The sequence below is a fragment of the Micrasema longulum genome, unplaced genomic scaffold (assembly GCF_059751315.1).
Source record: "Micrasema longulum isolate JH-2025_06_02 unplaced genomic scaffold, ASM5975131v1 h1tg001921l, whole genome shotgun sequence".
In the NCBI taxonomy this organism is placed as follows: domain Eukaryota; kingdom Metazoa; phylum Arthropoda; class Insecta; order Trichoptera; family Brachycentridae; genus Micrasema; species Micrasema longulum.
This window is the reverse complement of record NW_028279095.1, coordinates 331,556-475,734: the sequence shown is the minus strand read 5'-3', so window position 1 is coordinate 475,734 and position 144,179 is coordinate 331,556. Positions and strand designations below refer to the sequence as shown.

Below are 144,179 nucleotides of genomic sequence, written 5' to 3'. Positions count from 1 at the left end.
AAAAGTATGGTAAAAACTAGCGACATCTTAATTTAAGTAATGCTGTCTAGTGTCTAGTGTCTACTGTTGCTGTAGGTAATTGTGGTGTGAAACAGGAACTGCTATATTGGTATGCATATTGCATAGTTTAACTGCATTTAACTAGGTTATGTAAGATTATAGTAATACAAAATTACAAGCATTTACTTATAGATTCCTTCCTGTTGGCCACTTAGACGTGCATAGTAAATTATGATCTGGTTGTGCAGAAAACAACCTTTAACATTTATTGATTTATTGATTCAAATGATAGGGTCTTTTCACTTTTTTTTTAATATTTTGATTTTAAAATAAGCAAAACATTACTGTGATAACGGTTTTAATATTTTATTCGTGCGACTTCGGATAATTTTTCTACAAATCTTTAGAATATGCATATTTGGAATTACCCAAAAACGAGACGTTTCACGCCCTGGGCCCCGATTACAATGGGAAGTTAACATTTATCTTCAATATTATCTACAATATAAAATTAAGTTTTCTGTATGAAACTCAGAATATGCAAACATTTTTTTTCTTTTAAACATGTTCAGTTATAGGTTACCGATGAAGACACTTTAAATGTTCATGCAAATATTCTCATTTTCGTCCACAAATATTGATTTTTTTTTATAGACAGTCGAAGATAACTCTGTTACCTTCCCATTTTAATCGGGTCTCTGTGGGGCAAACAGCACGTATGACATTTTGACGTTAAGCTAGTACGCAATTTTTATTAGAAGTAAAGTCGGCGGTCATAACGCGTGACGTCAAAATGACGTGATACCAACTGCGAGCCGTTTTGTGTGTGCTCATTTTTGAATTCCAAAATTGAAAATGAAAACTTGTTTTGAAAATATTGATGAAAAACATTTTATTGAAGGGAAAATAGAAGTCCTGGCATTTACATGGGTTACTGCTATTGGCTGGTTTAAGTGGCCACTTTACACACTGTAGAACATTCACCATTGTGCATGTATTTGAACATCTTTATTCCTTCAATTCTTTTATCTGTTGATATCTGTAAAGTTAAAAAGCTGAAACCCGTGTTGATGCGGGTGAGATACTAGAACACCTGATAATACTTTTCAATTTTTAAACTTGGAGCAGCTGATTTTAGCAAAAATATTTTGAGCATGTTAATTTTTTTGTAGACAAGAACAAGATTAAACCCCCTGGGAGTTACTAATACCAATGTATTACAACAGAGATGAAGAACATTTTTTAGAAAGGAAAATAGAAGTTCAGACATTTATAGGCCTTATGACCTGTCATTGGCTGGTTTATGTGGCCACTTTACACACTCTGTAACATTTACCATTCTGCCTATGTTTGAACATCCATATTCCTTCAATTCTTTCACCGGTTGATCTTTGAATAGAATTAAAATAATCATGAATTCAACAATGTTTTGAGTATGTCCAAATGCTTCAAGACTGGCTGGGTTTCCTCCCTAGGGAGTTATTCATATTTAAATTTGTTACAACAGAAAGGGAAAACATTTTTGAGAAAGTACTATGGAAGTCTAGGGATATACAGGGCTTATGACCTATCATTTGCTGGCAAACAGATTGCAACATAGGCAAAATAGTTAATGTTACACAGTGTGTGAAGTGGCCACTTAATCCAGCCTATGATAGATTATACGCCCTGTAAGTGCCTATACTTCCATATTCCCTTCTTAAAAATATTTTCTCTCTCTGTTGCAACAAGTTTAAATATGAATAACTCCCTAGGAAGGAAATCCAACCAGTCTGCAAGCATTTAGACAGACTCAAAACATCGTTGAATCAACATCCTGGTAAAAGAAGAAGCATGAAAATTGGAAAATTGTTTTCAGGCATTGGCTAGTGGTTGAATTGGTTTAGCCGGATGAATCTCACCCACATGATAAAGGTTTCGGCTCTTTTACTTCACTAAAGTCAACAAATGGAGGAGTTGAGGAAATGTGGATGCTTAAACATAAAGTGGTCACTTAAACCATCCAATTACAGGTCATAAGTACTGCAAATGCCTTGACTTTCATATTCTCTTTGGAAATGTTTTTTTTCCTTTCTGTTGCAACAAATTTAATCTTGATAACTCAGGGGTAGTTAATAATATCTACAATAACGGTGTTAATTGCATGATTAAGGTAATAGTCTTTTGGTGACATGCGTGTAGGACGTTGATATAGTTAGGTTTTTCTTAATAATAATTATGATAATAATCTAATAATGGTGACGGTTTTTGTAACTAAATTTTACAAGAGAATAAACAGTTTTTCCTACTGTGATTATAATTGCAATTTGGTTGTACGGAGAAATGACAATATCCGACATAAGCCCTCCGTATATGGGTAATTTGTCAAACTCATAGTAAAATTCCGTTGAGGGGTATTCCATTGTGACTGGCAAGACCAAAGAATTAAGAATAGTCCAGAAATCGCATACGCACATCAAATAGAAGGTGACTAAACTACTCATAAATGAGTAGGTTTACGTTTTGACCGATTAGTTTCTTTGTAGACGTCGCTCAGTACACAACTCCTGATTTGAATTCAACTATGCCGTGCCGTGTAAAGTGTAGAAATACTGCTAGGTTCTTAAAAAAACGGGATGCAATCACATTTCTTGTGTAATTAGCATATGAATGTGTATGTAACAAATACATTACTTAAAAACTGAATTATTTTTATATTTGTCAGATTGTCGAAGAAACAAAATGAACATTTCGTTTGTGTTGCCAGGGTAGTAAATTTACCTTACTTTGCTCATCTAATGGGAGAACTAATGAAAATTGGATCTCGGATTAAACAACTCTATCGTGGACATTTGACTGACATCCAATATTATTTAACATGATATAAAAATATCCGTTTTATGTTAAATAAATTTTGTTTTTTATTTTAAGTTTAAAGTTCATTAATTCAATTTCTCTTATTGAATGACTCTTTACTTATCTACTCTGTTGTGTCAATCAATATTTCCGCGTGCACAATTAAATTTTAGAGAAATTAACAGATTGCTTTTTTTACCTTTCATTTGTGTTATAATTATATTTTTTTCCATTGTGCATCATTACGCGGTGGCATCACGAATGCGCGCGGCAAAAGTGAAGCATAGTGGGAGAATTATTGGACACAGTCCGATGTATTCAAATATGATTCTACGCTCCTTCTGGACTATTCTCAATTCTATGGGTAAGACATTTAATTCCAGAGTTTAACCAACTTTTAATTGTAACTATGTCATCAAAATTTATAATATAGTAAAAACAAGATTAAGAAAAATTTTACTATATATATTTACCAAGAAAAAACCAAATAGTCAATGTGTTCTGCGCAATTATTATTTGAATGACTCTGGTGGGACACTGGAAAATCCCTCTCTCCTCCCTTTGTGAATTTGAAGACGAATTTATGTCAAACTGCTTAATATTAATGAGTGATTTTTTTGGGCTGTAAAACATGTAATTTTGAACACTTGTCTTTTTAGTCGTGTTGTTACCACCTTTATGTAGGCACCTAGTTGGTGGCCTAATTTTGTGATGTACAAAGTTATGTGGGTGCACAGAATGAGAGCAAGTAAAACAGGGTACTTACGTTTTACACAAAGATTTATTCACGAAACTAAACTACTGAAGCTAACACATTGAAAGAAGGATTCTAATAACTATATTAGGCAAAATAAAATGAAGTTGGTAAATCTAAATTGGCGGTAATTTTGTGCCTCGAAGACGCGTGCGGTGAGGTCGGAATCCGGTAGTTTTCTCGAAGCCGGTTTGGCCCGTTCGTACGCTCTACGTCGGCGTTCGGCAATGTTCGGCTCGTGCCGTCGTTGTCGACCCGCCACACAGCCCCCTTCCAAGTTTTGAAATCTGTTTTTCAAAACTGACGCTGTATCACCCTCCTGCCGCTACGCGTTGTGTATGCCGGTTGTTCTGTTGGTGTTTCCGTTTCTGCTGGACTGGCTCGTTCTTCCGCTGTCTGGAACGCCGGCTTGCACCTGTCCAGCGAAACCTTTTTATGTTCGCCATCCACGTCCAGTGTTACCGTCTTTTCCGCCCTGGTGATGACCTTGTAGGGCCCCTTGTAGTTCGGCATCAGGGGTTTGTACACTCTGTCGTCCCTCAGAAACAAGTGTGTGGCTCTCTTTAGTTCCGGGTGGATGAAAACGTTACCTTTATTGTGGTGCTCGACTGGCCTTGGTTTGACGTTTTGCATGAAATTTACCAGTTGCCTAGTGTAGGAGTCCGGGTCAATGTAGTCGTTCGTCTGCTCCAGGATGTCTGCTGGTAACTTTAGTTTGCACCCATACAGCATCTCTGCTACTGAGTGCTCTGCATTCGTGCGCAGTGTGGCCCTCAGTCCGAGTAGTATGGTGCTGATCGATTTTGTCCACGGAACAGGGTGGTGAGCTTTAATGGCCGTCTTCAGCGTTCTATGAAATCGCTCGATCATGCCATTACTTTGTGGATGGTAAGGCGTCGTGTTGGAGTGTGCTATGCCTGATCTGGAACAAAACAAGTTAAAGTCCGTAGACATGAATTGCCTACCCTGATCAGTTATAATTTTCTCCGGTACGCCGTATCTCGCAATCCAGTTGTCCCAGATGGCTCTGATGATTGTGTGGGTCTGGATATCTGCGATAGGGATTACTTCCGCCCATCGAGTGTATCGGTCGATACATGTGAGGCAGTACCTCAGTCCCTCTGATGGTGGAAAAGGTCCGATGAGGTCGACATGGACCACGCAGAATTTCTGTCTCGGCATGTCGATCTTGATGATCGGTGTCCTCGTGTGTTTGTTGACTTTGCTCTTCTGACAGGGTATGCAGGCCTTCGTCCAAGCTGCGCAGTCTGCTTTCATATTTTTCCAGACGCCTCTTTGACTGATGGTCTTGGTCGTGGCGTCGGCTCCTGCATGGTTGAGGTTATGCACTTGGTTGAAGAAAGATCTCTGTAGCGTTTTTGGGATGTACGGTCGCATGTTGCCTTTGTTGAGATCGAAGACGATTTCTTGTCCCTGCATGTTGGTTTTGATCAGGTTCAGAGCAGTGTTCTTGTCGTCCAAGAGTGCGAGTAGTTCGTTGTCCTGCCTTTGTTCTTTATGGATCTTTTCGAACGATATGTTTGCCTCTTGTTCGATCATGTCGATTCTTGATAAGGTATCGGCGACGACGTTGTCTTCTCCTTTTATGTATTTGATGTCCGTGCTGAACTGTGAGATGTAGTCTAGATATCTGAGTTGTCTGGGGCTTTCTTTGTCGTGACTTTTCCTTCTAAACACGAATTGTAGTGGTTTATGGTCCGTGTATATACAGAATTCTCTGCCCTCCAGATAATGTTGAAAGTACCTTACAGTCTCAAAAATGGCTAGTAGTTCCCTGTCGTACGTACTATATGAACACTGAGCCTTGTTCAACTTTTTTGAGAAGAAACTTATCGGTTTGTAGTTGATGCCGTCTGTGGTTTGTTGTAGCACGCCTCCGATTGCGTAATCTGAGGCGTCTGTCCACACTGACATCTTGCTGCTTTCCTCTGGGTAGCTAAGCTTAGTGGCGTTGATCAGCGAGTTCTTGACCTCTTCGAAATCGTGTGTAGTGACTTCGTTCCACTCTACTTTTCTGTTGTCATTCTTTTTTGCTCCCTTGAGGTAATCGTGTAGTCGTATCAATTTGTGTGCTGCTCGTGGTATGAATCTTCGGTAGAAGTTTCCCATGGCCAAGAATCTTCTCAACTGCTTAATGGTTTCTGGCTTGTTGAGGTTCGTGATGGCTTCCACTTTTGTTGGCGAGGGTCCGATGCCTTCAGCCGAAATTTCATAACCAAGAAATAACAGTGTTTTCTTGGCAAACTCGCATTTAGATGGGTTTACCACCATTCCATGATCTTGAAGTCGCTGGAACAAAGCTTTTAAGTGTTCCACATGTGTTTCTTCGTCTGGTGAAGCGATCAATATATCGTCGATATATGCGTGTACTCCTTCTAGACCTCTTGTGACTTCGTTGATGTGACGTTGGAATGTTTGTGCAGCGCATGATAGTCCGAATGGCATTCTTACAAATTCAAATAACCCGAATGGTGTGGTTATAGCTGTCTTTTTAATGTCAGTTTCATTAATTGGAATTTGGTGATATGCTCGTTGTAAGTCAATTTTGGAAAAAATTTTACAGTTAAATAAGTCATTGCATATATCGTGGATATGTGGCAAGGAATAACGATCAGGTACCGTCTGTGCGTTTAAGCTACGGTAATCGCCACAAGGGCGATAAGTACCATCGCTCTTCTTCACCATATGCAATGGAGAGGCCCACTCACTCTTGGAGGGTCTACAAATACCTTGAGCCACCATGTGATCGAACTCTTGCTTCGCCTGCCTCAGTAGTTCTGGGGACAGCCGACGAGTCTTACACATAACGGGTTTGCCACGGGTATCTATATGGTGGATTGTGTTGTGTTTATCCAGCCCTGCGTATGGTTTATTGATATCTACTAGTTGTGGATACTTCAATATGAGTGAGTGGTAAATGTTGGTTTTGTCTGTTAATGATATGGAACATGTTATGTTGTTGTTTGTGGAGATGTCAAATGCTCTGACTATCTTGCCGTTTGTATTGTCTACTAACCGTTTGTTCCTAACATCTACTAACAGGTGGAAGTTGTGGAGAAAATCTGCTCCTATAATAGGGCGTGTCGTATCCGCTATTATAAACTTCCATGTAAACATTTGTTTACATCCCAGATTCAGTGTTACCGTGGTAACTCCGAAATTCTGGATCGTAGTCCCGTTCGCTGCATAGAGAATTAGCTTAGACTTTTCTCCATGGCGTTTGTGTAAAGATCTAGGAATTAATGATATTTCCGATCCGGAGTCAACGAGGTATGACACACCGGTATCACGATCTTTAACAAAGAGACGTGTTGTGTTGGTTGAATCAGCCGCCTCCGCTATGATTCGACCATCTAGTTTTTTGAAGCTAGATGCGGTTTAAATTCACATGGTGTGACGCATTTCTTAGCTTGATCGCCAAATTTTGTGTGGAAGTAACAAAGAATAGTTTTCTTGTTATTTCCGTTGGCCCTATAGCTTGTTTTGTTGAAATTGTTGTTGTATTTGTTGTTATTGAAATTGTTACTGCTGTTACTTGTTGTGTGTTTGAATCTATTGTTATTGTTGTTGTGACTATGCTGTTTGTTGATTGTGTGAAATAAACTCTCTACCTTATGGGTTAGAGCTTGTACGGACTGTTCTAAACTACAAATGTTATTTTTATTGTTGGTACCTACTACCGCTACATTATCCTGTGTGTACACCTGTATTAGGCGATCTGCTATCGTCGCTTGCCTATCCCAGTCATCTTCGCTTATGGCTAAATGCGCTTGGATCGTCTTGGGCAGTTGTTGTATCCACAAGTATTGCAACGTCGTTTCGTCTATTTGTAAACCTATTGCTAGCGTCCGCATCTCTCTAAGTAGGCTGGATGGGTTTCGATCCCCAAGCTGTAAGGAAGAAAACAGTTTTTCTCTCCTTCTGTCCTGTGGACAGCCCATGCGTTGGATTATAGCTTCCTTCAGCCTCGTATATTTTGCTCGGTTCGGTTCCATGAGTAAAATATCTGAAACTTGTTCTATGTGCGCTTGTTCAAGTTTTGACACTAAGTGACTATAACGTGCGTCTTCTGAAACTATGTTTGCCAACTCGAATTGTGCTTCTATCTGTTTAAACCAAAGTTCGATGTTGTTCACCCATAGCTGTGGTAGTTTAACGCTAATCCTATCCGTGTGGAACATGTTGTTTGCTGTGTTGATATTTGTCAAGTCAGTGTTGTCCTTGTTAGCCATTGTTTACAGTTTAAAAATATTCGTTTTTAAAAAAAAAAATTCAGAAAAATGTATGTAATAATGATTACAGTATAAGTTAAAATATTGAAATAAAAGTATTCAATAATGAGTGTAGTTGTATTAAAAAGTTAAGTTTAAATTATTAGATTTAAATTTAAATTTAAATTTAAATTTCAAACAAAAATATTTATTTTTTAAATGTCAGAGTCACTATTTGTTATGTATGTACTGTGCAAGTTATAGAAAAGAAAATTAAAAACAGAAAATTTAAATAATTATTTTACCATACGGCGGAACACATTTTCCAACTATTAGGTATTTGTATTCTCCAAGCCTGAGTGGTCCCCTCAATATTAATATTCCTTTTGATTGTCCGTTGTACAATATATCAAGTTTAAAAATGTTTATGGTAAAACTTCAAATCTGTAACACATAATAACATGCATAGCCTAGGTTAAAAATATAAACATATATAGTACAGTCACACGATATAATGTATATAGAAAAAAAAGTATGGATACTAATGTCCACGTACTAAGTTAAACATTCGTCGGCTTAGCCGCCCGAATATCTGTTTGTTTGATAGTTTCAAGTTGTTTACAAAAATAAAATTTTACAAATTGCAAGTATTGTGCACGACTGCGCCAGCTGAAAAATATTTCCGATAGATTTCGCTGGTAAAAAAAAAAACTTACTCCCGCAGTGCGTTCACAAGGAGAAAACTTTCGGATGCCTACGTCACGCTTGTCTCGCCATATAATATTTGTCAAAAATAATTATGTTCCGGTACCCTGTAAGTACCTCTACTCAATCTGGCACCCTATGTAAATGTTCGTGTGAATTGTTTGTGTGTTCGACTCAAGAAAAATAAAAAAAAATAAAATTTATATGTGTTGTAGGAATGTATTACTCGGCGTGCGATTTTTGGTGAGCGAGTCGCTCGAACGTATTATATTATGTTTGTTTATAATAATTTTAGTTAAATTATGAATCACCTGTTTGAATTAATCCCGGCCGAGTAATATTGTTAAGAAATTAATCACAGTTTAATCAATTCACTAGTTACATTAATTACATTTACATTAGTTACATTTACATTGAAGATTGTTACCGACAGAAAAATTCACTCGATTCGCTCGGTCTTTGAAAAATCTAATTCTATTATATATTATAATTATTATAATATAATTCTATTATACTAAATTAATTAACCTTACAATAAGTTAACCTTGAAATAGATTAACCTTGATTAATTACAAATAAATTAAAAGTGCAATCAAATTAAAAATGAAATTTTAAATTTTTCATGTACCGACCGAAAAAAAGTAATTGTTGTACAATTTTGTCAAGCGAAGATATTTCTGTCTGAAATTTTGCGCAATTTTTATGGAATTTGAATGGGGTCACCGTGATTGATTGTTTAATGTTGTGTTTTCGTGTTCAAACGTCGGGGTATACCACTTTTAGTCGTGTTGTTACCACCTTTATGTAGGCACCTAGTTGGTGGCCTAATTTTGTGATGTACAAAGTTATGTGGGTGCACAGAATGAGAGCAAGTAAAACAGGGTACTTACGTTTTACACAAAGATTTATTCACGAAACTAAACTACTGAAGCTAACACATTGAAAGAAGGATTCTAATAACTATATTAGGCAAAATAAAATGAAGTTGGTAAATCTAAATTGGCGGTAATTTTGTGCCTCGAAGACGCGTGCGGTGAGGTCGGAATCCGGTAGTTTTCTCGAAGCCGGTTTGGCCCGTTCGTACGCTCTACGTCGGCGTTCGGCAATGTTCGGCTCGTGCCGTCGTTGTCGACCCGCCACATCTTAATAAAATAGAAAAATAAATAGTCTAATAACAAATTTGTGAAAAAAATAAAAAACGTAGTGAAAACATTTGTAGAAAAAAACTTATTTGTGACAGAATCGCCTATGCGCTTAGTAGCTGCAAGACGTGTCGTAATCTTACTCCTTATTATTATTATTTTATTTTTTTTAAATATCATTAATACACTAAATTTATTTGTCAATTTTTAAAATGTGTAAATGGGAGCTAAATTTCTAACTGTCTATGCGCTCTGTATTGTTATAATGTTTAATTGATCTTTATTGAAAATGAGGGAATCCCAACCATCCATGCGCTCTGTAGCTGCAAGACGTGCTGGGATATTTATTTACTGTACAGCGCCCTTGAGGTGATTTTCACGAAAAAGGTGCTATATAAATTATCCAAATATATATAGATATATATAGGTGGGATTTTCAAATACTAAATACTATTAAATAATATTTCTCTTTATCGTTTTTTTTTTACATCATTTTATATGTTTAAACATAAATATATACTATTTACCTAAGTATAAGTTGGAAAAAATAATACATATATTTTTTTTTTCCGTTAAGTTTTATTCAAAATTGTTTTCTTAGTTTTTTTTACCGGCTCAAAGTATTTCTATAACCAAACTACTATTTTTTATCAATAATTTAATAACTGGTAATAAATTTTGTAAATTGTTTATCTTTTTAAACTTTCTTAATTTGTAAATTAACAATTTTGTTTTAAATGCTCTGTGTTACTTACTTACATGTATGTATATTTCACCGTATTTGTAACTAACATGTAAAAGGCACTATGTGCCGTTTACTTCAATAAAATAAAATAAAATAAAATAAAAATTTGTGAAACAATTGATTTCATTGACAATATAGTAATTATTTATTACATAGAAAAATATATTCGTATAAATTTATAAAAAAGGCGCTTAGTTTTAATTAAATTGGAGGTGATCAACAAAAAATCTAAATTTACGTCATTTTACCACTTTATTTATATGGAATGCCCCATTAGTGAAATTGATAAGAGACCCTTGCCTTGGTCTGTAAAACGATTTTCGGGTATGTGGAGGGAGTACCCTTTTTGATAACTTGGGGAGTGGAATATAGTTTTTTTTCGAACAAACATTTCGACAGTACCTACGCAAAATATTATAAATATGTTGACTTATTATCTTGTATTTATTTTTTTTGTTGCGGTTAACCCTATAACCATCAGCCGCACTTTAAATTAAATTAACCTCACTGGAATACCTTTAGTATTATTCATACAATTTAATATTCCCAAATAAAGTGTCATTGACTTCATAACGTAATATGTTCTTCGTAAAATTTCAGTACTATTTATTATTATACTTCCAACATCAGTATTCAAATCAGATGCAAGCTGTGATATTGCTTATCCGACCCGTGACTGAACTTAAATACCAAATGTACACAATATTTATATTTTCTTGTTCACTGTATGTTAAGCATTAAATGCAATAGGCTGTGCGTGATTTCTCGGATTCAAACGTTTTGAGAATACAAACAATTATAAAGAATTATAATTCACCATAACACTAGTTTAATAAAATGTATTTACACGTCGAAAAGATTTGCATATTTATTTGTTAATTAATCGCGCATTACACGATATCTCATCAAAGTTTTCATTTGAATTTATTAACATTTTTATTAAACTGAAGTGATTTTGTAAATTTTTTATTTGTTTTTTTTCCATACACATATTATTTACAAAGAAATATAGCTACAAAAATACACTTTAGAAAAATACATCTTAAAATTAAGCTATAACATGAATTGGAAAAAATGCCCACAAAGACTTCAGCGTCTAAGCGTGGGCCATTCCTTTTTTAATTATTAAAAAGTTAATAGCATATATATATAGTATGACGTGAACATGAAAAAAGGAAAGAAAAAGTAAAGAAAAAGAAAAGAAAAAGAAAAGAAAAAGAAAAGAAAAAGAAAAGAAAAAGAAAAGAAAAAGAAAAGAAAAAGAAAAGAAAAAGAAAAGAAAAAGAAAAGAAAAATAAATGAAAAAGAAAAGAAAAAGAAAAGAAAAAGAAAAGAAAAAGAAAAGAAAAACTAAATTAGCATATGCTGATATTACGAAAACATGATTTATTTGCAGAATTCGTTTATTTTTAATTTTAATTAATTTTTTTAAGAATACGTATCTGTTCCTTCTATGCTGATCCAAGACCTCAAACGTACTTTATTATTATCTTACTATTACTTTATCTTCAGCTGTAGCTGTATCGCCAAATGATAAGACACAGTATACGGTTTTTTTAAAGTCTTTTTATTTCATTTTATAAATTTATTGCATAAATAAGTAAACAGATTTAACACCAGGGAATCCATTTAAAACTAGTGAATTAGAAAATTAATATGGAGCGTCCTCTGGTTAGAATAGTCTCTATCTAACATGGCTCAGCCTGTTCTAAGTTATAAGATGGAAATTTTCGGGTTTTAAAGTATAAGTAGTTATATATCAATAATTTAACAATAACAAAAAAATAATATAACTACTTAATTATAAATGCATAGCCAATTAAATATGAAAATTGAATCATTATATTTTATAAATATATAGTTTACATATTTGCTAAGAATGCAAAATGTTACTTAAACAAATAATTTAGTAAAATATATAATTAAAAAACAAATTTTAAATTGATGTGTATTAAATTAAAATATAAATAATATGTGTATCAATTATAATATATAAAGAGATACGTTTATATTGGCCTACATATATTTTTCAAACAAATCTATCGCTGCACTATTTATATGTGCAGTTATTGTGGTTTTAAAATTTGTTTAACATTTTAAGTCCTTTTTGTTTAGCATTAAATCAACTTATATTTGGAACAATTACATTTTATTGTTTTTTTACCAAAGGAGATTGATGTAAGTGGGACAATACAATTAAATTGTGTTGCTGTCCTAGTGTTTATATTAACGAGTAATTGAGTTCTTTTGACCTCACTTAATTTATCATAAAATTTAATCAATATGCACCTCATAAACGACTGTCTTATTTCCAATATCTTAAACTCAGCGAATAGATCTTCCGTTGGATACCTCGAGGGTTTTTAAAGAATCTTTATGATACATTTTTGTGCTATTTTCACACGTTCAAGTATTAAACGAGCGCAACCTCCCCAAGCAAAATTGCAATACAATTTATGAGTGCCAGGCGTTATCCGGATATGCAGAAATTCAGATAATTGGATTAACCAATTAATTAAGTCAACGTTTTGAAAGAAAACGCAAAATTTACTGTAAAATCACATTTTTATTGCATTTGAAATAATACCGCAAATTGGAAACATGCAAAACTTACTGAAACGTGTCCGCGCCGGCCGCCACAGCCCCTTTTTATTTGATATTGCAATACCTCCTTTATCTTTTATTTCCTGATAACGATCCTGATATTTGGCAATCCGGATGACTGGAATTCAGATAAACGAAGTCCTACTGTAAATGTACATGGACACAGAAAGAGAGGAGAGTAGAGACAGCACCATACCACGTCTTCTCCTTTTTATATATTTTTATTTAATTTACAAAAATAAAATAAAAGTAGTATTCCATTTTTTCCCTTTTCTATATCTATAACAAATGTAACTATGAAATCCGCAATAGGTCATAGTTTTAAAGATAGTTTTCTTATACCTTGTCTTTTGTTAAAAGACTATGATTTCTGTAACAAATAAATATTTTTCTAACCAAATATGAGAATAACCTGACATAACTTTAAGATCCAGGGCTTCAATTATGAACGCTATCTTCGTCTGTACATATCGAGACAGTATACGAGCACTTAACTTCTGTACTATCTGTATCTACCTCGGTATGTTCTACATACTTGTCATCTCGACATCATATGATTGAAATCAACTAATGAATGACCCCAAAGATTTGGTCAGCGTTCCTTACTTCATTATCATTTAAAATAGTTCTCATGTATATAATAGGCTTTTGTGATAAAAAGTGCCCACTTAAAAGCGATTATAAACTGCAATAAATCCCAATTCAAGCAAATAATTCTCGCTTGAACACGATTTTTATATGACTTTGTACAATTACCAAGACGGTATGCTTACTCGTATGCTCGATACGTACGCTTAGAAATATAGTATAACAGATTAAAATAATATAATAACTAAATTTATTTTTTACAGTGGTAACATTTTACAGCTAGATGCTCTTATATATTAATAGGGCCAGCATCTAGCCAGTCAAGCCACTTTTTTAATTCAACTTCAAAATTTACTAATTTCTCTCTCACATTTTTAATTTGCTTTTAAGAAAAAAAGTGCCAACCGAAAAACGATTCAAAATTTAAATTAATCGTAATTAAAAGATAAACTGCTCTGTGGAGCAAAATTTTTGACACTTTTGATGAGTAGATATTTTTTTGTTGTTTTAATATATTTTTTATTTTTATTTTTCTCATAAAAACAAAACACATTACGGAATTTATACACGGTTACAATATGTCGGTAGAAATATATACATTAAATGTGTCTTAATTACATTATGGGGTACTTTTTATTATAACATAATAATATTTACTCTAAGTACTAGTTTTAGTCACAAAAAAATTAGTTTGTCCGTTTTATTATTGTTTATGTTAGTGAGGGTGAGTATATAATATATACATATTTAGGGTGTGTGAGGGTGTGTAGTATATGTGTATGGGTGTGTGAGTATTTTATGTTTACCAAGGGGTACTAGACCCGTCGGTACAAGCCGATGTACTTACATCAAAACTTGATGGTGGGGGATCGGTAGAGTATCTTCGGAATCGGTCGGCAGAATGTTATCTTCAACTTTGACGTCATACTGTAGCTTTGTCGCTTTGGTGCGTAGATATGTGTACTGTGACGTACGCTTCCCCTTGTTTCATATCGATGTACCTACCCAAAACTTGAAGGGGGGTCGGTAGTGTATCTTCGTAATCACTAGAGAGAATTTATCTCCAACTATACCGTCATGGTGAAGGTATGACGTCCTTACCTTCCCATCATAATCGAGGCCCAAGCCCTGTTATAATCACTTATTATACCTTTATACAATTAATAGTATGTCAGTCGCTACGACAAAAATTCTCTTATTTAATTTTCTTTTCAGCATATTAAAATTCCAGTGTTTGACAGGATGTTTGCATTTTATCACGCAAGTTAAGGTGAAATGGTTTATTGTAATGTCCCTTTATACATACTAAATATTTCTCTGAGCGTGTGCAGGTTTTGGAGAAGGAAGGACGTTTTTTCTTAGAATAATTTTGGATATAAAAATGGAGGATAAAAAAGTATTCGTCGTTTTTTATGATTTATTTTTGAAAGCACAAATCAAATTAAATAAAAAATCTGTTATTTAAAAAAATATATACTTATTGTGTTTTTACCCTAGTTGGCAAAAGAAAACTACAAATAATAACGAACAATCGTAAATAATAATAATTAAGTGCTAAAAAAATGGGTACGAGTTTATTATATTGGTGACTTGGATAAGTTCTAGCTGTTTTTTCGTAAAAAAAATATTTTATTTTCAAAACATAGTAAAGAAAATATTATTAAAATGATTGTGCATCGCTAGCGACTTCTTTCTCCCATCTTTCTGGCAGCAAACGAATACCATCTCAAAAGAACGACTCATGTTTTGATTTTAACCACGAAGTGGAGCCATTATTTGGAATCTTCATAAGAATGGAAGTGCTGCTCAGCCAGGCCATGTTTCACCGATCGGCACAATGGAAATCGGAAGGAGCAATGTCTTCTGAATACGGCTGGTAGGGGAGACCGAGGAGAGTTGTAAAAGAGGAGAATTGAAACAATGGTGATTTCGAGAAATCTATGATCGATGGTGAACTGGCAACATTGCGAATTCATTGTTTTTTTGACGATGCCAGCAGTCTACGGGGAGTGGTTATATGTATACGACATCTGGGCGGAAAAAAAAACCAAAAGTAAGTTTTTGGCCAGTATTTTGATAGCCTGTTATTCGATACGTATTACGTGAACACTGACGTGATATTATTTCCAATATGCACTAACTATTCAAGTTTCAAAGCGTGATATTGTTTTTTATTGCTCGCCTCTAGTTTTGAGGTTAAAAGCCATTATTCTGAACAAGGCCTGATTTTTTGAGCCTAGGAGAGTTGAAACAGCTTGTTTCAACTCTCAGATTTTATTTATTTTATTACTTTAATGTTTTGCGGTGTGACTTAGGACACCAAGTTATAAATTATTTCAGAATGCCCAATCAATATGTACGAAAGACTCTACTGCTATAATTTATGATTACTGCACGATAAAGCGTAACCAACATATTTTTATTGATGAACATACTAATGGTTGATGACAACAGTTAAATTTGTTTCACGAGTATTTTTCTAAATATTTTTTCTTATTATTAAAAAATAGTATTGTTTTTATTTGTAAAAAAATTATAATCTTCAAATACCACACTGTTACAACTTACCTTGACCTCTAGTTTTAGACGATTTTCTCATTGAATCTGTTATTTTTTTGTTAATATTATATAGTGTATAAAATTGGCTACCTTATTATATAAATTTAAATGAGGTAGGTCTATTTTAGGCTGAGATATACTAGGTAATGTAAACACTGTTTTAACCCTCTTTGGTCTCCCCCAAGGCTAGGACTTTCTATACGAGCTTTTCAAATTATATTTTGACTGGCCTTGCAACACGTGGCTGAGCATAGTCATGCTGTAAAATTACTTTGTCGTGTCATGTGAGCTTATGACCTGTCATTGAATGGTTTTAGTGAGCACTTTGCACATTGTGTAAAGTGCCTAGACTTCCATATTTACTCCTCTGTTGTAATTTGTTAATCTTAAAAGCTCCCTAGCGGAAGATACCGTCTTTTGTCTACGATCATTTGGATACATTCAAAATATTGTAATGAAACAAGTACTTCATATGCTGATTAGAAAAAAAATTCGAATCCTGATATTGAGATAATTATGCACGCAAAAAGAATTAATGGTTTAAAAAAATAACATGTCATTTTTCATTTATTATTGCCATTGATTTTATAACACGAACATTTATCGCTTTCACACAATCATTGTGTTTTGATACGCTCAGTGTATATAAATAAATCCAAGTAGCTTAAAATTAATCAAAAAATCCTGTTACTTCATACTTAAGATTATATAATAAAGGCATAAACATTCAGTATAGATCCCAACCAATGAGACACTGTGAGAAAATGTACATCCGGCCTTCGAGAGGACCGACCAGAATATAAAATCACTTACATTAAGGCCATTGAATCATTTTTGATTGAATATAATAATTATTAAAAACAATATAATTATTTGGTATTTTAACCGCTTGTAAATACAATAAGCAGATTTTATTTAAACCCCTCCTCTCTTCATAACAAAGTGTAGATATTTAGTTAATTTTTATTTCTAAAAAATAAATGTTTTGAATGTTTCGTTTTATAATTAAAATATTATAATGTAACTTCAATATGTTCATATACCACTGATTTTCTTAAATTGAAAGGTTCGGTTAGGTAGGAAGAAATAAATTGCCTTAAGGCAATATGCCCACCCGTGTGCATGTAAATGTAAGCTTTATATAGATATAAAGTGATTAAATAAATTTTAAAAAAACATAAAATACTATTCCTAGGCAAACCAGGCAAAACCGGGTATTGTATTATAACGAGACGGATTTAAAAAAAACGTGTTTTTTTATAAAGTAAACTTTTATGCTACGAACAATTTTTATACTAAAATTGGAATATTCAGGTGACAAGCTCTGTTGATGCCATATTTTTACTTATTTAACTTTCTGTCCGTAACGAAAATTTTACGTTGGCGGGCCAATTGCCACAAATGGCAATTCCTTCCAACCAACCAAGTGTAATTTTAATAATTTTAGTTTCAAAACGTAGTAAATAGAAAATAAAACAAAAAACCCGAGATATTCCATTCTTTAAAATGTTCTCCATTGTAGTGTGTGAATCTTAATTACTCGGTTTCAGTCAGTTTCGGCCAATAACACGAGTTTCGGCCAAAAATTAGCCGAAACTTTGGCTCAGCTGAAACCCTCGGTCAGGATGTGTCGGATAACGTTCAGCTGTACTCGGGTTCACATATTTAGATTATTTAATAACAAAATATCACAATTAGAGATATTGGATTGTTGTCCATTGAAACAATTAGTTGTTGTTTTGCCATTATCTTAATTAAATAGAAATACTGCAGAACTGTAGCAGGTATAGACAGTAGTATGTTGAGCCAATGATGGAAATTTAAATAAACTGGAAGTACTTCCATTATAGAGCCATGAGAACCATTGAGATATAATAAACATATAATAAAGAGATGACACGCCATACAAATCTGAGCTAAAATGTCGTCCCTTTTGGGACGAAAAGGGAATAACCAGCAGAGCAAGTGTCGTCACGTCATATCACGTCGACTTTGGCAAGCAAAACACGTAGTACAGTAAAAAGCACCGACTGTTTACATCGGTCTACTGTAAGTTCTATTCAGTATATCGCTCCCTTCCGCATACGCGTCACCTTTGTTTATCGTTTCACCATACGTCCGACTAACTGAGTAGGACAAAGATATGATATATAAGTAATAGCAACATATTAAGAAGACGTTTTTTAAAATTAAAATAGCTATTTTAAACAAGTGTTGATTAAGATAAAAAGATTACTTACCGGTGAATGGTTATACCATTGCTTTTCCAGATCGATTTGTGCAGTAGCTTAGCGTACATATAGGCATTTTAGTAATTGCGAGGAGACAAAAGTTAAAAAGAAGCCGGGGACTGCTCGCAACGGACTGAAGTCCGTTCTATCAAACATATGATAATTGGCTGCAGGTTGTGGGACTATTTTTCGAACGATAATGATTACTCTAGTTATATACCTCAATACAGCAGTGCTTAAGAAAGGTAGACATTATAAAATACAAAAAATGCAAGACGAACTCAATTGAATACTAATAAAAAAGAGACTGATTTACAATAGGCTTGTTTTTACATATATTTTTTCAAAAATTCTGATGAGAATATTTATTTTGATTCTACAAAATTAGCTTTAAAAATTACAAATCACTACATTCAGGCAAAATTCCTAGAAACAAAAATCTTTTTATCTCCATTGTGTATCTTATAAGTTTTATTCAGGTAATATTTCTACTAGATTAATTGCAAAGCCTTATTTATACTTTCGTAGTGATAAAGATGGTACACAAAATTGATGATTAAATAATTGTACTTAAATATGTAAAGGTAAAAAATATTTAAATGACGAAATTATCCTTTAGGAAATGAGTCATTAGGATTGAATCAATAAACACTTAATTACGTCAATAAAACGTTTTTTTACCAGAAAGCCGTCAACCCACGGAATTAAAAATGGTGGGCATGTTTTGTTGATATAAGAAGCTATAATTTAAAAAAAGCATTTACTTCATAAATGGTGTTTGTATTTTCTCTACTATCGTCATGTTAAATTATGTAATTTCGATTGTTGTAGTAAAATGATGAGTTACAAACTTAAATGGCAAAAAATACGATTTTTATCCTGCATTATTTCACGACTGTATTGTATTATTATTATTATTCTAACCGTTGGTCAATTTTTATATTAAACTAGCTGAACCCGGCCACTCTTCGCTGTGGCTTTGTTTGATATTTATTATTAGGGGAGTAAATAAAAATGGTCTAGTAAATTATAAATTTACCGAGAAAACTCATTGTTTAATTTAATATCTTAATATGCGTTGCTGTGACTATGTTGTAGAATATGAGGAAAGAAAACTGTAGAACTGTCATTCAGTACTTGTTAACTGTGACAAATTATGAGTCAATTTAAAATATATAGAATGTTCCGTTTCCAGAGTATATATCTAGAAACACTATTCTTCTAAAATGAAATGTTCTGTAAAAATAAATGAGTCAATCCATCGATTACTTTCCAAAACTTGCGACCACAAACATGCAGAACCTATTTTTTTTAATATTTGGAATGGTAATCAAATACATTATTATTTTTTTAATTTTATTTATTTAGAATACAAACAGATGTACAGGTTAAATTCAGATAAATAAAAACTATAAAAAATGTAAACATAGTGCCTGCCATCCAATTATATGTATTTACTAAATTATACTGCAATAAAGCGACGACGGTTTAAAGTTCAAACTATATAAAGAATAAATAATTTTTTAAAATATTTATTCTGCTTATGTAAGAACAGGTTTTTGGCGTATATATTGTTTTGCAATATTTAGTTATTAAGTTGCCAAACTTGCTTTGTATCTGTGTTGTTCTCAATATGTGTTATTTTCTAAATGTTAATATTATTTATGTCCCGAATTGAGTTGCTGTAACTCCTGGGAATGTACTTCAACGTATTATACTTGTAAAATAATTTGTGTCATGTGATTTATAAATAATAATAAAAATATATAAATATACTATATATTAAAATAAAAGAAATACGGACAAAAGAAGGAGATAGTGGGAAGGAAAAAAAGGAAATTGATAAGGAGTGGTGATTGAAGGAAAGTAGGAGTGGAAAATCGCATTTGATTATATGATTAAGAGGAAGAAAAAATACATATAAATATAAAATACAAAGACATTATGACATATAGTATATGTATACTCCACACAGTAGAAAATTATGTTTATTTTGGAATCTTTATATGTATAATTATACTGTAGGTAAATGTGATGTCACTGAACTCCTCCTACACGGCTTAACCGGCCGGTGCGGTTTTCAGCGAAATGAAGATCTTAGCGCTGTGCGTGTTCGTAGAAAGTTCGTGAAAATTTTCAATCTAATCTGTAAAAAAAAGTTAGAAGCATAAATCTTTTTTTCATCAACCTACCATGTTTGCATTTGACGAGAATGCACATACAAAAAAATTGAAGGATGTTGTTTTATTGTCTTTAAAAAAGTTTGTTTTTGAATGTTTACAAACAACATTCGCTTTTTATAGATCCTAATCAGATTCATTCCTTACATTCCTAATATTTTTTTCTTATTTATTTATTTTTACTGGTTTTTCCGTAATACTAAAATAATATTAACCGACATTCAATAAATTTTGAAAATCGCATTTATGAAAAAAGTAAACCCCTGTTGGTGAGAAGAGCCGAGTTTGACACGTGCAAATAAAATATATATTTGAAAATGAATTATTTTATGTTTTAGAACGCAACCATAAACAAGTCCCTAGGTTACTACTTATCAATGGAAATTCTTTTACCTAGCTAATAGCAGGCAAGCCAACATTCGGGCAGGACAAAGTCTGCCGGTTCCGCTAGTATAGTATATAATTTAAAGGATCTTGCTTAGAAAATAAAAATGAATGTAAAACTCCGTCTCTAAATACGGGTTTCTACTCTATTAGATATAATACAGAAACGCTATTATTAATTATGTATCTACTTGATCTATGGGATTTTATTCTTATTATGTCAAACCATTTTGATTAATAAATAAATAAATTTAAAAAATTGTGCTAATCTGTAACTCCTACGGTTTTTTTCTCGCTAACAATTATTGAGATATGTAATACTGAAATATTGTTTTTTTAAGTCATTAACAACAGGAAATAAATAACTGATTTTTGTAATACTTAGGTATAAGTAATTTATTACATTTTATTTAAAAATTGCATACAAAATTGATTTAAGAGTCCAGTTCACTAGGATTACCTTTCTAAGGAACAGCGCAAACTGCACAGTGCTTAAAATTAATTTTACTATATACTCGTATGATTTACATACTACCCAAATATTTTCTTAGCTTATTTTATGTCAATTATCCTTTAATTGTGTTTTTAATAACATATTTAATATGTTCAGAATCATCAAAAAACTATGGTCGGCTTTTTTCTACACATTTATTAATTATACCTATTGATATTAATTATATTTATTTATACCTATTGTATTTTACTATATATGCATGAATCTTTAAGAACTATATTCAGTTTTTTCTTTCAGTTTCAGTGACCAAGATTAAGTTAAAAACAACATTCATCTACTAACTTATGTTTATTTTTGGAACAACTCGAAAGTTTATGAACTGCATTGATGAAATAATTTTAAACCTTTTCAAACTTAAATGAGTTCATCAAATTGATGGCAAATATCCAAATTGATCGTAGTCACAGCCGTTTAAAATTAGGAACGATTTTTTTGTATACGCGATTCAATAAGGGTATTTTCACAAGACGGGAATAACGTTAAAAATATGACATATATTTAGAACGAACTTTTGCAATTTTTATGATATAACTATCAATGCATTCGAAAAAAGTTTTAATTCATAATTTTCGGGTTTAAAAATGAACCCAAAACAAAATGGCCCGCAGTTAGCACCATGTCATTTTGACGTCACGTGTTATGACTGCCAACTGCGCTTCTAATAAAAATTGCGTACAAGTTTGACGCCAAGACGTCATACGTGCCGTTTGTCATACGGGGCGCGAAACGTCTCGTTTTCGGGTAATTCAAAATATGCATATTTTAAACCGGTCTAGAAAAAAAAATTGACGTCGGCGTCGCCGTCGTTCGAAAAATATATTAATACGGTTAACATCATAATTTTTTGCCTATTTAGAAATAAAAACATAAAAAGACCATATTATTGCAATTAAAACAAGCGCCCTGTACTAACTTTATACGAGTACTGCTAGATCAAGATGTATTTATTGTTTGAAACATGCATTAGTATTCCATCAATAGTTCTGACCTTCCGCTATATAAGGTAAGTGACCTCCTCTTCTCAAGTCACACAATGCATTCCTTATAGGATATTGATTTATAGAGAAAAGTTCAAACTTTATTAAGGACCAAAAATGACATTAAAAATCATTTGCAAAGCATTAGATCCTGGAAGTGGAAATAAAACTACGCATTCGAAAGATGCACTCAGTCAAATTTATGATACATATTATTATGTTGCGATTTTCTTGCATTTTAAGTAAATTACAAATATAAGAGCTTTTATATAAAAAAAAAACAGACATTTATAAAAATACACAACTGAAAATTGTTTTCAAAAAATGTAAAGTCGTATACATATACTACATAAGTATCTAAGTTAAAACACGATAACATTTTTTATACGTTGGTTTCATTTCATGCATAAAAGTCAATGAAATTAAATATCGAGTCATTAAGAATGTCGATTAGAAAAATAATTAAGAAGCCAAATTAACAAATAGCAAAGCAATTATAATATAATTGATTTTATTGAATATATTTTTGAATTATTGTAAATTTATTTGGTTTGTATATTAAGTATAATATGTAAGTAAACAACAATAATATTTGCACTGCTCGTAATGGTATGTATTGAAACTGATAAAACCTATTTTTATTTTACACTTTTATTTTACTTTTATACACAATATATCCTTACTTATTATCTATGTAGGTATTTAACATTTTTTACAAATATATTTTTTGCACTTAACTTAAAAAATATTAATATTCATTTCATTTCCTCAAAGATTATTTCATCATACACTTTTAGCCCCTTGTATACCACAATAATTTTGAGACACTGTTTTTTTCCAACCTCGTATTTTAAGTTATTCTTGTTGCACAACATTTATAAAAAAAAATATTACTCTTTAATTTTTCAAAATATCTTGGTATTATTCCTTTAATAAATTTGTAAAATTCTTTAGCAAAATTATTTTCGATTCTCTGGCCAATTGACACGATATCCAAAAGTTATGTCATCGCTTTAATTTTTAATGATTCGATGAAAAACTAATATTTTGTTCGTACTTAGGTTGATATAACCATAAATAATAAAACGTATTTTTAGTCTCTTGCGGAAAAATAAATTTATATTACTTGTATGCTTGAGAATGGTTTAATTATAAGAACGCAAATTAATACTTCTTCACAAATACACTTGAAATACCAACTTTGTTATCTTTTTAATTGTTGAATTAATACCTACGTCTTACGATTATAAACTTAAGGCGAGTCTCTTATAATGTTCAACCGTTTGATTTGTTTTGAGAGTAATATCAAATTTAAAAAATGTATTTACTGTTAAACAACTGTACTGCACTTAAGTAAAGAGTAGACTTGAAAACAATTCGTCGGTTTGGTCACCCTATTATGAAATTCATTCTTATGCTATTGAAAGGGTACAAAATAAATTCTTGAGGTTTATAAACTATAAATTAAAAATACTTGTAGAAGCCTTAAATTATGATTTTCTTAGAAGTGAAATGAGATTACTTGAATTGTCAGACCGAAGAGTTATAGCTGATTTGTTATTCTTATTCAAAAAATTGAAATCAATTGTTGACAGCCCTGCTTTACTTGAACTAATTAAAATTTGAATACCTGGTAGGTGCATTACAAGTAAAAAATTATTTTATTGTAACAATTCTCGTACCAACTTCGAAATTCATTCATCTATATTCAGGATACATATGTATGGATATAAGTTCGAACAAATATTTGATATTTTCAATACAAACTCTGTTAATACATTAAAATGTAATCTCACTCGTTATTTTTTAGAAAATGGATGAATTTATTTAACAATTTACTATCAAATTTAACTTTGTTTTCTTGGATCAGTATTTTTGTTTATTTCTTCATATATAAATCATACATTTGTAGATTTATTGCCAAATTCTAACTTCTTCCAAACAACTGATAAAATAAAGGTGTTAAGATTATTTAAGTTTTCATATTGCTCCAAAAAACGTATTATTTATACAGTATTATTGTAGCATTATTTCTCTTTTTCATTATTACCTAGCTAAATACTAGCCACTTAATGTTTATGTTAAATTATTCTCAATTGTACTTTGTTATATTTATATTTAAAACATAAGATTTTCTCGCGTTAATTGTTATCGTTTACTTGTCATCTTAGATATGTTATGTTTCTTTTTTCCTTTTTTGCTGTTTTTTTTATTATTTTTCTTTCACTTAGTTATTTGGTTTTCATTATTCAACTATATTTCATATTATTTATTACATAATGAATTGTTCACTGCTGTGATTATTTCTGTCAAACTTTTTATGGTAAAGGGTTCTTTGAACCGTTGATATATATATATAAATAAATAAAAAACCCGTTATGAATTTTTCTTCTTGACTCTACGCTTCACGCCAGGGTGAGATTTGGTTTCCTCCAGGCGTGCTCTGCATCAGATCCTGTTTCCATCAATTTCCATTTTTCGTTCTCTCCCACCCTTCTCTAGTCCTCTTCAACAAATCTACCCATCTCTTCCTCGGTCTAGATCTAGACAGCTTCCGTTGAGGCGGAACTTTAACACGCAATAACAGTTATTAAAAAACAATTTATTTGAATCTTCGTTTCATAAGCGTATTCACACCTTACCTTTATTTAATTAGATACACTTCGTTTAATAAATTGTACAATCATCAACCGGTAAACTCTATAACAAGATATTTGGCATGGCAGTAAAAAGAACAATTATTGTAAATGAAAGGATATCACTTTTAATTACAAAATGTCGCAGACGTTCCATGTAACAAGTATTAGAGTTTCAATAATTAAAGAAATGTGGAACATTATTTGAAATTTTCTTTTGTTCCTGAAAGATATCTTCCAATAAATAGCATAAAGTGAGATGATATTGTATTTTTTTTGGGGGATTTCACACAAAACATATGTTTTTTTCACCCTTTTATTATTTACCTAACAATACATTTATTACAATAAATATTATTATATTTTTTTACTTACAGCTTAGGCATGATGTAAAAAAGTATAACTATTGAAAGTATTACATCATATCATGTATTCGTTTGGTAATGGGTACACTTTTGTCACTGTTTTTATTAAAGTACTTTTTAAAAAGAACTTATTATTTAAAAATGATCAAATAAATTAATAAAAACATTGATGGCATTGCTAAATTGATGTACCATCGTTACTGGAACAAATGGCATTTAATATTCCGATCCGCCGGTTGCAAAATAATAATATCATCTTGATCAGCACAGCACAAACTATGACTTGCATGCATCAATGTCCTGATTGTGTAGCATTGTAAACTCGAGACAGGATCAAGACTTCTTTGGTGTAAGTCTTTCTAGATTTTAACGATCACTAAGATAGACCAGATCTTGTCTTGAGGTAGTAATTAATAATTTTTTTTGGCCTATCTTTAATTTTAATAAAAAAGGAGAACTGTAAGTACTTAATCACAAAAAAGTTGATTTAACACTATCTGTATTATAATTTCAAATAAATCGATTGAATTTAAAGTGAAAATATAATTAAAACAACATTTTTGCCTGCCAATAAGTTTTTTTAATGTAGAAAGAATGCACAAAAAAATTAACTTGTACACAGTGTCTAAAGTGGCCACTTAAACCAGCCAATGACAGGTCATAAGCCCTGTATATGCCTAGACTTCTATATCACCTTCTCTTAAATGCTCTTCATCTCTGTTGTAATGTGTAAATGTTAACATCACCCCAGGGAGTTGAATCCAGTCCTTGTCTACAAAAATTTGGACAAACTCTAAATATCATTTTAATTTTAATTTTAATTCTTAATTTTAACTTTTAATTTAAACTTTTACTTTTAATTTTAAACATTTGATTTCATCTCTTAATTTATACTTACCTACATCTTCTACCTGCATCGAATAATTTATTGTTGGTTGTGATTTTTTACAATCAAATTGAAATGTTCATGGAAGCAGAGAGAGAGGGAGGAAAGTAGAGTAGCTTTACAATGTCTTCTCCTTTTTATGTAATATTTTTATTTTTCCTTTTTTAGAAATAAATTATTTTTCCCCTCTCCTCCTGCATTCATTAGTGTGAAATCTGTAATTGGTCTTACTTTTTTTAATTGTTCTTTTGTACCTTGTTTTATATAAAGACTGTATGATTTCATAAATAAAAAAATGAATAAATATTGTTGAGTTCTAAATATGTTATAAACTAACTTAACAAAACATAAATATTGGTATTTATTCCTGTTTGTGTTGTAATTATGTTTATTTTAATTTGTAAATCCACGTAACTTGCTTTTGGCCGATGTTATCATGTTTTTGTAGAAGGCCCTAATAAATAGAAAATAAAACAACCTAAAACTACTTTGAAAACTCAAACTCTGTTAATTTAATTTCTGATCAATATGGAAATTTAAGCTAATGGTTTCGTCATGATATAAAGATCTGGAGAAGTATAAGGGTACCCTTACAATTCTATTTACACATTGGCATTGGTTTGAATGTATTTGTACCTACATAAATATGTATATGTACATACTTATTACCTACCGTTTATATCAAACATGCCCATGATTCTTAAACATTATTTATGAGTGCAATTTAAACTATATTTGACGTTTATTCAAATAAAATGGTTGGTGAATGTGGATGATTTTATAAAAATATAAAATATGTAAATAATTTACAGCTGACGTATACTAAATTATGAACTAGATTTGACTACATATTATATTTTCTAGAATATTAGTGTGAATTAGTATTTAAAGCCAGTAAAACTTATATTACACGTTAGTGCTTAATTATGTTTAAAACAAACAAATAAAACTTTTTTTATTTATTTATGTTAAATATTTTTTTTTTAGCACCACAACAGGCCAAGAAGCTCAATTACAGTGGTGAATTACATCACAGAATATCCAGGCTTGAGAATAATCTTTTTTTTTTTTTGTTCTTACGAACCCGGAACCTTTGTGTGTGAGTCAAGCGTCTTGACCACTTCACCACGGAGGCCGCCACGGTATGTATACTTAAATTATTAATCAATTTAAACACATGTATGTATATGTGCAAATCCATTTTTTAGACAATCACGTGCTTACTTTACGGTGTAAGCTGATTTATTTTATCTACACTTTGTTAGTTAATTTATATTTGGTAAAGCTAGGGTTTCCTAAGACAGCGGTGCCCGTATTTTAACGGCCGTAGTGAACGGTGATGCAGTAGACAGCCGTCATAACGTCGACTAGAGAGTGGTTTCCTAAGAAAACGGTGCTAAATGGTGTTGATCACACCGTTTTCCTAGAAAACCACACTCTAGTCACCGTTACGACGGCTGTCCACTGCATCACCGTTCACTACGGCCGTTAAAATACGGGCACCGCTGTCCTAGGAAACCCTAGCTTAAGTCACTTATAAATTTTAAAAAGGGAGAAAATAAATTTTTTTTTTCCCAGTTTAACAAAATATGAACACTTAGGTAAAAATAAAATGACTAGAGTTACCTTTATGAAATTGGGAGGATTCAACTTAGAAATTATGTACTTGGCGTATTAAACCAAATATGATGACTAGATTGTAAAATTACACCCGCCCGACTTACATAAGCATTTGAATAATACATGTCGTTAATTTGTATTATTCATTAAAAATAACTTGGCATAGACCACTTAATTATGGTACACAAAAGGTTACAGTTTAATTTAATCATTGGATATAATAAACAAAACGACAAAGAATTTTACAATATGGTATTAATGTCGCAGCCAAATAGTTTAATCAACCACTCAACTGAGCGGCTAGGCTGTTCATTCAATGCCGGCATTCAACTGAATGGCTAGGCCGTTCGTGCATAACGTCAACACATGGAAAAGTTAAGGAAATGTAGATGTTTAAACATAGGTAGAATGGTGAATGTTACACCGTGTTTAATGTGGCCACTAAAACCAGCCAATAACAGATCATAAGCCCTGTAAATGCCTACACTTCCGTATTCCGTCTCAAAATGTTTTCCCTCTCTGTTGCAACAAATTTAGTAATATACAGTTAATTTATAGTTCGTATATATTTCATAATATTTGCGCGCTTTCACAGGTATTGTAAAATGCGTATTGATTAGACATGTGTAGCGCTTTTTGCAACTCTCGTATGTAATTGATCGCATTCCTAAGTGTCTTTAGTTTGCTCAGTCTCTTGTCCGGTCCGCGGGCCCCGGGGTTGGCCGGAGGCACGGCTCTGCGTAGGCGCAAGAAGGCTCCACTGACAGCCCTCACACGGCGTCTCTCTCGCGCGTTTCTCCCGACCCTCCCCCGAAACCGCTGATTAAGGCTGAGAGACATGTCTTTAATATCTCGCCACTCGTTGAAATCTTCGTCGGAGCTTTCAATGGAGCTTTTTACACGGCCGCATTGTTCTGGGTATCTGATTTCTGCTGAATTGTCCGGGGTCTCATTGATGTTTTGGAGATGAGTCCAGCTGCTCGCGTACTGGCGCGAGCACCTGATGTCAGACCAAGACTCCGCTGACGATATTGTCCGCATTTCAATGGAACAATAAACCTTTTGCGGTAGCCCAGTGTTTTTATTATGGGATTCGAAGTCCTCGTAGCGTCGGTGGGTGCTCGGCTTATAGAATTCTGGGGCTCGCGCGCGCCCTGGTGTCACATTTCCCTCCATTATCCTCAGGACGCCTCGAGCTCGCTTCCTTTTGTTCCGTTCAGACAGAGCGATGTCTATTCCGCAATGTCTTGACAGATATTTTTTGCGTCGTGTTTTTGCGAATTCACTGTCGGTATATTTTTAGTTACGGGACACTTCGACAACTAAATCGTATCGTTTTTCAGTCACTATATTTTTTTTCAATAAACAAAGATTTTTTAGTTTTAAGCGTCACTTGATACTATATCCAAGGAAAATACAAAAATTTACTCTCATCATTTTTTTTCAATGCAAATTCACGGGTAGTTCACTGATACGCTAATTCTTAAAATGATACTAATTCATATTTGGTAAACATAATTTTCAGGTCTTCACAAGTAAACTATGACACGCATCCTGACCGACTGACATTTACCTTTCCCGGTCATGTTTTAAATATTTTTTTAACTAATATATCGCAGAGGTTGAACTATCTACACTAAATGATCATAAGGTATCACCCCTTGCACTCTAGCGGCGCCTCGCAGCCATCATACGGATAGTAAAAGGAAACAATGTAAATTAACAGATTCTTAAAAAAATTGGTTTCTATTCAGATAACAATTTAATATTTCTAGATTATTCAAATATAATATGATCATATTTTTAAATAGGAACCTCATTTAAAAAAATAAATCAGTAACAATGAATATTATTTTTTAACACAATCGACATATTGATATTTAAAAAAAAACTGATTTCTGTCGGCTGTTTATAATAATGCATTTATTGTACCTATACATTTTTCATTTATATATATTTTTTTACGTTTTTTTTGTTTTTTTTTTGCTAAACGAAACACTTGTGTTCTTATGATTTTTACCAAATATTTCATTTTGACGGCCATTTTCAACGAGTTGTAAATAACTCACTATTAGAAACCAAGCTGGGGTAGAATGGGCTTTGAACCACGGATCTTTGACTAGTGAGTCCGAGACACTAGCCACAGGACCACAACCCTATTCTAATGATAATGAAATAAAACATACATAACTTATTTATAATGCAATCCTTAGCGACTAATTATATTATATATAAAGAGCCAGTTGCATTAAAAGATAGAAAAAAGTCAAAAATTTGAGTTAATAATTAGTGGATTACTTAAAGCACGTTTTATAATACTTTAGACGGGTATTTTTTAATACAAATAATTGTTTGGTTCTAATTTATTTTGTATTGTTTACTGTTTATTTATTTTTTTTAATTGCATCTTAGTTTTAAAAAAAGTGTATATTGTGAAAATAAAATCAATTTGAAATAACAGTTAAACAATCGTTATGTTTTCGTCAAAATACGCAAATGGGTTGCATAACGCTTTCTTACTTTTTTTCATATATCCTAATTTGTCCATACACCGAAGCGAAAAAGTAACAAGGATTTGACTTTAAGTTAAAATTAACTAAACTTTTTTTTATTCAACCGACCTTAACCTGGGTATTTTTTTTTTCTTCCCCGTTACGTTACTTCGGGAATGACAAGCTTATATATTTCCACCCGCATAATTGTTGGCATTTTTTCAAGGTGTGTTGATCTGAAAAAAGTGCTTCCAAAACATTGGTAAAAAAATATAAATGGCAAAAAAGAGAAATCATTTAAAAAAAGACATACTTAAAACAACGAGCCTTTCGTCTTTAAATCACGCACTTAATTTATTTGAACTCTTAAAAGACTGTGCTACAAAATTCCTTTATACGCGGTGATGTAACATCGTGTTATCTCAAGCAAAATATAAAATATTCTGAAATTGACTTTAAAAAAAAAAAACAATTTAAAAAATGTAATAATTCCTGTTACAGCGAAATAAATTAACGGTCGCTTACGGCCAATAACAGACTGATCAAACTTATTTTTTCTTTTGTTTTTGTCTCTTTCACAAAAACACCAACCACAAAACAGCGTCTCTGTCTTCTCTTTATTACAAGTTCTAGTCTCGTGCTCTTTCTTATACAGTAAAACAGATTTGTTGTGGTATTGGCATCACTTTCAGAAGTATAATTATTTTTCGCATAGCAATGATAAATATTTTTTGAATTAAAATCCTGCTTACGCATGAAAATTTAACTGAAAATTCCGGTGTAAAAATGTCCATTTGAAGATTATAAAAAATACAACTTTATAATTACAAAAAATAAGAGAGATATATCAAGTCTTGTATCGTATGTTGACTAGTGTGACATCACATTCAAGAAGAAACGTCTGAAACTTAATTGTTTTTCTTTGTAAAAGCTAGATTTATTTCCTTCCTTTTATTATTACCTACACTTCCTTTCCTTGTTACTATTTGTTTAATTATAATATTTAATGCACATCATCATCAGTGGCGCTACAGCCCGTTGTGGGTCCTGGCTTCCTCCAAAATCTGTATCCATCCCTCCCTGCACCCTGCGGCTCTTCTCCAGTTCGTCAGACCAATTGCTCTCATGCCTCATTCCACATCATCCAGCCATCTTCATTGATTAATTAATTATAATATTTAATGTACATCCTGGTGATTAATGTTTTGACCTATGCATCACTCATTTACTTTTTATTTGTCTGGCTGAACGATATTAGCCCATAGCAATAAACCCCTCAATTTCACCTACTTTGTAAATAAAAGTATGACATTAAAAATTAAAAAGCATTACTGTATATATTTTAAGCACCTGTCTTGTGTTCCATTCAACTTAGGTTCCGGAACTTAACTTGTAGTCATTAAATGTGAAGCAGCGTGAAACGGCTCGACATACAGCTTTGAATAGGGAAATACGTTTTTTTTTTTCATTTTTAAAGTAATGAAGGTCTATGAAATACTGTCCAGCAAAAAAAAAATTTTTGCTAATTATTAGTAGCATAAAATATATTTTTAAGTTTCGCAAAAATTGACATTCCTTCGGCCACGCCCTTAATACGTCACGATTCATGTTTATTTATTCCTAGCCAATGAATTTTGTTTTGAACATTATCACTAATCTTGACGTCACATCAACCAAGGCCAAAAACGTCGCGTTTTTCTAGGAAGATATTTTTTATGAACTTTTTTTTTCATTTATGTATGAAAATATTTCTCAAAAATATCCATATTGATTTTGAAAATACAATGAATTATTTTTAATCCATTTCATTTATTTAAATCGGTATTCGTATTATGTGATATTTCCCTATTCACATTAAACTGGCATGGACAGTGAGTATTTTTTACTCTACTCCGCGTTTCGCGCGGCAATTTCGACGCGACAACGCTCATTTTTCAAAAGGTAATTTCAAACCATATCGCTGTATGAAGCATAATCTATATTTAATTATACCTCAGTAACATGAAGCCTTATTTTTCTGTTAATTACTTATAATAAAACATTATAACTTTGTCAAGTGGGTTAACATAGAATACAGACTTAATATATTTTATTATATATTACATTTTTAACCATTTAAAGGACATATGTCCTGTTGCCCGCCACATACCGCACCGCATCTGAGGACATAAGTCTCCTTGGCGGTGCCCACATGCACGGAAAAGTTGCTCGTTGCCGAACGATAAAAGCTGCCCGAAGGAGCTCTCTGTGATCTGGTAGCCTTAGCATCTTTGTGCTGAAATAAGGTGACCCAGAAGTACATTATATGCACTTCATTGGATTGAGAAAAGAGGGATGTAAATTCATCACTGACTGGGATTGAACTGATTGGACAATCAATTCGCCGAAATGATTACAAAACTTTTTAAAAGCTTTAAAAATCTTTTTGGAAGTCATCAGATCTGCAATCAGATTGCTGATCTTACAGGTGTTAAAGACGTCTAGCACTTTAGAAGCTTAAAGTAAATTCTAATCTAAATTATTTTTTTTTTTTTTCAGTCAAAGACAGAATTATGAATATATTAATTTCTTTACCGTTTATTTATTTACTTATGTATTTATTTAATTACTTATTTATGTATTCATTATTGAAAACATGGTCTTTTTTATAAATTCAAGGTACAAGAGAACAATTTAAAAATGTAAGAGCAATTACAGATTTCTCATTAATTTATTATACCTATAAATACAGGAGAGCGAAAAAAATTTAAATACAAAAAAGAAGAAATATTATGAAAATTGAATAACTAAAAAGTACATAAAATGGAGAAGACATTGTATATTTACAACTCTAATTTCCTCCCCTCTCTCTCTGCTTCCATAAACATTTATATTTCTTAGTAAAAACTCACAACCAACAATAAAATTAATTAGATGTTCAAATGTAAAAGAAAAATTTAAACTTAAGCAGGAGATAATATGACCACAGTGTGTTAAATCAACCAACCAATAACAGATCATGAGCCTTGTATATTTCCAAAAAATAATATTAGCCACAAAAAAATGTTGTTCGGCGACTAGCTCTTTTATTCCAAAATATTATATTCAGAATTGTACATAATTTTGTTTTCCATATAAAAACAAAAAAATGCTTCAAAGACAGACAAAAAACATTCTCTTATTAAATTAATGCCAAGCCATAAATCCCGATTTTTTAAATCGCTATGGTTTCTTTACTATATGAAGGTTTTAAAAAGAAACACAAACCTCGTGGTTACAATTTATGCAGATATGTATTCTTTGCTTTAACTGACTTTAAAGGGGCTTTAATACAGTGAAATAAAATCAGTTCTAGCAACACATTGCACAAAGATGCGAACACCTGGTTTGTGGATGATTTATCGGTATAGCCATAACCCATACGTCCATTTTCCATTGCGGGAACATGCCGCGGGCCACGCTGTCCCGTAATTACAGACCAATCTAATAATGCCTAAAAATATGATCAGCGAAAGGTGAACTGTAATCGCAGATGGTAATTTTTTTGTCCGAAAATGAATGAAAGGTGATGCAATCAATAATCGTGCATCGATAACGATCCTTTGTAAATATTTTGGCGTTGTTCGGCTGTCAAGAATTGATTAAGGTATTTATTTATATTCATAGTTAATTTATATAACTCGTAGTATACAAACCAATATTTAAATTATCACAGTTAGTGAACTTGGCATTTGTTTGATAATTCACTCATATTATTTAGATACTAATATAATTAGGAGCATAAAATAAGGAAGAAAGAAGGGACGACTGAAAGCTGCTCCGTATGGATCCGCCAGCGAAAGGATTTTTAAGTCCGAGTAAACAAAAAACTTTTTCTTTTATTTTTTTTATTATATCATTATTTTTGTAATGTGCGTTTTTTTCCTTCTTTTATTGACATTGTATTTAGTAATGTATAAAAAACTATAATTGGCCTCTAATTTTTATTTTATTTGTAAATATGTATTTTTTTATTGTAATGGCTGTTGTTTTCTTTTAATAAATAAATTTTTCAAAAAATAATTAAGTTAAATGAAAGCCTCGACACGGGTTGTGCCCAGTGCCAAAGAGGTGTTTATAGATAAAACAAGTATTACATTAAAAAAACAAATTATTTGAGCACTTGATCGCTAAAAATCTCAAAAAAATACAACCCATTGTATGTTAAATTTTTTTTTAAGATTTCTAATTCAAATATTTTTTTACTATATTTACTTAAGTTTTTTTCAATACTATTCTTACTATCCTGTTTTAAAGTACAGAAGAACTCCAATTTTCCAAACTATGACGATCCGAATAGCTAATTATCCGAATCGTTTTCAGAATTTCAGAAAAAAAAATAAAACGAAAACGTACTGCGGTTCGCAAAATAATGATTCTGCCTACGCGCGCTATTTTTGAAAACGGATGAAAACAGTCAAACAGATTACTTTGGCCGAGATGTTCAGATGCAAGCAATGACATTCTTTTATAGTACCTACGGTACGTACATACAATACAGCATAATGTACAGCACTTGTGACTACGCTTAACATGTAAAAGTATTGTTGTTTCATTTAAATAACGAAAAGCCCCTTTTCTTTAAAAATGTTTTTTTCGTAAAAAATCCTATTATCCTAATGTTTTATTATCCGAATGGGGTCCGGTCCCAATTGATTCGGATAGTTGGAGTTCTACTGTACATTCATACATCTTTTTAGTTTGTTCGTATTTACATCACTAACTGTACTGTATATATGTACATTACCAATACTGTAGAGCAATAATTGAAATGGGAAATTATTATAGTTGTGAAAAATTATATTAGTAGTTGGCGAATCTGACTGGTTAACATGCAAAATATCTTTGTAAACTCAATCGAATAAGAAACTTCAACCCTACAGGAAATTGAATACGAAAAATGTTTTCTTACGCACGGTAAAAATTACAGTATTAAACTGTAAGTTTCTTGAAAATGTACGAGAAAAAGAAAAAAAATATTTTAATGAAAAAGAACTGCTTTGAATGACGTTACTGGTTTATATGAATTAACCAATGATAAGAGAGCTGTGAAAGATATCTGGTTTACCTACCGACAACGGACCAATCGGTTGCACTGACCGATAATAAGTGGAAGTGAACCTCTGACGCCACGTGCGGAGTAATTTCAGAAATACAACATAAAAGTTTTAAAAAAATGTTTGGCTTAATTTATTAGTCCATTAACAAACAGTTTTTTTTTTAAACCACCGAACTTCCTTATTGCTCAGTTTAAGCCCGCGCTGTGGAAGCAGAATGACCGTTTTCACACTACAGCAAAAATTCACCTGGCTCGATAAAAAAACATAGGGTGGATTGACTTTTATTGTAAAATAATTAATTTAAAAAAATACTTTTTATAAAATAATTAATTTAAATAACTTTTTTATTAATTGGCAGGTAAACGGACAAACGAGTACCTACACCATGATGTTGATTATTCTCCACTCGATTTCTTTTAACAAAATACAAAACCTATACAAAAACGGAAAAAGGAAATAACAAATAACTATCCTCCCACCCTAATAAAGAAGTTCAGTGCTAAGAGAAATTGGATATCAAAAAAGTATTTTTACACGCGGTAGAATTTAGAGCATTCATTTGTAAGGCGAAGTTTGTCTAAAATTTATGAAAATATAAATAAAAATTACCTGCTTTAAATGACGTCACAAGTTCTTCTTAATCAACCAATGATAGAGTATTGCGATAGATTTCCGGTTTCCGGGAAGCCAACCCATCAATCAAGACAACTCAACAAAGAGAAAAAATGAAGCCAGGTGTGGAGTAATTAAAAAAATACCAAACTTAAAATAAAAGGTATGAAATACATTGAAACGACGTCATTTGCAATTGTGTCTTTTTTCGTTGGATACGACGATATAGAGATGACACTCAATACAAATCCGAGTTAAAAAGTCGTCCCCAATGGAGAGAGAATGGCCAGCGGGGGGTGCAAGTTTAATCACGTCATATCACATTGGTAACATTGACTTTGGTAAGCAAAACACCTCAATGGTGAAATGAAACATTCTATACCCACACTTCTTGAAGTCGAACCAGAGGATGGATTGTGGGGTCTTCCACAAACTTTTAATTCGGGCAAAGAAATTATTAGTATTCACTAAATTATACTGCAATAAAGCGACGACGGTTTAAAGTTTAAACTATAAAAAGAATAAATAAAAGAAATATGGACAAACAAGGAGATAGTGGGAAGGAAAAAAAGGAAATTGATAAGGAGTGGTGAATGAAGGAAAGTAGGAGTGAATAATATATATCACCGTATTATGTTATGCTGTAGGGAGGTAGTATACTTTTTTGTTCAAGGTGCCAGACTTTGGAATGAGCTAACTCTTTACGTAAAAAAATTACCTACTCTGGCCACGTTCAAGAAACGCCTGAAATATTACTAAATATCTTTAAATTCCTAGCCACCCTTTATAAAAGTTTTAAAAATGTCCTCCTCTGTCCCGATTCCTCTTCCTGTCTCCTTCCAAACTCGTTACCTGAACCCACATTTCAATATAATAAAATTGTATTAAGTTTGTGGCTTGCAAGCTTTATCTCCTCATTAAAAAACGATCTGTTATTTTGGTATTTAATATATCTGTGGGTTTATTCATACATTTAATATCGATACTTTTTAATACATTTTTTTAGAATAAATTTTTGACCAAGTATTCTTTTAACCAATTGGTTTTTTGAATGACTACCTACTAGATTCAGTTCGTTGACAGGAAGATACTGCTTTTAGTTTTAAGTCCGCCAAAGTACGTATTCTTTGTGCTTGAGGATTTAAAATAAATAAATCAATATTACTAAATAATTATGTTGCATCTTACTCTGTATGAAAATAAATCTGAATTCCAAATAACATTAGATAGGTGAGTACATTTTTTTACAGGTTAAGGGAAATTAACAGTTATTGAAAATGAGAAATTAATACTAATGAAATAATTTAAAATAAAGTAAGCATGTTTTAAGTAAGGTACTTGTATAGAAATTAGAAAAAGTGAAAAATCCTATAAAAGAACCAAGTACTTATTATTGTAAAGAATTGTAACATTACTGGACTAACTGAATCTATCCATGGGAATAATGAAATGTTTTCCAAAAAATATTATTCAATATTATGTAACAATAAAATTTTGTTTTAATATTTTGTAATAATTTTGATGGAATATTTTATGAACTCTTAAAAATTGTACTGTGACTGCCATCTACTGGGCTAATATATTAATTATTTACAGATTCCTGCAACTGTGCTGTTATCGTTTACGGTTGGTAGCCCATGAAAAATAGAGGCAATTTTTCTTTCTTGATTTACCCAACCTGGGTGCGCCATGTTCGAAAATTAAACTGTCATTCGTTAAATGGAGCCAAAACAACAAAAAATATTCCAGTTTTGTTAGATAATAATAAGTTAAGAAATATTTTGAAAAAATGATGCACACTGTGATTCAGGAGCTTTTAGAAGCCTTAGGGTAAATATAAATAGCTTATTTGTACAATGTTGACGTTGGGCACTGTACTGTCAAAAATATGTAATTTTTAATCATTATTCGCAACTGTAGCGTTATAGTTTATTTATGTGTACATCTAATGATTTAAAAAATAGTATTCTTTATGTCCAGTTGCAATTTTTTAAGAAATTTGACCTATATTATCAAATGTCAACATTTATCATAATTGTATAAATGCTTGCTTTTTTAGGTGTGATTTATCACCAGATGTAATTTTGGAGCACATTCAGAATAATCCTAACTACGGGAATGGAGTTTGCTCTTCAAAACAGACCTACGAGCATGCAATCAAGCTCTCACACAAAACGGTGAATCCTAAAAAATTCATGCAGAAGTTTGAAGAAATGAAAACAAGGAAGTAAGTTTTTTCTCCGTAAATGCTACAGCCTTTATTAACAATATATTTAAACGGGTTCTCACTAAATTTAGAACAAAACTTTGCCTTGATATAGTACATATTTCACTCACAGATTTACGTTTAAACAAATATGCTCCCCGCACTTTGCAAATTATATTTGTGCTATCGATAATGATATAAAATGCCAAAGCACTTTTTATTTGGATCCTCGTATTGAAGCAAGTAGTTTTTCTTAAAGTAATAGTTACTTTTTTTCCTTATTTCAAGGAAACATGTTTTTTTCCGGTTGAAACGTAACTCGTTTAAGCTTCAACTATACTAATATTGATAAAAACTACAAATAACTAATTGATAATTGTATCGTTACAGTGTTGATTCATTAGGCCAATTAGTATCCTTGCTTTACTACATACTGAGAGATGACAAAAAGCTAAAGAGTCCAGGAACTAAACCAAAAACAGCTCCAAAGCCGGTTATTACTGACAAAATGTACTTTACAAAGGAGGATCTTCCGCAGGTAAACTTCCAAATATAAATTTTGTTCTTGTTTTTAATTATAGCAGGTATGGGCACTAATACGAGATCGATCAACTCACAATTATTTTTATTTAAAACATTCAAGTTTTTACAATGTACCAGTCTCAAGAATGTAAATACGATGAAACCGGTGACTAGTTATTCCAAATTTGTGGATTTAAATATTGCTTATCTTCAAAACTAACCCGGAATCATGTGAGGCTTATCACTAAAGCTCTTACAGGGCCCCGCAGATTGAATAAACACCTTGCTTTAATGAATCTCTATTAGACTTCTAGATATAGGTTCTCCGGTGAAGATGAAACGCCGTTACACATGTTATGGGAATGTGATGTTTTATATCACAAGAGAAGCCGCATTATGTGCTCGGTAGACCACTGATCAAACCCAAGAATGCGAGAGCACTATTACAAAATTAGCAGTTTACAACGAGGTCCTGGTCCCGACCGTGATGCATGGGAGCGAAGTATGGACTTGGAAAAACAGGGATGAAAGTAGGCCGAATGCTGTCGAAATGCGATCTCTCAGGCAAATGTGTGGTACAACTATGTACGATAGATGCACAAATGCTGAGATCCGTACATTATGTAAGGCTGAGACAAGCATTATTGACAAAATCAAGAAAGGAGCTCTGCGCTGGTTTGGACATGTAGAGCGAATGGACAGCGAAAGAACGGTAAAGAATATTTACAATGCGAATCTTGATGGATGCAGAAATAGAGGAAGACCGAGAAAGACATGGCATGACCAAATCCAACAAATACTTAAAGATGGACATGTCAAAAGTCGGAATAATCGGCGCTCGTGCATGAGAATATATATGAATGTAGAGGAAGCGAGATCTGTATCCAAAGATAAAGTGATGTGGCGTTTTATCCTCTCTCCCTACCCTTACGGGGAAACGGCGTGATGGTTTGTTGTTAAAATAAATCACAAAGAAGTCCAGGTGTTGCTTAACTAGTTTTTTTTTTTTTTTTTTTAAAACACATTATATCATGGTGCAAAGAAATTCAAAGTATTTTTTAAAATCAATTGAACAATATAGTACTTTGTATAATTTAGATTGAATCAATTACTTATCAAACTGTTTCCCTTCAGTGTGTCACATCTTATTTTTCTTCAATTATTTCTTAAATTTGTTTTTATTTGTTGTAGATCAGAAACCAAATTCAGAAGGTGGTTGATGAACTAAAAAAGTGCCCTAAAACCAACCCAGAAGACAGTTGGGGACGGAGTGGTCGACTAGACCTCCCCAGTATGCCAGCCTGGTTGAGTGAACGCACTGCTTTATCCTGGGACTTTCCTAACGATACCTTTACTATTTCTGCTTCAATTGGTAAATCAAATTATCTTCCGATTATATTTTCAAGTATCATTGACGGGTAATCCAACACTGCTTAAGACAAATTTGACCACTTAAGAGAAGAGAGATAAAAAAAGTATTTTTTCACTGTGTTTTCAATAAAATTATGGCAATTAATTTTATTTAACATTTTTCATTCATTCAATTATGTGTTTTGATATATTTCCTGTTTCCGGGAAGTCATGTCATATATTTTTTATACATAAGGGTTTGCTTTTTAAATGTCAGGACAACTCCCCGACAACAACTAGTGACGTGACGGGCGGAGTAGTTTCAAAATTACAAAACTTTAAAAAAATCATAGCGATGATAATACGGTAAATAAAAATACAAACACATTAAAAAAAGATAATAACATATCCCTAACTCTGTTAGGCCAAGATAGTCTATTAACCAAATAAATTGAATTTTTTTTGAAATCTTTGTTTTGTAAATGTTTTTTTTTGTTTTTACTAGCAATATTTAAATATATGTATTGCCCAATGGCATATCTGGATTACTTAGGTAGTGATGTTACATACACGGTGATGGATTCCCGTCGACGATATTCTTTCATAATTGCCGACCTTAGTAGTGTAGGAGTTAGGTCACTTGGCTCACGCATGGAAGGTTTCGGGTTCAATTCCCAAAACCAAAATTTTATGCGATTCTTCTCAAGCCTGGGTGTTCTGTGCTGTAATTCACCTCTGTAATTGGGCCTCCTGGCTTCTGAGTTAATGTGAACAAGAACAAAAGACTCGATACAAGAAATCAATGAAAATCATCACATTTTTATAAATTCTTCAATTATTCAACTATTAACTCTCTTGTGTTGAAAATGAAATGTTATTTTTATTTCTATAAATTTATAAATGTGGATAAGATTAATCCGAATTAATTTACTAAAGTATTAGGCTTAGACCTACTAAGCATTTTTGAAAATATTTTTCAAATTCTGTCCTACTTAAATCAACAATATATTTAAGTCCAAATCTTTCTACACAAATACTTAATTTTACATTTTACTTTATGCTTACTTTTGTTTAAAAAATTCATTCAAAATTTATTAAAACGTCCTTTTCACTAGGACACGTTCTAAGGAGGACTGTACAGTATTTTTTTTCTTTGTTCACATTTCACGCAAATGTTTTATTTGCTCAAATGTAAAATACCTAAATAAAATGTCGATCGAGCATTTTGACGGTGCTGGCTATGGGTCTCCTGGGGGTGTCTGGTGATGTCCGCTTGCTCCACTTAGGAGCGGATGTGGAAAAATAAAGAGAAATTCTAATATGTACATTAATCTGGTTCTTAGTGAGCGATATGATAACTAATCTGCACTTTTTAGCTGCGATTCCAAAAGTGTCTCAGGAATCCATCTTAATCGACGATCTGCTTTACTGCCTGGAGGGAGTTCCTGGGAAGTACATCGTCCCCCAGCCCCTTGTGGAAGCCTACGGCCCGAGGTATTTCGAAGTCAGTGATGAGGTGGATGAAGCCCTGAGGCACATCATCCGCCAGCTGCTTCCCCTGGCCTCCCACTACTCTGTAGTTCGACGCTTTATAGAGAACAGTCATCTTGGTTCTGGAAAGGTGATACACGCTCTGGTGTATGCGATGGAAATCTTGCTGAAAGATTACTATGTAAGTAACCTGTATCAACATCATTACTAAAATTAAAATCCTTTATTAATAAGTTTTATTTGTGTCTAGGCAGATGAAGAATACAGTTCTGTGTGTGAAATAGGACCAGAACCCTAGACAAGTGTTTTCCACTCGATGACTACTCTCGGGTAAAAATCCTGGAAAAGTAAATCAAATGGGGATAAGTCCGTCTCGTAGTGTAGTGGTTGGCGCATTCGCCTACTTTAAAACTTTGTATAAATTTTAACAAATAAAAATATGTCAATTTTAACTCCGTCAAAAGAAAATAATTTTTACAATTACAATTTTTTTTGCAGGTTGTAGTCGCCCAATTAGAAACTGAACAAAATGCTGGTACCCTAAATTTACAAAAGCTGTGGTATTTCTTAAGACCAATAATGCATACAATGGAAATTCTTGCCAATATATCAGCTGATATTCGAAAGGTTTGAACAAAAATCATAATCATTTTTACATCAGAAATATTTATGTATTTACATATGTGTTTCTGATGAATTGTAGGTATTGTAAACAGATAGAAGATGATACATATCATCATGATCGTAGATCATCGACACATGTGATTTTCTTCAACTTTATATGCGGGCGGTTAAAACTTTTTTTGACACTTCATGTCAAGTACAAAAGCATATCCTTTGATACTTGGGCTAGATATACACGGTGTTTCAGGGCCAGACTGTAAAACTTCAGAGGATAATTCCTCATTGTAAACTTTTAAAAAAATTATAATTTTTTTTTGATAAACTCAAAATGGAGAATCCTTAATTTCTCGGACTAGCATCCCTTCCACAAACCCCTACCTTTCACCTACACAGACGCTTTCCTTGTCCGCGTCTGGTGCGTATCGCTTCATTGGTCAAATATATTTGTTTTCTCATTTTTTGTAGGGGAGAGGTGGGGGTTTGTAAGAGGAATGCTAGTCCCTGAAATTAAGTATAAATAATAATAAGATTTTTTTTAAGTTCACCATGAGGAATGTTCCTCTGAAGTTTTGCAAGCTGGTCCTGAAACACTGTATATTTTTTTTTTTTCTTTCAAACCTGGAATTCAAAACCTTTTCAAGATCAAATATTTTAAAAGTCTAATTTTTCGCATTTTTCACACATCCGTTGATGTTCTACGATAAATATAAATTATTATATTTTATTTAAATTGTTTTTCTTCTTCTAAGCTGTGGATCGTGATCACTATGAACACTTCTGATTAGTCTGTTCCACTCTAGCCTGTCCTCAGCCCGACGAACTGACTCATCAAATTTTAGCCCCGTAGCCACCTTTATTTGGTCAGTCCATCTATATGGGATTATACCCCAGCTTCTCCTACCTTCAATTCGGCCAGACATTATTTCCTTCTCTAGATTTTCTGGCTCACGTCTAGCAATATGTCCAAAGAAAGACAGTATCCTTCTCAAACACATCACTGATAGACGAGTTGTAATATGGAGCTCTTCCAGGATCGATGCATTCATCCTTCTGGCTGTCCAAGGCACACGCAGCAGCCTTCTCCAACACCACATCTCGATTGCATCGATCCTCTTTGTTTTTATAATTGTAATATAAAAATTGTTATAGAAGATACTTATTTCTAGCTGTGTAATTATTATTTTTTGAGATTTCAATAAGAAAAAACATTTCATTAAATCTATTGGTTGTGAATTTTTAGAGTGATGCTCGCAGTGGAGCCGTCTTAACTCTCCTACACGAGCAAACAAATGCTTTACTGGGGGACACCAAGGCACAAGATATCTGCCTATTCCTTACTCAGAAGGCCAGTCAGCCGTACATGCAAATCCTGCATCAGTGGATCTACAAAGGAAGCATAGATGATCCATTTCAGGTAGATACTTTAAAGGTTTTATCTAAAGAAAAGTTTATTTGATGTAATTATTGAAAAATCAAAACAATCGTATTTGAAACAATTTCCAAAATCTAAAGAAACGACTGATCCAAAAATACACAAAAAAGAAAAAATCATCTAGTTTTAAAAGTGAATGCTTAAACTAATGAATTAATACATAGACATCCATATATAATATTTCCTTCTCAAATACTCATTTTCTGTCTATACGTATCATGTAGGTGTATGTAAAGTACGTGTTACCACATGTTTGCACTAGTTCGTCACCCGCGTCAACCACAGTCAGACTTCCCGGCGTAAACGGAAAGCCACCCTCCCGAGCAGAGCCAAAAGGCTAAATCGGAAGGCAGGGGCACAACTGCACCGACTACAAGTTAACCTCAATAGCCCTGAAAAGGACTTTCCACCCGGTCCAAGTGCTCAAGATAGGTGAAGGTAGCCGGCGGGCAGAGCGGAGCACACACAGGGCGGAAAGACGAGTAAAACGCATGTTCACTGTTTAGAGACTGGATCTCAACTGATTTATTATTTCACAATTACACCATTTTAAAGCGTTACGTGTCAGGCTCGGCGGAGCTAGCCGTAACGCTGCGCCGAATTGCCCAGAGTGGAGGAGATCGCACTACCCTCACCACTCTAGTAACCCTGATGGCCACAATTTTATGTGATTTTCCTCAAGGCTGGGTGTTCCGTGTTGTTATTCTCCACTGTAATTGGACCTCCTGGCCTGTTATGGTGCATATAAAATACAATTTACATAAATGACCGGTGGTTAAAAGATTATGCAGATCAGGAGTGCAACTTTATCAAGTTGTCTATCTTCAGATACAATTTCAGAAACACCAACTTTAAACTGAATTTCTAAAAGAATAAATGACACCTTTTCAAACATTTTTATGGACATCGGACATTTTTTTTTGCATTCTTATGATTTACTCAAATATATCAGTTTAGAAGCCATTTTCTTTTAGTCGTGAAAAATGGTCTTAGAAAATGGGAAACAAGCTGTGGTAGAACGGGATTCGAACCTTGGAACTTCTAATCCGGAGTCTGCAACACTACACACGGGATCACAACCTAACACAATTGTTATATAATTCACCCATCTTCCCTTTTTAAAAACAGTCTTTCTTTCTCTGTTGATATATCTACTTTCTTTCCTCCTTTTGTTTACGATTACACACTTAATGTAATAGCAATGATTATTATTAAGATTATATGTATGATAGTTGCTGTATTAACTTTATGTACATTTAAAATGTTTACTATGAGAGCCCTAAATATCTATATGTTTGCACTTCAAATTCTAATTTATTGATCTTCAACTTATTTGTAGGAGTTCTTAGTCGAAGATAATGAAGTCTTCAAGAAAGAAGATCTTCCTCTGGGTTACTCTGCTGATTACTGGGAAAAGCGATACACAATTCAGAGGGATAGAACACCAAAATTTCTGAATAGACTAGCAGATATAATATTGAGGACTGGAAAATACCTCAATGTTATAAGCCAATGTGGTATGTCTCCTTTAAATCAATTGTAATTTGTCTCTTTGTCCAGGCGGATAAAGGATACAGTTCTGTGTGTGGAATAGAACCCTGGATAATTTGATGGCTGCTCTCAGGTAAAAGTCCTGAATACGGAAATTAAGTGGAGATAAATCCTACTCCTTGTGTATTGGTCGATGTGTTCGTCTACCATTCTTGAGGTACTGGGTTTAATTTCTGGAAGGGTGGATGTTAAATATTGACTTTAAAGGATTTTGAACCGAAATTTTCCATTGTTCCGAGACTGGCACCTGAAGCGTAAGACGGATCACCTTCCTTCATGTAACAGCTGATCGAAATGTGCTGTGTTTCGTTTACCAATTCAGCACCCTATCCACCACTGGGTTCGGAAGGAGGATAATTATGGTTTTTGTCTGTTTTCTTACTGTTATGTTGGATGTTACAAGACATCCCACGCTTTTGACATCTGAATTTTCTTCCCTTGCCGCTCCTACCAGAGGTTGGTGACCATCATTCTGAACTCGTCACGATCCTGGGCCAGTTTAATCAGCGCTACTGCATCCGGCACACCGAACCACTGCCTAAAATATCTGAACCATGATGCTCATTTTTATCTCATACCCCTCCTCCCTCTATTTTTCCTTCCACAATAAGTTGGAGAAGTGTATACTTCTCATTGCGAACAATGTAACTAATGTACGAGGCTTTTCTTCTTTTGACAGTGGTCAGTAACTCTGAATAAGATTGATTATTTTACTTTTATGAAATTCACCTGACTAAATCATAGCACTTCCTGTTTCTGTGTTCTATGTGAATAGATGGTGACAAGATAACTAAAAGAATTTGTTAAATTTGAATTAATACTAGTTCTTAACAAGATAATGAGTTTTGTAACCTGCCTCATATAATAAATCTGTTTCGAGACAAGAATTTCATAATTGTTATTAACTCAACAGTCTTCTGTTAACTGCTTTGGTAGATTTGCAAGAATATATTATGTTTCTCCCAAAATTGATAAAAAACACATAAAAAACAAAAACTATCCTTCAAAATTTACTTCTATAATGCTCAACCAATAATCAAATCATGTAAACTTGCAAGTTCCTATTTTTTCCTTTTCTATTGCAGGGAAAACAATAACCTTGCCTGATGCAGAAGAAATAAAATACACACTGAGAGAACAACAGTACGTCACAGCTATTCAGCGGGCTTATTCTTTTGCCAGTAAATCACTCTTAGAGCTGCTGATGAAGGAATATGATCTCATGGGGAGGCTAAAGTCTGTGAAGCACTATTTCCTCATGGATCAAGGCGACTTCATTGTGCAGTTTATGGACGCCAGTGAACAAGAATTGAACAAAAATATTGATGATATTATACCAACGAGATTAGAATCACTTCTAGGATTATGTTTAAGGTGAGTTTATGAGCTCTATATTATTGTCACCTTTTTCAAACCAACTATCTTTGTCACTCACCTATACCGCGCAAACACAGACTAGGGAATAAATGTACCCCTCTCTAAATAAATGTTTTATGATGTACATACCATACTTTCATATAAATACTCAAAAAATGGTTTCTGTTCTTTTTCATTGAAATCTTTTCTAGATGAGTAATGCTTACATATATTTTGGTCATTCTTTTGCAGACTTTCAGCGGCTAACCATGACCAATATAATGAAGATATGAGAACTGAGTTACTGACGGATGATTTACAACTTCAGATGTCCAAAATATTGTCAATTCAAACTCAGGAAGAAAAAGGTACGAGTCTACAGTAATAACTCAAGTGGCTTTGTTTTTCTCAGCGCATAATCTTTCAATCTCTCTCACTTCTTTTTAATATTCTTCACAACCCTTGCGCTCTAAAATATCTTGCTGAGAATTTAATTTACCTTTCTGATCATGGTCTTTCGCTTCACTCTTCCTTCATTCCTCGACATACCGCATCATTTTTCAGCTATTCCTTTTCGTTCAACGTGCTAGGCTTTGGAATGAGTTACCTCTCCATAAAAAATGCACCTTCTCTAGCCACTTTCGAGAAACGCCTGAAATATTAATATATATCCTCAGAATCCTGAACTCCCTGTATTTTATTGTTCTTTTAAAATACATATTTTTATCCTTTTTCTTTCTTTGGTACCACTTTCTCTCTCCTTCCAAACTCATTATCTAACTCTAAATTCCTCATCCTTTAATATATATAACCTAATGTGCAAGCCTTATCTCCCCATTAAAGAACAGCTGTTATTTTTAATACATTAGGTTTATTTTTTCATGTACGTATCTTTTGATAATTATTTTCGTCTTTTAGTACAAATTTTTGACCAACTCTTCTTTCGACCAGTCTGTTTTTCGGTTAGCTGGAAGATATTGCTTTTAACAATAAGTCTGTCAAAGTACTTATTCTTTGTACTTGAAGTTTTAAATAAATCAAAATAAATATGTTGCATATTATTCCTACGTTACATTATATTTTAATTTCAAAACACATTCCCAATATGTAACAAAAAAATTTTTTTTTTAAAATCATTTATGGGAAGATTGCGAAATGAAATTGATGTAAAGAGTAGTGTTCTTAACAATCATATGTCCACACATAAATTACTGTTCTTCTATTCTTTTTTTATGTAATGAATGAGAAATTAAAAAAATACAAATTCTTCCAAGTAAGGCGATGAGGATTATACTCAAAATAAATATCTATTCTAATGTAGAAATAATGCACAAAGAAATTGGCTTGCCCACAGTAAAGCAGCAAATTAAATATAATGTAGCAATTTTTATACATAAAATAATTAAGGGGATGAATAAAATAAAAACAATAATAAAATTTAACCAACAATGTCATACATATGAAACAAGGGATAAAAAAAAGATAAGATTACCAGTGAGGAGAAAAACATAATCTCAAAACTCATTGTACAAGGGATTGAAGCTGTACAATGAGTTACCTGAAGAAATAAAGGAGATAAAAAAGATCGAAATATTTAAAATTAAATTGAAATAATATGTTATTGTGAAATTTTGATATAAAAATTTATTTATTTGACACTTTATATACATATAAAGGCGGGCATATTGCCTTAAGGCAATTTCTTCCTATCTACCCAAACCGTTCAGTTTGAGAAAATTATAAACACATGGACCTATTGAATCTTTCAATTTCATACAAAAATTAAAAACAAAGATTAACAAAATAAAAATATATAAAAAAATAATTTACACTATACTATGAAGAAAGGAGAGGGGATGGGAAGGAAAGAAAAAGGATAAAGGAACAATTTAAATATAAGATAGTGACATTTCAATCTTGACTTAAATGTAAATAAAGAAGGGGTGTCTCCTAACATTAGTGGGTAGATTATTCCACAATCGAGCGGCCACTACTGTGAAAGAGGAGGCAAGAAAATTAGAGCTATGACAGGATATTAAAAGGGTTCTCTCGTTACTAGAACGAAGAGATAGTCTGTGTTGTGAAAGAGGTTGGATGAGCTCTCTCAGATAAACGGGCAAAGTGGGATTATTTAAAATATTGTGAAGAAGTGATAGAATGTGAATGTTTCTTCTATGCCTGATACTGAGCCAGTGTAGTTGCGTGCGATACTCGGTTATGTGGTCAAATTTGCGAAGATCAAAGATATAACGAATACAAATATTCTGCAATCGTTCTAACTTATCAAGTAATTCAGAGTTAGCATCAGCATACATCCGCATAGTCAGTTCAATAGTCATTCATAGTTAAGTCAATCAAAATTGTAATGTTATTAAAAGTTTATATTAGTTCTTAAGATGTCATGAACTAACTTAATAAAGCATAAATAAATAAATAATGTTTAGTACTTCTCATATTTGGTTTTCTTCTTTACAAAACTGTAAAACCAATTCATGTTTGTCATTGAATAATAAGTTGAATCTACTTCCATTAAATTTTTAATGTGAATAAGTTCTCATATTGCATACTTTTTATACTGTCACCAGGGACGCGATTATGAATGGCTATCTTCATCGGTATATACTGAGACGGTTTAAACTTATATCGATATTTATTTATTTATTTATTTATTTATTTACGGACAAAGTCCATTATAAACATTACAATTAAAAGAAATTTTTACAAAGAAATAAAAAAATATAAGGAACAGAAATAAGCAGCAAAGACAGATGATAGATTTTTAGATTATGTACATGAATCTTCGTCGGTAACCGATAATTGGACATGTTTATAAAAAAAAATTGTAAACATATTCTATTTTTCATACAGAAAACTTAATTTATCTTTGTAGATAAAATTTAAGATAAATTTTAACTTCCCATCAATTTCAATGGGAAGTTAACAAAGTTTTATCTTCAGTTATCTATAGAGTAAAGTAAAAGTGAATTTTCTATGTACAAAAAAAACAAACAAACCCTCACGCCGTTTCCCCATAGGGGTAGGCATAGAGGATAGAACGCCATAACACTCTATCTTGGCATACAGACCTCGCTTCCTCTACATTCATACATCTTCTCATGCACGCACGCCGATTATTCCTACTTTTGGCATGTCCATCTTCAAGTATTTGATTTCTTTCTCGGTCTTCCTCGTTTTCTGCATCCATCAACATTTGCATCCTAGATCCTTTTAACCGTTCTTTCGCTGTCCATTCGCTCTACATGTCCAAACCAACGCAGCACCCCCTTCTTGATTCTGTCAATAATGCATGTCTCAGCCTTACACACTTCACGGATCTTGACATTTGTGCACCTATCATACATCGTTTTACCACACATTCGCCTGAGGGATCGCATTTCGACAGCATTCATCCTACTTTCATCATCATTTTTCCAATTCCATACTTCGCTCCTATATATTAGAGTTGGAACTAGAACTCCGTTGTGAACTGCTAGTTTAGCCTCCTGCGATAAATATTTGTTTGCCAAAGTAGATTTTAGTGCACCGTTCACCCTGTTCCCGGCACTCACCCTCCTTTCAATATCTTTCTCGGCCTTTTCGTCCCTAGTAAACATACTTCCCAGATACACAAATTCTTCTACCTGATTGAGAATATCTCCGTTCACGCTGATCTCACATTTAGTTATATTTTCATCCCTTTCAATAATCATCACTTTCGATTTATCAACATTCATTTTATCAATTTTCTATGTGAAAAATTAAATTCTCATATTTGTTTGAAACTCCTTCAATTATAGATTACCAACAAAAATACTTAAAATTTAGATAAGTTTACACATTTTCATACAAAAAATTCGATTTTATTTTATAGTCAGTTAAAGATAACTCTGTTAACTTCCCATTGTAATAGAGGCCCATAGATGATGGATGCTGTGGGAAACGTTAGCAAGAACGACACACAGCATTATTACCTAGAAAAATATCAGTATCTGAAAGGTCATAAAATATTAAGATTAGTTAATTATTAAAGTTTTAGGGCGGATTCTGAAATAAAGGCCAGAATTGAAATTGCGAGATCAACCTTCTATAAAATGCAGAAACTCCTGTGCAACCGAGATCTGAGACTAAGCCCAAGATGTGTGGAGTGGAGCGTTGGACTCTTAAAGTTTAGCGGGGTAAGGGACGAAAAGAGCATCATGGCTTGGAAATCTCAGACAGTGGTTCGGTGTGCCGGATGCGGCAGCGCTGATTAAACTGGCCCAGGATTATTAAATTAAGAATTATTTAATATGAAAATATTCATTCTCTAGTTTTTTATGCGTAATGGTTTCTAAATATATGTACAATTGCCAAAAAGTTTGATAGGTATAACGGTAATTATTTTTTTTTGCAGAATTTCGTCTTCACAAAGATGACAAGCTTTCTCTCACTGGCTGGGAGTCATTCACTTTTGCTGTTGAAGTAAAGTGGCCGGTGTCTCTCATACTAAACCAAAAAGCAATCACCTGTTACCAGATGATATTTAGACACCTCTTCTACTGTAAACATGTGGAAAGAATGCTCTGCAGGTATAAATATAACATTATGATTTGTATATCATTAATTATCCAATCAATTATGTACATATTATTATATCGTGGGTATACTGGCAAAAAACTTTAACTCTCAAATCCCTGTTTTGAGAATTCAAGTATTTAAGTTTTGTTCCAATTTCACTCTTTTTATCTTATTTAAATATAGTGCTCATTTAAGAACATGTTTTTAATGTTTCCGTTTCTTAATTTTATATTAAGTTATTTAAAGCATTAAGCCTGAATAAAATACCCGGTATACTACTTAACCTTAAATTTATTTTTAAAACTACAGGTATATAAAATTTAATGTGACTTAGTGTATTTTAACAGTTTGTAGATCGATAAAAAATTTACAAAACTGTATCATTAAGTCAAATCTGCATATTTTCGAGTTAAGGTTTTTTGCCAGTATACCCACGATAGTAAAACGGATATTTTGGCGTTTTCTGTTAAACTTCAAATAATTTATATGTGTGTAAAACTTGTATATCTGTACTGTTACATACTTTTTTTTTGTATTGAAAAGAAACTTTGTTGTATTGCGCGTCCTACTGAAGTAAAAACGGATTTTACTCTTCCCTGAAATGAATTGGACGTTGAAATTGGAATTAATGACTTTTACAAATTAGACTGGCGATATGTTAAAATTGAAGAATGTATCACAGTGTAAATATTTCACGCTGACAAGTTTCAGTAGTTGTGTTCACAAATAGTCGTAAATCATATCTCATCCATCTTAGCCCAATGAAAATCAACCTTATTTATTAACAAAGCAGACCGACTATACACTATTATTATTGTTATTTATTTACAATTTAATTTTATTTACATTTATTGAGACACAAGTCCCAACTCCAATTAAATGTAGCTATGCAGAAAGCAGCCGGTCAACAATTTTGAAAAAATGGGGTATAGATGTTATCGGGTGGAGTAAGGGCAATTTTATGTTCTTTTAAAAACAGCCAGGCTGCTTTCATACAATAAACTGTAATAATCACCTTCTGAAAATAGTGTTGATCACAAAAACGACATTTCTCAGTTTGCAGAAAACACCTACAGCACTAAAAAAATCTTATGGGAAAAAAATGCTAAAAATAAAATCTTATGCTGATGGGAAAATTAATGCCTCCAGAAATTTAGTTCTCTTAAATAAATTAAATTGGATGAATATATCAGAATTTTATTTTTTATAAATTCAGTCATTTCAATAATACCTGTAGTAAAAAGACATGTTTTAAGTTTCAATACAAAATGTCACCTCATACATTCAAAGTTTGAATGAGGTATCATTCAATATTAGATCTGGCTGTTTTCTGCAATATGCTAATTTTAGTATTTGTGATCAGCCAGACTTAAAATATCCTGACTTTTCTATGCCTACCGGTTTCGAGACACGTATCAGCATGTTGGTTTTATACTTTTGTGCAACTACTATGGTGAAGGTGTATAATGGGATTTGCATGTTTGATTAATTGGCATCCCGGCAACGAAACGGGTTAGTCTCGAAACCAGTAGACATAGAAAAGTTGGCAAGTGGTTATATACAATTATTTAGTAACATTTAACTTAATATACATTGAATGAGGAAGTTCAGTGGTTTTAAAAATTAAAAAATATATATATATATATTTTTTAGTGGACTATTAAACTAAGCCAAAATTTTTTTATGTATCATATTATCAGCACTATGATTTTGTATTTTTGAAATTACTCGGCGTGTGATATCTCAAGTTCTCTTCCCCTTCTTCTCGATGCGTTCTGCTTGTGATTCAGAAGAACTAGTGACGTCGTTCAAAGCAGTTAATTTTTATTAAAATATTTTTTATTTTCAAGAAATTTTGCGGTATAATTTAATGCTCTCATTTTTACCGCATGTAAGAATACATTTTTAATATCCAATTTCCCGTAGGGCTAAACTTCCTCATTACTGACCGCTTTCGTCTGTTTTACCATTCTTTCAGACTATTGAGCAATGAGTTTGAGACACTAGCCACGGGACCACAATCCTATTAGAAATTGATATCCCGCACATTCCCACAGAGGTTGCATTTTGACCGCATAAATTTTATGTTATTATAATTATTTCAATATTTTTAGAGTATGGCTGTGCAACAAGGTGGCTAAACGGTTCAGCGAAGCTCGGCAGTATGGAGCTGCATTCGCCCTGCGCCAAAGAATGCTGAGCTGTTTGCAGAATCTCCAGTACTACATGTGTGTGGAGGTCATAGAACCTAACTGGTCCAATTTCATTGCTGGGCTCAATAAGGTATGTAATTCTGAGTCAGTATTTTAAGTAACCCAACCCCAGCGGGAACTATCTTTAGACAGTCTGAAAAATTGAGCCCCATATGCGGTAACTGTCTTCAGACATTTTCGACTTTATAGGCTGATACTTTGATAAGTACACGATAGATGGCCAAATGTTTATATAAATATAATGATAATATTTTTATGTTGGTAAGTGACATCTCCAGATCATTCTAAGAATTATATTTGTTAATGTTATAAAAGGTTTCCATCAGAGCGGGCCAAAAAATGTCCCGTTTAAAATTCCCGCTCGGCAGTGAACTTGTGCCGTATCTCTCGTGTCATATTACCTTATCTGTATGGAACTGTGCGTTGATCTTGTTATTTTCGTACTATTAAGTTATTAAACAAAACAATTTTATTTTTTATAAAGTTTATATTTGAATCACTAACTTTGTGGTTATTCATTATAATAAAATAAATAAAACAACTTTGTTTTTAACCACTAATTTTTTTTTTTCCACCGACCGGTTTCAAAGCAAACAAGCTTCTTTGTCAAGGTTTACGTAACTAATAAATTGATTCCTGTTTTATTTTTATCGTGTTTACTAAATTCTACACGCGGACCCAATAAATCAAGTTTTTTTTTCCTGGGTGGTAATTTGATATCAATATTTTCGAAGCTAGACAGGAGAGGACTAAAAGAAATATTGTTTATTTGGTTATTAATTATTATCTTCTTTTTATGAATCGCTTTTTTAATTTCTAAGATTTCTAAGTAAGGAAAAAATGACTTGATTTATTGGGTCCACGTGTAGAATTTAGTAAACACGATAAAAATAAAATAGGAATCAATTCATTAGTTACGTAAACCTTGACAAAGAAGCTTGTTTGCTTTAAAACCGGTTGGTGGGAAAAAAAAATTATTGGTTTTAAACAAAGTTGTTTTATTTATTTTATTATAATTTTATTTTTATTTAAAACACCTTTAAGTCATTTCTACTATATTAACTGATAACTTTAAAAAGTTCTTGCCATGTTTTTTTAAAGTAAGCATCTTTTAAAAATAATAATCATAATATGTACATATGTCAAACCGGTTTTTTACTGATTTTGGAGACATATTAGATTCTGATTCAGATTTTGTAGTATGTGAGGATGAATCTTTTAGACAATTTTCTTAATTTTGTTTTAATATACAGATACCATGGAAAACTCAGATATTCAACAATGAAAAATTTACTCAGAGTAATAATGCGCCAAGCTATAGAGGAGCCCAAATGTAGGAAAACCATTCTATGACTATTGGGTATTAAGTTAGCTACAGTTCGCAACAAAACAATGGGCTGTACTCAAGTCGAGAATTGCCAAATGGATATTAATTTACATTGTAAATACTTTGAAATATGCACCTGTGTATTTATTATTGCAGGGTTATTCCAATTTATTTTTCTATAATTTTCCTACATTTATTTTATTAAACTGAAAATACATGTGCGTGTTATTTTTTTAATATATTTATTCATTTTATTCTCAATATACTTATGTTACATTTATTGAGACATAAATCCCAACTCCATGGAACCAAAGTCCTGTGTTGAGTTTGTTCGTTTGTCCGTCACATCTCCGAAACGGCGAGTCGTAGCGGCCTGAAATTTGGACTCGTCATTTTAGATGCGATTTAAAGGTTAACATTGCCATTTTCGAGTAAAATTTGAATCAACCTCTACTCGATAAAAACTCAAATTTTATATGGATGCCTATTGCGGCCCCGACATATGGCCCGTAATCAACTGTTATTATCAACAGTAAACATACTTTAATTCACAAATTTATCTCCTGAATTGAGAAAAAATAGTATCTGAAGTAAATATGTTGATATAAGGAAAGTTTTTAAGCAAAGTAATACACGTGTCGGGACAATATATGCCAAAAATCAATGTTAAACGTGGGAAAATATTCTAAATCAATTACCTGTGAAAACTGTCTCCTTTAACACCTTTGACGCTCCTACTGCTGCGACCAAACATACTGCAATTCACCATAGTCGAATTTTATTTATTATAACGTAAATTTCCAAGTTATTTACAAACAAAGCCAAGCACAGCTACAAAAGCATTCGATCGAACCATTATGTTTATGTTGTCAAGTAAAACAAAATGGCCACCAATTTGTTGCTAAGCAACAAACCAACATCGCTTGCGTTCTATGAAACATGGTGATTGTGCTTCTCTATAGGTTCACACATTATTACTCGGAGTAAATTTACTATTATTATTACATATGTAGGAACTAAAAATGGTAAATATTTTAAGGATAATAAAAAACAACATAAGAGATGAGTTTCTTTTTTATTTTATTTCTCACGCATCTTGAAATTTGAACCGATGTTAAAAATATTGTTTATAAACAAATGCATTGAAGACATAATTTAAGAACATAAACATAAATAAATTGTGCCTAAGTGTCTCCGTGCGCAGTGTTCCATCAACTTATGCGTAAACATGAGTGAGTACTTACAGCATAATGCTAGTGTTTTTTTTTCTGCGTGGTTATCAAAACAAGCATATAATCCACAAGTTCCCAACACAGAAGAGCTTATATTATATTAAGCAATAGAGCTGGCAGCAAGCACAAAATAACAGTTAAAGACATTTTAGGAAGAAGTCGAAATCGATAAGAAGTTTTTTTAAAGAAGGTTTTGAAATTTAATTTCCCGTGATTTATGGTCTCCTTTATGTTCTGCGTTTTTCGCGTAAATAGGAGAGGTGATGTTTTTACGCATAAGAATTAATCCCCCTCTAGACCATACAAATTTTATGTTTTTTTTCTTCCGGGCTTAAGTGTTCACTGACGTATATTGTTTTTTTTTCTTCAAGGTGCTAAGACGAGTGATATTTGTTCATAAATCTGTTGGAATATTCTCATATTAATGTTTGTTGATGTAATTTCTCAGTATACCTTTAAAAACTTTTGATCATTGATGTTCATGTATTTGGAAAGAAAATTATATGGGTAAATGCCTTTGTCTTCCATAGGTAAACGTTTTTAAAATCTCATTGGTGATTTTTACCACTTGAAAATATGCTGCCACGTACGAATGATAGCAAATATACTCTTAGCTTAGCGGTAGAAGATTTAAGCATCACATGGATTAAGAAAAGAAGAGTGTATCGTATTTTTAAAAACTTTATCAAATAGAACCAAACAAAAATTGTATCCTATCAAATAATGTGGTTTTATTAATATGGATATAAAAAATATTGTTATCTAGATCGACTTTTTTATATCTACACCCCCTTTGTGCCACAGTTCTCTGTAAGATATATTTTTTCGTATGTCCTAATGTTTAAAGACGTCGATAGTTATATCAATAGAATTGTAATAATCTATTCTAAATGTAATTATATTTAATATAATATTTTTACGTTATTCTTGACTTGTTATGGAACCCTATTATAAATTACTTGAAGAAAACATACATATATAATGAGTCTATTTTATATTGTTATTGGAAGTGCAACTTCAATTTAACAACATAAACAAGTAAAACAAAACCTAAGAGTTTTATTCTGTATTGAAATTATTCATCTATAGCCTTAGTCGTCAGTAAGGAACATTAAATATTATTATAGATTATTTCTGTAGCCTCATTTTTGTAATTTAATACTCCAAGGGCTATGAAGTTAGGTAGCAGAGTTTACCATAACATAAATTTACTGTCTAGGTGATCAATCAAACAAAAGAAGTTTTTTAGAAATAAGTTATATATTTGTATTATCTTACCTTAGTGTAAAATTTAACAGTATTATGTGCTCAATTCCATTCACAACACAAATCAAAATTTAATGTATTTTTTGGTGTAATATTCTTAGTGACAAAAATTGAGATTTGCAGTGTTTATTTATCAGTAATTTTTTTTCTTCTGGGGTTAGAAAATATTTATGAAGGCATGATGAATCTATAGTAAAATTTAAAATCGCATCTAAATACTAAGTAATAAAAACGTTGATCGATACTTTAAATAAAAAATAGGTTTACAATTATTTATTTATGTGTAATAAAACGATTAAAGCAATATTTAATTCTTATAGAAAAAATATAGAGGTATAAAAATATTTGAAATCCACTGTAAAGCGTATCTGTATGAGTATGACATCATAAGATTGGAAAATCGGTTAATTTATTTTTTAACCATATTGTATATTTGTTCGAGTAAGTTTTCGAAGCTGGCTAACTTCTCCTCGCAGAAAGCTAATTTATTTTGTATTTGCTTTATCTCACTGCCTCCCTCTTCTCTCTCGGCCACGAGCAACTTAGCGGCCTTTACTATTTTTCCCTCCATAATGGTCTGATTACATTCCCTGAAACAGCACAAAGCAAGCTGAGGACCGTTTTCATCCTTTTCTAATTTCTTCTTCATACGTTCACTCGTATACACCACCACTCTGCATGATTGGTTTGTCTTGACACCTATTTGCGCCAAAGGCAAAAAATTTGGAAACAAACAAATCCTTCGAGCCAACGGCTTAATACAAATCATTCGGGACCGTACACAGTTATTGCCGGGAAGCCAACAGCAAGCATTTTGCAAATTAGATACTGCATTTTTGTATGGACCCGTATCACCCAGGATTACACTTTCAAAATATGATATAAGCTTTATTCTGGAGATGTGTCCCACCAGTTCAGCATTTTCTTTTATTGCTTGTGTATCACTTACAGCCAAACCATTCAACAGGTTGAATAAAACGATCGGGATCATGAATACAAAAATAACAAAGATTAAATGGCTTGTTATTGGAAAAGCTTCGAAGTTTATGGAACCCGCATCAAACTCTCCCGTTAGCATAACAATCGTTTTGAAAAGTGAAATTCCGGGACTAAGAAAGAAATTTGGATCTTCATCAGCCGACTCTGCCTTGTTTGGATCGAACGGAACTTTTTCATCATCGGGGTCTTTTTCTACTGTTCTAAATAATGTGTAGAAACTTAATGAAAACGCTATTATGAGAATGCAATACCACAAGAGAAATTTAAAGAAATTCCACGACACTGTTTTTAGCATAACTATATTAGTGGAAAGTTGTGGAAATTGGCCGATCAATAGGACAAATTCAGCAGATGAAAGAAGTATTGCGACAGCAGACAGTTGCTGTTTCAAGTGTTCGCTTGTTGATTCATTAAATACTATGAAAGAAGTTACACCAATCAAACATATTTCCAGCCAGTTTTCAATGCTCTGCAGATATACTTTCGGAGACACTACGATTTGTAGTAATTCTCTTACCATCAACAATAGCAAACCTATGATTGTGAGTATTCTGGTTATATAGGCAACATAATTACTCTTTTCTGGAGGCCCACCATATCCTAGTAGTGTGTATAGAATAAGGGATAAACAGAACAACGAATAAAATGTAATATTGGCATAGAACAGACAACTGATTCTCTCCCATTTCAAGTAAAGAAAACTTGTAATCACAGGGTGTTTTAGAAGTGGTTTCAACTCTGTGCACCGTGTCATGTACAGAAGGGCATCAGTTTCAGGAGCCAGAAAGCGATCATTCGAACTGATTGATGTATTTGACTCATTCATTAAAGGTACTTTCGTTTCATGTTTTGGTACATTACAAGGAGGTACAAGAAAACTGTAGTTGAATTGCAATTCATAATCTTCATCATGTGGTCTATCGCCATTTGTTGTCAAGCATTCATCCAAGTAAGCTTCCAGTGTTTTAGCTGACATATCAGCTAGTGGAGGTTCGTTAAATTTATTTCTCAACCCGATACAAGCTCCATTTTTTAGAAGAGTCATAACCGTTTCGTGATCTCCATTTCTTGTTGCATAGTGAAGCGCTGTATTGTCTTTTATATCTAAGTAGTTGATATCCGGATTGGCTTTTTGATTTCCTATCAAAATATTCAAACACTCTTTGTAATCAACTTTCGGATTGAATTTGAGATTTTTATCTTCTTTAATGGTGATGTGTATAAGTGTTTCACCGTTGACGGGGTCGAAGGAAGTGGAATCATTGGCGGTAAATAATTTTAGCACCTCGTGATAGCCATTTGCACAAGCTAATTCTACAGGTCTCATTGAACTCCCTGGGGCTATAGCATTTGGATCTGCTCCATTCTCCAATAAAATTTTCGCAGCATTTTCCATTCCCTTAGAGCAACTGTACTGCAGTAACGTCATTAATCCATTATTATCCAAAAGTATTTTAGGTAAATCTTTATTCCTTTTAATTTTTTTGAAGTCAGACAAAAATGATACTTCGTCGTTACCGCTCAAGTGCGAAAATAATTTGTGCACGTCAACCGTTTCTATATTGTCATTTTTCAATGGCATTCTCTCTAGAAGGTAAGGAAAAGCCTTTTTGATAACCATTCTAGCTGTCATTTGTTCCGTACCCTTGTACGAATCCAAATCCACTGGTTTGACAGAATATTCGATAATGAGCTGCACAACCCGTTCCAATCCTTGTTTGGCCGCCGAGTATATTGGAGTGATTTTCTTTGTATTCGGGATGTTCACATCTGACCTAGCCTTGAGTAGTAACTCGACAATTTTCTCTAATTGGGCAAGAGCGGCTTCTCTGTCCTCATTTACGTCTTCGATGTTCTTGATGGCTAGATGGAGGGCAGTGTTTCCCTTGCTCATGGCGTTGACTTCTATATTCGTGTCTTCCAGTAATGCTCGCAAGGTATCCGGGTCTCCCGTTTCTGCGGCGAAGTGAATAGGAGCTCTACGATACGTGACGTTGACTTTGTTGACGTCGACATTTTGTTCGATCAGTACTTTGACGAATTCCGCATACCCTTGTGCGGAGCACGCGATATCCAAGCATGTCTTAAAGTCTGGGTAATCGTAGCAATGGTCCGGGTCAACCGTTTCTGATATTAGCAGCCGCTTGAAGGCTCTCAAGTCCTTTTGACGCAGGGCGTTGAGAAGCTGGGCTTGAGGATCCGGAGCGAAGAGAGAACTCCCGCGGCCCAGGGCGCGTCCCTTCATCTCGTACTCGCCTTTGGTCATTGTGCGTTGCAGGAACGTCTGAAACAGAAAAAAAAAACATAAATGTTGTTTGCTGTCAAAAAAACAACTACAATAAGGAAGTTCAGTGCTACGGGTGATTGGATCTAAATAATGTTTTCTTTCGCGCTATAAACTTTAGAGCATATTTAGTTGTACGGAGAAGTTTCTCGAAAATGTATGAATATTATACGGCGTCATAGGTTCGTGTGACCACGTGTTTACAATAACCAATCAATAAATTGTAGCATTGTTATGTTATTGTGGCAACCGGCAGCACATTTCCGGTTTCCGGGGAGCCATGTTTTTCGACGTTTAGCGTGTGTATTGACGCTTAGCGGGTACAAATATTTTTTTTTTAGAATCGTACGTGGTTCATTAACATCCATCAATCAGATGAATCTTACCCACATCAAAAAAGGTTCCAACCCATCAACTTTATAAGCATCAACAGATGAAAGAATTGATGGAATATAGATGTTCAAATATGGGCAGAATGGTGAATGTTACACAGAGTATAAAGTGGCCACTTAAACCAGCCAATGACAGGTCGTAAGCCCTGTAGATGCCTAGACTTCTACATTACCTTATCTAAAATGTTCTTCATCTCTGTTGTAATATGTTAATATTAACAGCTCCCCAGGGAGTTGAATCCAGTCCTTGTCTACAATAATTTGGACAAACTTAAAATATCGTTGATGATAATATACATTTTTTTCTAACCTTTCCCTCACTAAGCATCCAAAAATTAGACATGATCCGAACGGGGGGACCAAACGACCCCAGCGCTTACTTGTATATGGCATCAGGAGAACAAAACGTTGGAAGTGTTTATGACCGTGCAATAATTTATTCACATTTTCGCATACACGTATTTTACTCATTCGTGTATTTTATTCATTTTTGTTAGTTTGCCGAATGCTTATGTACATAAAGTGAAATCGACCAAATTGGTCTACGGTGGATTCGAATCCCCCATTTCGGTCCGGCTAGGTTAATCACTCAACTTCCTCATTCAACACTACAGAAAAGGGCTATGGGCAATTATTATCGATTTTTTTTTATTAGCTAATAAATTAATCTGAAAAATCACAAGCCGATCGGTACTATTCTTATTTAAATCTGTTAAGAAATGAGGGAGATATAAAAGATTAAATTCTAGTTATTTGAATGGTGCCAAAAACAAACAATTCGTGACGTCATCAAGTATGACGTCTTCGGATGTTTTGTGACGTCATCGGATTTTTTTTTCATCATTGTCTATGGATTTTATAGAGTATTGTAGATAGCTTTCTTTTTCTATGTGTCGTTTGTTTACATTTACGGCTTCCCGTCACTTATCAAACGCTACAAGTTGTAATTTATAATTTTCATTGAATTATCAATTTATCATTATCATAATAAATTAATATTTAGAAGAGGTTGAAAACCATTAAATAATAAAAGAAATTCGAGATGTAAGATGTAATCCGTTTTCACTTTCATCTATCAGTGCTTGAAACTGAAGTGGATAAGGAGAGGGCTTAAGATAATATGCATAGACAACTCTCCATATATTTCTATCTGAGGCCTGTGACATTACCAACATTAAAATGAATACATTACTCGTGAACTTCTGTGACAAAATTTATTACCAACTTACGAAACGATCGTTTTCGAAAGACCTTATTTTAGAAACGAAAATAATGAATGAAAATATTAATTATAAGGGTTTATATAAACACTAGGAGAATCTTTAAAAAAATCTTATATTTGTAGAGTAGGTTAAATCCGATATTCCTCCCGAGTGATAATACCCTATTGTATTACTTGAAGCTACCTCCATATTACCACATACCTCATTCACAATACACCACCAACTTCCGCTCATTATCGTGCTAAAAACGCAGAACTAAAACTAACGGATCCCATCTAGTTTTGACTTCGGGCGCCGCATTGCGCCGCCTGTACTATTTAGAATAATGATCACGAAGTTTCAGCAGCAAGATCGGTTATTTAGTTATTTTGAAGAATGGCCAATTTATGTGGTCATCTTCAGAAGTGTATGTACGTAGTACCGCGCCGTATGTTACGCAGTATGGCCACCGGAAGTCCTTAATAGGTTGGTTTCTCTTGCCATAACCAAACTTGATTTGAACGTAGTTATGCAGAAAGCAGTCAGTCTACAATTTTGAAAAAATGAGATATTGATGTTATCAAGTGCAGGAAGGTCAATTCTATGTTCCGCTAAAAACAGCCAGACCGCTTTTGTACATTAAACGGTTAAAGATCTAGGCATCACTTTTGTGAGTTTCCTGACATTTCATGATCAGATCGAAACATTTTGTAGTAGTTCATTGAAGATGTTGGGATTCGTCTTGCGTACTGCCAGGGTTTTTGGTCGTACACGAGTACTGAGAATTCTTTATAACTCGTCGGTGCGAAGTAGACTCGAGAGCGGCTCGATGATTTGGGGACCGTGTGAGTTGAAGTACTCTCTTGTGGTGGGGAGGGTTCGGAAGAAATTTCTCCGGTTTCTCTACATGAGGGAGTGCGGATATTATCCATGGCTTTATCCCACTGAGTTCCTCCAGGGTATGCTCGGTTACAGCAGTTTGAAGACCAGCAGGAATGTGTATTTAACTACGCACTTCTTTCGATTGTTGCGCGGTATTATTGACAACCCTGAAATTATGCGGAGCATTAGCTTTTATGTTCCGGATAATTACCTTAGACAGCGTCAGCATAGACTGTTTCACATTCCAAAATACAGGATCAACCTGCCAATGGTTATGACTGTTGGAAGGGCTATCTTTACGTTGAACAATATTACCTTGGACATTGACATTTTTCACGTCTCTGAGGGAGTTTTTCGTTACAAGATTCTCTTACTTTTTTAACATGTTATTCTCTGGATAATATGTATACTTATGTGTTATTTATATATATACCTAATTTTACCTAATTATTCTAATTATTTCTGTATGTATGAACTAAAATATTATATTTTGAAATGTACATATATATGAATAAATAAAATTGAAATTGAAATTGATGTTGAAATTAATCACCTCCTGAAAATGATGTCGATTACGAAAAAAGCATTTCTCAATTTGCAGAAAACACTCACATCTCCAGAAAAATCTTATGATTTTTTTAAAATCATTAAAACTGGTAAAATACATAATTAGTAAAAATCGTTCTTCATTGTTTATCATTTGTAAAAGTCAAAAAAATTCTAAGTGTTGTTTAGATTTGATAATTCACTCATTTCACAAAAGTGCTATTATCTCAGTTTCATTTTTATATTGGCTGCTTTCTGCATAACTACGTTCATTTGGACTTTAGAGATAAGCGGAAATAATAAAAAATCACGATATACTTTTTTATTTAATTAGCAGGTTACTTTCTAATAATAATTATAGCTACATATGTTTAGTTTTTTTTCTTCTGCTTACTTTTTGTGCTGTTGTATCATGTGCACACTTGCCAAACTTACTGCTTACTACTCGATGTATTTTATCTTTTGTAAACTCTTTGAAGTCATTTTTATGTTGCTAGGATTACATTCGACCATGCGCTTTGTAGCTGCAAGATGTTTGATAATATCAGCTTTCATATTATTGGAAAATAAATGTTTGTCGCAAGAGGCAAAATTAGCAGTTCACAACGCAGTCTTGATCCCGACCCTGATGCATGGGAGCGAAGTATGGTCTTGGAAAAAAGGGGATGAAAGTAGGCTGAATGCTGTCGCAATGCGATCTCTCAGGCGAATGTGTGGTGTACGATAGACGCACAAGTGTTGAGATCCGTACATTATGTAAGGCTGGGATAAGCACTATCGACAAAGTCAAGAAAGGAGCTCTGCGTTGGTTTGGACATGTAGAGCGAATGGACCGCGGAAGAACGGCTAAAAATGTTTACAATGCGAATTTTGATGAGTGCAGAAATAGAGGAGGACTGAGGAAGACATTGCATGACCAAATTCAACAAATACTTGAAGATGGACATCTTAAAAGTCTGAATAATCGGCATGCGTGCATGAAAAGATGTGTGAATGTAGATAAAGCGAGATCTGTGTGCAAATAAAGAGTGATGTGGCGTTCTATCCTCTCTGCCTGTGGGTATGTGTGGTCTTTCGTGATGGTTTGTTGTTTTGTTGTATTATGTCAAATAATTTTTTTGTAAAATTATTTCCAAATTAATCCTCTACTGTAAATAAGGTCTAGATTTCTAACTGTCCATATGCTCTCTATCTTCTGGATATGCTGTTTTCTCGATTCTATTTGTAAACGTTTGTTTTTATTGTATTTTTTTACTAAAAACACATCTTAGTATTTTTTTGTTAAATGTAAATAAGGGCTCGATTTTAACCGTCCGTGCGCTCTGTAGCTGCAAGACATGTCTTTATCTAGCTCCTTTGTATTTTTTAAATTAAAAATAATCCATTGGAAAAGAGGAATTAAAACCCCAACCGACTATGTGCTCTGTAGCTGCAGGACGTGTTGGGACATTTATTGTACAGCGCCCTTGAGCGGAGTTTCCACAAAAATGGCGCTATTAAAATTATCCGGAATAAATAAAAATAATTAGAAATGCGAGTTTTTTCAAGATTGCCGGTTATTTCGGCTCCAGAAAAATCGATCGATATAATTTGTACCTTAAATACACGTGACGAATTTTGCAAACAAAGGTAGCTTGTATTCATTATCTAATTAACATATTCGAAGACGTATCGAACCCTGAACGCGCGATCATAAATCAACCGCTCGGCCACTTAGCTGCGAATATTAACACATCGGTATTCATCTAAAATATTTACTAGGACCAGGGCCCCGATTACAATGGGAAGATGTCATTTATCTTCAATTTTATCTACAAAGTAAAATTAAGTTTTCCGTATTAAAAGCAGAATATGCATACAATCTTTTCTTCTAAACGTGTTCAATTATAGGTTACCGACAATTATAGGTTGCAAATATACTCATCTCATTTTCGTACACAAATATCGGAGTTTCTTTATAGACAGTCGAAGATAACTCTGTTAACTTCCCACTGTAATCGGAGCCCTGTATTACAATAAATCAGTTGATTTACCGATTTTTGTCGGTATAGATCGGAAATATTTAAATAAAATCATATTTAATTAGATATTATTTTTATGCAACAGAGAGGGAAAACATTTTTGAGAAGGGAATATGGAAGTCTATACATTTACAGGACTTATGACCTATCATTGGCTGGTTTCAGTGGAATGCCCAGACTTACATATTCCTTTCTTAAAAATATTTCCATCTTTGTTGAAACAAATTAGGAAATCAAATAACTATTTAGGGAGGATATCCAGCCTATCAACAAACATTAGGACATACTCAAAACATTTTTCATATTTATTTATTCATTTATTTACGAACTATAATATCGTCCATAAATTACATAAAAATACATTAGTATTTTTATACCAGTGTGATTAAATAAGAAAAACTTAAAAAATATTATTAAATCTAGGACAAAAAAATAAACCCCTCGAGAAGAGATCTGGTATATTTTAGTGATGTTTATATTTAGAAAGGCTTACACCAAAAAATTCCAGGTTCTGTCTCGAGTTTACAATACGACACAGGCATTTCGCAACCGGCGGATCGGAACATTGAATGCCACTTGTTCCTGTAACGATGGTACACCAATCAAGCTATTTAATTAAATTAAAGTCAGTGTTATTTCTACGTTTTATAGTCTTGAGATGATGGTAACATGAATGGTAGTATGTTACCGACGCCGACGTATGAAACTGAAAATTTTATACAAATATTACAATTTTGGGATAAAAAGTTCGAGTCGACTACATCGCCACTAATCGATAAATCTCTTATCGTCTCACTGTAATCGAAGGCCTGGCTGTTTAGTGGTTTCTCCACAGGTGATTTACCGTCAGCAATTCATTAATTTTTACCCATTTAACGTAACATATAATTATACATAACATATTCAAATTAATTCGTAAAGAAGCCTCATCTACTCACTGTAAATAACAGATTTCTCGTTTTTCCCATTTGACTAATTAATTTTTTTTAAAGTCTATTGATGAGGTCAATGCCGAGTGAACACATTCAAAATTCAAGAGTATGAAATCACTGTTTAATATCTGCGCCATAGAGTTAAGAATACTCCAGAAACCGCATTCGCACATCAAACAGAAGGCGACTCAACTACTCATAAATGAGTAGGTTTACGTTTTGCCCCATTAGTTTCTTTGTAGACGTCGCTCAGTACGCAACTCCTGATTTGAATTCAACTATGCCGTGTTTAAACGCCTTTTAAAGTGTAGAAATACTGCTAGTATCTTAAAGAAACAGGATGGCATCACATTTCACGTGTAATTAACAAACGAATGTTTAAGTAGCAAAGGAATTACTTAAAAATTGAATTATTTTTCCATCTGTCAGATTGTCGAAGAAACAAAATGGAAATTTCGTTAGTGTTGCTAGGGTAGAATTTTTTTTACCCTACTTTGCTCATTTAATAAAAGAACTAATGAAAATTGGACCTCGGATTAAACAACTCTGTGGTGGACAGTCGACCGACATTATCTTTCAAACATCAAATGTTATTTAACATGGTATAAAAATATCCGTTTTGTGTCAAATAAAATTTGTTTTGTATTAATTATATTAAAATAAGTTCAAAGTTCATAAATTCAATTACTCTTATTAAATGACCCTTTATTTATCTAATCTGTTGTGTCAATCAATGTTTCCGCGTGCACAATAAAATTTTAGAGAAATTAACAGATTGCTTTTTTTTTACTATACATTTGTGTTATGATTATTCTTTTTCCCATCAAGCAACATTACCCGCCGACTTAACGCATGCGTGCGGCGAAAGTGTGCCTAAGTGGGGGAATTATTGGACACAGTCCGATGTATTCAAATATGATTCTACGCTCCTTCTGGACTATTCTTAATTCTATGACCAGCGCATTTATCTTATTTGGTGGAAAAATGCAGAATCTGCATTGTATGCTCTATAATCGATAAGGTATATTTAATTAATTTTTATCAATCACAATAAATTAATTTCATTACCTGCTATGCTGTTGCAAATATCTATAAATATTTAATAATCTGGGTGATGTTGATTTGTTCTACACAATCGGACCTCCGAGTTACGGAAAATACATGTCAAAGAAAATCTACCCTCGGGACAACATTTGATTCAGGCAGAGGAAAACTTGTCAAACTCCGGCGCTGGCCAAACACTAGGTTCGCAGGTCGGGCTTTTGTCGTAGCCGGCTCCTCTGCCTGGAACCAACGAGGAAGCTACGGGAAATTAAGTATAAAAATGTATTTAAATGGTTTTAAAATATTTCTCAAAAATGTATAAAAAATTGATAAAAATGAAATACTTTGAACTACGTCACAATTTTTCGCTAACCAGGCTATTGGCTTCACACTGACGCTCCCGGTCAGTTCAGATCGTAACTGAAATCGTACCTTCAATTTTTAAATCATAAAATTTTATATGCAGGCGCCGTGGCGCAGTCGGTTAGACGGCTAACCGTGAAACTGGCGTCGCGGGTTCGATTCCCGCCAGTTGCAAGAAAAAAAATTCAAGAAATAATTTTTTCTCAATTAGTCTGGATGTTGTGGTGTATTTTTCATAACCTCCTTCCATATCCCCTCTTTTACACCTGCTGACAAGCCTCTAAATAGAGGCTTAGGGGGTTAATCCTTTACAAAATATTTTTTTTAATGTATTAGCTTAGTTAGAATATAAGTTGAAATATAAAATTGCAAAGAGGTGATTTATTACAAAAATAGAGCTTTATCAATCAGCCAATTGTGAATTACCATGACAGTGAAAAAAATCGTGTAAAAAATAACTTATAATATCTCTTTTTTAACAAACTTTCTCATTATGTGTTCTTTTGAAAGATTTAGCATAAATATTGATTGAGGAGTGTTTGCTTAGGTAATAAATATTTCACAAAGGTTTCATAAACACAGAACGTAGCTGAATAAATGTCGGAACGACGACGGAAGAATTATTTAACTCAAAAATCATTTTCCTAAAATTTTGATACTGTGATTTTATCACCGATATAATCGTCGATATTTTAAATAATTTTAAAGAAAAGGACAAAATAATACAATTTCATTAAGAACAAAATAATCCCAATTCACTTTAATACTTCGAATAAATAATATTGTTTTAGTTAATCCAGAGAATTCATATGAGTTTTTTTTCAAAACTGCTGTATGTATGGAATGTTTTCTAAAGAAATAAAAATATTTGCATTTAATTATTATTTTTTAAAGGCCGCGATTAAAACAATCGATACTGTACCTACGTAATATATATATTAAATCCCTCCACTTGACTTATTTAGCCCTCCACCTTTAATCATTTGTAATTAAAACTCGAACTAAAATTTCACCATGTGGATATTCGAAAATGTTGACAATATATCGAGGCTTTACTGACAGAATGCATTAAGTCATTCAAACAAGTTCCGAGATTTTTATTACGATATTTACAGCTTTTTTATTCTTTCAACGCATCATTTCTCTAGCAATTTTATTTTTTTTATTTTTTTTAAAGCTTTGAAAGAGTAATCTTTATTCTAGGCATAACATAAAGTTTGCTATCAACATCTTGCACCTATATTTAAAAACATTCGAAATATATAAAGACTGTTGACTTTGATTAGTAAAAAAATACCCAAGTTTTTTTTGATAAATAAATAGAAACATTACTAAGTTTTTTCTTAAATTATTTGCGTAATAATCTTAGTAGTCAAAAAAAAACCTTAATCTTCTTGGTTGTAACCACTCTCAGTTTAGAATGCCTCCTTTGACCGATAGTTTAAGAACTTTCGTAGCGTACACGGTGAAGGAATGGTTTGTACATAATATTGTTGAACGATAAGTATTTATATTTAAATTTATTTCAACAGAGAGGGAAAATTTTGAGAAGGGGGTATGGAAGTCTAGGCATTTACAGGGCTTATGACCTGTCATCGGCTGGTTTAAGTGGCCACTTTACACACTGTGTAACATTCACCATTCTGCCCATGTTTGAACATCCACATTTCCTCAAATCTTCCATCTGTTGACTTTTAAATATGAACAACTCCCTAGGGAGAAAATCCAGCCAGTCTGCAAGCATTTGGACATAATCAAACATTGTTGGATAAGTATTTATTTTATTTTTATTTATTAAAGAAAAACAACAGTTGTTATATAAGAATACAAAATATAAAAAATAGTACATACATCCAGTCAAAGTTTTTCACAAATATAATGAGAGAACATGTTACATAGTAAAAAAAAATATATATTAAATAAGACATGAGAAAAAAAAAGCTCGTAAGAAGGTTAAGGGATGAGGAAATAGAGTGGAAGAGAGGGATTTTCATAATATAGTTGACCAATTCTAAATTTTTATATCATAATAAAATAAACATATTTAAAGCAACATAAACTTATTACACCCTGGCAAATGTTTTATTTTACAGTGTTTCAAAAAGTTTTTTTTTTAAGTCACAAAATGTTGCATTAAAAATATCTAAATGGGGACAAAGTAAATTAAATTTGAAGCAGCTACGATAAATAAACGAGTTTTGAACGTATTTTTTTTTGGGCAATGAATTTTTAAAAAAAGAACTTGTGTTGACTTTATGGGACAATTGATTGAAATACGCTCCAAGAGATATTTATTTATTTATTTATTTAAATCTATTTATTTAAATCTTAAAGTAGGGCACACATATCATACATATTGTTATGTGTGTTCTAATAATAACATTGAAAATATATTTAATTTATAAATTGTTTATCACATATGTCTTGACCATTATTTTAAATTTTGATATGTTTTTTTCTTCATAATTATTTTTTTCCATTTCGTAATACTTTTTAATTGCTTTAAATAAAATTGAATTTTGTGACTTTGCCTTTTTCCTAAATGGAAGTCTAATTTTGTTCTTTTCTCTAGTATTGTGATCGTGTTCATGCTGGTTCCGATCAATTTTTTTCCAAAATTCTGTTTTTTTATTAGAGTTTATAATTTTATGAACAAATATCATTGTATTGTAAAATATTCTTTGTTTATATGTTAATAATTTCATTTCATTTACCATCGACTTTACCCTCGTATATCTGTTTTTTTTCAAAATGATTCTAAAGGCTTTATTTTGTAATACAGTTAGTTAGAGATATGGACTATCATACGAGTCAAAATATGTAAGAGATTTACGACCCAGAAGTTTAAGGAATCTATTCTGTATTCTATCTAGTTATCATTTCTTAATACTGAAAATAACAGTCCAATGCCTGTTTATAAAGCCATTTAATTAGCTATCTGTGTTTTTAATGACTGAAATGAATACTCACCTTTCGTTTTGTGTTAAAACAATTTGTGAAGTAATCTACCTGCGTTCCGAGAGCAATTGTTTGAGTTGAATAAGTATACCTATATCAATTAGCCGCATTTAAAATTGTTTTGTTTAGCTCATAAAGAATGTATCACCACTCGGCACATTTTAAACACGAATAAATTAGGTTTTTTGTCCGTAACTTAAAGACACATTAATTATAAAAAAATATTAACCCACCATAGGTACACTAAATACTGCAATATATGTAAAATATATTGTTTAAAATAACGTATATACTAAAATTAGAAAATATACTATTGCGCATTAAGAAGCTAGTTGTTTTTTATTTTTTCGTGTCAATTTTTCTTTCTTTTAGTAAGGTACAGCTATAAATACTCACCATAAAAGCCAAAGTTCAAATAAAATTTTGTGATTTAAATGTTTTAATATTTTTTCTAAAAAAACTTATTTACTTGTAACATTTTAACCATCTAGCGACTAGACTAGATTCGAATAAATTATTCAATATAGGATTTATTACTCCGAATCGTTGCTTTGCCCAGAAAATTCATTATAATCCCAATTTTCACATATCCTAATCGATTTATACAAACATTTTTACTAGCTTTTACCCGAAGCTTGGCTCACGTCGAATTATGGAGAAATTAGTTTGATAATTAATTTGTTTTGTAGTTAAGCAACAAGAATTTCCCCTATGGAATGATATATTTTTTGTTACAAAAAGTAGCTTTTATCGATTGCCGGTCCTCCAACTATCGCTACGAAAAAAAGTACCCCGACCCTTAGTCTATGGCGACGTAGCGTCGTTATTATATTCACAAATCCAAAATCCTACAGTAAAACCAAAACGAAAATTATACCAAACTAATCATATAGATAAAGCAAGTAAAGTATAGAAATTTAAAGAATTATTTTTTTAATTATTATTTTTAACACGCCACCTTACCGTTTACTCGTTATCTACATATATTTTTTTTGTTTTTTTTTTATTCGGAAGAAAAAATGAGTATCCAATTTTACTTCTCACCTATCCGGCTATCCCTATGCAAAAAAAATTGCCAATCGGTCGCTCCGTTGAGACGTGAAGGAAACAAACAAACACACTTCCGCATATCCGCACTTGTTTATAATTTTTCTTCGATCGTTAAGTTTAAAACAATTTACGTGTTTAATAAAAAATCGTTATTCAAAAATTCATGACTAATTCCGAGTTTAAAATTAAATTAAGAATTTTTTTGGACTCTTTCCAGAGAATTTTGGTGACAATGGGAAGTTACCAAAGTTACCATCAAACCAAAAAAAAACATGACGCCGTTTCCCCGTAAGGGTAGGCAGAGAGGATAGAACGTCACATCACTCTGTCGTTCCATACAGACCTCTCTTCTACATTCATACATCTTAGGCACGCATGCCGATTATTCCTACTTCTCTTGACATGTCCATCTTCAAGTATTTGACGGACTTTATAGTGCCATTCGCATCGTGGATTCTTTTAGCCATTCTTTCGCTGTCCATTTGCTCTGCATGTCCAAACCAACGCAGCAACCCTTTCTTGATTTTGTCGGTAATGCTCCTGATATCATCAATTGTCTATTTCACATTTTCTGTATGAAAAATTGAATATGCATTTTTTAAACGTGTTCAAATTATAGTTTTTCCGACGAAATCTACCCAAATCGTACAGAAAATTCGATTTTACTTTATACACGATTGAAGATACCTCCGTAAGCATCCTATTGTAACCTGGGCTCTGGTCCAAACAAAATACTTTTTCTTAAAGGTTTACTTACAGTTTGATACCAGCTTTAAGTGTGTAGGTACTGTTTTGATTTTAACTTGTCATGATCTCACCATCGACTACGTTTAATGATCAGAACACTGTATACGCCTTGCTAGTTTATTTGTGACTAAAACTCCTTACATTACTTTTTAGGCTATAAGAATTTTAAGTACAAATTTCACAATATACCACGTCCTGAAGCTCCCACGATCGTTCTTCCATTATTCAATTACGGCAGATAATTAATTAATCATCAATCGCTTTAGTTAATTTAAGTCAACTGTGAGAAGGACGTTGATTAAAAAATATTGTGGACAACACTATTTTTTTCAAAAAGATTCCAAATATCAGCGGTCATTAGTTTAGTTTAGTTAAAAACATTTAAGTTTGTAAGTGAAACTTGTTCACTTACAAACTTAACTTCACTTTAAACTGAAATACGTAGTCATCCCGGATTTCCTTTTTTTTAAAGGTTTTCCGCCTGAGAATAGCCATCGATCGTGTCGAGGTTTGTATTTTTCAATTCTCCCGGACATGAGAAGAATATTTTATATGTCGTGGGGTAATTGCTACAACTGGGGAACTACAAAATCAGCATTTTCGAGTTACCCAATAAAAACTAATATTATTTGTATCTTCCTCCATGAATGTTACAAATAGAAAAGTCATGATTCGTTCAAATCATATTATGATGTATTATTAATATTTCACTAAATGTAATTAAATATTTGTATATACCCACTTACCGACTTTTCTATGTCTACCGGTCTCGAGACGCACCCGTCTCTTCGTCAAGACACCAATTAAACCAACATGCAAACCAACCTTACATACAAATAATAAAGGGTTAAAAGTAAATAATATGGAAATATTTCACATTGGGAAAGCTTTAAAAAATAATGTCCCTTTGATCAATAATCAAACAAACTTTCGATATAGTCCTTTATACGATGTTCCACTGTAATGGTCACCCTATTAAACATTACGCTTACCCCTTCCCTCCATCCCCTCTACTTTTTTCATTTATTTCTCAAACAACATATAATATTTTTCATAACTTAATCAGTGCATGTTTGTCCTAATCAGTGCATGTGCTTATTAAAACGCATGTCGTGTTGGTTTTTTTTATTTTTGTGCAACAACTATGGTGAAGGTGTATAGTGGGTTTTGCATGTTGGTTTAATTGCTGTCCTGACGAAGAGACGGGCGCGTCTCGAAACCGGTAGACATAGAAAAGTCGGTAAGTGGTTATATGCAAATATTTAATAACACATATATATTATGATGATTTAAACGCATGCATTGTCTGTTTGTAGCACTCATTAAGGAAAATAAAAAAAAGTTTTTTCTTTGATAACTCACAAATGCTGATTTTGAAGCACCTAGTTGTAGTGATTCCCCTGATAAATATTACTACGATAAAATCTTATACGAAACACATACTGATGTTTGAAAATATTGCGTATTTTCTATAAACAGAAGTTTCCATTTTAGATCACCGTAAATATCATAAAAAATAAAACTCCCACCGATGTGTACTGTACAAATATTATGTTTTGCGTTCAGAAATAATTTTTATTGATTCAGTTATTCAATATTTTGTTTGATCACGAAAAAATATAAGCTTACTGTTCTGCACAAATACAAATAAAATAAAAATATTTTGTACATACAGGGTGTTCTTTAAACCCTGTCACATCCGAAACCACGGTTTAAAGAACCACTGTATACATATGTAGGCATACATAAAAACTAACATATGTATATATGTAGGCATACATAAAAACTAACCGGATCCATAAGTACCGACCTAGAAACTTTGAAAAAAAATGGCGTTAACTTAAAAAACCCCTCTCGTACGACGTTCATAAAATCCATGGCTTTATATTATTACATTAAATTGAACTTATTTTTATGAATTGTCGCTTAGATTTACATTAAAATCTGTTTTTGATTTCATGTATCCTACATAGCCCTAATACATAGTTTTATGTAATTTGTCTTTCTTACCTTGTTATACTTACCGAAATTCACTATACATATTATAAAAAAATCTTGGATATATAAACAATACGAATATTTGCACGGCGAAACTTTTCCAAAATATACGATCAAATCAGTAAAACTACGTGGTTTAAAATTGAACACATTTCAAACGTATCTTCGTTATATTATTAATCTATATTCCCGCCTATTAGTTCGTCAATCGTAAACACTCTTCAGTGCGTGATAATGGTCGAATTTTTAAAGCTGGCGAGTTCGCAAAACTTACACAAACACATTTTTAATGTACAAAATACTGATTAAAAAAACTGTAATATTAAAGAGAAACAAAAACAATCGGTTTTTTGTCATATATTTATTTAATAACGTGTCCCTCCCAAAAAAAAATCTGCCTAAAATGGCGGCAGAAAACTAGCCTTTTTTATTATTTAGTTTTTTAAAAATGATCAACACGAAATATTGTTATAAATGAAAAATGTACTTGAGTAAAAATAAATGAACATATTACATTTGGTAATAATTAAATATAACTTTTTTTAAATCAACATATCCTGTAGATTTTAAATGCGTTTGTGTAAGTTTTGCGAACGCGCCAGCTGCGGTTAATCGACCAGTACAGATTTCTCTCACCCAGTCTAACTTAATCTCCATATTGTTCCGCTGTGATTTTGCCTCGCAGACTTGCTGAAGTAAAAATGATTATTTTTCGCTTTATGGCTTCACGGTGATGTGTTCCCTTTGCCATAAATTCTTCAATGCGTGTAATAATAATATAATAACACATCCTTATAAGGAGCGTCGAACCAGGCTCGTTCGCCTTGGTTACTCGGACATTACCACAGGGCCGCACGCCCCCCTTTGTAATTTCGATAACAATCGTGTAACTAAGATGTTACGCATGTTATAAGATTATCTTTTTTTTTACGCCTGACCCACATGCATAATACGAATCGCGTATCTGTGAAACTTAAGTCTTAAGAAAGTTCGCCAGACGAAAGTTCTTATCGTCGACGTCGACCGATTCGGGGCCATGATAAGGAGCAACTCTTTAGAGATTATGAAGAAGTAAACGAGTTTATTTAGGTGCTTTCATTTCTGAAGACGAGTCGATAGAAATACCAAGATGAATTGGAATGACGAAGAACTAAAACCCGTCTTGTGAAATCTTATGTCCATTGTATGGAGTGGAAACATGGACACATAGTGTTGTTCGATGTATTTTAAATATCGTGTTCAGACGGGTGGTACGCGCTCCGTGGACTGCAAGAAGCATAAACGTCTTCACCCTTCAGGATCCATCAGACATCACAGATAATGAAACGACCACGAAGTCTTGTGATCTCTCTCTCTCACTCTCTCTCTTCTCTTTTCCACATCCGCTCCTAAGTGGAGCATGTTGACATCACCAGTTGCCTCCGGGAGACCCTATCGCCAGCCAGCATTTTTGCCTCTTCCCACGTCAATCCAGCGCCCCTTAGTTCCGCCGAATAAAGTCGAAAGATCATCATCGACGGCCTTCCAGGATGGCGTGACCCCGCTGGTTTAAAGAAGAGGCAACTTGGGTTTAGGTTCCCCTGAGGCATGCGCAGCACGTGTCCAAGCCAGGCTTATTTCAGGACTTCAATGTTAGTTATAAAATCAAAACAACCTTATACTCATATTCTCCTCAAGCTCTTACTCTCAAAACTCAGAAGTTTGGTGTTTTAAGCTTTGGTAAGGTGCCAAGATTCGCACCCATATAGGAGTACTGGCATTATACTAGAGTTGAATAATCGGCATTTTGTGTTGACCGAGTATAGACTAGAGTTCCAGACAACACGCGTCATGTTAAAAGTTGCTCCAGAAATTCTAGGCAAATTGTGAGCTCTTTGTGCAGTCTTTTGATACCCGAATTTAATTGTTGATTCAAGAACTCTAAAATACGAATAAGATTCATGGCAGAGGAAGCTACAAATTTGCATTTAAGCTCAGTAACCAGACATGCGTCACGTACTGTCTATAATGTAATGCACCGTGACGTCACGATATCATGATATCCTTATTTGGCATCCTGTCTTCCTGAGTGGGTATTCAACTCTTCAGGACGTATAAAACTAATACAAATCCAACGTATAAAAAAAAAATCGACCGAAAGCAACATTTTTCTCAAATTAGCTACTTTTTCTAGATGGCAACATCTTATCAATGAATAGTGCATACAAGTATGCATTTAATAAAGTGCATAAATATGAATATGTATATGATTCATCTTTGCACAGGGCAGGGTGATTATTAAAACCTTGTAGAATTATTATGCACGTGAATGTTTTACTTTGTTCCGTGTAGTTTTAAACATACGTTTACTTAATTTGTTTTTTTTTTCAAAACTTTTTATCTAAAAATATTAATAAAAACTACATAATGTTTTAAATTGTAAATACATAATATATTTAATCGGATTGTAGTCCCGTGGCTAGTGTCTCGGACTCATGGCTCAAAGGTACGTGGTTCGAATCCCACTCTACCCAAACTTGATTCCCATTTTCTAATAGTAATTAAATATTTGGCCAAATTATAAGAATGTAAATTTTTCTTTTTAAAAAAAATATTTAAAAAAAAATTATACTTATATTCAAGTTAAATACTAATATTGACTAACATTAACTACATAACTTTTAGTTGTTCCTACAAAACAAAAATTAAGTTACAGAATAAACTCCTTATTAAAAAAAAAAACATGAATTCAAGACTTTTATTGCCTTAAATTCAATATTTTTTGTAAAAAAAAAGAGTTTTGTTAACGTTGTTTTGAACTGTAATTTTTTTTTTTTTAGTTGTGCTAAACAATACTGCAAGAATCTCAATAAAGTTTATTTTCTCTGTCGTTATTTTAATATTATTGTGTAATGTATGCAAAACGTTACATAGAAATAAAGTTGTTTTTTTTCAAACCAAACTTTGAGTTTTGTTTTCAAGTACGTGGTTAAACGGTCAACTGATTTTTTTCTCAATTGTTCTGGGTGTTGTGGTGTATAATACATAATTTCCTTCCATATCCTGTCTTTCCTACCCGCTGACAAGGCTCTAAAATAGATACTTAGCTGCTTATAATGATAGATATAATTTATAGTTTATTAAATTAAATTTAAAGTATTTTTTTTATCGTAATAAACATGTTTTTTCTCAACACTGTTTTGAGCATGTCAAAAATTTTGCAGGCAGGCTAGATTTTCTTCCAAGGGAGTTATTTAGATATAAACTTGTTGCAACAGAGAGGGAAAACATTTTTAAGAAGGGGATATGGAATTCTAGGCATTTACAGGGCTTATTACCCGTCATTCGATAAAGATTTCAACTCTTTTACTTCACAAAAGTCTACAGATGGAAGAGCTTAGGAAATATGAATGTTTAAAGATAGGCAGCATGAGTGTGTAAAGCTATGACAGGTCGTAAGCCTCTTTCTTCTCTAACATATACTCGACTGTGGAATCATTTCCCATCCACCATCAAAGATGTTACTACAGTATCTCTGTTTAAATCGCGTCCGAAGAAACATCTCCTTTCTCTTGCTGAAACTATTCTCCTTTATTCTTCTCTAATAGTTTTAATTTAAGTTAATATACAAATACAGTTTTTTGTATTTTCACATATCTTAAGTTTTTGTTTTTATTTTCTATTGAATGTGTTTTGTAACTTGAATTATAAAAATAAAACTTTTATTTTATTGGTTGGTTGGAAGAAATAACCATTTGGCAATAAGCCCGCCAATGTACAGTAGGGAAATGTCACATACTACGAATACCGATAAAAATATATGAAATGGATTTAGAATAATTAATTGTATTTTCAAAATCAACATGGATATTATAAATGTAAAAAAGAAATTCAATAATAATACGTTCGTAGAAAAACGCGACGTGTTTGGCCTTGTTTGTTGTGACGTCAAGATTCGTGAAATTGTTCTACACAAATTTCAATGGCAAGAAACAAATAAACATGAATCGTGACGTATTAGGGGCGTGGCCAATAAAATGACCGTTTTTGCGGGAATTCAAAATTTCAAATTTAAAAGTATTTTTTATGCTACTAATAATTAGCAAAAAATAAATAAAAATTACTGGACAGTATTTCATAGACCTTTATTACTTTAAAAATGTACTTAAAAAAGTGACATTTCCTTATTAACATTATAAACAAAAAGTTAAATAAAGAAGCTCTGTAAATGCCTAGACTTCCATATCCTTCTCAAAAATGATTTCCCTTTTTGTTGCAATCAATTTAGATTTTTAAAACATATTTTTCTATTAAATTCTAACCTCAAAAAACCGCGTGTAACCCGTCAAAACTTACATGCGAACAAACGATACTCATTCCAATATTAAAATGTAAATAATACAACGAATGTGCGGAGGCGATTGTAAACATGCGTCAGATATCGAACTGCGAACGGAATTGTTCCACTTGTTTGGAATACAAACAATGAGTAAGTTCGGTGCTAAGGCAAAATTCAATACATATCATTCTTCTGTACGTGTGATGTTACTGAAATCCTTCTTAACGGCTTAACCGATTTACGTGCGGTTTTCAGCGAAATGTAGATCTTTGCGCTGCGCGTGTTCGTAGATTTTTTTCAATCGAATCTGTCAAAAAAAGTTAGAAGTATAAATCTTTTTTCATCGACCTTCCAGGGTTGCATTCGACGAGAATGCAAATACAAAAATAATAAAAATATATTGTTTTTTTGGTTTAAAAAAAAGTTTTTTTTTTTATTGTTTACAAACAACATTCGCTTTTTATAGATCCCAATCAGATTATTTCCTTACACTCCTTACAATTTCTTCCCATTTATTTCTTTTTACTAGATTATTATCGCATTCATGAATAAAGCGCACACCTGTTGGTGAGAAGAGCCGAGTTTTACATTTACAAAAAAAATATATATTTGAAAATCGATTATTTTATTTTTTTAAATTCAAACATAAACAAGTACCTATGTACCTACTTAAATTCAATATTTGAGGTAAAAGCAGGCAAGCCAACGTTCGGGCAGGACAACGTCTGTCAAGTCCGCTAGTTTGCTAAAAAAAATATATAAATTAGAGCATTTAGTTGTATGGCAAAATTTCTCGAAATTGTAGGAAAAAAATAAATAAAAATGAACTATGTACTTTGAACTTCGTCACTTTTTTTCCACAAATCAATCAATTATAGCGTTGTTATAGATTTCCTGTTTCCGGAAAGCGAACCCACCAATCATGAGAAATTACTGACTAGAACTTGTGTCGTCGCAGGCGGAGTAATTTCAAAATAACAAAACTTTTTTTTTAAATTGGCTCACTTTGATAGTCTATTAACGATTTTTTTTAATAACCGCTCAATTTCTTCATTGGATATTTTGCAAATATGCCATTTAAAAAAATATATTTTCGAATTAAATTATATATCGGTAATCTGTACTTACTGTACTATTTTTCACAGTTGCTGTATAATTAGAGCACTTTCTCATCACACGTGGCCGCATGGTGAAGGTGTATAGTGGGATTTGCACGTTAGTGTAATTAGTGTCCTGATGAAGAGACAGGCATGTCTTGATTCCGGTAGACATATAAATGTCATTAATTGGTTTTCTATCAATTTTTCTACTCACATTCAATAAAATGTTTACAATATTAATGCTTTAAATATAAATAATATTTACAATTTATATTTGCTACAAAAAATCTCAATGTTTTTGAACCGAGTTGCGTCGCGGGCTTACGGACGGTCCGAGTTTTGAATCCCGCTCTACCACAACTTGATTCCCATTTTATAATAGTGAGTTGATTGCAACGCTTTGAAAATGGCCTCAAAAATGAAAATGTGCAGGTAAGTCATTAGAATGCAAATATTTATTTTGTGACAAATCAATGTACGACAGGGTTACGAATGACGAAAGTCAAGTATAATTAATAAGATTAAGGGGTCTCCGAGATGGTTTGGTCATGTAGAACGAATAGATCTCGAAAGAATGGTAAAACAGGTTTATATGGCCAGAATGAACGGCATTGTGGGACAAGGACGATCAAGGAAGACGTGGCATGATCAGATAAACCAAAATCTTAAGTCTGGTAATGGCAAAAACAGGCAGAACCGAAGGGCATGTATGACAAGATCTAGGAATGTATGCAGGATAGACGTGTGTGGCGGCCCATTATCTCTGCCTACCCCTACTGCGAAATGGCGTGATCGGAGCAGAAGTAGTAGTAAGAATACAAATTTATGATTATACTGAAGTAATTTTATTAAATAAATTAAATTTATTAAATATTTTTCTATGTACCCATATACCTATGTTGGTACATTTCCTTATTTTTACTTATTATTGTATCTTTTAGTTTTTCTTATGTTATCTTTATTTTTAACTAAATTTACATACGTATGTTTCACTGCTGCACTTGAATGTAATTCCTTATATATGTAAAAGCCCATAGGGCGTGTAAATTAATAAATAAATAAATAAAATGAATGAACGAATTAAACTAAATTCAATAATTCACTTTCGATATTTATTCACAGTGAATAAGATTGTATATTCCTTTGTAAATCTCAATTGGAATTTTAAATTCCTTTTGTTATGTTTGATTTTGTAATCATATTAGGTATTGTAGTTATTATATTGACCATCTATAAAAGCATAATATTTCTAAATACTTGAATATTACTCCTTTGTCAGCAACAAAACATAATTAATCACCAATTAGATTCAGTGAATATAATGCTGATCTAACTAGGCATCATGTATTATAAAGGTGACCGCTAATAGTGCTTAATAGTGAGTAATAGCACTTCATTTATATTTAAATTAATATGAAGAGCATCATTTCTAAACACCTTTTGTCGAAATACTACCATAACTTATAGTAGTTTTCGATTATAGGTAAACCTTCATGCTTAGCGCGTTTCGTAAATATTAAGTCTTTCGTTCAAAAATAGTATCGATCCAACTGTTTATTTACTATATTTATTTTTAGCTTTTGTACATTTATTTATTCATTATTCATTTATTCAAAAATATATATTTTTAATATTTGGAGCACTAACTTTGAGGTTGTTCATTATAATTTTGTTTGATATTCTTGCACAAATTAATATCTAACTGTATATATGCCCATGATATTCTTGCTCAGATTAACCTTAATGTACCTCACCGCAACCTGCGTACCAATGCTGTATTTGCCGTAGGAAATTATAAAACCAACATCGGATTCTTTTCCCCTCTGCCAAGGATACTCAGAACAATTAACGAAATCTCATTAAACGGTACTGTCGACTACAGCAAAGGCAAGCATTCAAGAAGCAAGCGGTGTTGTCACTCCTGATTCGCGATGACACACTTACCATGTCCGCCTATGATTATGCCATAATTATACCTTTGTAAATTTAAATAGATTAGATTAAGTGTTATTATATAATATATACTCAATAATTCAAATCTGTTAGGGCTTTCATAAGCCTGTTGATTGGCTTAAAATATAAATACATATATATATATACACTAGCATATATAAAACAACTTTGTTTGACCGGTTTGAAAGCTACACAAGCTTTTTACAGTGTTTATTTTGACAGTGTTTACTAAATATGAAATCGAAACACGTGGAGCTAATAAGTCAAGTCTTTTTGTCATGTGTTCTTGTAAAGGTGAGAGATGACATGTGGAGTGAGATGGATACGATCTTTAAAACTAGACGGGAATGGAATGAAGAAAATATTGTTTACTGGGTTTTTTTTTCTTATTAAGAATCCCTTTTTTAATTTCTAAGATTTCCAAGTTATCTAATTTTAACATTTTATTTTCACCATGAAAAACTTATGAACTTACTTACTTTAAATCATGATTATTTTCTAACTGGCGAATTCAGAACAAATTTTATTATTTAGGCACCTTAAGTATTCTTTTACTCTAATATTAAAGTTTATTTTTGTTGTTCCAATGTAGATTGAATCGCAATCATTGCAATTTAATTGGTATATGCCATGTTTATTATATGTTGGGACTTTATCTTTGTGATTTTTTAACAATGTTCCTCAGTTATTAGTTGTGTATAATGCACTATGTCACCTCCGTAAAAAAATCGCCCTAAAAAAACTCACTGTTCATGTGTTTAAAAAAAATCTAAGAAATTCTATTACGTTTATTGTACGGTCTCCGTCATGTAGTGGCCGACGCTTAACTCGCACACGGAAGATTCCGGGTTCGATTCCCGGTGAGAACACAAAAATTAAAATGTGATTTTTCTTAAGCCTGGGTGTTCTGTGATGTAACTCACCACTGTAATTAGGCCTCCTGGCCCGTTGTGGTGGAAAAAAATTAATAATAATAATACATCTTTTTTAAAAAATTACATTTTTTCTACTTGTATACACTCAGTATATTTATTTATTTTACAGTAAGCACATGCTTTGTTTTTTTTATTCATTTACCGATTTGCTTGAAATAAAATCCGCGTTAAAAAAACTATTTATTTCATAGGTACCTTACCTCACGATTAATCCGATCCCCCGTCAGTCAATTATAAAAGAATTATAAACTCTCAATCAATGTGTTGAAAATATTGAAATCATCGAATTAAATTCACCTAGCCATGTGTAATTTCGTTGCTTGCTATCCGCAGTTATTAGATAGAGCCTATTGACTTACTCACCACATAGTACATGCTTGAGATGCACTTGAAACTTGCTAAAGAAAATCTTATTTTCTCTAAGCAGAATTATTAATGATCCATCATAATATTTAACTTGAACAGTGGGAATTTACTTTGTGTATGGAATCATTTAGAACTCGTGTTAAATATTTTGCCAGTTTTTGTTTTCAGATAGTGCGAAACGATTAAATATAGTTTGTTAGTGTTTTAGAACAAAATAATATAACCCTGTTTTGCCATGCAAGTAAGAATATCGTATTATAAACCCTAATTTGATGAATGACAAGCGCATTCATTTTCTGCGATATTTTACGGCCATTTTAGCAAGTACCTTACGCGTTATTTCGGGGTGTTATGCCGTCTGTCGTTGCACACATTGCTGGCGACATTTTTGAACAGTTAAATAGTATCGGCAGATGATAAACGTTGTAAAGCTACCGGCTACGTCCAAAATAAATGGCTTTGAAATCCAAATCAACGTTTTCAACTATCTAGCCTTTATTCAACGATCTGAGATTTTCTCCTCGAAATAGTTCAATAAATCAAATTGTCCTCGGACCACTAACATGTAATAAATTATAACGGACTCAGTATTGATGTAGACATTTTTAACTGCACGTTGCATTTGTAAAGAAAATTTCTTCATGGGGTCGATTATTTGGGATAGTTGCTGAATGTACATCTTGAGTGGTTTATGCCATGTATATGTGCCGCATGTAATGTATATGTTTGTGTATGTTTTATATGTGCGTTCATGTGTGTGCGTGGATGGCTCGGAGTGTACATTCGGTATTTTTATTTATTTTAATTTATTACCTCCATGGAAAACGCAAATGTCAACAATTATCCTTTTCTCACTTAAAATTCTTTTTTTTTTTTTTTTTGTCACATTTAATGTTTATATCTTTTTAATTTATGAAAACTTAATTGGTCTTTTTATGTTAAAAAAATGTTGTTTTTAGTACTTATTTTGTATGACTGTATGTTTTCTAAATAAAATAAATAAATAAATAACATGCGTTTTTCCTTTACTAACCACATTTAAGATTCAGCAAATATTACCTTGCCTTCAACAATTCAAATACCTCGTTCATATTTCTGTGTAACTTGTTTCCATGGATTCTGCAGACATGGCACTGATTATCTAATTAAAAATTGAACTTATTATCCACTTTTTCAACAAATTGAATTATACTTGCGAATGAAGCGATAAATCTAATCTACTCTGTTTTTTACAGTTGTTTGATGCCTGTCAGTAGTCAGTTGTTGATGCCTGTCAATAGTCCGGTTTCTGCTAAATGAGTCTTCTGTGGTTTCCTCTTCTTAAAGCAAATGCGGAGAAGTTCCTTAACAAGGTCACAGCCGATCTTCAGAGAAATTAGAAGGAACATATCTTTTGCAGTTAATATAAGCCTTGTACATAATAAGCAAGGCAAAAAATAATCAACTCTTTTATTAAAAAAAATAGCCTTTTATGAATTTAACAACATCAGCGGTGCTATTCTAAAACAATTTTATTTCTATATAGAAAGTTTATATTTGAAGCACTAACTTTGTGGTTATTCATTATAATAAAATAAATAGAACAACTTTGTTTTTAACCACTAATTTTTATTTTTCACCGACCGGTTTCAAAGCAAACAAGTTTCTTTGTCAAGGTTTACGTAACTAATGAATTGATAATAAATCTTCGAAACTTACTTCGCTTACTTCGAAAATAAAGATATCAAATTACCACCCATGTTAGAAAAAACCACTTGATTTATTGGGTCCAAGTGTAGCATTTAGTGAACATGATAGAAATAAAATAAAAAGGAATCAATTCATTAGTTACGTAAACCTTGATAAAGAAGCGTGTTTGCTTTGAAACCGGTCGGTGAAAAATAAAAATTAGTGGTTAAAAACAAAGTTGCTGTGTTTGCGTTATCTAAAACATTTAAGTTTGTAAGTGAAAATTCTTGATGGAAGTTCATTGTAATTTATTATATAGATAAAACACGAGTGATACTTTAACCCACAAATTTGGAATATCCAGTGACCGGTTTCATCGCTTTCGCGACATCTTCGAGACTGGTATCTTTATTAAAAAGTTAAATGTATTTATACAGAACATCGGTAAGGATACATAATTCAAAGTTATATGTAAGTAAATTAAATAAAGTTATTTTTATCTTAAGGATCATTATCATTAAAATAAAATATGTTCATTAAACGCATCTAATTTAACATTCGATAGAGTTTTGGCAAAGTTTGGACAATCTTATAACGTCCATCGGTAAAAGAACACGATATTAGATCAATAATTAATTAATGGTTTTTCTTATAAAGTTTACATATTTATTTTTTATTTATTTTTTATTTAAATCTTAAAGTAGGGCACACATATCATGCATATTGTTATGTGTGTTCTAATAATAACATTGCAAATATATTTAATTTATAAATTGTTTATCACACATGTCTTGACCATTATTTTAAATTTTGATATCTTAAGGATCATTATCATTAAGATAAAAATAACTTTATTTAATTTACTTACATATAACTTTGAATTATGTATCCTTACCTCTGTTCTGTATAAATACATTTAACTTTTTAATAAAGATACCAGTCTCGAAGATGTCGCGAAAGCGATGAAACCGGTCACTGGATATTCCAAATTTGTGGATTAAAGTATCACTCGTGTTTTATTTATATAATAAAAACAAAGTTGTTTTATTTATTTTATTATAATGAATAACCACAAAGTTAGTGCTTCAAATATAAGGCAAAGTCACAAAATTCAATTTTATTTAAAGCAATTAAAAAGTATTACGAAATGGAAAAAAATATTTATGAAGAAAAAAACATATCAAAATTTAAAATAATGGTCAAGACATGTGTGATAAACAATTTATAAATTGAATATATTTGCAATGTTATTATTAGAACACACATAACAATATGTATGATATGTGTGCCCTACTTTAAGATTTAAATAAAAAAATATAAAAAAATAAATATATAAACTTAATAAGAAAAACCATTAATTAATTATTGATCTAATATCGTGTTCTTTTACCGATGTACATTATAAGATTGTCCAAACTTTGCCAAAACTCTATCGAATGTTAAATTAGATGCGTTTAATGAACATATTTTATGTGACCCCTACTTAGAATTATCTGTGCATTGGTATTTTTAAAGTGCTTTTAAAATTCTTCTTAATCGGTTTTCATTGTGAGAGATAATGTGTGTTTATTATACTATACTACTGTTTATTTTGTCGTTCTTGCAATTTGTACCTGGTATCGCTTATCTGGAATGCTCCCATTATTTCATCGGGTTACAATATTAACTTTGCATTTCCCGTGGCTGTCTGCGTCTCGAATAAACTCATATTTCTTTTTCTACCGTCTCGGTTGCAGTTACCAAGAGAAATAAAAGCGTCGAGTCGAGGAAATATTATGGATCATTTTATTTTTATGCCATTTTTGTATTCTTTAGCCAGAAAGGTCAAAACATATAATGCGGAATAAACCGTGAATAAACACGCCAACAATCGTTTTGGTGAATTCTATAACAATATTTTGAATTGTTCAATACCCTTATTTATTTATTTATTCGACGATTATTGTAGTCTGCATTACTTTACGGGGCTGTTTAACCGTTTAACTGTAAATATATATCGAAGTTAATGAATTGAAAGTAGATGGCTGCTAAACTGCCAGTAGAGACGCCCCTTCATTATTTACATTTAAGTCAAGATTGAAATGTCACTATATAAATATTTAAATTGTTCCTTTATCCTTCTTCTTTCCTTCCCATCCCCTCTCCTCTCTTCATTGAATAGTGTTATTTTTTTTTATTTATATAAATATTTATTTTTGTTAATCTTTGCTTTTAATTTTTGTATAAAATTGTAAGATTCAATATGTCCATGTATTTATAATTTTCTCAAACTGAACGGTTTGGGTAGGTAGGAAGAAATTGCCTTAAGGCAATATGCCCGCCCCTATATGTATATTTATTGTATATGTATATAAAGTGTCAAATAAATATGTAGAGAAAAACATATCTATATTGTCCGCAGAAGCCGTATTCAGCAAGCGAATTGCCATATTAATGAGTGAATTCTGACTTTCATTTTACGACTTCTGGGTGTGCAAAACAGTGCATGAGATCTCGCTTTAATATAATTATTGGGAACATACAAACTGATGGGAACGTACCTATATTTGGATTATATATACTTCCAGAAATAAGCTTGTAGAAATGTTTCCCAAGAAAATTTGGATACAAGATACATTTATTGTTATTTTATCTTTCTATATTTTTTTTTGCAACTATTATTACTATATCGTTATATTATAAATAAATAAAACTTATTATTACAAGTCAGTTTTTTAACTACATCTATTTTAAATTAATTTTTATTAAATTTATTAAAAATTTTAATCCATTTCACTAATCATATATATTATAAATTAAATTTTGGTATATTTAACATATTCAACATATTCAATTTTTTTAACAATTATTGGTAAACGTAGACTATACAATATTGTTTTGTCCCGGGACCCGACCATTTTCCACGTGTAAACAGCAATTTGTAGAACAAAAAATTGTCCGGAGACATCGCCACCGAGATAGACGACAGGCTATCTCCACGGAACAATAATTACTTCACCACCAACACATTGTCCTCGTGTGTACACGTACGGAGAGGACCTTGTGACAACAGCGATTTGCTTGACGCTTCCAAAAAAAAAATTCTGCTGATATTGGCGACAGAACAAATCCTATCTTTATATATATATATATAATTCCTCTGTACGTGTGAGGTCACCGTACTCCTCCTAAACGGCTTAACCGATTTACGTGCGGTTTTCAGAGAAATATAGATCTTTGCGCTGTGCGTGTTCGTGGGTATTAAATCTTCAATCGAAAATGTAAAAAAAAAGTTAAGAGCATAAATATTATTTCTACCCACTTTTTTCTTTTTATTGGATTTTTGGTAACACTAAAATAATATTCAATCCAAAACATTTTTAAAAATCGTATTCCTACCCCTTTGTTGGTGAGACGACCGGAGTTTGACGTTTGCAAAAAGAATGCCATATTTGAAAAAAATATTTATAATAATGTTTTGGAATTCAATCATAAACAAGTACCTAGGTACCTACTTGAATTCAATATAAACAATTTTTAGTTTTGGAATTCAATCACAAACAAGTACCTAGGTACCTACTTATCAATGAAAAGTATTTTGCCAACGTTCGGGCAGGACAACGTTTGTCGGGTCCGCTAGTTTGTTATATAGTTTGTCCTTTAACAATTGCAATACATCTTGGTATAAAATTAATCATTTTTTTCGTGAATTCGTTCGTAACAATCGCCGTCGTGTATTCATTTTCGCAGCGTTCACGTGTGATCTGCGGCCGAATTTTCGTATTGTTCCAGGGTTCTGTCCTGCGTAGTCGAGGCTCTACAATATTGTCATATCTACAGTATTGTCCACATGTAAACGGCTTTATGCACTAAACATTTTTCTCAACGCTATCAAAATCGTATTTCGCTTTCGTTTCGACTGACACGATGTGACTCTTGCACTGCACTAGTATAGATAAAAAGCTTGTAAACAATTCTTATTTTCGGATTTACTTAATTATTTTGACGGATACTTATTTACCACATTATTTCACTACCATCTTTCACCTGAAATATTATCTGATTCGTTATGGACCCCCATGTCATCTTTAGATGTTTGCCAGCAGCAAATATAATTTTACTGTTTATATAAGCGTAAAGCCGTCGATTTGTTGATTCAATAAAATATCTACCAAAATACAGCAATATGCGCTACTTACTTGATTAACTCTTGTGTGGCTGGATGTCACACTAGTCGTCTACATAGGATACAATACTTGATATTTCTATCTTTAATTTTTATAATGATGAAGTTGTATTTTTCGAAATCTTCTAATGTACGTTTTTACGCCGGATTTGGAAAGTGCAATTTGTATAAATATGCAGAATTTTAACATATTACAACACAGATGAAGAACATTTAAGAAAAGGTAATCTAGAAGTCTAGGCATCTACAGGGCTAATGACCTATCAATGGCTGGTTTAAGTGGACACTGTGTAACATTCACCATTCTGCCTATATTTGAACATCTATATTCCTTCAATTCTTTCATAAGCCCTCTAGATGCATAGACTTCTATATTACCTTTTCTTAAATATTCTTCATCTCTGTTGTAATATGTTAATATAAACAGCTCCCCAGGGAGTTGAATCCAGTCCTTGTCTACAAAAATTTGGACAAACTCAAAATATTGTTGATAAATTACCTGGTCCATGAAGAAGTATAGAAATTGAAAAAATAACATTTTCAGGCGTTGCCTAGTTTGTAGGTGAAATAATTCAATTAGATGAATCTCACCCGCATAAATAAAGGTTTCAGCTCTTTAACTTCACAAACATCAACAGATGAAAGAATTGAAGGAATATAGATGTTCAAATATAGGCAGAATGGTGAATGTTACACAGTGTGTAAAGTGGCCACTTAAACCAGCCATTGACAGGTCATAAGCCCTGTAGATGCCTAGACTTCTATATTACCTTTTCCTTAATGTTCTTCATCTCTGTTGTAATATGTTAATATAAACAGCTCCCCAGGGAGTTGAATCCAGTCCTTGTCTAAAAAATTTGGACAAACTCAAAATAATGCAGAATTTTAATACGAGTACAAAAAATATTCATTCTTGCTATGCGAAGAATGAATGTGAAGCCAATGCAGAAATAAATCTGTTTAAGAGAGAGCACAAAGATAGAACTCGTAGTAAAGAAGACAAAGTCGCTGTTTTGTGTCCATTGTTTGTGTGAAAGAGATTTAGTCGGTTATTGTCAGTGAGCAGGGATGCACGTAAGTAAGATGATGGCATATTTATAATTTAAAATTTATTTTTCTATCTTCTTCTTCTTGCGGTGCCTTGTCAAGTCCTTCCGACGTTGGCGATCACTACAGCGAAAACATCTCGGTCCTGCGCTACTTTTATATTCTGCAACCAGGACAACTGCTTATTTGATGTACTTGTCATAGTGACTCCTGGGATGACCAGAGTAATTTCCCTTTGCCTTCTCTGGTGGATTTTTTTGTCGAGGTTACCTTCCCTTAGCTGGTTGATTCTGGTTTGAAGGCGCCAGAAACTGGCCTTTCGTCCTGTTTTGCTACAACAGGACTAAATTATATTTTTATAAATTACTAGCGGACTCGACAGACGTTGGCCGGCCCGAACGTTGGCTTGCCTGCTATCGGCTTGGAAAAAGACTTCATTAATAAGAAGGTACCTAGATACTTGTTTATGATTGAATTCCAAAGCTGATATTATTAATATTCAAATATTTAATTTAAGTAGGTCCCTACCTAGGTACTTTTTTATGGTTGAGTTCGAAAACATACATTAAAAAAATTAATTAAATACAGAATTGTTTTTGCAAATATGAAACTCTGCTCCTCTAACAACAGGGGCGCACTATATTTATAATTGCGATTTGTAGAAATATACTGAATCTCAGTTAATATTATTTTAGTATATCCAAAAATCCAGTAAAAAGAAATAAATGGGTAGAAATTATAAGAAATTTAAAGATAGAATCTGATTGAGATACACAAAAAATGAATGTTGTTTGTGAACATTCAAATACAAACTTTTTTGTATGCAAAAAAATAACATCTGTTTTTTTAGTATACACATTCTTATCTAATGCAACCCTGGTAGGTCGATAAATAAAACATTTGTGCTCCTTACTTTTTTTTAGAGTAAATTGAAATTTTGAAGATCTACAAACATGCGCAGCGCAAATCTCATTATTATGCAAAAACCGCACGTACATCTGTTAAGCCGATTAGGAGGAGTTTAGTGACACCACACGCACGGAAAAATCATATAAATAAATATGGAAAATGAATTATTAAACAGTTTGCCTCCATGTGTTTATTTAAATGTCTGAACTTCAGAATATTCCATCTTTTGCTTGAGGTAACACGATGTTACATCACCGCGCGCAAAAGATTTTTTTAGCTCAGCCTTTATAAAGATGATTACCTTTCGTGTGTCGTTTGCGGTTTTCTTTTTAAATAGCTACTTTTTTTTAAACTTACTTATGACAAACTAAAGAAAATAATAATACATACGTCTATGTGTTTTCAGTTCTTAAAAATTTGTTATACATTGAAAATTTTACTTAAACTGGAAGCATTGTGATGTAAATCGTTGTAAATTTCCAACAATGGTTTGAATTTTTGCATTGTTCGCGTATTTCGGTTTTATGTTGAACATATAAACATTTAGATGTGTACATTGTACAATGTACATACATAATTACTACTCATTCATAAGTATTAATGTATGTATACAAATGTACTTTTTGTCGTGTTTATACTTCATAGAACCAAAAACATGTTTACTAGAGGTCATTTAGAAATTCAAAGTGCAATAAAATGTTTAAGTATCTTTTTGTTTTCCGTTGGGTCCGCTGCAGTCTCCCTTTTTAAAATATAGTGAATACCAAATAAATCAATTTATTTATATAATAGAGAAATATATTTTCTTTTTGTGTTTTTACAATTTCAAAGTAATAAGCGTCTATGAAATACTGTCGAGGAAAACAATTTTTTTTTTACTTATTAGTAGCATAAAAAATGTTTTTAAATTTGTAATTTTGAATTCCCGTGAAAACGGTCATTGCATTGGCCACGCCCCCAATACGTAGCGATTAATTTATTTTGAACTTTGTTTGAAACCGTTTAAATGTTTATAGAACTTTGTCACGAATCTTGACGTCACAATAATCAATGACGCGTTTTTCTAGGGACATATTTTTTATATTTATTTTTTAAAAGTTATAAATGAAAATTTTTCTCCACAATATACAATCAATTTTTCTAAATCCGTTTCATATATTTTTATCGGTACTCGTAGCATGTGAGATTTCCCTATTGGCTTGATTTTCCTAATTGTTGAATAAAGAGAGGGAGGGGATAAAGGGAGGGCTGTGAGTTTGATAGGTATAAGGTGGCCATTATAGTGGAACATCGTATAATAGGCTATATTGAAACATTGTTATATTATCGATCAAAGGACCATTATTTTTAAAGCTTTCCTAATGTGAAACATTTCCATATCATTTGCTTTTAACCCTTTATTATGGTGCATTTATTTGCCTTAGTTTTCATTGGTTCAATTGGTGTTCTGACGAAGAGACAGGTACGTCTCGAAACCGGTAGACAAAGAAAAGTCGGTAAGTGGTTATATACAAATATTTAGTAAAATGTTTGACCACAAAGTTAATGCTTAAAATATGAATAATATACATTTTTACGTTTATTTATTTTTGCCATTAGAATCAGAGTGTCTAATTACTATAGCATGTCTAATTACTATACCACCCATCCTATCTGTAGTTGGACAATTTATATAGCGCTATTTTTTGTGAAAATCGCCTCAAGGGTGCTGTACATTAAATAAATATCCCAGCATATCTTGCAGCTACAGAGCGCATGAACGGCTGGGATTCTAGTTCCTCGTTTCTAATTAAGATCAATTTAAATCATAACAGATGAGAGTTTGATTACAGCACATCTTGCACCTACAAAGCGCATGGACGGTAAGAAATCTATCCCCCATTTTATTTTATTTAAATCTTAAAGTAGGGCACACATATCATACATATTGTTATGTGTGTTCTAATAATAACATTGAAAATATATTTAATTTTTAAATTGTTTATCACATATGTCTTGACCATTATTTTAAATTTTGATATGTTTTTTTCTTCATAAATATTTTTTTCCATTTCGTAATACTTTTTAATTGCTTTAAATAAAATTGAATTTTGTGACTTTGCCTTTTTTCTAAATGGAAGTCTAATTTTGTTCTTTTCTCTAGTATTGTGATCGTGTTCATGCTGGTTCCGATCAATTTTTTTCCAAAATTCTGTTTTTTTATTAGAGTTTATAATTTTATGAACAAATATCATTGTATTGTAAAATATTCTTTGTTTATATGTTAATAATTTCATTTCATTTACCATCGACTTTACCCTCGTATATCTGTTTTTTTTCAAAATGATTCTAAAGGCTTTATTTTGTAATACAGTTAGTTTATCTATGTTTTCTTTGTTTGATAAAAATAAAATGCTACTACAGTAGTTAACGTGTGGTTCAATAATTGCTTTGTAAATAGTTTTGCAGGAGTCCTTATCAATAAATCTTCTGATCCTTCCCAAAATTGATATTTTTTTTGCAATCTTATTTATTACCATCTTAGCGTTTTGGTGAAATGTAAGTTTTGAATCCAACATTACACCTAAATATTTAATTTCAGTGACTTCATTAAGTTTTTCATTTTCTATTACAATTGATGGTGTAATTTCTATTCTTTTGTTTCCTATATTCATATATTTAGTTTTGTTAACATTTAATTTTAATTTATTAATTTTTAGCCACAGTGATACACTATTAAGATCATGATTTAGTCTGTCCATAATTGTTTTATAATTTTCTCCCGATATATATATTAAGGCATCGTCTGCAAAGAGTCTTATTTTTGAATATTTTAATGTTTCGACAATATCATTTATGTATATAATAAACAAAACCGGTCCGAGAACCGATCCTTGTGGTACTCCCAATGAAATTTTGAGGGGCTCGGAAATTTCATCATTCACCTTCGTTATTTGGGATCTATCGCCAAGGTACTCTTCAAACATTTACATACCATTTACACATTTTAAAAATTGACAAAGAAATTTAGTGCATTAATGATATTTTAAAAATTGGAAGAATGATAATTAAAATGAGTAAGATTACAACACGTCTTGCAGCTACTAAACACATGGACGGTTAGAATTCTAGACCCTATTTACAAAATTTAGGTATTTTATTGTTGATAACATTTACATATGAAAGCTAGATTACTAATCGTCGTGCAGCTATAATGCGCTGACTGATTTTGTACGTTTGCAGATTTAAATATTAACTTTGCTGGAGTATTTCAAAACGGAAACTTTCATTTTTATTACACGACTTGCAACTCTTTTTTGCTTTACCTAACTAAAAATGTTACTCAACCTTACTTTAAAAAATCTTCTTGTATTCAATTTTAATCACGAATTACCTACATGTTTTTATTTTTGTAATTAATTGAACATGACTTCTCATCGGGGGATAATGCTCCTCAACCGATCTCAGTACCGAGTTGTTACAACTGACAGTCGAGTAATTTGAAGACCGTTTTGATTGATGCAGTAAGGAGCCGGTGCTTAAACAACCACATACCATTTATTTGATCATTCTGTTTGAGAACGCTTTCAAGACACCTGTTACCAAATTACTTGTAATTTTCTCGCGTGATGACGAAATGGAAGGTTTTACTGCTTACCGAAAGACAAAATAATTGCGCAACGGTTGATTGGAAGCTTTACGGCGCCGATTTATAATTACAGCACGTTTAGACTTAATTAATGACTCAAATATATTATTGTATCGCTAATAAGATACGAACATTACAGGAATGTCAAGCGTTTGTTGTTCTATCATTCTACCAGGACTGGCATATTATGTATGTTAACCTTTCACTAACCGAACTTTTAAGATTGACAGAAGATACCGAACATTCCTAGAAAACCTCTTTGAAAATAAAATACGTATGTCTATGCATTTACGGGACTTATGACAAGCTATTGGCTGATTAGGTGATCAATTTACACGTGTAATAAATTAAACAATTAATATTTTTACGCCACACACGACTCCAATATTAATAAGAACACAAAAAGTTTCGGATATTCAGAATAAGGAAGTTTGGTGGTTTTTTTTTAATCTGCAGTTCTGCCCATTTGTCCATTAACGGCAAACGAACCTGTAGTCTTCCATAACTCTCTTATCATTGTGTGATTTATATGAACCAGTGACGTCGCTCAAAGTAGTTTGTTTTCATTAAAATATTTTTATTATTTTTTTCGTACATTTCCGGGAAACTTTGCTCTACAATTTAATGCTCCAATTTTTACCATGCGCAAGAAAACATTTATTGTATCCAATTTCCCGTAGGGCTGAAGCTCCCCATTATTTATCGTCGGGTGTAAATACGGATGTTTTCACACCAGAATATTTTATAGTCCTGGTACCTAAAGCTTAAGACCGAACATTTTACCTTTATGTAACAAAAATGATCAAGGTACGCTGCGATTAGTGTACCAATGCAGTGCCCTATGAACCATAAGATGCGGAAAGGGGATTACATAAAACCCTATTAAAAAATGTTTGCTGCAAAAATGTTACGTTACCTTCTTAATTGTTAAATGAACAATTTAACGACGCAGCACAGAGAGAGCTTCTATTGAAAAAGTTCATTATGGTGAATAGATTATGTTAATTACCTATTAGTACGACTAGACACAAGTACCCAAAACGTTGCTGTTTTTCTCTGTTATTTATAATATACCTGTTGAAGAGGATACGTGGTCTGAATTTTCTCATACAAACGTATTCCCCTATTTTCTTCCTGAATTATGGCACTAGAGCGATGATTTTTCCACGCTATAGATATCAAGCATCGGCGTATGGCGGTCCCTATAAAATTTTCTTTTATAGAAGCTAGGACCATCCAAAAACCCTTAAAAGCGCGCAGTTTTACCTGCCGTTTTCGCACGTACGAGTACAATATACAATCTAATGTGATGACTAGTAACTTAAGGTTCATACAGTAGACACTTTTTATAAAATAATTTCTAATATGCAAATTTATAAAAAAGAAAAAATAGAAGAATTTGAGACGAATAAGTCACTCAGATACCAACATAATATTAAAATTCCTAAATTCCACACAAGTCATGGTCAAAATAGCTTTGTCTTCAAAGGTGTAAAAAATTATAATAATCTTCCCAATGAACTAAAAACTATTAAAAATAATATATCAATAAATAAATTTAAAGTAAATCTAAAGAATTTTTTTGAATACGTGTAAAAATAACATTTAATTTTAATTAGTATGAATGTATTACTGTTTTATGTTTTTTCTTTATATATCCTATATTTTTATTTTTTTCTCATGTACTCGTTTTAAAATTATATATACTCTTATAAACAAACAACTACAACAGTGTAAGTCACTCTCCAAGCACAAGAGTTAATCTCTTTTTTGTAGAGTTACAGTGATAACGTATACTAGATGTGTAAAAGTAGATATGTATAGAATTTTTAAAAAACATGTCCCTTTTATGAAAAGTATTAATAAAAAAATAAAAAATTAATTAACTTTTTTTCAAAAAAGCAAAACCTGTTAAAACAGAAAAATTATTTCCGACATAACCAGTCCGACGTGCGGTTGTCTTTTTGGCACAGTATTCGGGGAGGCATTTGCGAGATAGTGACAGAAAAACTATATTTAAATACCTTTTCATCAATTCCCCTTTACCGCATATCCTCTTATGTATAAAATTAAAAATCTAATGACATAGTGCAGAAAAGGATTTTCTGACAAAGTTAATTATGGTAAATGGATTGTGTAAATTACGTACTATAGGCACCTACGACGCAAGTAGGTACGCAAAATATTGCCGTTTTTCTCTGTTATTTATAATATGTGTAGCTGTGTAACACTTGTGAAATGGACCTCGAAAAAACGATATGTATCATACAGGCATGTTTACATTATCGTTCCATAGGATTGTATTACGTTGCGATGCGGTTTTGCTTTACGACTTTCCTTGAATATGCTAACCACTTGTACTCATTTAGAGAGGTTCTGTTTTTGGATTCAGTTATAAATTCGTTTAAATGTTGTAATAAATTAGTCGGAACGACTGAATGGAGAATCTTCGTTTCTTGATTTTAAACAATCATTCGATTTAAAACGCTGATTCGCCAAGTTGACTAATGTTAATGTTACTAAAAAACGTGGCAGCAAAAATGTGATTGCGCTACCGGTATAAATATAATGTGTTGCCATGCATAAATAATGATTTATTATAGAAAAATGTTTTAAGTTCTTTCGTAAAATTGTTTCATATGGGCTGCTTAATAGGGTATTTTCACTAGTCGGGAAAACGTTAAAAATATAATAAATATTTAGGGCGAATTTTTACGATTCTAATGATTTAACATATCAACGTATTTAAAACAAGTTTAAAATTAATTTTAAAAAATTGGGTTTAAAAATTAGCACATACGAAGCGACCCGCAGTTGGCATAACGTCATTTTGACGTCACGCGTTATGACTGCCGACTGCGCTTCTAAAAAACATTGTGTACAAGTTTGGCTCCAAAACGTCATACGTGCCGTTTGTTCTACAGGGCACGAAACGTCTCGTTTCCGGGTAGTTCAAAATATGCATATTTTAAACCTTTCTAGAAAATTTATCCGACGTCGCACGCAAAAAATAATACTTTTATAATTTTTTGCTTGTTTGAAAAACAAAAAACACAAAAAGACCCTATTTTCAAAAGGTGTTGGTGACGTAATTTTTTTTAGAATATACTACTAATATACTGCTAAAATTATCCGCATAGTACGGACTATCTGATTATTTTTTTATTGATATGCTAATATCAAAATGAAACATAATGCAAATGAAAATTGCATTAATCATCAATATCGTGTTTATATATATATATATATATATTTTAAAAATAAAAACCTTTATTAACATAAATAAACAATTAACAATACATTCAGTATAAAAATGGGACACGTAAGATTGAACTTGCCAAAAAAGAGTCTGGCTCTTGTGTTTGGCAAGTTTACAAAATAACATAAAAAAGAAACAAAAAATGCAGAACAAAATAATAATAGAATAAATAAAAAATTTAACAATTTTTAAAAAATTGAGAAAATATAACCCTAAAAAATATTAAAATTAAAACACAAAATTTATAAATTTGTAAACACAGGCATATATTAAACATACATCTCCATTTTCAAAATACAGTTAATGTTAATTATGTCAAGAAGCTTTTCTTTAATTTATCCTTAAATTTTCCGTAATTTATTTCTTGACGTAGATTTTGTGGTAAATTATTGAAAAGCTTCCGTCCTATGTAAGTATCATGATTTTTGGCTGTGGTAGTTTTAATATATATTATAATTATCTGGATTTTATGCATTTTAAGGATTATACTGGCATGCAGCCGGCATATGCTGAGACAGGCATTTTTGGATTTCAAACTAAATTTTAATATATTAGGGGAGAAAAATTATCGGTTATAGAAATAAACATTTTTTAAACGCAACTTTAAATACCCTCAAATCGCGTAAGGATGAAATGTTTATGGCGTTGATAGGTAGGTGCCCAAAAATTCAACACTCAGGAAAACAGTGATTAATACATGTTTTATAATTTCAAAGCAGGAATTCGGCTTAACAGCTTATTTGGAACAATGGACCAAAAATATCCTAGAAATTATAGGATTATTTTAGAAAACAATATGAAAAATTTCTAGTCCCGGTATTAGAACTTCTTTCAACGTTGGATTTCACTGTTGACGATGTAAAACTGTTTGATGAATACGTAGTTCTCAAATAATACTGTAGAAGCTTAGTTGGCTACACATTCTCTGAAAGCTTAACTACTAAATGGAGCAATTTCCGTTGATGTTGGGACATAACGGAATTACCAAAGATCTGTCAGTTTGTATTTTAAATTTCGGTACATAAGCGAGTAAAGAACGGAATAGATTGAATAGTTAGCCAGTAAATGGGATATTGGTGACAAAAAAATTCAAAATTTCGTGAGTATTTTACTTTAGGATGGAAAAAAAAGATCTGTTAAAAAATGTCGCCATCTGAAAAATACGTCGTTAAAAAGGTAATCGCGTCGTTTTGTTCATACTTCCTGTATTAATTTTTTAATAAAATTTCCATTAAAATATTTGTATTTTTTTTTACTGATTTTTAACTAAGACTGGCATTTTAGGTAATCTGAACAGGCTTCTTTTCGTTTTGAAATGGTTACCCTATTCACAATAGATTTACACAGGCCATAGTAAAGAAACATGACAGAGAATCTTCTCGCTAAAAACCAAAAGCTTTTCTGTGCATTTGTCGATTTGCAAAAAGCGTTTGATAGAGTTGACAGAGAAAAATTATGGACGGTGATATCGGAGTATGGAGTGAGCGGGAATCTGACACGGGCTATTGCTTCTTTGTATAAAGAAAGCACAGAATGTGTTAGGGTTAATGGATCATACACATCGTGGTTTGACATTCATAAAGGAGTCAAGCAGGCATGTGTGATGTCACCATGGCTGTTCAACGTTATCGATAACTGCATGAAAGAACTGAAAGGCTTAAGAATGGGAGCAAGAATGGGTGATTTAAATGTCAATTGTCTTTTGTATGCTGATGATGCCGTGTTTTTTGCTAACAACAAAGAGGAACTGCAAATCTTGGTAACAAAGGTCTACGATGTATGCGAAGGAAGCGATTTGCTGATGAATGTCGATAAATCGAATGTGGTGGTTTTTGAAAGACATGAAAGTATGACTAAATGTGAAATCATTGTGAATGGAGTTATACTAAAACAAGTAGAGGAATTTGTGTATCTGGGAAGTATGTTTACTAGGGATGGAATGACTGAAAAATATATTGAAAGGAGGGTGAGTACCGGGAACAGAGTGAACGGTGCACTTAAATCAACCTTAGCAAATAAATGTTTGTCGCAAGAGGCAAAATTAGCATTTCACAGTGGAGTCCTGATCCCGACCCTGATGTTTGGGAGCGTATGGACTTGGAAAAACAGGGATGAAAGTAGGCAGAATGCTGTCGAAACGCGATCCCTCGGGCGAATGTGGTAAAACTATGTACGATAGATGCACGAATGTTGAGATCCGTATATTATGTAAGGCTGAGATAAGCACTATCGACAAAATCAAGAAAGGAGCCCTGAGCTGGTTTAGACATGTAGAGCGAATGGACTGCGAAAGATAAGAATATTTACAATGCGAATGTTGATTGATGCAGAAATAGAGGAAGACCGAGAAAGACATGGCATGACCAAATCCAACAAATACTTGAAGATGGACAAGTCAAAAGTCGGAATAATCGGCGCGCGTGCTTGAGAAGACGTATGAATGTAGAGGAAGCGAGATATGTATGCAAAGATAGAGTGATGTGGCGTTCTATCCCCTCTGCCTACCCTAAAGGGGAAACGGCGTGATGGTTTGTTGTTGTATCATGAAGTTAGGAGCTTATATAGCACCAGCCACCAACTAAAATAATAAGAAGGTTAAATCCACTACTGGTGTGCAATGATTTGGATTTATTTAACCATATTGTTTATTTACACGAAGCTTAAGATAAGCGACTTGAGTTTCGCATGTGAATTTTATTTCTGGGCTTAGTTTAACTTTTAAAAAACGTAGACATAATACATCATGTAAAAATGCCCACTGGGCGTATATATAAATAAATAAAATAAAATAATGTTAATTAACTCCATCGGCGATCGAACCCTAAGATTTCTGTATAATCGTACTTACCACTTCACTACGTAAGTCAGCAAGATCTATTAGGTACACGCGTATTATAGCTACAATAATAAATAAGTCACGATTTTTTACGCACAATAATAATTGGGATCACTTGATTAAAAAATAATGATAAAATAAATAGGCGTAGGTATATGGATCGAATAAAAACGAAATTAACCATAAAATGGCTCTGAACGCAACCTTTTGACACGACTCTTTTGTGATCAGATCTAAATTGTATCATTATTATTAATAATATTTTATAGCTCACGTTTTTAGAAGGACCACCAACACTTGAGATTCGACATCTTAAGAATGTGCCAATCTTATCCGCCGTTGGTCTTGTGAATACGTGTAACAGATTAAGAAGGGAGCTTGCCTTTTTTTGTAATTCGTAAGTAGGTACCAAAGCCTTGTATACACGGGTTCCAGGGCCAGACCGCGAAACTTCAGAGGAACATTTGTCGTGGTAAACATAATTTTTAAGATTTAAGACCATAGTCTTCGAAACTATTCTGCGCATTTGTCGAATGATAAAGATAAAGTAGATAGAGTGAAATTGTGGGGCGTGTTGGAAAAGTATGAAGTAAACAGTAAACCTATACGTGCAGTATCGTCTCTCTATGAGGAGTGTTCAGAGTGTGTAAGAGTTAATGGGGGATTTACATCTTGATTTGCGATCTCAAAAGGCGTGAAACAGGGATGTGTAATGTCACCATGGTTGTTTAATTTATACATGGACAACTGTATGAAAGAGATAGAATGTATGGGTATTGGAGCAAAAATTGATAATTTTTCAGTAAGCTGCTTGTTGTATGCTGATGATGCATTTCTGTTTGCAAGCAGCAAGGATTATTTGCAGCAAATAGTCTCTAGAATGTATGATGTATGCCTAGAGAGCGAATTGGCGATGAACGAAAGTAAGTCAAAAGTGATGGTATTTGAAAGGGATAGTGAGGTTACTGACTGCATAATAAATGTAAACAACGAATGTCTCGAGCAAGTAGAAGAATTTTTGTATCTGGGAAGCATGTTTTTAAGAGATGGAAGAGTAGAAAAAGATGTTGAAAGAAGAGTGAATGCGGGCAACAAAATGAACGGAGCACTAACATATGTCAATCGAAGCTAAACTGGCAGTGCACAACGGAGTTTTAGTCCCAACACTTATGTATGGAAGTGAAACATGGAACTGGCAGAGGAAGGATGAAAGCCGAGTGAACGCGGTTGAAATGCGATCTCTTAGACGAATGTGTGGAAAATCAAAGTATTACAGGGTTACGAATGATGAAATCAGGCGAGAGTGTAAATCTGAGTCAAGTATAATTGATCAGATTAAGAAAGGGTCTCTGAGATGGTTTGGTCACGTAGAACGAATGGACGACGAAAGAATGGCAAAACAAGTATATATGGCGAAAATGGAAAGCAACGTGAGACGAGGACGACCAAGGAAGACGTGGCATGATCAGATAAACCAAAATCTTAAGTCTGGTCATGTCAAAAGCAGACAGAACCGAAGGGCATGTACGAAAATATGTATGAATGTGGAAGAAGCTAGGAATATATGCCAGGATAGACGTGTGTGGCGGTATATTCTCTGTGCCTACCCCTACGGAGAAATGGCGTGATGGTAGTAGTAGTCTTCTTTTAGACAATCTTCGAAGGTTAGAAATAAGTAACCATTAACCAAAAACTCCCCATAATAAATAATCAATTAATAAAATGTTCCCGTTATGATTCATATTATCCTCTTACGATATTTTATTATATAAATAGCAACGCGAGCAATTCTAAGTTAGTTCAAGTCCCGATGATGAGGAAGTAACCTTGAAACCAGTCGACGTATAACTCAAAAGTTAAAGCGGTCAAATAAATGTATAAATAAATAAGTTAAATGTCATACCACAAAGTGAAAAATGTTTTTGATCTAAAAAAAAAAAAAAACAGCGTGTTTCTGGTACTACAACTTGTTTCATATAATCTTTGCCTGATACCATAGATTATATTTTATTATTATAGAACAACCTGATACTAGGCAATTATGTTTGATACACGGGGTGTTTTGACGTTCCAGATTTTCGATTTGATGGGTATGTCAACGAACAGAACTGTCGAATTGAGAGGACAGAAAACCCTCGAGTGATCTATCAGCAGCCCATGCACCCACCGCGCGTGACGTGTGGTGCGGGGAGAAGTTATCTGGTCACCGAGATCGTGTGCTCTGACACCTCTGGACTTTTTTCTTTTGTGGATTTCTGAAGGGAAAAGTGTATGCAAATAATCCGCAGACAATTCCGGAGCTCAAAACGGAAATTCGACGAGTTATTGACGAAATTCATCCACAATTATGTTAAAATGAGATTGAAATTTCCGTGGAAAGGGTGAACGTTTGTCAACAAAGCCAAGAGGGGCATTTGTCGGATGTTGTATTCCACACGTAACCTCCGTGTCCATATTTTACATTTAAAAAAACACCCTCAAAATTCAACTGCAGTATGTATTATGTTTTATTATAAATAAAAAAATTCAAGTAGGTTTTGAGACAACCTTTATTAATCACTTTAACTGTTCATATTTTTCTATATTTTGTTCTTAAGACATGGATATAAATATATTTCTTGTAAAATTATAATTTAAAGTGTAAATAAACGTAGTATATAAAAGCTCTATGGGCGTAAACAAAATAAGTACAATGCAAAAATCATCCATAAATATAATCCAGTGAATTCTTAATGCACAGATAAATCAATTGGATATTCTCAAAATGGCTTTCTTATGCCGTATTTAGAGACAAAACTTAAGGCGAGGAAAGTATGGTCTAATCTCATATGCAGAGATTAACTTGAATGTGAGGAATGTGTTCCTCATCTCAAGTTTTGTCTCGGGCATTAACTCAAATATTTTGAGCAATATGCAGTATATAATCCGTATTATCCTCCTCTTGATCTTTAAATCGCCTCTTTTGATACATCTACCGAATAAAATAAGCATATTATTTTACACTCCAGTACTCGGCTCTCAATATTTATTATTTGTATTGTGTTTATTAAGATTTTATTTTGACATTAGCTGTCCGCTCGCTGGGCGTGTCTGAAGGTATCACGATCAGGTGTAATTCTATACCTACTATATATAATAGTACCACCAGCAAAACACATATCTCGTTGATTGATCACGGAAACAGAATGTGCTGCGGTGCAATTTGGATCAATTACATTTGGACGTGGAATTAGATCAGCTCCTTGTCCGCATCCACATTTCTTAAAAATATATCGTTGATAAAATGTCGTACCTACATCTTATTTACTGATTTTTAATATTATATGACCTACTTGCAATTTTTTTTTAAACCACCACCTTAATGCGAGCTGAGCCATGTTATATGGAAACTCAATAAAGCTGACTAGAGTGTACAGCAAATTAATCCAAAAAAGTTTTTAAATGCGTGTACTTAAGTTTATCTTAATATCTCTCTTGGCACAGTCTAATAAATCGTAATTAAATAAAGGAGGGTATTAAAAGTAAACTTAGAAATCTCCATTGAAGGAATTACCGAGTTATTTGCGAAAAACTTTGGAATTGGAGAATGCAAAGTTTGCGGTGTCATATAGTATAATTGAAATCTGTTTTTATAAAATTTAGAGACGGTTTTGAAATACGCTATTATTTAGGTAGATAGGGTTTTATATGGAGTTTATTTTGATATCAATAACTAATTTTCCGTTTTTGGTGGATATTTATAAGTTTGCTTCTAAAACCCTCAAATGTCCCATTTTAACGACCTATAGATTCGTCAAATTCGGGTATAATGAATTAGGTAGGTATAAATTATTATTTTTTCCTTACATATAATCGCTGAGTTTCCAAATCAAACTCACTTATTCGTTTTCAACGAAAACTTTTCAGACTCAATTATCTCCTATGTATCAGATTAGTTTGGAACCTATTTTTTTGTAACACCAACTAAAAAAAGACATTATTTGTTTTTATTTTCAGTGATCAGAAAAGCGTGCCAGCTTTGCTATCAATTTTACGTTGATTTAGTTCTCATTCTGAAAAAAATAGTTCTAAGAATCTTATGAAATTATGAAACAATTAAAATATATTTATATTACGTAGAATGATAAGTAATATGATAATAAAATATATATAAAACAAATGAGTTGATTTTTGAGTGATTTTTTAAATGAATATTCTTATAAATTTAATGCATTATTCATACAAACAATTTGATAGGCTTAAGTTCGCGATCCTTTTTGATATCTGCAAAAATGCAGCATTATGAAGGTGTATGTTTACGGTTAAGGTACATAAAAATTCAAATGAAAGGACAGATTCAAGTTTATCAAAAGGTTCCGTATTGTACTTGGTAACATAATAACATTAGCAGTGCTTAACATAATTAAAATTGTATTCCCGGTTGTCAATATAATATAATTCGCATTAGTCTCCGGTAAAAATATATATGAAATAAAGAATGGTAAAATGTCTACAAAGAGGTTGTGGTATTTGCCAACGCGGGATTACGATTAAGACTTTACAATATATGTTTTTATTCGGGGCCCTGTTTTGCCTATTCAAAATACAGTTCTGTGGGTTTTGGGAATCGAGTACTAAAGAAAGTAGCGTTGAATGCCAACAAGTGGTCTAGTACTGAAGTATTGTACACAGCAGCTCATGACGTCACTTCCCGGCCCGCGGCTATTGGAAACTCTAGTAGATAAATAAATATATTATACCACTTTGTGGCTACTGCAAAAAACTGGTAAACTGATGGTTTTTGTTTAAAAATGAACTTGTCACTTTCTACGGAACGACGAATAACTGTTGATGCATCATGCTATCACCACAGTAGAAACATCGAAATGAAAACCGACTGAAATTATCAATTTACCACATCCGCCATTTTCTTTTTTTGTTGTTTTTTTGTTTGTTTTACAACATTGCTTTCAAATAACAAGCTCGTCACGCAGTTTATGATGAACAACTAACACTGATTTTAATTGTCTGACATTAAATTTTCATTAGTGTATATTTTTTAATTTACATTATTATCATCTTGTCATAGTAATTATAACTCCGCTGAAAAAATTATCCAAAAAGCTTTTTTTTACTATCGCGTCCCTAATTACGGTTGGAAGGCTGTTTTTTACGTCGATTGATTCAATCACAATTATTTTTAAATTAATGCATATTATACCAACGATGAAAACAATATGGAAAACTCAACCTTCGATTTGATTTTGAGAGCGTAAAGTGAATCACTTTAAAACGAATTAAACGCGGTTGCCACTTTTTATTCATTTGCTTGTTCCGAGAGAAACCATATGTTTCAGCGATTAATCCAATTAAATTAATCTACCATTTTAGACGACGGAGATCACCAAACTACACAATACGATACATAACAAGCAACTGCCAAACCGTGGGATGTTGTGTTCCGTAATTTCGTCCTCACATGGAGAATATAATATACGTCGTACGCCTTAAATTCCTTTTAATCAACGACACATTTATATTACGATCCGAAAATCATAATTACTTCTGTTAATTAGAATTTCTTACCCGAGAAATCTGGAAAAAGAGCGCATTAAATATTCCGAATATCCGTTTTCAAAAAAACATATTTCGATTTTCGTATTTTTTTCACAGGTACTAATTTTCTTCCCGCACTTTTTTTGAAACTAAACTAGTTCGCTGTCACTTTTTCTTCGGCCGGGATTTGAACTCGCGCCCACTTTTAGCAGTATACTCGCCCGACCAGCGACAAATGTATGTTGTCTGTCCGCCAGCCGACTCGCAACGTGAGACTTGTGAGGCAGTGGATTTGCGCCTGCGTTAGTACGGTCCGACAGCGCTGCATTGTGTCTGTGTGTTTGTGGGAGTAGTAATTTCCGTTGATCTATGGTCTTATGAAACTGGTCGAGGCATAATATGTTCTCTCTTTGCCCACAGATGCCGCCCGTTGCTAGAAATTTCAGTGTAATCCCGAATGATCTAAATTATAATTATTCTATATTCTGTGTATGTATATGTATGTATATGTATGTATGTGTATGTATAGGTAACTACGTTGACACTTGACACTGCAATCGTAGCTTATCACCGACTGTTTGTAATAAATAAATAATTTTCAAAACTCATTTATTCGTCGTAGGTGCTTCAAGTTTTACTCACATGGGTGGTTACTTTGTTCCCATTTAAATATGAAACGTTAGATCTCAATATTTAAATCAACCCTCGATTTGAGCCTAGTAAATTTTATTTTTAAGACAAAAAGAAGGCAATTTTTTGACCTTGTAAGGGCATTTTCAAACGAATGTTTCTTTTCTGATATTCGTTTTCAAATGCCTTAACAAGGCGGAAAAATTAATGGATTTTTTGTTTAAAAAAATAACATTATTTTACTAAAATAATTTTTCGATTCAAATATTAAGATTATAATATCGTCGGGTTTCTGACAAAATTTGGTAACTACAGATTTCCGAAAAATGAGATATCTTCCATAAGTCAAATAATCTTTATTTTAAAAGTAAATAAAAATATTTCGTATTTTATAAACACAATAAAATAATATTTTGTCATATTCGTCTTGCAGTTTTTTTTATTATTGATTTGGGGTGAGCTTTTAACTTTAATGGTGCAATACCTGACTACTAGTAAATGTAGTTACTAACTTGTGCCAGAAACCCGACCATATGGAGATCTACAAAATAAACGCCAACTCAAAAAATAATCACGAAGTGTGTAAAGTGCCCACTTAAACCAGCCGATGACAGTTCATAAGCCCTGTAAATACCCAGACATCAGCATTCCCTTCTCAAAAATGTTTTCCCTCCCTGTTGCAATAAATTTATATTTAAATTAGTAATGTTATAACTTCAAAAAATAGTTTCTTCTGTATCCTTATTAAAATCGTGATTTGAATTTATGTGATGATTGGCAAACTCTGAAAAATTAATATTATTTAAACATCTCAATCTTTAATGCGAATATTAAAGCTACGCGACGTTCTCCCAATATACCTTGATGGACATGTATTGCATTGTAATCGGTACACCCCTGAGTTGTTCAATACATCATTTTTGTCTTTACAATTTATTAGTAATTTTCCAATATTAATTTTAATATAATAGGCAGGTTTTATATTTTTTGGCTTGAATATTTACTAACATTAATTAAAATGTTTGACCACAAAGTTAATGCTTTGAATATAAATAATTATACTTTTCCGTTGTTCGTATACCAAATAAATAAATAAAATTTATATCAATTGTATATAATTTATATTCAATCTGCTGTAAAATTCGCAAAATGTTGTTTAAGATTAAAGACTGTCATCGATATTATGTACTGGTTAACAGTGGCGAACGTTGATTTTATTTACAGGTAAGCTATAAAAAAATATTATTTATTTGTATACTAGAAATTGCTATTTTTTCTGTGGTTCTGTGTGATACAACAACTCTACTTTATAAAAAATAGCACAATTAATTCCATGAGTATTAGATATTCTCATTACGATTGAAATGTCAACTTGCTGATTTGTTCTAGAAATGAATAATGCCAAAAACGGCCGCGTCGAGCGCCACATGTGTTGCGACTCATATGTCAAAAGTATCATCTCAAAGAAAAATAGTCATGAAATAATGATTGAAATTCAGTTTTCCAAATCAAGAATCTTCAAAGAATTTGTGTAATCTGCAAGTTAACTCTAGGAGAAAAATCCCACCACTGGGTTTAAGATGTTCAAAATATAGTTCACTTATTTGTATGAAGAAATAAGCTGGAGTAATCGGCTAGTTCCTTGGCTCATAGCTGGCGCTGGGCGCGCATTTTGGAGAAAAATACAAATGTTAATTTTTATTTCTGTAAATAAAGTTACAGTAAAACATTATTATGAATAGTCAAATATAATGGTAAGCTGCGCGTAATCGCTTCTATACACGGTTCGCCCCTGCTGGTTAATTATATTCTGCTTCTGACAGGGTCCCGGTGCCCTTCGTCGACCTCGTAATATTTGTTTAAAAGGATTTTAATTTTGCGTGGTCGGGCAGGTTTTTGATTTAGCAATTTATTTTTTGCCCGTGACTGTTCTGCATCTTTTTGTATGCAATCACAATCCTCCGAAGTGCAGCGTGGGAGAGTGTGAGTGTATAAACTTGAAAAACCCATAAAAGGCGATGTTATTCATTGCATAAGAATATAACAAAGGCATGCGATTTTCGGTATATTTTAGCACCACGACAGGTCAAGAGAACGAATAATAAAATAATACGTAAGTAAGTAAAAAAATCATTTCGTTCAGCAGATTGGATGTAAGTGCAAAGCTTTTTAAACTTTGATGAATATTCAAAATGAAACACTAAAAATTTGTTGTTTACCGATTAACTTTTCCAATTGTAAACATCAGAGATTTAATAGTTGACTCCACATTTATTACATTCTGGAAGATGATCAGATGCTTGGCACACACGATATAATTTGTAAATATTTTGTTTTATAGCCGAATAAGAAAAATATTATAAGAAGCGGATAGTCAAGTGAAACCATTCCTATTCCACGTTGTTTCTGTGTGCAACGTATCTAATTATTGTTCAACCTAAAAGAATTGAATTTTCGGTATAAATTAAAAAAAACGGATATCTTGATAATGGCACCGGTGTAATATTTATTTTTAATTGGATCTTACTTCTAAAACCTGATCAACCTTATCTTCGTGTTTTTACCGTCGTGACAAAATACTTGCAGAATGTTGTGTTTTATGCACTTTCAAATAAGAATAGTTTTTTTTTTCTATTTTTGATTTATTTATCTATATGAATAACTGAATAATGTACGTAAAACAAACAAAAATCTTTAATTGTTTACGAAAATCCACTTTGAGTTAAAGCCTAAGACACAAACTAGCAAGCCATTTCCAGTTTTATATTAGCATTTTTTTTAAAATTCAAATCGACCTGCGTCCAGCTCAAAGTATCTCTGCAAGCTGACAAATAAGTTTTTGTATTGTTAGAATTATTTCGGTGCTTTGCTGCCGACCGTGTGGCTTAATTCCAATATAAATTCGTGTGGAGACAGGCGACTAGCGTTTCGAAATATTCCCAAAGTTTGATTGAATCACGGTAAAAATTTAATTACTTTGATGTCGTTGTTTTTAATGTATTTTAAGTATTACCTTTTTTGCCTGGGATTATGACAATATGTTTTAACAAAATGACAGAAAAAGCTTTTACGTAAGTTTCTGCATTTATTTCTCATGGGATTTCAAGAATTTGGCCTTACAATTAATTATATATATATTTATATAATTATCCGTATATAATTAACAGTTCAGTAGTATTGCTTCTGTTGAAATGATACGAAGTGATGTTTCTAATAATATAAATGATTTATTTAACTTTTTGTACATAATGTTAATTGTACATTGGCGGGCTTATTGCCAAATGGCAATTTCTTCCAACCAACCAATAAAATAAAAGTTTTATTTTTATAATTCAAGTTACAGAACATATTCAATAGAAAAAAAAAGATTAAAAAAAGTTAAAAATATATAAAAATAGAAATAAACGTATTTGTTTATAAATTACCTTAAATCAAAACTATTACTCAAGGGGAAAGGGAAAAAAGCGGAAAGAGGAAAAAGGAAAGGAGGAGAGATTAAGGAAGAGAAAGGAGATGTTTCTTCAGACGTGATTTAAACAGAGATAATGTAGTGACATCTTTGATGGTGGATGGGAGATGATTCCACAGTCGAGCCGCATGGACACTATATGAGTTAGAGAAGAAAGAGGAATTGTGTATGGGTATTAAGAGAGTGCCTTGAGAATGAGAACGAAGAGGTAAACCATGAACTGATAAGCGCTGAAATTTATAAATGACCCTCAAATATTACATTGATTGGCTTAAGGTACCTTATATTTATTGTGCGGTTTGATAAATTAGGAGGGATGCAGTTATATAGGTAGGTATCCGCGTAATATTTTCGCTGAGCCTAATGTTTAATTTAATAGAAAATTTTAGTGGTAAATAATGTTTAAATCAGTATTTGAATTATCTTTTGAAAATTGACTAAATACGTTTAAAACGAAATCATTTCATCCAAATCTGAAATACCAATTTGCCACATTGTAACATTTTGCGTACCTAATTTCTCAGTGTTTATTACACTATAAAATCAAATTGAAATGGATCGTTATTAAAATGCTCGATTTATCAAAGTCGTTTTACTGAACTGATATAATTTACCGATTTTTCATGGAACATTAAGATCATACCTCGAGCACGTAAAAAATATAGTACCTATCGATACAATCCTAATTTTATGACCCCCGTTGCGCTTTCCATAATAATATTTGTGGAATTGAACGAATTTGGGTATGAACAGATAATTCGTGATTTGCCGATAGTAGGAGATCATTATTTTTGCTGTCACTATAAAATCAAACGGTTTACACGAAACATAGGTACGGTACGCCTTAGGGCTTTTCCGTTTTGGTATACTAGTGTGTTTTTTCCTGTCTAAATGTGACCCACTTTTGATCATGGCTTGCCAATTGACCGTTTGCTCTTGGCAATAATTGTACTTTTGCAATTTGATTTAATATGTTTTTATAATTAAAAAAAAAAGCAATATCAACAGTAATACTGCAATGTACAAACGAAAAAAACATAAAATGAAACCAATAACAGATATCGACAAAAATACATTATACATAAACAAGTCGGTATACAATAAGAATTAGGGTGTATGTGTGTGTGAGAGAGAGGGTGTGTGTATGAGGATATGTATAAGGGTGTGAATGTAAGGGTGATGGCGTATGTATATGTGAATAAGTATCAATTTTGTCTTGAAAAATTAGAGTATAAGAAAGTAAACGTTATAAAATTGCAAAATTAAGACATTGTCAGAATAATTCTTAAATGGAGTAGAGTACGTAAACGAACGTAAACAATGTGAAATATCACCAAAGACTTGAATACTAGCATTAGGTATTTATTTTACAGCTCGTATTTTGAAAGTCATTGTATTACAATCGAAAGGGTCAATTTAATAATAATAAAAATAATCATGGTTTATTAACAAAAATTACAATTTCTTTATCTTATATATACATACTTAGGTAATAGATTTCTCTGGATAATGTCTAGTCTGCCTAACCAGATACAACCTGTTTTAAGGCAGACATTTTTATGCAAAAATAAACAATAACATGACTACCTACTAGTTAATTTATTATAAAGTTATACAATATCCATACCATTTATTATTTTAGAATCTTTTTTTAGTAAGTTTTCTGATTTTTCTCTACCTAAATCCGGTAACCATTTTATTAAAATTTATTCAATTGAATTCGGGTTATGGTTTTGTAATGCTCGGGTAACATATGGAATATTTTGAGGCCCATAAACCTGAAATTTCTTAGCCCGAATTCAGAGTTTGTGGTAGACCCTATGACCCATCCTTTAGTTTGACTTCTGGTAGTGTGGGAGTCTTCTTTTAGGGATTTGGTAGAACAATTTGCTTTTACAAACATATTTATTCTAGATATATATAATTGCCTTATATCTAATACATCGAATGAAAGTTAGAATTAGACTCTAGCGAAGCGCACAAGTGGAGAGTTCCGGGCATAGTTTGGGTGAACGGATGGTACATGGAGTGTATCTATATAATATTATATATAACTTTTTTCAATGCCATGCTTATAAATCTACGTCATCATTCTCTTGCCACGCTTAATAGTGCACAAGACACTGCATCGGTACACCAATCGTAGCGTAACTTAACAATTTTTGTTAAGCATAAGAAGTATGATCATCGTACGCTTTGATTTAATATAATTCAGATACCTTTTTTTTAAATTCCGTGCTTATAAATCTACATCATCATTCTCTTTCCACACCTAATGGTGTATAGAGCACTGCATTGGTACACCAATCGTAGCGTTTCTTAACCATTTTTGTTACGCACAGGAAAGATAATCAGTCTAACGTTTCAGGTGCCAGATCGTGGACTTTAAAATATTTCAGTGTTAAACGACACCCTTTTAAATCAATATTTCATGTCAACCATGTCGGGAAACGAACCCGACACCTCTTGTACGGTCGGCAAACGCGCTGACTTAACGCTAATATAAATCTACAAGGACGAAGTTCAATGTTTTTATTTTATTTGTTAATTGACTACTAAACTAAGACAATTTTTATGTTTCGTATTATCAGCTATGAATTTCTGAAATTACTCCGCGTGTGACGTCTCGAGTTCTCCTCCGCTTCTTCTCGGTCAGTTCTGCCTATTGATCCGTTAACCGGAAATCTTTCAAAACTCTCTTATGATTGGTTGATTCATATGAACTAGTGACGTCGTTCAAAATAGTTCGTTTATATCAAAATATTTTTTCATGCATTTTCAAGAAACTTTGCCGCACAATTTAATGCTCTAATTTTTACGCGCGTAAGAAAACATTAATGAGTCCGATTTCCCGTAGGGCTGATGTTCCTCATTGGCAATCGAGTCCTTTTTGATACCACTACTTTGTAAGTAAACATTAACATTATGTACGCAGCTACAAAAAACAAACATTCTTGCATTATTAATTGTTGGTATTTTTACGAAAACGTTTTTTTAACATTGAAGAAAAGGTTGAGTTAAAAGGTTTCGACAAAATAACAAAAATATATCGCATGTACAAAGATCTTACTACAGGCACAACTCATTTTTGCCTATTTTGACGAAAACGCAACAATAAATTATTTACATTTAAACGTTTTTAGCTGGAAAAACTGGTGCCAACTAGCCCTTAGGACCAGTTGAATAGTTTAAAATTAGACGATTATTGTTTTCGTCAAAATAATTTGTTTTTATCTTATTTTTTGCGCAACCAATTTGATTCATTTTGACGAAAACGCAACAATTATTGGAGAAAGCCCTTTTCATCTAAATTCATTGCCATAGAAAGGGAAAACATTTTTGAGAAGGGAATATGGAAGTCTAGGCATTAACGGGGCTTATGACCTGTCATTGGCTGGTTTAAGCGGCCACTTTACACACCGTGTAGCATTCACCATGCTGCCTATGTTTGAACATCTATATTCCAACAAGTATTTTTAGGCGTTGCCTAGTATTAAGGTGAAATAATTTCGTCAGAATCTCAGCCGCATCAATAAAGGTTTCAGGTCTTGAATTTCACAAAGATCAACAGATGGAAGAATTGAAGGAATTTAGATGTTTTTTTTGTCTTTTTGTGTTAATGTAGTAGTTTTTTTGTTTTTGTAACTTATGTATACCTATTGTAAAATGCAAAGAAAAATTAAAGTAAATAAAAAAAATTAAACATAGTCAATATGGTGAATGTTGCATGGTGTGTAAAGTAGTTGCTTAAACCAGCCAATGACAGGTCATAAACCCTGTAAATACCTGCACTTCTACATTACCTTCTATGAAATATTATTCATTTGTGTTGTAAAATATTAATGCATGCAAAATTACTGAAGTAGACTGTATTCGTGACCTTGGTGTATATTTGGATAAAAAATTGACATATGAAGAACATATAGAGAAGACAGTAAGCAAAACTTACAAAACACTGGGCTTTATAATAAGAGTCTGTAAGCCTTTTAACAATCCACAGACATTAAAAACACTATATTTTGCACATGTACGCAGTATCCTTGAATATTGTTCCACGGTCTGGTCTCCTCAATATTCCAAATATATTTCAAGAATTGAAAGAATTTAAAAAAAAAAATTTGAATCACCTGAGCTGCAGTACATCACAAAATCGATACCTTACCATCTAGAAGAATCATTAATGATACCGTTTTCCTTTACAAAATATGCAATAAACAACTTAGATTGCCCTCAACTGCTTGGAAAAATTAAAACTCGTATCCCTCAACGTACAACTCGGCTGCAACAATTATTTCATGTTGGTATTTCAAGCACGAATAAAAATAAGAATGCATCTTTGCCCAGAATTGTAAATAATTATAACACGTTTTTTGCTGAAATAGATATATATTTTCTCACTTTAAACAAATTTAAAGAAAATGATAGAACCCCAATTAAAAATAATAATTATAATTTAATCTAACTGTACCTACCTAACATTTTTTTTTACACTTTAATATTGTAATTAATTTATCTTGTTTGAAAGAAGAAAGAAGGGAGGACTGATTACTCCGTATTACTCCGAATGGAATCGCCGGCGAACGGATTTTTAAGTCCGAGTAAACAAAAGCTTATTCTTTTTTTTTTTTTTTACTATATCATTATTATTGTAATATTTATTTATTTTTCACGTGTTACGGCTATTTCAATGTAAGCTTTTTTGTTATTTTTTTGACACTGTATTTAGTAATGTATAGAAAACTATAATTGGCCTATAATTTTGGTTTATTTGTAAATATTTTTTTCTGTTGTAATGGCTGTTGTTTTCTTTTAATAAATAAATTAATATCAATGACTCCCGAGGGGGTTGAATCCTGGTCTACAGAAATTGGACAAACTCAAATTATTCTTGATCTAATTTTTCGTTCTTAAATTTAGCTTTTACTTTATAGACGATTAAAGATAACTCTTTTAACGTCTAATTGTAATCGGGGTTCAGGCGATGACAAGCAAAAACCCTACACGGACCTACTTTATCGAGCAAATAATCGTCAGAACAACGTAAGCGACAAATAGTGTATTGAGCAGGAAAATGTTTTTTTTTATTTTTGTTTCATATGTATTTTTTTTAATAATTCGGTAAATAGGATTTAAAATAGTTGGTTACTGCCAATACTTAAATGACAGCCAAATTGTTTAAATACCTTCCGCTTTTAAGAAAGTGGCGGGAACACTGTTTTGCCTATAACTCTGCAGTGGTGCGAGCTAGCGTAACCGCCTGCATTGTCGTCGGTTACGTTGTTTTTAAAAATAATATGTCAATATATACATACATTTTTTTAAAGAGGGGAATGATGCGGAGTAATACATAGAAAACTATAATTGGCCTGTAAGTTTGATTTATTTGTTAGTTATGTATTTTTGTTTGTTAAAATGGCTCTTGTTTTCTTTTAATAAATATCCTTCAATGTGGCAGGTAAATTTTATAGAGCTATGATGTTTTTAACACTTGTGCAAGGGGCAATAAGGAACACTTTTCCTTAAAAAAACGCAATTCGCTAAAAATGTCGCTTACGTTGCTCTGCCGATTATGGCTCGATATTATGCTTAAAATGTCCACATTTTCTTTTTTTAATATTTTTTTCAATTCCCAAGTGGCATGTTTAAGCATATCAGGTGCAACAAGTACTTTCACAGGCAACAGGCACGGGAAGTGGAGACGATTTCGGGATTCCTCGGGTGAGACTGGCTAGAACTCAAAACGACCTGTGGCCTTATTCTGTACCCAATTCGTTTCGTTAATTCATTCGTATCGTATGGGAGGGAACGAGAGCGAAATATGATTTCAATTGGGTCAGAGTGAAATGGATATATGACGAAAGAACGGACTTGCGAAACGAAATTGACAGAATAAGTCCCCTGTTTTTTTTTTGCACCACAACAGGCCAGAAGACCCAATAACAGTGGTGGTTCACATCATGGAACACCCAGGCTTGAGCAAAATCACATTTTATTTTTTGTGTTCTCGCCTAGAGTCGAACCCGGAACCTTCCGTGTATGAGTCAAGCGTCTAAACCACTACACTACGGAGGCCGCATTAATATTTCTAAGCTTTTATATTTATAATATAAATGCTTAAAAATTGAGTTCCCGGACAGTCTCAGGGAAGCTAAAAACGTAACTACATTTAGGAAATAATTCGTTTATTGGATGAAAAATAAAGAAGAATATTTATGTGAAGATCCAATATGTGTAATAATGGTTTGTAAACTGGGTAATTATTTTTACAACTAAATAAATATACAATATAACAACTTTCTATTCTAGGTTACCAATGTAGACGAAGTCCTAGAGAAGCACGGAGACTTCTTGGAAGCTTGCCTAGAGGACTGTATGCTGACCAGCCCCCCTCTGCTGAGAACTCTTACCAAATTATGCCAGATCTGCGTACAGTTTTGCCAATTCTTCCAGGTAAGGATATCGAATTATGTACCCACTTTCGTTTCATTTTTTTTCACCTTTTGTATTTGACAAACATCTTTTCAATTTTGGCACTATTTGTAAATGGATGAAAATATATGTAAAATCTTTTCCGTTGCACAGTATATTTTTTATTCTTATAAAGCAGTGTTTTTCAACCTGTAGGTTGAAAACCCCGGGGGGGTCGTAAAACCTTGCTTGGGGGGTTGCGGTCGCAAGCTAGGCAAAAGTAAAAAATAAAGAATTTTGCTAGTATCCATTATTTGTTTCCGAAATAACGCAATAACAAATGTTGACATTTATTCGTTTTAGTGGTAAAAACCTCAGAGTAATAATTTGCTCGAGCTTACAGAGTTGCACTTTCGCTCTATTGCATAGAACAATAGCGTTCCAAATTTTTAGGCTTGGCTTTTGGTTTAACAAACGTGTAACGGACGGTTTCTGTTTGCGCTCGCAATACTCGACCTGATTACCTAAGGCCCGTCGTGTTGCTGTAAACTGTAGTAAACTGTGTAACTTCGTGATTAATAATATGATAGTATGGGTGACTTTATAAGCGGGAGCAAAATATTACTCTGGGGTAAAAAGAATGTAACAAATTATGAATGTAAAAAACGAAAATATAAAATCATCAAAATGTTTGATTTTAAAAGTAATGTATCAGTGTACTATGTGAATTTTTCATTCACGTTTTTAAACTTACATGTAGTATATTGTGGAGTATTTTTAATTTGACGATTATTGTTTGAATTTTTTCACAAATAAAAAAATGGTTTTCAAAATTGGTGCCAAAATTGAAACATTTTATTGAAATTTTAATAATGCACATGGTATTCTTTCGTATGTGTTTTTTTTTAAGTAGAGTGATTAATTTTTAACCAGTATTAATATAACTAACCGGTAATTTCAAGTATAGCAAAATTGTGTGTAGTCATAGAATTAAGAATAGTCCAGAAACGGCATACGCGCATCAAACAGAAGGTGACTAAACTACTCTTAAACGAGTAGTTTTACGTTTTGACCCATTAGTTTCTTTTTAGTCGTCGCTCAGTAGGCAACTCCCGATTCGAATTCAACTATGTCGTGTTGTGTCGTTTTAAAGTGTAGAAATACTGCTGGGGTCTTAAAGAAACGGGGTGGTATCACATTTCATGTGTAATTGGCAAATGAATGTGTATATAACAAATGCATTACTTAAAAAAATGTATTATTTTTCCATCTGTCAGATTGTCAAAGAAAAACGGACATTTTGTTAGTGTTGCTGACAAGTATTTTACCCTGAGGTAGTATTTTTTTTTACCCTACTTTGCTCACCTAATGAGAGAACTAATGAAAATTGGACCTCGGATTAAACAACGCCGTGGTGGACATTTGACCGGCATTATCTTTAAAACATCAAATATCATTTAGCATAACAATAAAATATCCGTTTTATATCAAATAAAATTTGTTTTACATTTTAAGTTCAAAGTTCATTAATTAAATTACTCTTTTTAAATGACCCTTAACTTATATCCTCTGTTGTGTCAATCAATGTTTCCGCGTGTCCAACAAAATTTTAGGAAAATTAACAAATTGCTTTTTTTTAAGTGGGGGTTATTTTTGGACACAGTCCGATGTATTCAAATATGATTCTACGCTCCTTCTGGACTATGCTTAATTCTATGTGTGTAGTGTTTCTATTTTCCAAAATATTTAATAAGTGTATTTCACAATTTGCCCTGCTTTAAAAACATACACACAGTTCATCTTAGAAACATGCACACTTCTCTTTATTTTCACATTTAAAAGGAGGTGGATTATAATATAACACGATGACTAATATGTGAACTGTCATTTTATTCCAAAGTGTGAAAATTGTCAAATCCAAAAATAGCTCTAAGTGTTATTTACATAAGATCTAATGCATCCTCACTTAATGCATCCTTTGTGAAATCTTCCTAAAATAATAACAAAAAAATACGAGAACAAGATATTTTTTATCTTACTAATTTTAAATTGGCGTTTTAGTATTTTTTTTCCAAAATATAAATATGTCTGGCTATCAAATCAGCTTGCAGAGTTTGATTCGTATTTGGATATGACGCCTCAAAATAGTTAAACCAGCCACTGAACAGAGCGGCTAGGCTGTTCATTAAATGCCGGCATTCACCTGAATGGCTAGGCTTTCGTTTAATGAATTAAGATAACGTTTAACGTGTTGGCTGTTCGTAAGCTAGCCCTCTAGAAACGGCCGAACCGAACGCCGCCGGGTTAAGTTAAATTTAATAATAATGTTAAAAAAACGTTTTTTTAATTAACTTTTAAGGTTAAGTTAAGAATCGACTGTCGGCCTCGTTGCTTAATGGTTGGCGCGTTTGCCTACTATGCAAGAGGTCTCGGGTTCAATTCCCAACATGGTTGATAAAAAACATTTATTTTTAAAAATGTGTTTTTACATTAGAATATTTCGTAGTCCCCGACTGGTACTTGAAGCGTAAGACTGATCATCTTACCTTCATGTAACAATAAAACGATCAAGATACGCTGCGATCGGATTAATATTTTTATTTTTTTAAATCATAAATTTCCTTTTACCCAAGATTTATAAAAAAAAATAAACATAAAAATTATACGAGATTTATAAAAAAAATGAAACTTACAATTATACAAGATTTATGAAAAAAAATTAACTTTAAAATTATACAACATATTCAGTAGAAAGTTTAAACGATTCAATAATAAATGTAAAAAACAAATTAAATAATAAAATATTTTAAAGTAATATAACAATAAAATCATAAGTACTGTTTCGTACAGCTGGGCAAAGTGAACAAAAAAATGCATATATTATGAAATGCATAAATAAATCAATATAATTACCATTCACCATCTTTGAAAAGGTTTGTTCTATTGGAACAATAACCTACACTAAATATATCAGATACGTAGGAATAACTACTGCCGAGTTCATGAAGTATGTTTAATACGGCATTACAAGTATACACTGTCTGTGAATTGTTGCTACAAAAATTTGGTAATGAATCCAAAATAAAACACGTTTATTGGATTTTAATACTTCTTTATTTAAAAAAATATACAATAGGTAATGGGGTATATTGTGTCGTGTTTCGTCTTGTTAGGACATTTTTAAACCAACTTAAATATTTACCAAGTTTCCTTATATACTAAAAATAATGGCTGTACGGAATATAGATGTTCAAATATGGGCAGAATGGTGAATGTTACACTGTATAATTACTGCTAGGATCTTAAAGAAACAGGATGGAATCAAAATTCATGTGTAATTAGCAAATGAATGTGTATGTAGCAAATGCATTACTGAAAAATTGAATTTTTTTCCATTTATCAGATTGTCGAAGAAACAAAATGAACATTTCGTTAGCCAGGGTAGTAAATTTTTTTTACCCTACTTTGCTCTTCTAATGAGAGAACTAATGAAAATTAGATCTCGGATTAAACAACTCTATCTTGGACATTTGACCGACATTATCTTTAAATCATCAAATATTATTTAACGTGATATAAAAATATCCGTTTTATGTAAAATAAAATTTGTTTTATATATTAAGTGTAAAGTTCATCAATTAAACTACTCTTAAAAAATGACCCTTTACTTATCTACTCTGTTGTGTCAATCAATATTTCCGCGTGCTTAATAAAATTTTAGAAAAATTAACAGATTGCTTTTTTTTACCTTACATTTGTGTTATAATTATATTTTTTCCCATAATGCAACATTACGCGACGGCATCACGAATGCGCGCGGCGAAAGTGAGGCATAGTGGGGGAATTATTGGACACAGTCCGATGTATTCAAAAATGATTCTACGCTCCTTCTGGACTATTCTCAATTCTATGTATAATTATTATAAAAGTTTAATGTATTTTTTTTGTATTTTAATGTTTTTTTTTTTACCACAACAGGCCAGAAGGCCCAATTACAGTTATAATGTTAATATTGATGTCATTTTTACAGGTTATTAAAAAAATATATATTTATGTAAAAATAAATATATATATATATCATGCCTCATGCCAAAAAATATGTTTTGCCTAATATTATTGCTCATTGCACAGATTGCTTGCATGATGGTATTTCTAACACATGTAATTGTGAACTCATAGAATTTGTGGAGGAGTATAAGTATTTGGGTATTTTTATTGATCATAATTTTAAATGGGATCGTCATATATTTAAACTTTGTGATCGATTGCGGACTCTTGTGAGTACTTTCTATAAGTTATCTTTTATTTTGCCTAAAATCACTCTTAAAATTATTTATTTTTCTTTAGTAGAATCAATAATAAGATATGGTATAAAGTCGTGGGGACATTCGACTAAAACTAATATTAAAATGATCCAGGGTCTACAGTATTCTATAGTTAAGCGAATTGTACCTGCAGAGATTTACGAACAAAGAAGTAATAATGATCTCCTGTACAAAACAATCAAAACTCTACCTGTTCGAGGAATACTGTGGCTTTGCATCATTTTGGAACAATTTCATAGTAATACATTCAAGTTTCCTCTCAAACATAACCATAATACACGCTTCACGTCTAATGATGGCTTGGTAGTACCAAAAGTATGCAATAAATATGGAAATAGAACTCTCAATTATTTAGTACCTAGAATTTTTAATTTATTACCAAAAGAACTTAAATTTAACTCACATTGTAACAAGAGCAAAATAAGAGAGTGGCTACTCGATCAAGAGTTTATATATGAATAGTAGCTTAGGTATAAATATTTTATTTTTTCATGTATTTTCTTGTATTTAAAAAATCAATTTATATATTATTATTTGTATAAACATGTTTATTCTGATCTTTCCGGCTGTTAATTTTTATATGTAATTCATTGTTTTTATAAATGTAAATAATATCATTAAGTCAGTATAAATATAATCTTCACCAACAAGCTACAAAAAGTGGCTTGGTGGGATTTTAGTTTTAGTAAAAATATAACAAGTGAAATTTTTTTAAATTGTAAAAATGTATAATTATGCTATTAAATTAAATAAAAAAAAAAAAAAAAAAAAAAAAAAAATATGTAGTTGAAACTCTACATTAGTGTTTTATACAGTAGCTCAATCACAAATAACTATTGACCTTCTTAAAAACACGCTAAGCATTTGAGCTATCACAATGAACAATTATAAACATGCTTAAGTTATCGCGGTCATAAGTCAACTCGTGTGTAATCTTTAAGTCAACTCTCGTGTCGGTTTGATTTTTGTTTTCCTCGTAAATAAATACAGTTCACTGGCAAAAAATCGGCGTTTACTATAAAAAATAACACAATATATTGCATTTGCAAAATAGTAAGGAGTATCTTATACAAAAAAGTGGGAATTAAATTACAATTACTATGGCTACTGCTTTTTTTGACATTTGGCTTGCAAACCGCCGCGCCGGCTAAATGCAATAGATAGCATGATAAATAATCAATAAAAATGGTAGTTTTGGAATATTTTCCATTTTTACGCCGGTGAAGTTCAAATATGTGATTGCGCAGCAGGATTATATGTTGCGAAACCTTGACATTTAATATTAGGTGTTCACGGATGTTCCATTGTGATCGCGAATACGGTAAACAACCATGGTGAGAAATTTTTATCAAGTCGCTTGTTAGCACGTCGATAGTTATTTGTGATTGAGCTACAGGTTTCATTATATTTTATTTTATTTTATTTATTTATTCATATTTTTCGCTTACAAACTATAATTAATAATAAAAATAATGTGACCTCACTGGGATTTCCCGTGCCGAGGACACTTAACAATATACTTTTTTGAAATTACATTTGAGAATAAACAAAGAAAAACAAAGATAATTAACTATAATATAATTTATTTATTTATTAACGGACATTGTCCATTTATACAATTTATAAGGTTTAAATATTACAATAAAAGAATAGTTTAAAACATTAATAAAAAAAAAGAAAGAAGCATTGACAAATGCTTAGTGCTCGTTTAAATCGTTGTAAACCTAAACCAAAAAAGTCCAGATCTTGTCTTGAGTTAACAATACGACAAAGACTGGTCATTGGAGAATTTAGGCCATAACTTGTTCTATGCTGATTGATGCACAGTACTTCATTGTTTCTCAATCTACGAATTGGAATATTGAATTTTACTTGTCCCAGTAATGATGGAACATCGATTATACCATTTAGTATGCCGAACATATATATGGAGTCAATATTAGTTCTACGTTTTTGTAGACTAGAAATATTTAACATTGACTCTATTTCAGCATAAGAATAATTATCGAAAATGTCCGAACAAGACGAAATGCATTACAATATACCCTCTTGTATATTTAAAAAAATAAAGTAGAATTAAAATCCAATAAACTTGTTCTATTTTGGATACATTACCAAATTTAATATGGAATTCTACCAATTGTCTGCATACACAATAAATATGTTTTATTTTTAATTATTAAATTTGATTGATTATTAAAAATAACACTCGCTTATCTTGTTAATTTGTGTTATATTATGCTTCACCTACATTATATATTTCTTTTATTGTGCCGCTCATTAAAATCATAAGGAAATGAGGAAATACTTTGTGGATGCCGAGCTCACTGGCATGATTGGTTCTACCTATGAAACTGCAGAATCCTTAGAGGTATAACTTTATATAAATGTGATAACGAAAAAATATTTCTTTCTCTCTTTCTATTCATCGCTTTGTTCGTGCAAATATATTCCCATTCGTCGTTTTCTGTTTTTATTTACATATTTTGAAAATCATTGTTGGCTTGTGGAGACAAATTATTTATTGAACATAGCGCACATTAGTTAATCATATTTGTTTTTGGCGTTTATTTTGAGCATTCAATAAACTTATTGCAGATTGATCAAATCAACTATGTATTCTTAATTAAAATGGAATGTTTGATCAGTCTCTAATAAATTTGTTTCAACATGTCAATGTTTGATATCATTTTATGTCTTCTGAAAGAATCAAGGTAAAAATGAATCCCTTTCCTAAAATTTGTCGTGTTTTAGGGCCTCTGATAAACGACTTTTTATTTTTGTTTTTTTTTTTTAAATAAATATTCACCCCTTCTATAATAAATCGCTTTTTCATCCCATATTAAAACAACTAGTGGATTCAAAATGTTTATATAAAATTTAAACATTAAAACCTAACTGATTTAGGCACTCATATTCACTTAGATAAAGAAATAAATATATACAAGAAATAAATGACATTTGCTTTTAATTTTAAAGAAAATAATGATTTTTGAAACACATTGAATTTTTTTGGAGAGTGGTTTTTTTTTTGTGCATTTTTAAATAAATTGTGGTGAAATTTTATCAATAATATTTTTAATAATCTTACTTTGAGCATATTATAGATCTTTCTACCATTGTTAGATGTATTACTAATCATCCCGCACCTAATGGTGCATAAGGCACTGCATTGGTACACCAATGGCAGCGTATCTTGATCATTTTTGTTACCTGAAGGTAAGGTGATCAATCTTGCGCTTCAGGTACCAGTCTAGGGACTAAGAAATATTCTAGTGTTAAAACACCCTGTTAAATAATATTTCATATCAACCATGCCGGGAATCGAGCCCGAGACCTCTTGCATGGTAGGCAAATGCGCTGACCATTACACCACGAGGCCGACTGTATTACTTATCAAGATGTATTACTTATCTTACTAAAAATAATTAGTCCAATAAAAATTTGCCATATCATTTATGTAATTTAAAACTATTATTTAGCATGTTTCTTCTGATCAAATATGTAAAAAAAAACCTTTTCTTCTATTTTTTTATAAACCAATCTTGGGTCGGTCATATGCATTTTTTAAGCCTACCTTCTAAATAATATGTTAAAAACTTTTATTATATTCTTTTTACAAACCATTCTTGGGTTTGCATTTTTTTATATAAAATTAAGCCTGACTTTCAGCATGAAATATATTTTAAATACCTATAATATATTAAATCGTAGGTCGGTGTGCATTACCACCAACATGTAAAACAATCTTTTTCCAGGAGAGAGTAAAAACTGTTTTTAAAATTAAATCTAACTCATTATTTACTCCGACCCGCGCTACTGTTCTTCTTCAGAAAGCTCGCCTTCCATTGGTCCCACACATATCGTATGATTAAGGTTATAATCATCATCCAATGAGAGTTATAAATTCCCAAATATGAAAATATCTTTTATGTCGAATTTGTAGATTGGCGGTAGTTTATTTAGTGTAAACATGTTAACTTTTCACAAAGAATCGTAAGCTAGTTTCACAGCAAACCATCAGTTTCGTTTTTTTGATATTAATCAATTAATAATGTTTTAATGTTAATTAATTTTTAAATATAGGCCCACGACATGGTCGGCGACTCTTCAATGATCAAGTCTACGGATAGTTCAGCCGCTCCGGCAGATTCCTTTGAACAGAGTATCGCGAGATATGATCTCCACTTTACGGCAGCTTTGCTCAACCTTCTAACCATGATCAACGACATGGCCAAGGACAACAATACCAAAAAACTGGTCAACATTATGTACAGGTAAATATTTTTCTAATGACGTTAGCTTTACGAGTGATCATGACGGTTGGCGTCGTCGATGCAATAAGGAGTTAAACGCTGTCTATGGAGAGCCCGGTGAGATCAGGTCCATCAAGGTGGAGCGCTTGAGATGGGCTGGTCACGTAATCAGAATAAACGACAACAAACACAATAAAACTTTGAAGACCGGGGAGGCCAAAAATGCAATGGGTGGATACTGTCAGCGCCGATACTTCCAAAATTTTCCTTCTTTTAAGATAAACGCACTATACTGGATTCAAACTAAACCTATGAACTCTTTTTTTTTCTATGAAATATAAGGAATATTTTTATGTTTTTTAAAAATATTTTTTAATTTCCTTTTTTAATTACTAAAAAAAAAAATACCATATAATCTTTTAAAGAATATTTTATTTTCTCCTTCTTATGTTACACAAAAATATTATAACTGTCCAATTTTTATTAAAGGAGCAAAAATTAATTAACATTTTCTTGTATACCCACGAACAGGCTTTGCTTTTGTGGGATTTTTTGTTTACTATTTTTACTATTAATATGTATTTAATTGCTTTGTAATTATGCTTTGTTTTTTGATTGCCATGTTTTACCTCTTGTGTTTATTGTAAAAAAACAAAAAACTTAAATAAAAAAAAAATACTACCGATAACAAACTGGAAGACAAGGCGACAGACAAATGAGAACGGAGGAGAGTTCCGCATTCGGCAAAGGCCCACCCCAGACTGTCGAGCTTATGATGATGATAATTAGCTTTACACAAAGAACTAACTCATTAGTCGTAATTATTGTAAACAACATTTTGAGTTTGTCCGAATTCTTATAGACGAGGACTAGATTCGGCTCCCTGGGGAGTTATCCAGATTAATATATTACAACAATCACTGTTCTGTTGTAATATATTAATCTTAATAACTCACCAAGGGGTTGAATCCAGTCCTTGTTTACAAAAGTTTCGACAAACTCAAAATATTGTTGATAAATCCAACCGGTCCAAGAAGTATAAAAATGGAATTTTTTGTGTCAGATGAATCTCACCCGCATCAATAAGGTTTCAGGTCTTTAACTTCAGAAAAATGAATGAATGGAAGAATTGAAGGAATATGAATGTTCAAACATTGGCAGAATAGTGAATGTTACACAGTGAGTAAAGTGGCAAGACATGCCTAGACTTCTGTATTCCCTTCTCTAAAATGTTGCTGTGTTGTAATATGGTAATTATTTGAGGTTTATACTATTAGAATAAGTCCTGACAAAGGACGTCCCCACCCCCGCCCCGCTACCTGGCTGCAATTTGGCGCGAACCACGCGGCAGTTAACATACAGACAGAAATAAGATGTATGACACAGTAAATGATACCATATGGTTTCATTCCCTTTCCGCACCTAATGGTGCATAGAGCACTGCATTGGCGCACCAATCGCAGTGTGTCTTGAAAATTTTTCTGTTACATGAAGGTAAGATGATTAGTCTTACGCTTCAGTTACCAGTACAGGTACTATGAAATATTCTGGTGTTAAAACATCTTTTCTAAATAAACATTTCGTGTCAACCATGTCGGGAATCGAACCTGAGACCTCTTGCATAGTACGCAAACGCGCTGACCACTAAACCACAAGGCTGACTAATGATATGGTAGACAGTCAATAATGTTTTATTATATATATTTTTAATCATTCTTTATTCTATATGCTTCGTGTATGGCGATGACCACCCCAAAAGTGACAAATGCTAGTCTTTATTGTGGGGGCGTACCTCGCATACACATACCGAAGTCCATATTCTGTGAATATATTGAAAGGCCCCGGGAAGGGCCGCTAAGTTTTCAATGCGTGGCGTTACGTCGACAACAATAATTATATTTTGATTTTCTTCTTTTAGATTGAACTTCAATACATTCTACTCTGAACAATTGGACCGCCTTTGCATGGAAAACTCCATGCGACAATCTCAGGAACGAGGATCTTCTAAATAATATTTTGTGTACACATGACTTATAAATTCTCATCACACACTTTATTAGTTACTAACGTCTCTATAGATCTGTTTGATATTGTTTTATTAACATTAATATAGACAATGTTCAATTGATACTATTTTTACACTCAAATGTTATATTTGAAATTATTTGCCACTTTTAAATGCCAAGTTAGATTTGTTATTTGTGCCATATATTTATGTAAGTTGTAAATTTCTCAAAATTATTGTGTTGCCATTTTTTATCCAGATTTTTCTAGTACATATGAAGAGTGGGCGGAAGAAACATGCGGAGTCATGATTTTTACAGATTTGAGTTAAATATGCCAAATTGTAGGTATTTACAGTATGCATCCGTGTGTCCTATCAAAATATCGTAATTTACACCCAATCTTTGGCAAAACGTATTTAAAATTTTGGGCAAAGCTGAAGAAACGCTAGCAGTCAGTACGATACGGAAAAGAAAGATTCGAAGTTCGCGCATCATTTTAAGAAACGTGCGTAGCCAGTCGCTAATCAGGCGGATCTCAACATATTACTGTAATTCTGTTCGTGAGTTGCACACTATTTGTGACTCAGCTGAAGGCCAAAATAATAACTTTACCATATTCAAATTCTGCTATTAATATCGTTCATATTGTCCAGACACTTGACAAAAACTAACTCTGAACCCAAATTTTTTTTTCAGAATGTCACTTAGTTTGAAATTTCATTGATTTTGAAGGTTTCTTCCGCATATAAAGCATACTAGAACGTTTCTTTCCCCTACAATGAGGTTTATTTTTATATTAATCTACTTTTTTAATTTTTTTTAAAATGTTATTACTATTTTATTTTATTTTTACATCTGAGCATGTTTTTCATTCTTTATTTCAATTCTTATTTTTTAATTACTCTTACAAATTTTCTTCATTTTTAATATTATTTCCATTTGTAAATACTCACTACAAACGACAAACTTTAAAATATCTTTTTTTCACTTAAATTTTAATTTTTAAACAACTTTCATTTATGTTTTTCTTTTTCCTTCTCTTTTTTATACTTTCATAATTAACCTTACATATAATTGCTTTATAATATGGAAACTTCACTGGTCCATTAGAATTAAGTCTAATTGTGTAAAATATTAAACTTCGTAACTGTACTGTATGTTTCCTGAATAAAAGAAAATAAAAAATAAAAAAATAAAAAAATAAATAACACTTTTGTTTGCTGATCATTTTAACGGCTATTTATTTAGAGTCATTCAATAAAGATAAGCACTTCATTAATCGATAATGTTTAAAATGGATTTGAAAATAAAAAATTATTTTTCTCGAAATATTGGTTTCATGACTACGCGTGTTTCTTCCGCCTACCCTTCATATGTACTACAAAAGTTATTATTTCACTACACAAAAAAAAACCTTTATTACATCTTTTGCATCTAAGATACTTTTCTAATCCAAACGTTAAAATAATTATGCTTTTCATCATCCTGTATTGTTTATTTTTCTCACAAAACAGTTTTTTCCCCTTAAAATGTAATAAGAAAGTTCAGTGCTACAGGAAATTGGATATAAAAAATGTCAATTGAACGGTGAAGTTTCTCTAAAATGCATGAAAAAATTCATAAAAATGAGCTACTTCGAATGACATCATAAGTTCTTTAAAAAAACACCACTGAACTTCCTTATTGTGTTATATTTCCATTTTCATTTAAATTTACTAAAATTTAAAAAAACTGAACATTTTAAAAATATTTTCTAGACAAAATAAAATTGTTTTACATTGATTTTTAAATGTCTAAAATATTTTTGTATCATTTGGTTTTTCATCTTGATCCTAGAAAAATTATATTAGGTGTTTAAATTTAATATATCATGTGATTGTGTATTTTAGACATAGAATTCTTGTAATTTTGACCCGAAATACTAAGTACAAATTAGTTGGATTTTGAAATTCAAATAGTCGTCAGACATAGTGTTTTATTCTTGTAATGCTGTTATTATATTGTATAAGGATTGTGCCGCTCTGATTCAAACACATCTCTATAAAAAAAGTCATTGTAAATAATGGTATCAAATGGCGATAGCTAAGAATTAATTGTATTATGTTTTAAAAAATAATTCAATCCTTTCAACCCGTGATTATTCAAATATACATAAAATGAATGATTTATTTACTCCCATGCTTATCAAAATTAAAAAGCGGTTAGTTGTTTTTTTTTATTGCAAGTATCTCAACTACCTCTCAATTTATTCTGCTGATGTTTTTAATCCGCATTACACAAAAAATACAGCTTCAGCTGGCTTCTTTGTTTGTTTTGCAGTAAATTCCTAAATTCTCACTAAAATCAAACTAATTTGATTTAATAGTCTTAACATATCGTCGCCGCTCAGGCAAAAGTCAGTAATCCAGAAAACATCATTTTGGGAAATCGGAATTTAAAAGTTAGAGACTAAGGAAAAATCAGATTTTTGTGTTTTGCAGGTTTAATGTACACAACATAATTCCTTCATGTCTTCTTAATAAATCCCATTGGCAACTATTTCCTTATTTGATTAAGTGCTTTTGCTTGTTTGTAATCCGGACAGTGCCAAGCTATATGAGTTAGTGAATGGAAGGAAATATTAGAAATAATAATAATAATGTCACGGTTAAAATTAATTTTTATTTAAATAAATATTTTTTGTTTTTAGTTTTAATGTTTAATAATATTAATATAATGGCACATAATACAATTAAAATAATTTGCATTTATGCAACTTTTTTGTAAGGTTTTTTTGGTGCCGTTTGCCTCTTCAATAATATAATTTTACACTTCGAATGGCAGTTGGTGACTTTTGCCTGAGCGGTGACGATATATTGTAAGATAATAACATGTGTTTTATGAACTTTGTCAAAATCGATAATAAGTATTATCAGAGACCCGTAGTTTATCAGAAATTATGTTCAATAATTTTTGAAGGTTAAAAAATTAAAATATAAAAAAAATCCCAAAAATTTTCAAATAATTCACAAAACAGAACACAAAATATTTTTTATGTCCTATTGCTATTACCGGGAGTAATGTACATTTCATGATACAAATTATTTTTTTCCTGATATCAGTTCAAAAAAAGTATCTTCTGTCTTAATATAACACACCTTCGAGGCAGATATTTTTAAAAGCACAAGTAATCAATAATTTGGAAAATTTGGAGTTTTTTTTATGTTCAACTTTGATATCAGTTTAGCTTGAAACAAAATCTACTATTCATTCGCTGTATAGCTTTTCACTTAATGAAAATTTCAAAATAGATTGTTCAAGAAATAGCTTGTTTCTTCTCAATCAGTATGATAATTATGAGTGTCAAATAATTCAATCCATAAATATCACTTTGTCAAAGTCAATATTTTTGAAACCTTCCAATTGTTTCCGCTATCGAAATTGAATTATTTGACCATTCCCATCGGTCTTTATGCACTTAACCTTTAGATTTTTAAAACCTGTCATCTATCATTAATCACAAAACTGAGTAATAATTAAATTGATGCGCTTAAATGATGAAAATCTGAGCTACAATCATACAGTTATACTTACAAACGTTGAATAAATTCTTTTTTTTTTTTCATAGTTCCAATAACTATGTAGTTTTTAAAACTGAGGTTGTTTATTATATTAGAGAAAATAGTGAGTAGTTTGTTAATTTTCAAATGTGCCAAAAGTATGAGAAGTTTTATGATATTAATTAGTTAGCAAAATTATTAATCCACTTTAGATTTACACTGATAATTACTCTTAAATAATATTACATTAAAGCGAGGAACATAACATTTTATTTTCTAATCTTATTATCTTGGCTTAAAATCTGTTACACAGATGCTTGCTAGCTGATTAGCTTTTACTGATTACTGTCAATAGTTATATTTATTGTCATTATTACGGAACACTTTTTTATTATTTGGTAGTTCCTAACTAAGCACTGTATTTAAGCTTTGTTTATTATTTTGCCACCCCTCCCACAATGATTACCTATTGCACAGGGTTTGATTTATAATATTACTTTCAGTTTTTAAATTTATAAATCCTTTTAATACTAATAATATAATAAATCAAACAATGATTTTAGTCTACTGAACACTTTATTTTATTTTTTAAAGAAAAAAAGAAAATCTTTGACATTTCTTATATTATGAGTAAAAATATTGAGTTAGTAAATGCCAAATCAACAAATAAATCCTTTTAATGCCTTCGTTGACTATATCATTAATTTTGTCAATACCATGTTACATTTTTTGTCTCATTTTGCAAGTGCTGCTGTCTTATTACCACGTAGATCATCCAATGTTAAGTACAGCGGAACTCCGTTTATCCAAACTCCAGCCATCCGGATGGCCAAATATCCAGATCGTTCTCAGAAAATAAAAAGTAAAGCAGAAGTTTTTAACTATGCAATTGACTTTGCTTGAAAGTTTTTTATGTGATTTCAATTCACTGTGTTAGTAATTTCAAAAGCAATAAAATCTGGCACTCATTCATTTGTATAGTAAGGATGTTCAAAATGCATGCACTGTAACAATAAGAGAATTAAATTGTACATCGAAGTTTCTTGTAAATGTATAAAAACTAACTACTTTGCATGACGTCACTAGTTCTTCCGAATCAACTGATGATAAAAGAGTTGTGAAAGGTTTCTGGTTTAGTTTCTGGTAAGTTAACTGACGAATCATCAGAACTCGTCAGGAAGAAGGGGGTGAGAATTTAACACGTCGCACGCAAAGTAATTTCAAAACTTGAAAAAATCGTAACGCTGATAATACGATACAAAAAATTGAAGAAAAATTTTAATATTGTATTTACTTAGCTTAGTTAATATAATTAACGATGACTTGTAGTTTTAATATTTATTGAAATTTAGCATTCCATTAACATTATTCGTAAACATGCACAAAATTATTTATTATTTTACTTGCTAATCTTGTTTTATTCTACTTGTTTTTTATATATGCGGCGGCGACAGCGAAGTGGCGTTTCGGAAGAAACTTAAAACCCACTTGTTCTCTAAATCATTTGAATAAATTATTAGCATGTGGTGGAAAAGTAATATGAAAAAGTACATTATTTTTCTTAAATTAAAAAGTTAAAATTAAATTTATGTCTTTATATAATCACTTTGTAAAGCGCCCTTGTTATATAATTATTACGAAAATGGCGCTATATAAGTTATTCATAATTATTATTATATAAAAATTCATTCATAACAGGGTTCGAAAATATCATCATATATATCATATTTTGTATGCTAGGGAAATAGATGTTAAAAAATCATTTTAATTAGGTGGTTAATTATATGTAATGTTTATTAAACAAGGAAAATTATAAAGGTTAAAACAAAAATTGATCTCTTATCAAGTTTACTATTGGAATATTGTCAGACGACGGAATGAAATTTTTGGTTTAATTATTTAAAGAGGAATGCCACTTTTGCTACCTTTTCACTATCCAACCTATTTCTAAGTTTGGACTGAACCAAACCAAAGGATGGAAAGTATCTCTCTAGAGCTGCTGTTGCTGCATATTATTCCCCTGCTCAGGGTGAACCCTCATTCCGGTCCATGACACGCAACAAACGCGACTTTATGGTGTCCCGGGAATCTCAGTCAAGTCAAACGCCGAGAAACGCGGGAATGGTTCGTAAAAACAAAGACATCATTATCATTCCCTTTGCGCACCTAATGGTGAATAGGGCACTGATTGGTACACCAATCGCAGCGAATCTTGATCATTTTTGTAACATGAAGGTAAGATGATCAGTCTTACGCTTCAGCTACCAGTCCAGGGACTATTGAAATATTCTAGTGTAAAAACACCCTTTTTAATCAATGTTTCAAATCAACCATGTCGGGAATCAAACCCGAAACCTCTTGCATGGCAGGCTAATGCGCTAACCATTACACCACGAGGCCGACAAAGGCACCTATAAAATTATAAATATCATTGATATATGAACGTAGTTACGCAGAAAGCAGCCAGTCTACCATTTTGAAAAAAAAAATATATTGGTGTTATTAGTAAGGTCAATTCCATGTTCTGCTAAAAACTGCCAGGCCGCTTTAATACAAAAAGATGTAATAATCACCTTCTGAAAATAGTGTCAATCCCAAAAACGGCATTTGTCAATTTGCAGAAAACACCCACAGCACTACAAAAATCTTACAGTTCTTTAAAAATCATTAAAACTGGTCCACTACATTATTAGATTTTTGTTTGTAATATTAAAAAAAACTAATGTATTCATTATTTATCATTTGTCAAAGCCAAAAACATTCCAACTGTTGTGTAGATTTGATTATTCACTCTTTCACAAACGTGCCATTATCTCAGTTTCACTTTTCCATGGCTGGCTTCTTTCTGCATGATTAGTTCATATGTATGTCAGTAGTAAATCTGTGGCTTGTATAATTTTCTTCTTGCCATATTGTAGAGGGTCGGAGTCAATTAAAAAATATATATAATTAACTATTTAATATACACATACATATTTACTATTATGGGGTAGTGTTTTTTTTTATTAATATTCTAACGAATAACTCGAACAAGTAAAATACTTTATTACAAAGCCACAAAAAGGCTGAAAAATGACTCCGGTTATTTTGCGATTTACGTCATTGGCCCTTTTAGATCCAAGCCACCAGAAATATCATTATATATTGTCACTTCAGTTTGTTTTTGTCCTACAGACCAAAACACGAATCTGCGAAAATAGAGCTTAAAAGTTTTTTTTACAAAATAGGCATAAATAATGGCCACATCTTGAGTCAAAATTCGTTTAAAAAAACCCCTTAAATAATTTTTAAAATATGTTTTTTCATTTGAATTTTATAAATAAATGCAATAAATATCATGATTTGTATTATCATATATATATCAGGAATATATATCCTTCGAACCCTGGTTAATAATAAATTATAGGTTAGCACTTGTCATTATTGTTCAACGAGGTATATCAGCAAACATTTTTTACGGTTTTTAAATTATGTTGCCAAGAATTTAAAAACACTTTTTTGTTAAAATACTGGGCCCCGATTACAATGAGAAGTTAACAGAGTTATCTTCAACTGCCTATAAAGAAAACCCGATATTTGTGTACAAAAATGAGTATATTAGCATGTACATTTAAAGTATCTTCGTTGGTAAACTAACTGAACATATTTAGAAGAAAAAAATAGTATGCATATTCTGCTTTTCATACGGAAAACTTCATTTTACTTCGTAAATAAAATTGAAGATAAATGTTAACTTCCCATTGTAATCGGGGCCCTGGTCTTCATTAGATTGTGTTTATAAATAGCCCCCAAAACTCAAATTTCTGGGTAAATCATAAGAATGCAAATATTTATATATTTACTCAGTATTTATAAACTTAACAGTTTTCAACTCTTCCTTTTATAAAATTAATTAACCCTCTCTAAGTAATTGTGCCATATTTTCTTGCTTATATAAATAATTATAAATCATAACATTTATGTTTGTAAGCATAATATCATTGGGTTTCTGGCACAAGTTGGTAACTACAAATATTAAAAAAATGGGATGTCTTTATAAATGGCATCAAATAATCTTTGTTTGAAAAGTAAATAAAAATATTTTATAAACACCAAAAATAATATTTTATAAGATTCAACTCCCAGTTTTATTTGAATTGTCGATTTGGGATAAGCTTTTAACTTTAAAAGTTTAAAGAAATCAGAAACCCGAAGATAATTTGACATATTATTATTTTGTGAATAACTAACTGTTCATTTGACGATTTTTTAAATATTCCTAATCATGATTTTAGTATAACATTATTTGCTTAATCTTATTAAACCATAAAAAACATTGGAAATTTATAGAAAATAAAACAAAAAATAACCATTTTTAAACTTGTTAGAAGCAGTAATAATACTTCATTGTGAATTATGATTTTATTTTAAAAGTTTTAGTATTTTATTGTGATTATTTAAAAAATGTATAAAAATTACTGAAAAGTCTGCATGACAGTAAAAAGTATAAAAAAAAAGCTTTAGCTATATTTTCACTTGCCATTGTTTTATATTCCCACAGTTGTATTTTAGTGTTTTAACAACAATAACTAATGTCGATGTTATTTTTATAAAAAACATTTAATAAAAAAAACTAATATGTTAATTTGTTCAATGTGTTAATGTCACAAATAGGCTAAAATTAAAATTATACAAAATTTGGTACAAAAACAATTTGTTTTGAAAAATATATTTCACGGTGAAGAGGTTCAGCCCTACAGGAAATTGGATATAAAAAATGTTTTCCTATGCGTGGTAAAAATAAGAGATTTAAATTGTTTTAGTTTTATAGTCTACTAATAAATAAATAAAAATTACTGAACATTACACATGTTTTTTCAGTCATTGTAAAATTTGCATTATTTGGAACAATTATTACAATTTTACTGCACTTAAAAAATAGATATAGCGTGTGCATGCTTCCATCATACTGTAATATATTTTATTTATAGCGATTCAAGCATATTTATGTACACATGAATACACAAATTTAATTGTCAAACAAAATCTTATTATTTATCACCTAATATTGAAAAAGTTCAGGGCCCCGATTACAATGGGAAGTTATCTTTGACTGTCTATAAAGAAAAACCGATATTTGTGTACAAAAATGAGTTTTTTTGACAATGGGAAGTTAACAGAGTTATCTTTGACTGTCTATAAAGAAAAACCGATATTTGTGTACGAAAACGAGTTTTTTTGACAGTGGGAAGTTAACAGAGTTATCTTTGACTGTCTATAAAGAAAAACCGATATTTGTGTACGAAAATGAGTTTTTTTGCATGAACATTTAAAGTGACTTCTTCAGTAACCTACGATTTAACATGTTTAGATGAATAAATCGTTTGCATATTCTGCTTTTCTTACAGAAAACTTAATTTTACTTTGTAGATAACATTGAAGATAAATGTTAACTTCCCATTGTAATCGGGGCCCTGATAAAGGTACACCCGTTAATAGGAGGTACTGTTCCTCCCAAAACTGCATAAATGCAAAAATAAACAAAAAGTTGTTTTTACTTTAATGCTATTTTACTCATTGAACCGCTGGTCACACCGAATGGTGCATCAGTCGTTTTGCATTTTACCATTGATGTAGTTTGTGATTAAACACAACACAAAAATTTATTAGTCAAGAAAAAGAATGTCAATGTTTTATTTGCTTATAACTCGCTGACTCTGGTATTTAAATTATCACAATACATATATTTGTACACACATAAATAATATTTTTATTTACTGCCTTTTTCAAAAATTTGCTCGGTGGCTACTTTCAGGTAAAAATCCTGAAAATGAAGTTGAGTGGAGATTAGCCCGCCTCATGGTTTACTGGTTAGTACCATTATTACGTTTGGCTACCAAGCCTGAGGTCCAGTGGCGAGCTGTGATTTATTTTATAGGTAATCTACAAAAATGTTCATTCATTTGTACCTACATAGTACATAGTATATATAAGTAATAAAGTTAAAAATGGCTATTTTTTCTGTGGTTCTGTGGAAATCAACTCAAACAACAATTATTACTTTGCGATATACGTAGCTTTATTCTACACTATTGTAATGCAACACCACAATGGCATTCAGCAGCAATTTTCAACACTGAGCACTGGCCGATTCTTTTTAAAATTAATAATGTCAAAAACAGCCACTGCAAACGCCACATATCCTATGTGATACATATGTCAACGGTACCCTAACTTTACTCAGGGATCAAAGGGTTAAGTTGGTGGTTAAACATACCACATTCCAGATATTTCCATGCAAATGTTACACTGTACCATGATTGAGACATCTCGCTGGTAGCACCAAAAGGGTGAAGAGGTTATTTATTGTTTACCATGTACAATAATTAGATAAATATCTTTTTTAGAATAATATATATTCAGCGAATTTATCAAACGTGAAACGGAACCAGAACCCTTGACTAATGTTTTTGACTTGATGGCTACCCTCAGATATAAATGCTTAAAAGGGGAATCAAGTGAAGATAAGTCTGCTTCGTAATGTAGTGGTTAGCGCGTTTGCCTACCAAGCTTGAGGTCCTAGGAGATGCAATATAAAATATTTATCTGTAGGGCGGCATAACCCTGCAATATTTTACTAGTTACAAAAATCCATCATCATTATGGTATAGTATAAATTTAACAACATTGTTATTTTGTAAGTTAACCTTACTGATCATTTCATCATCATTCCCTTTTCAGCACTTAATAATCCATAGGGCCCTGCATTGGTACACCAACCGTAGAATATCTTAATATTTTTTGTTACATGAAGGTAAGATAATCAGTCTTACGCTTCAGGTGCCAGCCAGGCTATACAAAATATTCTTGTGTACAAACATTTTTTTTTAAATAAATATTTCATGTCAACCGTGTCGGGAATCGAACCCGAGACCAACTCGCATGGTAGGCAAACGCGCTGACCACTTCACTAGGAGGTTGACAATTTACGTGGCATAGTATAAATTTAACAATTTAGATTTTGATTACAAAACAGTTTTGGCTACTGCTTGGGTTATTGCAATTTTGTCACAAGGATTCATGACAATATTCGACATAAACCTTCTATATAATTTGCCGAACTCAGCGAAATTACCTTTTTTTCTTATTTTGTCTCTTAGACATACACCGAGCACACACTGTCTTTCCATGAATCGTTGCGTGCATTTTAGTTTCTGGCTTCTTTTCTGTGTCTCACATGACAACATACTTCTAGTCCGTATGTTGTCACTGCCAATATGCACGATTCAAAGACTTATCTTTTTAAGCATGCTGGGACTCCTTTATTTTCAAAAATGCATTTAGCTCAAAGGCGCCAAACTGGAGTCGTAAATATGATTGATTTTACCGTAAAATCAAAATGGCAGTAGGCAGGACACTTGAGGAGGCAGAATGATGGAAGGTGGACACCCATAATTATAAAGTGGATAACGGGTACCTTTAATGGAAACTGAATGTAAAAATATATTAAACACACTTTTAATCATTGTTTTTAATCGCAGCATTTCCATTACATATTAAACTAAAGTTTGGCATATTCACAGGTTAAGTAACTAATAAAATAACTTAGAAATGTATTTTTTATTCAACCCTAAGAAAATCCCACAATGCCCCGTCGTAGTAGGGGCAGTATGGGGTACATGCCTAATATTGCATTTAAGCGTGCAATTTCAATCACTTTGTGTGTTACATCACCATCTAAATGCAGAAATACGTTTTTGCTGAGGGAAGTACCAAAAATCGGATGAACTGAATTTGGTCAGAAAAGTCTCACTGGTCATCCATCCGCGACAATTACACTCTGCCGTGGTTTAGAGAACACGGGTTTTAATTAACTTACGGCCTCACGTGACGCTCCAATGTGCTCTGTGGTACGCTCTAGAGTTGTGTTACTTTTCTGAACTCTACGGTTTTGCTTACTCCATAATGCCCCGTGCCCGTTTCCCTGTTATGGCCACATGTCGACTACAGTAGGGCCAATTTAATGGGTCACATTCGACACTTCATCAAAATTCAACAATATAACCTTGTAAACATAATTAACTCTTTCTGTTCTAAACGTCGTTACAATATTGCATCAGTGAACCGTTTTTTTTTTTTAAACACTAGGGATGTTACCCAGAAAAATCGAATGTTGATAATTTTGTTAAATCATGTACTTATCTTATGTTTTTCCTTAAATTTACGATAGAAAATAATAATGGGACAGGGATTCGACTTATAATTTTTAAAATAAAATTACTGTACCTATAAGTACCTTTTTATAGTAACTGAATTCAATTCACATATATTATGTTTGAAGTCCGAATCGATTCATCCAATAATGATATCTTATAAGATATAGAATCTATAGATTAAGACAAAAAATAACAAAATATTTTATGTAATGCTTACCTTTTTTATGTATTTTTTTGTACTCACAGAAATATAGACGAAACGGAGAGTAAAATTATTTTTTAATTTTAAAAATCCCCTTCGCTTTCTCCTCGTGTCGCTTCTGCGCTGAGCGCTGATGAATGTCGATCTAAAATGGATTGCCTGCGCAACACACAGCTAACATCTCTAGTTTTATGTATTGTTGATTTCCCGTTATGCCCCGCGTTCCCATTATGCCCCCATTTCCCTTACGTAGTATGTACTTGCGTAATATTACTTTATGCATTATTATAAAAAAATATATAGCAATCACCATCGTAGATTAAGCAAACTTATAGCATATTAATAGTTTGAAAAACGTGCTTGAATGTCGTGTTATGGTTTGGGTTCAATTTTCACCGCTGAACACCGAGGTGATGTGGCGGTAGGATGAGTAATACGACCACTGGATATCACACATCACACCTTGTCGAGGCAGAGTGCTCCTAATATGGACATCTACAATAACCACAATATGGCATAGTGACTCACTACCTCACAGAACATCATGGCTGGCATTATGATGCGAACTAAGCCTGTACTACGGATTACCTGGGGTCGTTAATTTTAATATAATAATAGGTTAAATCTTAGACATGCCATATTTAAGTTGTTAATTATTATTTTAATCATAATATATGAACGTTTAACCTTATACTGAAGACAGATTTAAGCATATTTAAGTGACGCGTTGTAAAGTATTAAAATTTAGGCGGAAAATTAAAATATTGTAATGCGCTCGAAAACGGAGCGGCGAAAAGCGAATCGATAAATATTAAAATTTGTTGCAACAGAGAAAGAAAGCACTTTTGAGAAGGGAATAAGGAAGTCTACGCATTTACAGGGCTTATGACCTATCATTGACTGGTTTAAGTGGCCACTTCACTTACTGTGTAACATTCACAATTCTGCCTATGTTTGAACATGCACATTTTCTCAACCAAGATGTAAGCATCTGTTGAATTTTATGAATTAAAATATATGGCAGAAGGTGAATGTTACACAGTGTGTGAAGTGGCCATTTAAACCAGCCAATGACAGGCCATAAGCCCTGTAATTCCCTTCTCAAAAGTGTTTTCTGCCCTCTGTTGCAACAAATTTAAATATGAATAACTCCCTAGGAAAATCCGGCCAGTCAAACATGTTGGATAAATATTATTTAGTTTATAATATTATATATACGTTTATCCTTAATTCAACGGCAGATTTGGACATATTTACGTAATCTCAATATTTTGCAATGTGTTACTTAACACGTTGTAGATTATTTAAATCCAAGTTAAGAACGAAAATAAAATGAACGAAAAATCTCTGAAAGTACTCTCGAAAACGAAACATAGAAAAACGAATGCAGAATAATAAAATAGGTCGATATTTTTTTTTTTTACAGAAATGGGAATTAGGATGCACAGTAAATCATAAAGGCTGCGATAAAATAATAATTTCTTCATCACAATTGAAGACATGAGTGTATAAAGTGTGTTACGTGGCAAAAACAAAAAGCAGAGATATGTTGGGTTAACGCAGTGGTCGGCAAACCGGCTATGTGGCTCTTTCGCCACTCGAGTGCGGCTCACACAACCCAAGCTTCACCCTTCGCTTATTTTGTCAACGGGTCCTAATGAAGAACTTTTACGATTATTGTAACTGAAAGGTAAAACACGTGGCGAGGATATTGCCAACGCTGTCATTAAATGTACAGAGAAACATCATCCTACACTCGATAAAATTGTTTCAATTTCAACAGATGGGGCAAAAAGTGTGACCGGAAAGAAAAAAGGTTCTGTTTCTATCATCACGAGATACTTGTTTATTGTTGCATCATTCACCAAGAAGCGCTTTGTGCGAAGACATCTCCAGAAGAAATTCAATATTTTGGATTTGGTAATCAAGATTGCCAACACAATTGGTCAGTTATCGCCAATTCAAAGAATTTTTTAGTTGAAATACAGAGAGAATACGCAAATCTTCTACCATATGTTATGATAAGGTCATTTGTCTTTGAGGAAACCTTTTTGTACAAAAACAAATTTAGCTCGCCAAAGAAATCTTAATTCTTGTACCGCTGATCTTTGGCGCTTTTCACTGATGAGTTTGCCGACCACTGAGTTAACGTTTTGAACACCAGTACGATGAGGAATTTCAGCCCTACGGGAAATCGGATACAATAAATGTTTTCTTCTTCAGTAAAAATTGGAGCATTAAATTGTACCGCGAAGTTTCCTGAAAATGTACATAATAAAAATGTTTTCACAAAAATGAACTACTATGAACGTCGTTACTTATTCATATGAATCAACCAATGGTGAGAGAGTAATGGAAGATTTCCGGTTTGCTTGCCGTCAATGGACCAATGGGCAGAACTAATCGATAATAACCGGAAGAGAACCTCTGACGTCACACGCGGAGTTATTTCAGAAATAAAAAACTTAAATATATTTTTTTAATTTTGGCTTAGTTTAATAGTCCATTCACAAATTTAAAAATATAAAAAAACCACCGAGCTTTCTCATTATTGATAAAATATCACCTCCATTTGCTCACAAAATCGTTTTGTTTTTTTGTTACTTTTTGATGGGTTAGCTGGCTTTTTATGAAAAGGCTGTACGTAAAATCTTCGTTTATGTAAAAATATACATTTTTTTCAAATTTGCGGCATAACGCCTTTTCCCACTCATGTCTTCAATTGTTAGAACAAACACAAAGTATTATTAATTTACCGATTGATACATTTAAGCCGCTATCATTTTTTTGCTAAAACCCTGTGGGAATATTTATATAAACCTGTAATAAATTTTAAACTGACTGTTATCAACGTTAACTAACCATTATATTTCACTAATCATCTTTCTTTTTTATTACATTTTGAAGCTGTATTAATTTATTAGCACTATTTCACATTCCATCATTCTACTCGTATTCGGCTTTGTAAGTGGGATATTAAAAAAAATAAAAAATGTATAGCAGGCTATTCGTTTTTGTTGATTACAAGATATGGCTTCCAAGCCACAGAATTATAAAAAAAGCAGGTCAACGTACTTGGTCAAAAATATTTGAACGTGATTTAAACAAATTAATCTTACGTTTAGGTACGGCTTGATAGTTTTAATTTGTTTAGTGAATCGGCGAAGTTGAGAAAGGATAACCTATTTACAGATCGAGCTCCGAGGACCGGTTTCGATATGTATTATTATCGCGCTCCTTTGACCTCAAATCACAAGGATCCTGAGCCAGGACCATCCCACGTGGACTATCCATTTCAATGGATTTCTGTTTGCAAATCCAATTGTATAATCATTCGATAATAATAGTCCTGTACAGAGTTATTACAGTAAATAGAATCGATTTCTAATTGTGAATCTATTCTCGAAACGCCTTCGGACTTCATTAAATTTATTCTACCAGATACAGCGTGGGTCTCCGACCATAATATAATTCTCAATACGTAACACCGGTACTTACCTGTTTGATATAGAAAACAGTGCACATTCATTTGCGTGCTTTTATCAATCTTTATGACGACTTCACAATATATTCCAGAGCAAATTACCAGTAAGGTTCTCTGCCAACGCAACGTCCGAAATGCGAGTGGGTGGCGTCATTGAAAAATATGAAACATTTCTCATAAATATTTATTTACTAACATGTGCACAATATTAAAAAAATATCTCGCCTAGTCTTAAAAACACAGCCTCTTGTTTATGTAATCTCAAATCATAATCTACTGTGGATTTAAAAGTTTTAATGAGCTTCCGGGTAGACCGCAAACCCAATAGGGCTTAAAGGTATTTTATTATGTTCGGTATGTTTGTCAACTTGAATGCCTTGACCGAAATGAATTACACTTAACCCAAAGGTCGCTATTTGTACTCAGTATTATGACGCATAAAATTGACATGTAGTTCCTATTCAATACCCACCATTACTCTAATAACTTTTATGTATAATAAAGTTATTAGAATGTGATGAGAATAAAAGGAGATCATTTTTTTTTAAATATGTATTTTATTCTTTTTATATGAGACTTGCAGATGCAGATTGAACAAACACTTTGCTAAAATGAACCTTTCAGAAACTTCTCGATGTAGGTTCTGCAGTGCAGATAAGGAAACACCTATACACATTCTATGTGAATGTGATGCTTTACATCATAAAATAAGCCTCATCCTCGGGGGACCACTAGTTAAACCTGAGGATGTAAAAGAGCTCGCTCTCTACCTAATAGTCAGATACTTTACGGATCTGGACTTGGGGGGGAGATTTAGCAAAATGTAAACTCCCACATTCCACACAGTAGCCAGGCTCTTTATAGACCTGGGTTTGGAGGGCGAGAAATATTCACGGTGACTCGTCACAATAGATTTTTACAGATCGCAGTGACGTCAGAAGCTTGCATAGCACTGACCCCCGCCACTAAGAATAAGGGAACTGCAGAACTTTTAACCTTGCTTATAATATTATTAATATTACATTTCAGTAAATGATTTTATTTCATGGGCCTCGATTGCAATGGGAAGTTAACATTTATCTTTAATTTTATCTACAAAGTAAAATTAAGCTTTATGTATGAAAAACAAGATATGCATACATTTTTTTCTTCTAAACAAGTTAAATTATAGGTTACCAACGAAAATACTTTAAATGTTCATGCAAATATAGTCATTTTCGTACACAAATATAGGTTTTTCTTTATAGACAGTCGACGATAAC

General features: G+C 32.2%; 2 protein-coding genes across 2 annotated transcripts; one reads left to right on the top strand and one right to left on the bottom strand.

The window, feature by feature from the left end:
- The first annotated feature begins 37,828 nt into the window (after nt 1-37,828).
- Nucleotides 37,829-128,694, top strand: LOC148273534 (gamma-tubulin complex component 2-like). Its single transcript, XM_088238565.1, has 15 exons — nt 37,829-37,969; nt 38,199-38,366; nt 38,736-38,883; nt 40,059-40,239; nt 41,594-41,889; nt 42,207-42,335; nt 43,573-43,746; nt 45,104-45,281; nt 46,401-46,689; nt 46,924-47,039; nt 51,065-51,239; nt 53,343-53,511; nt 116,809-116,952; nt 125,322-125,512; nt 127,410-128,694. The coding sequence occupies exons 1-15, from the start codon at nt 37,929-37,931 to the stop codon at nt 127,501-127,503; spliced, it is 2,493 nt and encodes an 830-aa protein (XP_088094691.1). The 5' UTR covers nt 37,829-37,928; the 3' UTR covers nt 127,504-128,694.
- pain (transient receptor potential cation channel family member painless) lies at nt 55,828-106,757 on the bottom strand. The gene is made up of 2 exons (XM_088238563.1): nt 106,434-106,757; nt 55,828-60,549 (listed from the first exon to the last, which is right to left on the bottom strand). The coding sequence occupies exon 2, from the start codon at nt 60,529-60,531 to the stop codon at nt 57,676-57,678; it is 2,856 nt and encodes a 951-aa protein (XP_088094689.1). The 5' UTR covers nt 60,532-60,549; nt 106,434-106,757; the 3' UTR covers nt 55,828-57,675.
- Nucleotides 128,695-144,179: the final 15,485 nt, after the last annotated feature.

Coding starts and splice junctions, on each gene's coding strand:
- LOC148273534 (XM_088238565.1), top strand. CDS start 37,929: ATGATGCACACTGTGATTCAGGAGCTTTTAGAAGCCTTAGG. Junction 42,336..43,572: donor TATCAGCTGATATTCGAAAG/GTTTGAACAAAA, acceptor GTGAATTTTTAG/AGTGATGCTCGCAGTGGAGC. Junction 43,747..45,103: donor GCATAGATGATCCATTTCAG/GTAGATACTTTA, acceptor ACTTATTTGTAG/GAGTTCTTAGTCGAAGATAA.
- pain (XM_088238563.1), bottom strand. CDS start 60,531: ATGACCAAAGGCGAGTACGAGATGAAGGGACGCGCCCTGGGCCGCGGG.